The 125833-nt window shown below is 51.5% G+C and overlaps 3 protein-coding genes and 1 long non-coding RNA gene across 21 annotated transcripts; 3 read left to right on the top strand and 1 right to left on the bottom strand.

The window, feature by feature from the left end:
- Positions 1-15110: 15110 nt before the first annotated feature.
- Positions 15111-30174, bottom strand: MAFK (MAF bZIP transcription factor K). 10 transcript variants are annotated; one of them, XM_075010407.1, is made up of 4 exons: positions 29989-30174; positions 19663-19863; positions 18803-18882; positions 15111-17050 (listed from the first exon to the last, which is right to left on the bottom strand). In XM_075010407.1, the coding sequence occupies exons 2-4, from the start codon at positions 19694-19696 to the stop codon at positions 16616-16618; spliced, it is 549 nt and encodes a 182-aa protein (XP_074866508.1). In that variant the 5' UTR covers positions 19697-19863; positions 29989-30174; the 3' UTR covers positions 15111-16615. The 10 variants fall into 10 exon arrangements, with proteins under 10 accessions (XP_074866508.1, XP_074866512.1, XP_074866510.1 ...); XM_075010411.1 differs by lacking the exon at positions 29989-30174 and adding an exon at positions 29616-29728; XM_075010409.1 differs by lacking the exon at positions 29989-30174 and adding an exon at positions 21701-21911.
- Positions 27023-60191, top strand: LOC142021517 (lysosomal alpha-glucosidase-like). 6 transcript variants are annotated; one of them, XM_075010399.1, is made up of 20 exons: positions 27023-27119; positions 41049-41586; positions 42465-42610; positions 44038-44203; positions 45595-45691; positions 48228-48347; positions 48602-48720; positions 48809-48940; positions 50739-50849; positions 51947-52060; positions 52978-53062; positions 53554-53671; positions 54844-54977; positions 55427-55578; positions 55827-55975; positions 56441-56582; positions 57136-57234; positions 57929-58093; positions 58486-58632; positions 59353-60191. In XM_075010399.1, exons 2-20 carry the CDS (start codon positions 41059-41061, stop codon positions 59413-59415), a joined length of 2787 nt encoding a protein of 928 aa, XP_074866500.1. In that variant the 5' UTR covers positions 27023-27119; positions 41049-41058; the 3' UTR covers positions 59416-60191. The 6 variants fall into 6 exon arrangements, with proteins under 6 accessions (XP_074866500.1, XP_074866501.1, XP_074866504.1 ...); XM_075010400.1 differs by lacking the exon at positions 27023-27119 and adding an exon at positions 29724-29840; XM_075010403.1 differs by lacking the exon at positions 27023-27119 and adding an exon at positions 29734-29752.
- A 1483-nt stretch (positions 60192-61674) lies between these two features.
- On the top strand, positions 61675-101304 carry INTS1 (integrator complex subunit 1). Of its 4 annotated transcripts, XM_075010487.1 has the most exons (48): positions 61677-61735; positions 61989-62076; positions 62515-62805; positions 65843-66039; positions 66325-66462; positions 68002-68161; positions 68654-68759; positions 69096-69282; positions 69433-69578; positions 69900-70041; positions 70633-70809; positions 71263-71371; positions 72036-72156; positions 72942-73019; positions 73550-73707; positions 75223-75319; positions 75718-75809; positions 76155-76215; positions 76624-76821; positions 77125-77254; positions 77567-77746; positions 77835-77984; positions 78529-78708; positions 78923-79027; positions 80196-80363; positions 80490-80601; positions 82745-82903; positions 85374-85520; positions 85915-86013; positions 86693-86817; positions 87405-87659; positions 88050-88209; positions 88940-89080; positions 89531-89711; positions 89789-89912; positions 90498-90628; positions 90787-90874; positions 91579-91805; positions 92861-92984; positions 93792-93925; positions 94323-94515; positions 94748-94875; positions 95617-95729; positions 96329-96442; positions 97515-97585; positions 98260-98351; positions 98509-98618; positions 99101-101304. In XM_075010487.1, the coding sequence occupies exons 2-48, from the start codon at positions 62019-62021 to the stop codon at positions 99214-99216; spliced, it is 6573 nt and encodes a 2190-aa protein (XP_074866588.1). In that variant the 5' UTR covers positions 61677-61735; positions 61989-62018; the 3' UTR covers positions 99217-101304. The 4 variants fall into 4 exon arrangements, with proteins under 4 accessions (XP_074866590.1, XP_074866591.1, XP_074866588.1 ...); XM_075010488.1 differs by lacking the exon at positions 85374-85520; XM_075010489.1 differs by lacking the exons at positions 91579-91805; positions 94323-94515; positions 94748-94875; ... (4 more) ...; positions 98509-98618; positions 99101-101304 and having other exon boundaries at positions 61675-61735.
- A 10749-nt stretch (positions 101305-112053) lies between these two features.
- On the top strand, positions 112054-121460 carry LOC142021712 (uncharacterized). Its single transcript, XR_012647757.1, has 4 exons — positions 112054-112242; positions 115681-115858; positions 119358-119480; positions 121281-121460. It is a non-coding gene; the product is annotated as an uncharacterized LOC142021712 (long non-coding RNA).
- Positions 121461-125833: the final 4373 nt, after the last annotated feature.

The raw sequence follows: 125833 nt of genomic DNA, 5'->3' as shown, positions 1-125833 counted from the left end.
ATTAGACGGAACTCTGCTTGCAGGACCATCTATCTCCACCACTGCTCCTGCCTGCCGCAAGTTGTGTGTTGGAAGTATAACTAGAGCCCTATAGAGACTCCTGCATGCAGCAAATCTATCTTGGAAGGGGCAGGGCATTCTGCTGCCTGTCGAGGTCCCCCCTCTCTGGATCATCACCTTGCCAGGGTAAGTCAGCTTGTGTGTTCCAATAAACCTGAGAGCAGTGCTGCAGGGAGTCTCATCATCATCAACACTGCATCGTGAGATATTTAGGGTCCTCCTGGGAGGATAGGCGCATGGGCACCATCGTCCTAGAAGAGTTGAACACGAGCAGCATTGAAGCCATTGTCGTTTAACAACTTCATTGGACTGGTCACGTGGTTCAGCTGTCTGATCAGCATCTCCCAAAACAGATTGATTTCTGAACTGGAGGAAGGGCAGAGGAGCGTTTGGAGCCAGTGGAAGTGATACAAGAACACGCTGAAGGCACACATGAAAAAGTGCAGCATGGGTATTGACAGAACCTTGCCCAAGACCATCCCTGGTGGAGAACAGTAATCTGTGAGGGGGTGACATGGTTTGAGAGGTCCTGATGCAGTGCAGATGAGGACAGGTGGAGAAGAAGAAAAGAGCATCACAAACTGCCCCGTACCTCTCCAACAGCTACCACTACCTGCTCCTTATGTGATACAATTTGTGGCTCCAGAATTGGGCTGATTAGCCATCAACAAACTGACAAAGGGGTCGGGGGGAGACATGAAAACGATCTTGTGATTGAGTGACCACCAGGAAGGTGGAGGAGGTCCGTCTCAGTGACGAGCAGCTGCCACGCGTGCCAAGTGCCCTGTGCAGATACTGATAAAGCTGTTCTGTTTTGCAGTGCAGGCATCAAAGCAGCAACATTAGCAAAGAAGCTGGTTTAGCTGAGCAGGGTAGTTTGCCTGACCCCCACCTTCCTGGGGAGTAATAGTGTCCTAGCTGGGGGAGAGGTTACATCATTTACTGGGATAGGGATAGCAGAGGTGACTGTAGCCTGGCTGTTACAGCGTTTGCCTAATGTGCTAGGATAAACGGCTGCCCAAAAACATACTACAAAATGTAACTTGCATCCCTGCATTGAGGATGAACTCCGGTGCATTCATCTCTATGGGCAGCACGTGCCAGTCGCGCCACAGACAATGACAACTGTCTGCAGTGCTCAAGACCTCATTGATTAGATGTAGGCCAGCTCTTGTGCTCAAAGAAATCACTCTGCTGTGTCACTAAAGCAGTGTGTCAGCCTCCAGCCCCTCTGTGTATGACTGAATGCTTGCAGCTGCTCTGCTCAAACAGCAGCCGTGGGTGGGGAGGGGCGGTCAGCGAGGACTCTGCTCTTTCACAAGGGGGATGTATTTCTTTGTTGGAAATACTGGTGAAGGGTAGGGATGGGGTCTGCGAGCGTGAAGAGCCATTTTTTCCAACTTCAGTTACAGAACCACTACTTCAAGAGCTGCAATGCCTGGGAATACGAGACTGTCCTTAATAAATACAAAAAGTACAGTTTAACTCCCATTGTTAAGAACAGCGCACACACAATGATTGGTGCCCGTTAGAAAGCTTACGCTATTTTCAGCCCTGAACTGGAGAGCAAATGAGGACAAAAAACACTGCACCTGGGGCTAGGCTCTTTCAACAGGCAGGAGCAATGTTCACATCAACCCTCCATGTATCCACCCACCTCCGAACCCAAACTCTCCCCCATCATCCTCAGGATTAAAGGTGCTCCTCCAGCTGAGCACAGCGTGGCTCCTTGCTCTTCTTGCAGTGGACCTCATACAGCTTGAACTGCAGGGGACTGTTGTATGGGTGTGTGTGCTTGCGTGGCTGGAAGGAGGCAGTACCACCTCATCAGCTCCATGTGGTGCAGCTGCTCTGCTGCCACCACTTCCTCATCCTCCTCTCTGGGGCTGTGTTACTCCTGCAGGGGCAGACTTGGCTACCCCTTCCCCAAGCTCTCCTTGGACTTAGCATTTCCCCTAGCCGCAGCACAGGTGGCTCTGCACTGCCACTGCTGAAATAATGGAACTAAAGTTAATTGGGTTAATGGCCAGATCCCTCTTGCCCCTTGTTTAAACCAATTAAATTTAGTTCTACTGTTTCAGGGGTGGCAGTGCAGGGAGCTGCCAGAGGAGTCAGTGGCAGCCGCAGGTGGAGCTGGAAATTACTCCTTTAAAGAGCTGCATGCAGCTCCGAAGCTGCAGGTTGCCAACTCTGGGCACGGAGGGCAAAGCCAGGGGCAAGGTCTTAAAGCGAAGTCTGTATCTGAACCCTAGGCTCTCATGCAAACATCCCTCTCATGAAGTGAACCCTGGGCTCGCCCACTGTGTCAGGTTGACTTGGTGAGCATCTAGCTACTGACTATGACTACCAGAGCTGTGAAACTTCCGTAGTCCCAGCTCGTGGGGCCCCTGTCAAAGAGGGGCTGGACAACAGCTTTGTTTGCTGGCGTTTTATGCAGTGGGCCAAAGTAGCAACACCCCGGCCAGAGCGGTGGGGTGGATGCTCTACAGCAGATCTCATAAGAGCTACCCCATTTATCAAGTCCTAACAGGCAAGTACCCCTTACTTTATCTATCATAGTTTGGTAGCAGAGCTCCCAGAAGCATAGCAAGAAGTGTGGTTATAGTGCCAGCTCATGGTCCCTGGTTTCTCACTCTAGCTCCTGTCTCACCTTCCTTAGACTAGCACAGAGCCCAGTTTTGCTATCTGTGCAGCATCTCGTACACAGGAGTGCTAAGTAAGGATGAGGAGCTTAGGATGTTACCACAATGAGAGAATTAGGAGTTTTTGAAGCTTAACGTTGAGTGGCTCTGTATGATTGGACTACCGCAAGCAGGTAGAGAGCGCTATGCTCTACTAAAAGCCATTGGCCCTATGCAGGGCCAGCATTCCCTGTAAGCTGAGCACTTAGGTGGCCACCCAGGAGAGATTCCGGTGCACTCAGAGCACTCACAGCTGGCATGTTTCTAGGGGTGGTGCACACGTACACCCCCCCCCCCTTGCTGCACATAATTTATTTTTCCCATGGATGGAAAAAGTTAGAGAGCACTGCTCAGGGCCACCATCTTTCCTCCTTGGTCTACTGAAGCTTCTCTCCTGCAACTTGAAGTCTTCCCCTGCTATTCTCAGGGTAATAGGCTTAGTTTCACCTTTAGCAGATGGACTTCAGACTGGGACTCCAGCAGCAAGTTAGGTCATCTGAAGTCTAACCATTTGATACTGTAGCCATCCTCTCAGGCTTCTGCCTGCCTTCTGTGCTGAGTGGTTGCTGACTCTGGCTTCACCATGTTACAGCTGGGTTAGAAGAAGATGGGCTTAAGGGAAGAGAACATAAGCCTACTGCTATGTGACCTGCACTGCCAATCTAGCCCCTCCCAGTGCCCCATCAGTATTATCAAAACCCAAGCCTTTGTTGTGCAAGCCATTCCACACATCTCAGCCATGTCACAGAAATGCCTTTACCCTCAGCCCATTCAGCCTGCTGATGCTGGCCCCAAATCCCTCCCCCTGCCTTATGGTTCCTCTAACCAAGTCTGCCTCAGCTCCTTCTGTTTTCCTTCCACCTCCCATCTTTAATGAATACCCTGTGGTAATTCAGCCAGTGCCTCAGCCCCATGCACTGGTACTCAACCTCCATTCAACTTTCTCCAGAGGGTCTATCTACATTTATACTTGCTCAACAAAACTTTTGTTGTTTGTGGTGCTTAAGACACCTCCTCCCCCCCAGCCCCCCTCACCAACAGCAGTTTTGCTAAAGCACATGCAAGGCTCTCCTGCCAACAAAGCAAAACCTGGTCAGTGGGGATGAGGGAAGAATTTTGTCAGCAACAGTGCCCACAAACAGCATTCACACCCACTTTGAGCAACAAGGCTGTGTTGACACAGAGACCGAAGAGCTGCATTGTGGAGACATACCCTTCGCAAATAAAGTAAGGGATCAAATGTACTGCCTTCAGTCACCCCTGGGGCTAGCGCTTGGGGTACCAGCTGTTTTGAAGATGGGAAAGAGCATCCCCACATGAACTGTATTGAAGTTTAAACTGTTCACTGATATTTTCCCCTGGTTCAAGTGCTGCCATTACATGACCACAAACAAAGGAAATGTGGGACACTTTTTTTTTTTTTAAATGGTTCTGTAGTGAGTGTCCTCATCAGCACAGCAGCTAACATACTGTGAGCACTTTAATGAGGTCCCTATTGACTGAGAAGGATGATTACAGCCTACTAGAGTGATGCTTCCAGGGGAAGGACGGGGAGGGAGAGCTTTCCAAGAAAGTACAAACAATCCCTATTGACAATAGGTAGAGACCGCATGACTGGAGACCACTGGGAATATGCAGAAGGGGCATGTCTGCTCTATACCAAGCTGTACTAATGGCGGGGGGTTGACATTTGGTAAGAAGGACACAGCACACTCAGCTGCTAGGCCTCAGGCTCACCCAGCTCATTTAAATATGTTACTGTTTGTCTATGTATTTACATTTACACACCAAGTTTTTACATTCTACAGCCTTTTCTTACACAAGGCAAAAGGGTTTTTTCATATGAACATAAAATTTCCATTGGTTTGGATTACATTAGATGTGTGGGGGAGGCTGCTAATTGCAGGGACAAAAAGTAGGTCCCAATGTAAAAAGTTTGCTCATCTCTGGTGTAGATGAATACATCTTTTAGGCACAGTCAGTTCTCTCTGAACCATGAAAACAGAAGTGGGCCAGGGAAGATGCTGTAATGCTGAACAAGCAGCCGCCACTTCCAAACAAGCAGGGCACTGCAAATGTCAGGTGGGAAGCCTGCTATGAAGGGACGAGTATGTGCTAGCTCCCTGAAGCATCCCAATCAAGGTTTGGAGAGGAGTGGGGTGAGTTAATGACCAGTCACTAGTTGAGTTGCTGTATTACCTGTTTATCACTATGTGGCCAAGAAACCTGGTTCTTCTACGAGTGTCCCCATGGGTGCTCCACAATAGGTGTCGGGCTCGCCCGGCGCCACAGATCGGAAACTTTCCAGCAGTTTCTCCTGGATTGCGCATGCGCCGGCGCGCGCCGCTCCCTTGCGCGTGTCCGGCCACGTGCGCAATCTGGTCCCCGCCAGTTCCTTCTCAACCGCCATTGGCTGCAGACGGAATCCGCTCAGGCTACGGCCAGAGTCAGATTAGATAGAGTTTTTACGTGTACATTTTTTTTTTTTTTTGAAAAGAAAAACAACAGAGAGAAAGCAAGAGAGTAAAAAAAAAAAAGATATATAATAAAAAGGGAGAGGGGAGCGGAGAAGACGCGTGGACGTGAAGGCCAGTAGGCCTCCGGCCGCTGCAGGCTGGTGTCCGCGACGGGTAAACAGGCACGAATTAAGTGCTAAGTGCCCTATTAACAGCAAAAAGACTCACCGTGATGTCCTCTTCAGGCTTTAAAAAGTGCGAGTCCTGCCGCGAAGCTATGCCGGCCTCCGATGGGCATAGCAAATGCATTCGGTGCCTGGGGGAATCGCACGTTACCCAGAAGTGTTCCCACTGTGCTAAGCTCACAGCCAGGGCCAGAAAAGAGAGAAATACGGCTGAAAATGCTCCTGTCTGATAAGGCTCTCCAGCCTGACTTGCCAGAGAGGCCTCAACCAGAGGGACCCCCTGGGCTCCACAAAAGGAAGGCGGCTTCCCTCACCCCCTCGGTGCAGAAATGGAGGAAGCTCTCTCCAGCCCGATCCCTGCCGGCGGTCTCAGCGAGCGGGACGGGCGGAGCACACAGCCCCCAGCTGCATACTCAAACAAGCGGCAGCGCAGCAGCACTCGTGGCAGAGGCTGAGCCTCCGATTACCAAACAGCCGGCACACGCAGCACTCAGAGCGGCAGCCAGGCAAGCGCCGGAACCGGCGGCACCAGCCTCTGCGGTGCAAGCGGCGCAGGGCCAACAGGCACGGAGCCTGCAGGCACCAGAGGACGTTATCCGCGCAGCTCCGCAACTGAGCGGGCTGAGCGCGGCGCCGACAGCAGGGCCGAGATCCCCGGCACGGGAGGGGGCGGTGCCAGCCCCGCAGGGGAGGGGAAAGGCAAGAGCGAAAACCCAGCACCACAGCCCTTCTCCGGACAGGGCTGCAATGCTGCTATCAACAAGCCCTCCCCTTATGCTGCACACGCCACCCAGAAGATCTGGGTCTCCACCGGCCTATCCAGAGCCGCCTCCTCCGTTCCTCCAACCAACATCACCATGGCTTGGGCCACCTTCGCCCTTTCTGGGATTGGATCCCTTGGAGTACTATCACAAACCAGCTTCGCTGTTATCTGAATCGTCACGGAGATCTCGCTCTCCCAGACATCTGAGGTGCGCACCCCGAGAGTGGTCCAGGTCTCCATCCCTGGACCCGTGCCCGTGCTGCCATGGTTGTTCTTATCATGCTGGACACAGACACCCCAGGCACACACCTAGGGGCAGGTCCCCCCCGGCCGTCCAATACCCCCATGGTCACTCCCGGCCGGGGATGGAAACACAGCTATCTCAAGGGGAGTTAATTGTAGAACCCCGAGACTTTCCTTTGCAAGCCTCCAGTGAGTGGGTGTACCATCGACCGCAAGAATCTGAGAGTTCGAGGGAGGTTTACCCTAGTGGTTCCTCCTCGCCCTCCCCTGACGAGGCCACGGCCCCTGGGGACGTTGCTCCCCCGGACGACCTCAAACAGTTTCAGGAGCTGTTTAAAAGGGTGGCTTTCACGCAAGGCATCCAAATGGCAGAGGTACAGGAGAAACATCACAAACTCCTGAAAAATTTGAGACCCCCAGCTTCATCCAAAATCGCTATCCCGCTCGACGAAGCCATTATGGAGTCAGCCACTACCATATGGCAGACCCCAGCCTCCGCTCCGCCTATGAATAAGAGAGCGGATAAGAAATACTTCGTCCCAGCGAAGGGCATGGAGTTCCTGTTTAGTCACCCACAACCAAACTCATTGGTGGTAGAATCGTCTCAGCAGAGATCAAAGACTTCTCAGTACAAATCAGGGGTTCAGACAAAGATGCCAAGAAGCTAGAGCTGTTTGGCAGGAAGGTATATTCTTCCTCTACCCTGCTATTGAGAATGGCAAACTATGCAGCACATCTAGCGAACCATAATTTTGATAATTACTCCAGGCTTACTTCTCTCATGGATTCGCTTCCGGAAGATAAGAAGCCAGTGCTAAAGGCGATTGTGCAAGAGGGCTACGCGGCTTCGAGGATGGGAGTCCAGATCGCCCTGGACGTGGCAGACACGGCAGCACGCTCAACGGCCACAGCAGTGGTCATGCGTAGAGAATCCTGGCTCCAAACATCGGGTATCCCGAGGGATCTGCAGGCGAAGATTGTGGATCTTCCCTTTGACACACAGAAGTTGTTTGCAGACTCAACCGACTCGGTCCTCCACTCCAGTAAGGACTCCAGAGCTACACTTAGAACCCTGGGTATTTATACCCCTCCATATAGGAAGAAAAAGTATTACCCTCAGCAAAGACGATACCCGTACCAACCACAGCGTGCTCAGTACCAACAGGGCTACGACCAAGGGCGACATCAACAGCAGCAACAGTATAGAACTCCCAGGCGACGTCCTCAACAAAGCCGCGCATCCTCGGGGCAGGCCCAAAGACAACAAGTTTGACGGGCAGGTCGAGGGCTGCGCTATCACTACCATCGCGCAATGCCACCCCCAGCTAACGTTCCATCATCGCCTCCGACCGTTCCACCCCCAATGGCAAAAGATCACCGCAGACAAATGGGTACTGGAGATCATAGCCACAGGTTACGTGATCCCCTTTCAGTCGCCCCCACCGCCGAAACCTCCGCCCAGGCCCCACCTCAGGGACGCTTCCCACGAGGCAAGACTCAAACAGGAGGTGGACCATCTTATGTTCATAGGGGCGGTGGAAAGAGTGCCGGAGCAATTCCAGGGGAAAGGCTTTTATTCACGCTACTTCCTTACAGAGAAGAAAACAGGAGGCTGGAGGCCCATCCTAGATCTTCAGGGCCTCAACTGGTACTTGCGCAAACAACGTTTTTGGATGATCACAGTCGCCTCCATACTCACGGCACTGGACGATGGAGATTGGTTTGCAGCCCTCGACTTACAAGATGCTTACTTTCATATAACGATCCACCCGGCACACAGGCGCTTCCTCCATTTTATGGTCGGCAAGGAGCATTTCCAGTGCAAGGTTCTTCCGTTCGGCCTCTCCTCGGCCCCCAGAGTCTTTACCAAAACCCTGGCAGTGGTGTCAGCCTACCTCCACAGACGGGGTATTTATATTCCCATACCCGGATGACTGCCTATTGAAAGGGGCCTCGAAGGCAGAGGTCCTACGCATGATACGCACAACAGCAGACACGTTTTCTTCGCTGGACCTAGTCGTCAACCTCGCGAAGTCAAAGACCAACCCCACACAAAACAGAGTTTACAAGGGCACGTATAAACTCTATTACAGCAAGGGAGTATCTACCCGATGCCCACTTTCGCGCCATCAGTTCGCTGGTGCAAGTCATTACATACAGCCCCACGGTGCCGGTCTTAACGTGCTTGCAGCTGCTAGGCCACATGGCGGCAGCAACATTTGTGTTGCAGAATGCCAGATTGCATATGCGCAGCCTACAACATTGGCTGGCGAGTGTCTACAAGCCGGCATCCCACACTGTCCACAGGGTGGTGTCGCCCACGACAGAGGTGCGCAGATCCCTGCAGTGGTGGGTAAACCCTAAGAACCTGCTAACAGGGGTACCCTTTCACCAATCACAAATCTCTATTTTTCTTACTACCGATGCTTCCCACATAGGATGGGGAGCACACATCGGTGACAAGGTGATGCAAGGACTATGGTCCCCTGCGGAACAGTCACTGCACATAAATATACTGGAGCTCAGAGCAGTGTTCAACGCCTGCAAACACTTTCGAGACCACATACAGGGCAAAGTAGTCGGGATCAATAGAGACAATACCTCCACCATGTTTTATATAAATCGACAAGGAGGAGCCCGATCCCATGCCCTATGTGCGGAAGCAGTCCAACTGTGGAACTGGTGCATCACCAACAATATAATGTTGAAAGCCTCGTATTTGCCGGGTGCTCACAACGTGAAAGCAGACCCGCTGAGCAGGCGCTTCACACTCACGCACGAACGGCAGATTCGCTCCGATCTGCTACGACTGATCTTTCACACATGGGGGTTTCCCCAGATCGACCTGTTTGCCACTCAGCACAACAAGAAGTGCCCCCAGTACTGCTCCAGGGCAGGATTGGGGCAGGGGTCCCTGGGGGATGCATTTGCGATTTCATGGAAGGGCCCCCTACTTTATGCATTTCCCCCCCACAGTGCTCATCCACAAGGTCTTGCACAAAGCCAGAAGGGAGAGAGCCTGCATGATTCTAGTAGTCCCAACGTGGGATCGACAGCAATGGTTCCCCTTGCTTCTGCGCATGTCGGACCGCCCACCGCTCCCCCTTCCGGTGGCACCGGACCTACTCACGCAGGCCCAGGGGTCCATAGTGCACCCACACCCCCAAGGTCTGCACCTACAAGCATGGCTAATCCATGGCTCAGCTCCCTAGAAAGCACACGTACGGAGGGAGTACAACAAGTCCTGGAAAGTAGCCAAAGGACCTCCACTAGGAAGACCTACAAGCAGAAATGGACTCGATTTACTGCATGGTGTTCCGCCAAGCAGTTAGCTCCCCTTGACGTTCCTATACCTGTAATACTAGAATACTTATTGGACCTCAAGAGGGGTGGGCTTTCCCTATCCTCGCTAAAAGTCCACCTCGCCGCTATATCTGCTTTTTGGCATGCAGAAGAAGGGCCCATGGTGTTTGCCCATCCTATTGTTACCAGGTTCCTGAAGGGGCTGGTAAACCTGTACCCCCCTCAGAAACCGCTTCCACCATCATGGAGCTTGGACTTGGTGCTCAGCACGCTAACGGGTCCACCTTTTGAACCATTAGCCACAGTTCCCCTATGTCTCCTTATGATAAAAACAACATTCCTCCTTGCAATTACGTCAGCTCGCAGCAGTTATGGCAACGCCGCCCTGCACAGTATTCTCAAAGGAGGCGGTAACTTTACGGCTGCACCCAGCCTTTGTTCCGAAGGTTTCTTCAGAGTTCCACCTTAACGAACCCATAGTTTTACCCTCGTTTTACCCGAAGCCTCACAGCTCCAGCAAGGAGGCACGCCTACATCTCCTGGATGTGAGGAGGGCGTTGGCCTTCTACATAGACAGAACTAAGTCCTTCCGGAAAACGGACAGACTTCTAGTCTCTCTCGCTCCCAGGTCAAAAGGAGAGGGTCTCTCTTCACAGAGAATCTCGAAGCACATTGTGTCCTGTATAAAAATGTGCTACGAACTTCAAAAGACTCCTTTGCTGGCCCCGCCTAGGGCTCACTCCACCAGGGCGGTGGCGGCGTCAACAACCTTTTTCAAGGGCATCGCGTTAAAAGACAGCTGTAGAGCGGCGACCTGGTCATCCTATGACACCTTCGCCAAACATTATGCACTACATCGGGTATACCAAGAGGACACCCATCTGTCGACAGCAGTCCTTTCGGGGGCAAGCTGCACATAAACCGATTACCCACCTCCTTACTTGGGTTACTGCTGGGTAGTCACCTATTGTGGAGCACCCACGGGGACACTCGTAGAAGAAAGAGAAGTTACTCACTGTAGTAACGATGGTTCTTCGAGATGTGTCCCCGTGGGTGCTCCACTACCCGCCCATCCTCCCCGCTTCGGATCTCTGTTTAGTGTTTTTCAGGAGCATCCGAGGCGGCTGGTCAAGGAACTGGCGGGGACCGGATAGCGCACGTGGCCAGGGACGCACAAGGGAGCAGCACGCGCCGGCACATGTGCGATCCAGGAGAAACTGCTGGAAAGTTTCCGATCTGCGGCGCCGGGCGAGCCCGACACCTATTGTGGAGCACCATCGTTACTACGGTGAGTAACTTCTCTTTTCCAATGGCACCCCACCAAACCTTGAGAGTAACATCTGCACATGCCCAGCCTCCCTTTTAAAGACATGGGGTTATTCTACTAGCAAGCACCAATGAGGTGTACAACATATAGGCCAGAGGTCTGCCCGATGCAGCTCTTAAAGGACTTTTGTGGCTATAATGGTACAGTTAAAAAAAATCCCGATTCTGTTTGATAAATGGTGAATGCCTAAAAGCCCAACGATGAACTCATATCTAAATAGCAAATAATGTATGATCTCAAAAAGTGGGATAGCTCCCTCTCTGATATGTGCAGTGCATTGTGGGACATACAGGATCCGTGTTTTGACTGGGTTGTTAATAGTCCTGATTATGAAAAGGAAGTTTGCTGCATTCCTACTGTGAAGGGCAACACACATTTTAAGAAAGAAAAATTAAACGAAGTAAAACTGGCATAGTTATAAAAGGTCAGGGAGTAAGTCAGGAAGACAGCTGAACACACATGTAATGTGTGAGGAAATAGAATATGTAAGAAGTTTGTGAAAATCTTGCCATAATAGACACGTGTGACATTATAAATCATTGTGCATGCTGTTCTTATAACAGGGGTTACAAACAGTATGGTTTGATATTATTTATTAAGGACTCATTCACATACAGTGCAGCTCTTGAATTTTTTTTTTTAAAACCAAATTTGCGAAAAAAATAGCTCACTATTGTGACTGCTGGCCCCCCACTAGACTGTACTAATAGATTAAGATAAGGAAAGCACTCCACTGAAGATTAATTCAGGCTCCAAAATGCTGACCATATACCAGCACAACTCTGAAACCAGAAAATGCTTTATTGGAAAGGTACAAAAAAACCCAGTCACTGTAGCTAAATTTACAGCAATAAATTACGTTGTGGCTGTCAAGAGAAAGTGATGGACACATACACAGGCCTAAACGCCTTACAAACAGGAATCCACATTACTCGGTATATCAATTTTATAATAAAAAAGCAGCACAAAAATAAATATTGAAATGAAATTACTGAATAACCACAGAGGATAGAATGAGTTGGTGATAAAAACTTATCTACCATAAAAAAAAAAAGCAAGAAGATCCACCATCTACTGAAACACCCCAACAGACTGAAGTACAGATGACAAAGGAAAAAACAAACCCACATTATAAAAAGTTTTTTTTTCTTTAAATGAAAACAATCGATGACGTTTAAATGATCTGAGAAATAAAATGCCTCCTCTTCTGGCTTTGAGTCACACAGGCGCCTGAATGCCCCACGACCCCAGCAATGCATCATACACCTGGCCACTCCCTTTCCCCTCCCATCCAGTATGCATTTTGCAGTGCTGCCTTCCCTTGCTTGTCCCAGGAAGATGTGGCGTTACACAACAGCCAAATCTTTTGCTCGTTGTGTTGTTTCCTCAGGCAGAAGATTTAAGTGGGCTACAACAGGGACACTGAAGGGCTCTGAATTTTCCTGAGTGGGAAACTACTCTCAGTCCCAGTCAAGAACACAACAAATGCTTGTACAGGAGCACAGAGAAATCCTGATCAAAAGGACCTGTTATTGCCCAATGTAAACATCCCACAACGCCACAATTGTGGGTCAGGGGACACGCCGCAGGCTGCTTCTAATGTCTCCACCTTCATACTGTGGTTCCTATGCACAGTGCAGGAATCAAAAGGTGGGGTTCCAAAATTAAGCCCAATCCTCGTAAATGAGGACTCGCTGCTTCCCTCTGGGGTGGCACGACAAGTTAGAGGGAAGAGACGGGAGCCCTAGGATTAAAGTTACTATACGGAGGACAGACCAGCAGGAAGTGGATGCAGTTGGAAGAGATAAGTGCTCTTTTCAGCAGGGCCCCCCTAGTGGCTGGGCAGACAATGGCCCAGTTCTTCTCATGTGGCCCTGGGCATCAGACTTGCAAGTGTAGGACAGAACAGAACAGAGGAAGACGGGAGATTGAGCTGTCTCTCTCCTACCTGGTGAGCAGCTTTCAGGTTGTTGCTCCCTCTGTATTGCCTTGCAATGCTGAACCGCCTGTTGAAGTTAGCCAGCGCACATCATTTCCCACCCCCACCCACCAAATCCACCCCAGAAGCCCTGGACTGGCAATTTCTTTTAATAAAGATTTACAGTATCAAACTTGGAAAAAAAATTACGAAAAATCTGTACGATAAAATGTATAGAATTTTATATATATTTTATATATATATATATATATATATCTCTTTAAATATTTCCACGTGGTCCGTATGGATATCCAATATGGATTACCTACCATGGTTATGGTATCAACAGCTTTAATAACACACCGGCCTCATTCTTGATTGAGTGACCAGAGACTATGCACTGACTAGCACTAAACCAGCCATCACTTGGACAAGCCTTTGGCACCCTTCTGAGAGCTGGAAAATACTCGGTCACAATGGAAGTACTAGTAAAGAACTCAGGTATACTCTTCATCTCATTCCAACGTCAAGAGACCCACACAGAAAATTTAACTCCCCGTTGCACTCATCTACTTGATTCATTTCCTTGGTACAGAGAGGCATGCCCCGGGGCTGGGTAGTCTTATCAGTTCAGAAATGTCAAGACATTCATACAGCTATTCTAGAAATTGGGGAACCTTCAGCCATTTCCAAGTCCCCAGCAATTTTTTCTCTTTTAAAGTCCTACCAGTGCTAGGACTCTAGACACTACCCATTTTAATGGATACATCTGAAAGGTCTGGGAAGATGTCCACATATTTTTGAATGGCAGAACATGAAAAGAGACTAGGGTATTACAGCAATATCCTTCTCTTCTACAGCTCCTGCCTGGGGGAGCCAATAAGGGGCACTAATGCACAGGACATAGCCTGCCTGTTAGGAGATGGTAAGGAAGTGGAGCTAAACACCATTAAAATGGTTTCTGTAGGGTAACTTCCTGTTCTCCTCCAAGAGGAGATGAATTTGGTGAGATAAAAGCCATCAAGGAAGCGTTACACTTACACAGTCTATGGCTCAGTAACATCAGCCATGTAGCTGCGTTTAGGAACCAGGTTTGCTTCCCCAACTTACTTGTCTCACGTACCTTCTTGGGAAACCCAGCGACTCCAGTGACCGAGCAATACAGGAGCACAACAACCACCTGTGTTTGTCTTTAAAAGCCAGGGCTTCACTAAACTTATGCAGTCACAAGAGGACTTCACAAACAATACCCTTCCCTGGCCTAGGCTGCTAATTTTCTGTCCAGTTTAATGACAGGAGCATCTTCCTTTATCCTTTTCAGTGACTCTAGAACACCAGCTATTTTTCTCTGCCTTCTCCTTTGTACCTTAGTCAAGAACACTAGCTCGCCAAACTCTTCTGAATATGAACATTAGCCAGGTCCTCCAGTCATGTTAAACTTCAGCAGTCTGCTTTTTCCTCATCTGCTTTCGAACTGGCATCTTACACCCCACCACTCTTTGTCCTACTCTGAACACCAGGCAATCCCTTTTCTTTCCTACTTCAAACCCTCAAACATTAACATAGCTACTTTTACACTGACCTGGAAACTGACTTGTCAAAGAACAGTGGACTCTTCACAGGGCTGCCCTTTGCAGAGCCACAACTATCCTTCAGCACCAGAAGGCCTAACTACTACTCAACCCCAATTTTACCATCCCACCAAAACCACCAGTTTCAATCCTGTCCTCCATGCAACTCTTGGGATAATTTGCACCCTCATAAGAGACGCTGAATTTCAGGATTGTCTTCAGACGGGCTCTCTCAACTCTGCCAACACAAAACATTGCAGGTTTTTCTACTCTTTGGAGCCCTGCTTTAATGACTTGAGATTGGGCTAAGAATCTTTCTTCCTCTTTTCAACTTCTACCCAGCAGCCCAGACCACATCTTTTGTGGGCAAAGACCAGTGTACATGGCCCCTGAGGCTGGGAGGGCCACTGTCGTAATAGGTAAAGGCTCTCGCCACCAGTCTGTCACCTACAGGTTTAACCTCCCTAGTCTGGCATCCCTGGGACCCAAGCAGTCCCAGACCATGTATTTTGCTGGACCAGGGTGGTCAATTCTGCCTCCCACCCCCAACTCCTGGGCTCCCCTCCCCACTGTCACCCTGGCTTCCAGAACCCCCCTCTCCCACCCATGTCTCCAGCCACCGGCTCCCAGTCTCCCAGGTTACAGGCTCCTGAAGCTGTGGTTTTGTGTGCAGCCTTGGCCACAGCTTCCCAGGGCCACTGTATTCCACCTGGCCCCAGGATAAGGTGCAATGCTTCCCAGCCAGGGGTTTCTTGGGGCCTTGTTGCTGCAAGGCGCTGTTCCCCGCCAGGAACTTTGAACAGAGCTTGGCCACAGCTTCCTGCCCAGCCCCAGGGATGAGCTGCTGTGAGCCTGGGCTGCCAGTTTACCTGCTCAGACTCCCTGGCTGCTGCTGATCCCCCCTGCTTGCTGCCAGACCAGCTGTGGCTGCCCTGCCCTGAGCTCCAGACAACAGTCTGGCTGGCCCCTCCTCCTCCCAAGCCCTGGGACTTCTCGTCCTGCAAGATCCATGGTTCTGCTGGAGGACAGATGGTGCTGGATGTGAGAATGCTGGACTGGGGCATTCTAACCCATAGGAGTCCCTGTTGGCTTTGATCTTCTTGCACATATGCTATCGGCCCTCTGTTCATGTCAGTGCTTTGAAACTCATCTTTTTAGTACGCTCTGCAGAAACACCTTTTCACAGTGCTGACTTCTAGAAGAACAACTCTTCCCACAGCCACCCATTCTGTCTCAGTCCAGTAATATCTCTAATAGTTCTCTCTACGTTGCCCGACAGACCTCTAGTCCTAAATTCTACTGGCCTTCCTCCTGTGAGCTTCAAGAACCTCTGAATAAGCCACTATTTCAAACCTGTGGATCATGTGGAAGAAATAAACTTCATAAATATACCCACTGTACAGGCACATCTTGGGGAAGGAGCTCTTGTAGATTTCACCTGGGGTGGGGGGCTGCAATTTAGTTTTATAGGCCACACAGGTATGGGGTGCAGTAAAACATGTAAAACCAGTCACCAGTAATGGGCTGAAGACAAGAAATTCTCCTAACGGGTATGGTCTGACCCAAAACAGATTACCCTCTGCATGACCCACCCTCGTCTTCTGCCCCACTACATGGTTTAACGGACTCTGCTTCAGGGTTTCTTCCTCTGCCATCGCTATGAGGGTGGTGGGGTGAGAACTTCTTAATGGGAGCTGGATGTCTCTGAAGGAAACTCTTCTCTATACATTCATCTCACATTATTTCTACAGTCCATCTGTTACCTGGCTCTTGAACATCATTCACAAAGACTCCTCCAGGATCTTCTTCCAACTGGGGAGCTGCCCACAGCCTGAAGGGGGTTGGGGAGGCTGGGGATGAGGAAGAGAGCGCTCAGATGAGGTACAGAGCTCAAATCCCAGTCATAAGAGCTTCATGGAACCATTAAGTCACGGAGGAGCAGCCAGTTACGTTCCCTTTTGGTGACTTTGTTTTGTGTTTTTTTGCACTTTTGAAAGAGAAGGAATTGTTATCATGCCAATTCTTGAAGTGACCAAGGACTCTGGAGCAGTGCTTAAGAGTCCCTTCCCCTTCCCTCTGCAAGGCTGCTAGTTCCCCCATCCAGGGCACTAGGACGCTGCTGAGAATGGCACCGAATTGGACGAAATTTCGGCTGATTTCACAATGGTGATGACACTAGTGGTGGCAACTTTGGTTGGAGTAATCGGCCCCCGCGCAACGGTACGGGCAAAGGTCTGCAGCGCCTCGTACTTAGAGCGCAGGGCATCCAACTCCAGCTTCATGCTGCTGTTTTCTCGGGCGAGCTTCTCCACCTCTTGCTGCAGCTCGACCCGCTGCCTCTCCAGCTCCTCCTTCTGCGTCACACGCTTGATGCGGCAGCTGGCAGCATAGCCCCGGTTCTTGAGTGTGCGCCGCCGCTGCTTCAGGCGGATGACCTCTTCTTTGGTGAGACCCCTCAGGTGCTGGTTCAGCTCCCGGACGGACATTGACACCAGTTCATCGTCGCTCAGCACCGGGGCATTCTCTCCCAACTCCTCCTTCACCTGCAAGAGTCAATTTCACAGAGCTAGTCAAAGAAGGAGCAACATGCTGTCGAGCAGCCATCCCAGCTAAAGCAAGAAAACCACCACCCTACCCTGCAATAATGGAACCCCATTCATATCAACGTTCCCTCTAATCCCTTCCATCCTGGTGCAGAATAAATTACATGCACCAAGGCATGTGTGGATGTGCACCACCAATGGAAACACAAGACCTAGCTGCGGGCCTTCTGCTCATCAGCTGGGCTGCATCGGAATCTCTCCTGAACAGCTGCACAAATGGTCAACTTACAGGGAACACGGATGCACACAGGACCTCTCAGACAGAACAGGCCCAAAGCACTTTACCAGCTACGCAGACCACGGAAAAGCAGCCGTCTCTGCGCGGTGGGTGGCAGGTATTTCAGCACAGTTTCTTCAGGGCCTAGAAACCACTGTAATTGGAGCCCCTCTTTCTGCTGACATTATGCAGCTATCTTCAGTGGGGCCCAGCAATGGATACCTTATCCAGACACAAACATGCTGACTGAGGCAGGTCCAGGGGACCATGGGCAACTGTCTCAGGGCCCAGGACTCTCAGCTGCCACTGCTACTGCACCAGCAGGAGGGCAGCAGCTGGAGCCCCATGCCTTTCAAATTGCTGCCAGAATGCTGCGCAGCATCCTCCGGGCAGCTCTGAGGCCTGTCTCATGGCTGAGGGAGGGGAGGAGGCCACAGCATGCCCTGGGCAGCTATGAGAGCTGGATGCCCCAGCCTCACACCTTCCAAGAAAGTGAAGCTGAGCCCCTACCATCGCTATGGGCAGGGGTCCCCTGTCCCAACAAAACTATGAGGAAAACTGTAGGGAGAGTGGAATAAAATTGCATGAGCTGAAACATGCCCCGGGATCTTTATTGCAAGAGTCAAGATTGTAGTTTAACATCTCATCTCCAGCAGCACTGTGTGGCTGATCAGGCCAAGGCTTTCAGTGCTGACCCAAGAGAAAGAATAATGTTTAGTAAATCAATACCCACACTTCCTGTGCTTTGCGCATTTCTTTTCTGAAGGTCTCCCATCCATGTGCTGGGCAAACCCAACCCTGCTTAGCTCATATGACAACATCCTGACATGTTCAGGCTGCGGGTCATGTGCTGGGCCACAGTCTAGGGAGGTTAAATAAGGCAAACAAAGGAACTCTCACTCTCAACCTTTCCATGGGTATTTGTTTAGTTCTCGCCGACAATTATTTGCAGAATTCTGAAGGTGAAAGAACATCTATTGAGAATGCAGGACAGCGGGAGGAATGACCCAAACAAAAGGGCATTTCTAACAGACTGATCGGCAAAAAGTGCCAAGCTCTATGAAGAGTTCACTGCCTACACCGACGTACAGATAAGACATCTGCAAATGTGTCTTCCTCATCAAACAGGCACATGCCCCTAGCAACCACTCACTCGCAGGTCCATGTAACATTCTGTAATGCTGTCAACACATCTCAAGCCCTGCCAGGCTAGAAGAATTTCTTTACTACTAACAGGGATGCCCTAGTCAATGCAACAATCCCAGAGACTCTAGTCTTCTCCTCATTAAATCATGAGTGCACCCCTTCCCTTCCTTCACAAGTGCTCCCCAGCAGATACCACAGAAGCATTTTGACACACTAATTTGCAAACGGAAATCCTAGAGGATAAATGGCTTTTGGCACTTTAGGTGTGGTTCCTTAACCTCTCCCATTTACCAAGAATCCTCCCAGTCAGGTTCCCGCCACAGCCTTACCTTTAATGCCTTGTTTGGTTTGGGATTAGTCGTCATAACCTGGGCAAGGTCTCCTGGACAGAACTGCTCAGAAATTGTAACTGGGAAGAAAAAAAAAACCAAGATTTTCAAAGGGAATGGGGAAGGAAACAGACCCAATGTTTGAGACACAGTGACCCATTCTTTACAGCACCATGAAAAGTTCTAGAGGTCCACAACGGCTCACTACCTAAAAGATGAACCTTTTAGGACCACTGAAAGGATTCAGAGAGGATTGTCTGCCTCCGGCCACATATAGGAGGATCTTCTTTATACCGACCACAAGTCAATACAGCTTGTTTGGATTACTGAAGTTGAATGGGGCATCATCTTTTAAATTCTTGGTAATATTTTAGCTTGGAACAAGTGTCAACAAGTACTCCAGCACTGATCCACAAGTCACAATTGTACTGGCTACTACACACTACCTTGGCAACACGCTACCTCACCTCTAAAGGTTAGAGAGAAGTTTAGTCCCCATGAGGCAATCAGTCCTTCATCTGCTCTGTGGAGGATTTTGAGATGCAGAAATCCAGCCTCTAGGGACTGGACTAAGATCATCAGCTCATTTCACAAGACACCAAAAAGCCATTGGACAGTAACACCACCATCAACCCCCTCCTATTTTGGCCATTACAGACTTGGACTGGCTTTGATCCAGCAGCCTGGGGAAGAAAACTCCATATTCCACCACTAACCCTTACCCACAGCCCCTGCACATAATATATCACTTTAAAAAAAGACACATCACATTATTAAGACACAGGATGAGTTTCTGTGCCTCCTGGCAGATCAAGACTGTTGCTTCGCGTTTGTTTCACCCTAAAGCTGCGAGAAGTCACCTGTCTGATAGTCCCAGAGGTGCGTCCATGACATCAAGCGCGTCCTCTGCTGAGAAGCTGCCCTTCACTCTCACCTTTGCTGCTAACCACTCCTCTTCAATCAGCCCCTTTGAGAATCCACCCGGCTGGACCTTGTTCCAGAACCTTCACGCCCACCAAGTTGGAGAGATGACATCGCCAGTGTGACTGTTCATGATGTATCTACCACAGGAGAAGGCACTGCAGCTGTGACATCATAGCATCTGCCTATACTTCCCCCAGCTTCCTGGCTACACACGCTGGGGAGGGCGCGAGGGCTCCAGCTCTGACACAGAGGCCGTCCCTCCCAAGAAGCAGCTGTAGTGGATTTCAAAGGCTGCAGTGGTGCGGGTGTACAGAACACACAGACAGTCTGGCGGGAGTCCTGCCTCCCCCCTCCATCCCATTTCCACGTCTGCATCGTGTCACACATTCTAATCATTCATGAAAAATACAGCCAAAGCATCCCAAGCATGATTCCCTTCTGATAGTTGCCATGGTGACCTTGGGAAAGTAGCCAACCCTGAGACAGTAACCATAGAAACAGAGAAGCCCAAAAGCAATAATGACTTCAGGTCATGTCTGTGCAAAGACATCATGAGGTCATCAGAGAGTAAACAAACTCATTCATATCTGCAAACAACCTGGAGGTGGGAGGTCCAAGGGCATATGAAGGTGGGGTGCAAGGGATGACAGGGAGTTGTGTGGGTAAAGGGGGCTGGCTCAGCTCAGGCTGCTTTTGCTTGAAAGGTACCAAGCAAGATCCCTCATCATGTGACATGCCCACAGCGCAGGTGGAGGAACAACAAAAGGAAACAGAGCCACAAAGTAAAGGCATTTCCCTGGATTGCAGAATGTCTCCAATAAAGTGTCTGATCTCTTTTGCAGCCTGACATGTAGTTTTTCCATCTCTCCATCTGTAAATCTCCTCCCCATCCCACACCCCGGTGCCGATCACGCTGTACACCAGCCAGACAAGCGAGACACACCTCGTGATGAACAGGCCACCTAAAGCGACTGGTACATGGTGTCTCTTGGGCGGCACCTCACAGGGGTGGTGCATTGTGTCGTATGACACCCCATCCCGACAACAATGCCAACTACCCCCACCTCTTCCCCAGGAGCAGGAGCCGACTCAGCTAAAACCACTAAAAACCCCATGGACAAATGGTCCTTATTTCATTACGGTCAGAGCAGCAAAAACCCACCATGGAGGGCACAAGGCAATGGGTTCGGAGCTGGAGTCTGACCTGTCTTCTGCATGAAATACAACACAACACACACAGTAAGCTAAGAAACCTGAGGGGGGAGCAGTAACAGAGAGATAGCCCTGCTAGTCTATATACTATCAAAACAAAAACGCAGCCCAGCAGCACTTTAAACACTAATTAATTATAAATTATAAATAAAGAATAAATTATTTTGTTCATCTTTAAAGTGCTACTGGACTGCTTTTTTTGTTCTGAGGGGGGAGGATTGAGTATTCTCTCTCACACACAGACATTTGTCCAGATACCGCTTCTCCCCCTTTACAGTTCTCTTCTATCTCATTTCCCAGTCACACTTGATAAGCACTAAGCACCCTCGCACTAGTGTGCTCCTGCTCGAGCCAGAGGCACAAGTACACACCATAGGCAGAGAAAGGAGGAAGGAAAGGCTCCTTGTCCTGGCCAAACTGTCCCAATGAGCAACAAGCAGAGCAGCAAGTTGCCTGAGTATAAAGGAAATAGGCTGCAGCCCCCTCCTGTGTGTGCACGCGCATCTCTCTCTCTCTCTCTCTCCACACACACACCCCTGAGGCCTTGCAGTCACTCAGTGCCATAGCTATGCAGTGAGTCACCAGCTGTTTATGAAGTTGGAGAGCTCACATTCCCACAGACCCAGAAACCCTTCCTTCCCTCCCCAGTCCCCATCCCTACAAGGAAAGGGGCACAACCACAGTCGCCAGCACCTGGCCCACTGAAAACGGAAAGGGGAAGTCAAGAAGGGGAGGGGAAGAACATGACTCTGTCACACCCACCGATTACACAAAAAGCCTTTTGATCCTCACCCAGTGAGTCTTCAAAGCCCTTTCTACACCAGCGGACGGAAAAACTGAACACGCAGCTGGCTGCTCAGAGGGGGAAAGAAATGTGGAATAGAGCAGAAAGCAAGTGCAGAGGATGGAGACGCCCCCGGGGGTCCTGTCTGCCACCCAAAGTAACTGCTAATTTCTCAAAGCCTCCTGCCACTCTGTGTGATGTACCCCTCTTCTGGGCACCTGTTGCTGTGTGCTCTGCTGTTGGCTGAAGGGATGTCTATTTACACTTCACACCGCTTAGAGGAAGGTCCTAGACTCCTCCATGTTTGGTACAAGACCAGGCGCACTACTGAACACAATTTAATACAGGCCCTGGCTGTTGCAAGTGCTATTGAAATAGATGCAGGAGCTATAATATGCCAGCCTTCATAGCTGCGGGAGGGGGTCAGTTTTAGCACAGGATCCTTCCCTATTGCCTTTTGCTCTTTAAATAAATGGCAGCTTGACAATAAAATCGCTATCTTCTGGAAGAAACTAGCATGCTCTCTGAAATCTTTTAGGATCGGCTCCCCTTTTAAGTGTCCAGGCACAAAGACAGGCAGAACACCACCAGAGTCACTACATTGCAGCTGATGAAGCAGGTCTCTGCCCAAGGACGCTTATGCTCCAAAATACCTGTTAGTCTAAGGTGCCACAGGACTTCTTGTTGTTTTTACTGGGATTCAGATGAAGGAGTGGGGAGAACTCAATACACAGGTGGTGGTCACTAGATTACTTATAAACAACAAGCAAAATCAGCACCTGCAAGAGGACCTCACCCAGGTGTTTGGGTCTTGCATAAGCAGCGATTCTCAAATACTGGTCACTGCACAGACACTGGAGTCAATCCACTCGTATTTGAGAACAGGCTCCTACTTGACAGTTTATTATTATACTGTTAAAAGCATCAAGATAGGAACACTCAGGTAACTGAGTATCCTATGACAGATTTACTTCATGCAGTGTGGCCTGAGCAAAAGATTTTGAACCATGAGTTCACCTGTAACCCTGACAATATGCACTCTTAGGATTTGAGCAAGTTACTTGACTTGCAACTCAATTTCCCCATCTGTAAAGTGGGGATAAAAAAAACTTAACACAGTTAATATTATTTATTACTGGCCACTTAAGAACATAAGAACATAAGAATGGCCATACTGGGTCAGACCAAAGGTCCATCGAGCCCAGCATCCCGTCTGCCGACAATGGCCAATGCCAGGTGCCCCAGAGAAGGAGAACAGAAGACAATGATCAAGTGATTTATCTCCTGCCATCCATCTCCTGCCCTTGTTCTGAAGGCTAGGGCACCATACTTTATCCCTGGCTAATAGCCATTTATGGACCTAACCTGCAAAAATTTATCAAGCTCTTTTTTAAACCCTAATAGAGTCCTGGCCTTCACAGCCTCCTCGGGCAAGGAGTTCCACAGGTTGACTGTGCGCTGTGTGAAGAAAAATTTCCTTTTATTAGTTTTGAACCTACTACCCATCAATTTCATTTGGTGTCCCCTAGTTCTTGTATTATGGGAAAAGGTAAATAACCACTTACCACATACTAAGTGGTTAAAATATGCCAGAGTATGTGGCATCTCCTGTATGCAGACTGCCACCCCTCCCCCACAAAAAACAAACACAAAAACCAGAGGACACCCTAGTAAAAAGATATAGTGCTACAAACATTCAGTTTTCAATAGTGCAAAGTGCATATGCCTTACATGAGTGTCTGCAAGGCTCAATATAAAAAGCGCGATCTGATCTGTATAAACATTTTCTTACCCTATTCCTTCTTTGTTCTGTTACCAGCATTTGTAGCCTCATGTTTAAAGTTAGACTGTACCCTTTCTGGAGCAAGGACTATGTTACACGTGTAAAAGCTGCAAGGCACATTTCTGAGCATACTCAGTAATGTTCTGTCCTGGTCAAGGGACAAGTGTACCTACAAGATTTGTTTTAAATATGAATGGGAAACAGTGCTTTTATTGGAATTCTACAAAGAACCCCAGGACTAGCGTTATAAGGTTCTCTCTCTGGGGCTGGATTTACATCTTATGCACCCAGAGGCACAGCATTTTCAGCGCTTCCCACAGCTGACCTGCATGTCGCCTAGTTTTAGAGCTGGGACACCCCTAGAATGCCCCCCAGCACATGCCCACTGTGTCAAATTGAAAAGACAACCCTACTTCTGTCTGTACGCTTGCAATTGACTCCCAGATGGATCCTATCTCACAAGCATCCTCATGAGAGCGCTCTGCTTATTCAGTCCAGGATCTCAAGTTCAATGGTTTCAGACTGGCACATACCCCGCTTCCATTTAGTGTGTATTGCTGTACCTCTTCTCTTCCCCACCTACTCAGCCCAGACACCCCTCACTAGTGGGGTGAATTGGGAAAGGGTTGCTGTGGGAGGAAAAAATGGGTACAGCAGATGAGGTCAGAATTTGTTTTTAACAGCACTTTTCCCAGTCCAGTGTTCCCAAAGCACTTTCCAGGGGAAGGTGTTTGTGACCCTGGGTCACAGTGTAGCTAAAAGTAGCCACAAGTGCACTTGTTTGTTGCTCATACACAGACTCGTGTGTTAAAACTCACTCTACAACATAAGAGAACATTGGCAGCACATAAATTAGCCAGCAGAAGTACCAGAGTTTTTTATCCTCCATTCGCACATGAAGCAGCTCGTACAGTAACGTGAGACTATAAAACCCTTGCCCCAAGCAAGTCAGCAAGAAGAACTTTTCCCTTCCTAAGGAGCAGACATTTAAGCGGGATGAAATTCTCAATTTTATCTATCACCAGTCGATAATCTCAATTAAGCACAGAAGATTATGCTAGCAATACACTCTATTCAGCCACACTAAAATCCAGCGAGATCAGTTTCAGTGAAATTCTTCTGTGACTTACCCAAACTTTCAGTTTATCCACAAGCTATTTTCAACTCTTGGTATTCTGATTCCTGCTTCTGCCTTTAAACCTCCTTTACGATTTAAAAGGCTGGCTACTTGGAGCTACTTAGTTCATAGCTAATGGCCTGCCCCTAAGTCAGAGGTCAGACAAACTGCTGCTGCGAGAAGCTGAACAGCCATGCTAAACCTGGCCCCTGCAGAGCATTTCAATTTGACAACTGTTCGCATCCAGCGAGAAGCGTACACTTACCCAATGCCTACCGTCACACCACCACAAGCCATACGTGAGACACCTGCAAGACAGTCACATCAGTTAAGCATGTCTACAAAGCTGGCCACATATCCACCAAGGACATCAGGGTCTAGCAAGTGAGGGGAATGGCAAATGCTTAAACCCTGTGCACTGCGCCACGATTCCTTGGAGACACAGTACAGATTCCCAAGACACTGCAGTGTGGAATGCAGAGAAAATCTTCCCTTCCATCACTCACAACCCCTCCTCCTGCTCTAACAATCCTCACACACACAGAGGCAGACTGACACCTGTCATTCATCTGTAACAGAGAAGCGGGGAAGGATACACGGGCAATGTGAATCACACAGACACCAAGCCCATGAACAGAGAGAAGATACGGAGGAGGGATGAGTCAGTGTTTACTGTTCTGTGCATAGCTTCTCTCTAGAACACTCATCCATCTAGCCAGCTTTCCATTTCTCTTACGGATCAGAACAAGCAACAAAGAACAGAGTCAGGAACCTTCTGATTGAACCCGAAAGGCTACTGTAACATGAGTCTAAGACTCAATCTGGGGAAGCCTGGACAGGGATCACACAGTCTTCAGAGGTTTCATAAACAACTGAGTCAGATGCTGCAAAGTCCTTGTGGTGACAGAGCAAAGGATTCAGGGCATCATGAGAGCACGCTTGTGTCACATTATAGAGACTTTGGAATTTTCAGGAAGGGAAGACAGGGAGCTACTGAGGTCAGATGTACTGCAGATAGTGTCTGCCACAAAAGGTCCAGTGCTCATGTGCATTTATAAAATATAGCAATAAACACAAGAGTTTTACTAATATCAGTTAAATCTCACACCAGCTCTGGTGGGGAAGGAAATATTCCATTTTACAGACACAAAAACTGAGGCCCAACTGAATGAAATGATTTGTTCATGGCCACGGTGGGATTTAATGTCAAACCTGGGAATAGGTTTTATGAATTCATGCCTCTTAGTCATCCTGTGTGCCACATATTAAAATCACATCTCTTTCTCAACCTTTCTAGTGATAGTTAGTAAGAAGAAAAGATAACAGCTGTTACACAGGCTCCCATATGTTACAAGGGAATTTGCTGAAGATCTACCCCTTGCTTCAAAACCAAGCAGCAGGATCATTGCTTTCATGAAGGAGTTTCAGGGCTTTATAATCAAAACAATGGCTTCCAAACATGAACTAGTGCAGCACTATATCTGCCTGAGTCTTTAGGCAGCTGAAACGATAGCTCAGCAAAAAGTGAAAGCTCAGGTGCTGAGTTTGGTGTTTCTTGATAACGCAGCTAAAACACCTGCTAAAGATACAGGTGTATTTGTGGGATAAGTAAATGAGACACCATGCCACTTCAGCAGCCAAAACTTCCACTTGTCAGAGCTCCTTGTGAGCTTTGCACTTGAGCAGCTGCCCAAGAGAGTTTCAAATGCCACCTATCTGATTAGCAGAGCACCCACAGCCAGCAGCATGTGTTTCTACTAGGGGCGCACATCCACATGCCACCGTGCACAGAACAAAATTTATTCTGCCCAAGGATGAAAAAAGTTAGCAGGAACACTGTCTGGTGTCCCGCCTTCAGTGCTCAAACCTCTAATATAATTACACTTTTTCAACTGAGCACCCAAACACTGACAATGTGTACTAGACTGACAGTTTATAGTTAATTTAATAAAGACAGTAATGTATAAGACTGCCAATCTGATGCAGAAACAATGGACACTAAAGCACGGTATTTACGGGAAACTTGTGAAGTGCACTGCCTTTAAATACTCGAAACAAGAGTTTGTGGATTCCTACTTCCATATTCTTGAGATACTTTTGCACTAGAGTCTGTGTTAACCCTAATGTTTCAAAGAACATTTAACACAATTAAGCCTACGTGTGAGTACAAAGCTTCAACAAGCTTTACCAGTTGTCTGGGATTTTACCAAGAGTCCTGCTAATTGGATCCAGCACAGCCCCTCCTCACGCTCCCCTTCTGTAACAATCATCTCACTAGCAATTATCCTCCACATTCTTCTAGGTACAAACAGGGTTAATTTTCTCTCCCCCCCACCCCGGCCCAGTCATGTCCGTACTATGCACTGCCATTGGATACTAGAAATGCCCATCATGGTTAGGAAGGAGAAGAGGAGGCAGGCTGCTCTGCGTTACAGTCTACACACGGAAGGGGAGAGAAAGAGCAGGCGTGCGGCTCCATCAGTGGGAAAGCAGCAAGGTAAATAAATTCAATACTAAACCATGGCGGCAGCAGCATCAGGGAACACACTGGCTGGGCTAGTGGTGGTGGGAGCATGGCTATGCCTCTTCCCCAAACACAAGGCTCAAAACCCCACAAAATGGGGTGCAGTTTTCCATCCTGATGGACAGGAGCATTTGCTCACTACCTCTCTGTTCTTTCCAGACCCAGCTGTGCACTAGTGAGTAGCTGTTCCGGGTACAGACAGGTCAAGATGGCTCACAGAACCCTTAAGCCATTTTGCCCAAAGGGGTTTGCTCCTCATCTGAGATCTCACAGCCTGTTTTCTGCTGAGATCCACAGAACAGGGCCCTTCCCTCCACTGAGCGACACTCAGGAATGGGGGAGGGAGGCAGAGAAACAGCCCTTGGCAGCTGCAGCAGATCTCTTTAAAAGTTAACTATGAAATGCTTTGAAGGTTCTGAGACACCTCCATGCCCTTCCTTTGTCATTCTCCCCTGCCTCCCTCCGCATGTTTCTATACCTTGAACCACTTCCTTCCCTGTCTGCAGAAGATAGGGGAATAAGGTTCCCCCACTGCCCCATTTATTCTGGTCCAAAAATCCAAACTGATTGGTATCCTGCACAGTCACCAGGCAAATCACTCTGCAGAGCAGGAGCTGTGAATGTTAAAGCTCCCTCCCTCCCCTCACCCCAATCTCCATCGAGGATGTAACCTCTGAACTGCTGGAGAGCCATCTGTTTTGAGATGTTCCCCACTTCCAGGTTTAGCCCACCTCAGAGTCCTGTTCCAATAGCCAGACATGAGATGATGCACACCTATGTATCCAAAAATGGGTGGTGGGATTTGTTAATAAGGGGGCATTTTGCCTCCTCAGAATTCCCATTCTCAGCCAAAGAGACCCAGGAAACCAAACGTGCATTTCTCACGTAGAACTGAATGTTCCTAGTAAACCAGAACAACCCTAAACAAACAAGTGTGTTTTGTAGGGAGAATAAAGGCCCTCAAGATGCAAACCGCGAGTAGTAGAGATGCCTGCTTTACGGTGTTTCCAAATCCTCAGTGCTCCAGTCAGAACTGTGGACCCATACTGCTTTTTAATCCAGAATTCTCAAGGCTCTCTTTGTACTCCAGCCACTCACAGGGCACAGCTTTGCTAGAACTGTTGTCAGGCAGCATTCAGAACTAAATGCAATCTCTATACTTGTCCTCTGCCAAAAGTTTTTGGCTTTACTGGTGATAGAAAACATCCCAGTGCCTGTAGGAAGAACTACTAGCCAGTCTGACCCAAAATGCAAGGCATCTTATGTTACCAAGACCATCCCTAAATCCAGAGGATCTTCCGGTGTCAGGGGCAGCCATGTGGCAACATGTGCTTGCATAGGGTTTCAACACCCCAGGAGGTCCTATGAAGATGCATCCCTTTGTCACGGACAACACAATCCGAATTATTACAAAAAAAAACCCTAGGGATATGCAGTTCCCTTTAATAATGTAGTAGTAGGATTTGCAGCAGCAGCATTTGAATTCCAGCAGTTACCCTTTCTCAGGTACTTGCTATGTGCCACCAACATGTATGCATGCATACACTTCTCTGCATGTCATCTGAATGCTTGGTGATAGAGCTGCAGGAGTTCTTTAAGGGGGCAAAATGAAATTAGAGATGAGCTATGCACAAATGCTAAATTCAGAAAAGCCACAACTCCTCAGAGGTTACATCAGCGCTATCCAAATTCTGAAGGATTTAACTGAAGAGTTGCTTTGCTGAAATCATGCTGCTTGCTAACCCTGCACTGTGCTCTAGTAGTTGGTGCAGTCCTTCCAGCCCAAATATTAATTCCTTTCAGCTATCCATGCTCACTCAGACTAGGTATGCACCACACACACCTTACAATGGAAAACCGTTGCAAGGCCCGCAACCCTTAATCGTACTGGAGCTTTCCACTGATGAAACTTTTGTCATTCACGGGGGCGGGGGGGGGGTGTATTTTCTTCAAACCCATGAGACAAAAAAGTTTTAATGACCAAAGGGAAGTGCAAATGTAGCCTCAGGTCCCAGCCACCATCCCTCGCTACTTTCCTTCCTGGCCAGGCCTTCTGGACTCAGCTAGCCTCCTGTCCCACTGCCCCGGTTGCTAGGAGCTCTCAGGTGTGAGAGAGGTAGCCGAGTACTCAGTCTCTTCCTCGCCTCAGATAAACAACCCTTCCTGACTTCCCTCTTCATTTTTCCCGAAACTACACGGCCCTAACACCCTGCCAGCTCTCCAGCGCCCCACCAACACACCCACCAGCCAAGCGCTGATCCCAGCTACGTCTGGGATCTCCTCTCCAACACCCTCAGGCCACCTGCAGGCTTTGGCTGCCCCCCCCAGCTCTCCCCCACCGTCCCCCAGCCTCCTCCTGCCCCCAAGGGACGTGAGCAGCGCCGCCCAGGCCGCACGCAGCCTCCTGTTCGCCGCCCAGATCCTGCCCCCCTCGCGCCTGCCCCAGCCCCTCCGGTTCCCGCCTCTCACCCCGCACCCGAGCTCCGCTGCTCAGCCTCAGCCCGACTCCTGTTCCGCGGCAGCGGCAACAACAGCCCAGCGCAGACCTGCTCGCTGCCCGCCGGCGCCGAGCGTGTGCTGGGGCCCCCGGCTGGGCAGCCACGTGGGTGAGCGCCCCCCGCCCCGTGCGCGGGGCCGACCGCGGCTACACCCCCCGGGCCGGTCGGGGGCGGGCACCACGTGTCCCACACGCTGGTGAGTCAGCAGTTTTCCAGCCGGTGCCACAAGCTGCCCCCCGCCCCCACGCGGCGGCGGGGCCCGGCCCGGGGCTCCGCGCGGCCCGGGGCTGCTCTTCCCCGCCAAGCCGGGCACGGCTTGCCCCAGCCCGGGGGCTGCGTCTTACCTGGGCCCATCGGGAGCGCGCACAGGGGGGAGGCGGCGGTCGAGGCGGGGCCGCGCGCGGGGAGGGGGAACGGTGGCGGGGACGCGCCTTTCAGCATCTCTCCCTGGGTGTGCGAGTCGCGGGAACAACAACAAGCTCGGCCCCCCCCCACCTCCTCCAGCCCCGGAGCCGACCAACCAGGGGCCGGACGGCTTCCGGGATCGCGCGTCACGCCTCGCGTCATCCGTCCCCGTCCCCTCGTCACTCGCGTCATCCGGCCCCGCCCCGCCCACCGCCTTCATTCTTGGAGAGTGGGTACGGTGGGGGGAAGGGGGGATGAGCCGGGGCAGATGTGGGGGCCGGGGCGAAAGGCTGGGGGAGGGGCAGTGGGACCGGGCAGGAGGCTGGGGGAGGGGCGTGGGTGTAGGCAAAACCGAAGGGAAAGATAGTGGGGCTAGGATGGGGGTGGGGTCGTGTGGCCAGGCAGGTGAGTGGGGTAGTGAGGCTGGGCTGGGCTGTGGGGGTCACGCAGGAGGCTGGGGGCCGGGTAACGGGGCTGGGCAGGTGGAGGGGGAGGGGCCCCGTTCCCATAGTAGTGTGGGGCCTAACGTGTGTGGTGTGAGACAGATAATACCCAACATCTGTCTCATGTTGCTCCTCTCCAGAAGCAGCATTCTGAACCCCGCCACAGGCCTCGCTGCTGAGGTGCAGCCGCCGCTGGGGTGGCGCATATCAGCCTGACAAAGTGGTCAGACAAGCAATTTATTTCAAACTCTATCTTGTACAAAAATATAGCCTGAGCTGGGCACCTTAATGTCCTGGCAGAACCTGGGCATACGTGGTCTTGCCTGAAAGACATCTGCCCCCACTAACTTGCAGGGGGACTGATCTATCTAACTTCTTTCAGACTTCAGGGAGCATGGGACATTAAAGATGCAATGTTTAGGGTGCTGATCATCATCCCCTTAGGCAGACTGGCTAAGTTCAAGGTAACTTATTATGGGCATAACAAGGTAGGGAAGTGGTGCCAGATGGAGGTTACAGTCAAGAATCTCAGATACAGCTGCGCATCAGTGTTTGACTTCTGTAGAATATAGAGGAGCACGGTTCATTTATAAACTAGTGGTTGATTGTCACATGTGGTGAAGCTGTTTTCACCATCGCTTCTTCTATAGTATGAATAAGCGAGTTTACCTTCAATATGGAGAAGGGAGGATTCTCTTTAAATTATTCTCCTCTGGGCTTTCCAGTGCCTCTTGTCATTTCTGTGTCCTTTAGACCCTAAAGTCCAGAGGGAAAAGACAATCTCTATTTTTGTGTCTTGTGCGGAACCAAGGACCCAGTCAAATAATAATAGTCTCTTTCACTTGTTCTAGAATTAAGCAAGTTTTCTTCCTTGCTTTTTAATAGGCATTTTTCATGTTATTTCTGATATGTTGTGATGTATCCCTGCTCTTTATATTTTTGGCAGTGGAATAGAAAATAACTTTCAGTTTCAATTTTTTCTCAGTCACATTGATTTCAAAGTACTTCCTCCTTGAGTTTCACTGTGACTTTTATGTAATACCAACATCCACCAGTGTTCAGTTACCATACCTAATATATATTTGCAAGAGCTCGTGTGTTTGTCTGTCCAGGAGTCTATTTGTTCAAGAACTCCTTCTTAACAGTGAACATTAGGACCACCACATTTCATATGCAAATTCCTCTTATAACTTAAAGCAAGGACATGGTTTGGTCATGCTGGGACAATGGCATGTGAATGGAATGTGATTGTTTCTCATCAAACGGAAAGGGCGGGGTCTGGTAGCAACAGTTAACCAGCGGAAAGCAGCAAGCAAGCATGCTGCCGATCGATCGTCCCAGAGAGCTGCAGTGCAGCTCCCACTGGGTAGGCCTAGGTCACAGTAGTCACTGGTGGGACAGTGCCCCTGCCACCACAGCCCAGCCCTGGGGAGCAATTGCCAGCCACCCTCAACCACTGACTTGAGCCCCCCTTCATCTCCAAGCCTCTGCCTTGACTTCTGCACTCCCCATACCTCTAGTCCTCTGCCCTGAAAGACCTGAGCAGTGCTGAGTAACTCTACTAACATTATCAAAACAAAAAGCAGTCAAGTAGCACTTTAAAGACTAGCAAAATAGTTTATTAGGTGAGCTTTTGTGGGACAGGCCCACTTCTTCAGTCCCATGAAAGCTCACCTAATAAACTATTTTGCTAGTCTTTAAAGTGCTACTTGACTGCTTTTTGTTTTGATAGCGTATAGATGAGCATGGCTGCCTCTCTGTTTCTACTAACGTTATATGTGGTCTTGGAAGGATTATATTTTTTATCAGCAAGTCTTGGTAAACATCGATTTCATGGTACAAACACACAGACAGAAAAATTTTTATCAGTAATTGAAATGTGCAGATAGGCAAAGCAGGAAAAATGCTGCTTGAGAACTTAGAATTTGAATTAACCCTATTAAAGTAAAACAAAGAAAGCAGTCCTCTGGCACCTTAAAGACTAACAATATTATTTATTATGGGATGAGGTTTCAAGGAAAAGACCCACTTACTTCTTTAGATCTGGAGAATTCCTGATTACGTGGTTTGGTGTGATTTTTGACAATTTGTGTTTTAAGTGTTATAAAGCTTTAACCTTTTGAATTTCAGTGCTCACTGACATTAAATAATTGTTCAACCCTGCCCAGATTTCCCACAACTTTGAAAATTTCAATTGATAAACTTTGAAAAAAATGCATGAAACCCATAGTTTTGTGCTACTGTGAAAATGTAAGCCAATACAAAATTTTAAGTATTTAAAATAAATATTGTGTTATCCATTGAAATTACTTTTAAAAACCTGAATTTTGCAAGCCTAACTATATATCAGGCTGGAATTTGGCAAGAGATGATGAGATATCTACACGGTGCTTAGAAAACGTTTTAGTCCCCTTCTCATGAGCAACAAATTCAGCAGACAGAGACAAGATTCAATTTCAGGCAGCAATAATAGAAAGAGGTGAAATTTTAAAGTAGCTTGTTTTGTTTATTTTTCTGGAGTAAAGAAATAGTGACATGCCAATGGAGGCATGTTGGGTTAATCCATTTATCCTGTAGCAATGTCATCAATATTGCTAGTACGTAGAGTTCAAAAAATTATAAATCATGTCTCAAAAATCATGATTGTTTTAAAATATATAATAAATGTCGGGTTCTTTTGATTTGTCTTCTGCTTTTTGAGCCTTCAGGATTGGTAGGTTTTTCTCTGTAGCCATGAGGGATAGAAAAAGCTTTCACTTTCAAAAAAGCGAGAGTTGTAGGTAGTCAATGACTTAAGGAGCTAGGGTCTTAAGACTGCAGCTCAGTAAAATCCTGAGACTTGGCAACACTGTCTCACTGAACCTAATATCAACAATGTGCTCAACTTTTGAGACCCAAGTAGCAAGCAGTAAGTCTAATTAGTTTTAGGCCAGGATTATGAAATGCTATGAACTGTTTAACTAGAATATATGAAAGGCTGAGTGTTTTAAAACCAGACTTTCAGTCTGTTTCTGCACTTGGCCTTGTAACTATGTTTGAAACTATGTCTGTTTAAGTCAGGTGTATTAATCCTTTTCAAACTGCCAAATCTATTATTTCAAAAAAGATTGAGGGGCTGCAATCAGTATTTTTTTTGCCAGACTCTTTGCCTTGTGACACATCCTTTGTGCTACCTAGGCAGGGCAAAGGAGTAGAAATTCCCTGCAAGTCCGCTGTTGTGGATACCTCTGGAATAAAAGGACTCTCCGGCAGGTGCAGAATCAGCATACCTAGCTCCTACATCCATCACCCACAGACCTATTTTAAGGGGCACATTGAGAGTGGGGAGAGGGAATGGCTGGATCACACAGTGCTCTGGCTATCCCCTGCTGATCTGTGGTTCCTGTGGGACCATATTAAGGGTGGTACAAGTTATAGCAGTCCTTGGCTGCTCTAACCTTTCCTGAAGCAGAAAATCAAGGTGCTGGTTCACTTTCTTTCCGCTCTGGGACTTTACAAATCACATCCTTTTTGAACTAGGCTGTCTAAAGCACCAGTACTGCTAAAATAAAGCTACTAACACAGGTGCAGTGCTGCTTTCAGTCACACCTCACAAGCTTACAAACCTTAAAATCGACAGTAGGCCAACTACCACGCTATAGGCCATGGACTAAGTGCCTGGAGTGTGCCTAAAGAGCACACCTACAACTCAAGATGGGGGCTCACAGGCAGTTGTTAGTCATCTTTGTGCTTCCCCATCATGGGGGTTCTGAACATTGGGTCGCATGGCCTCTCTAAATTGTGCACCATCCAGAGACCTTTGGAGGCTTGTAGGGAAGGTTTGCTCACATGGATGCTGTATCAGAGAGGTAGGCGTATTAGCCTGTAGCTTTGAGAACAACAAGAAGTCTTGTGGCACCTTATAGACTAACAGATATTTTGGAGCATAAGCTCTTGTGGGCAAAGACCCACTTTATCAGATGCATGAGTGGGGGGGTGGTTTCAGAGGGGTATTTAAAGAGTGGGGTCCCAGTAAAAGGGAGGGCCAGAGTAAGCACACCTCAGTTTCCGTCTGTCTCCGTCCTTGGCCTTATAACCAATCACACTCCTTCCCATGTCAGCAGCCAGCAGGCCAGGGTGGCATAGGAGCTGCTGTGGTAGTTCTACAGTATTTGAGGCTCCTTTTACTTGGATGGTATCCTCAAGGGATTGGCTCTACAGACTTCCTGGGCACTGTGTGCCTTATATAGGGCAGGCTTTGTAACTATGTCCCTGACTCTCCACTCCCTTGTACCTTGTGTAGCTGTTTACTCCTGTGCACTTTACACAGGTGTAAATGGCTGCATAAGATGTGTATTGGCACAAAGCAGCTTTCCACCTGATCAGCTGTCCCACAGAGGATTCTCCTTGTGGCCTGTCCACAGCTGCAGTTGGCGGGTGCTTTTAAACGTGAAATTCCATGTCTAGGTGAAGCAACCTGTTCCTAACGGCCCATATTTTATGGTTTGTTTCTTCTATATTCAATGCACAGGGAAGTCCACGGTTATCTGAAGAGCTATTGCATTTTCATGGTGGCTTTTGTTAATGAGCAGAAAGAAGCTCTTTAGTCTCTGTTTTACAGTGAATGTAGCAGAGAAGACCCTTGGTGGAGACTGTAAAATGATGCACTGGGTTTCAGTGAGCAAGCGTATTTCCATGTGTATTTGAAAGCAGCCACAGGCAGAGATCTGGATATGAATGCAATTATGCCTCAGGGAAGTTTGGGTCTGGCCTTTGTGACTCAGGCCTGTCTGCAGTAGGTGTTAGCTATAGATCTCTATGCAGGGTTGAAAGGAACTTAATTTTTTTTACAGGTCCTGTTCTATTGCAAACTCCCCCTCCCTGGAAGAGGGTCTCTGCAGGAGGCTGGGGGAGTTATAACAGTACCTGTAAGAAATATGTGAGGGTTGGTGTTTGGGGGGGCTCAAGGCAGGGGGTTGGGGTGTGCCAGGGGAGGTGTCTCAGGGCAGAGGTTGGGGAGCAGTGTTCCCTGTAAGTGGAGGACTTGGGCAGCCACCCAGGAGGGGTTCAGATGTGACCTACCTGATTAGCAGAGCACCCACAGGGGGCAGGATGCATTTCTACCAGTGGGGCACATCTGCACATGCCTTAGGATAAACAAAAATTTACTGTGCTCATGGATGGAAACAATTAGGGGGAACACTGGTGGGGGTGCAGGAGTCAAGGCTGGGTGAGTAGCGGGCTCAGGGTAGGGAGTGTGGAGCTGCGGGAGTCAAGGCTGGATGAGTAGCAGGCTCTGGGCAGGCGGCTGAGGGAGTAGGGCAGGTGCAGGGGTCAGTGTTGGGGTGTGAAGAGAGTCTTGGCAGGGGGCTGGTGATATGGGGTGTACAGAAGTCAGGGTTCAGGTGTGAGGAGGGGCTCTGGGCAGGCAGTGGGGATGTGGGGGGTGGAGGAGTCAGGGTTGGGGGCGATGTTTCCTCAATTTTTTTCCATCCATATCCAGAATAAATTTTATGTGCATCACCAGTAGAAACACATGCTGTGCGCTGCGGGTGCTCGGCTGATCAACTGGGCGGCATTTGACTCTCTCCTGGGTGGCCGTCCAAGCTCTCATCTTACAGGGAACACTGGCTGGGGGCTCATAGCAGAGCACTCAGGAGATGTGTGGGGGGGATGCAGGAATCAGGACTCAGAGCTGAGTGGCTCTGGGCAGAGACTGGGGATGTGGAGGGATGCAGGAGTCAGGACTGGGGGCTTGGCACATGGGGACTCAGGGCAGGGGGTGTGCATAGCAGATGTGCAGGCAGGGCGGGATTTAGGATTGAGGGATGCAGAGGGATTCAGGGTAAGGCATTGATGTGAGGGGTGCAGGGAGGGCAGAGGGCTGAAGTTCTCCCCTTTGAGATTCATACCAGGCCAACTTGTTCCTTCCTGTCATTCCGGACAGGGATAGGAAGGGGAAATGCACAGGTTGCCTGCCCCCTGCCCTCCCCAGCCAGGAGGGACAGGAATGCAGCAAACCGCACTTTCCCCGTGCTAGCTGACAGGAAGGGGAACAACAGCAAGCAGTGTCCCAGCATGACCTTCGGGGGAGGAGAGCGTTCAGGCAATGTCGGGAGGCTGCTCAGAGCTAGGGCAGTACTGGACTGGTGGCGGGAGGGGTGTCCCCAGCCAGCCCCTTTCACCGGCCTGTCTGCTCACTATTTACTGTGGCAGCTTGCAAGACAGCTCTGGGACTTGGTCTTGGAGAGCATCGTGCCTTTTGCAGCCAAGCACTCCAGCGAGCTGGCTCCTTGCCCTTGCAGTGCACTGACTTACTTTCACCTTAGTGTCTGTGACATACCAGCATACAGTCCAGACTAATTAGAAACCTGTGTCACTCCTGTTCTCTAACCTGGGCTGCCTTTTACAAGACTTGGCTTCCCTAGCCCCGAGCCTGGATTTGTCAGAAACAACCTCCACGATGCAAGGCACTCCCAGCTATGTCTGCCAGTCACACCTGGGCACTTACCAGCCTTGGTTAGACTTCAGGGTGAGCCCAACTCCCTCCCTGTCTGAGATTTTCCCCCAGAATGTGTGTCCTGTACTGCCCAACCCTCTCCTGGAGAATAAGGAGTTATATGTAGTCTGTTGTTGCTTTACTAGAAATGATAAACATGTAATTTGCCACCCTAAATGGAGTTTCCCAGACACTTCCATTTAAACGCATGGGATAGAGAAAACAACGTTAAGAATTACAAAGAGGGAGATTTTGAAGGAGTCTAAATAATGAGGCATAACAGCCAGAAATGGTTACAAGGAAAATAAAGGGAGAAATGTTACTAGAGGTTAAATTAACAAACTGTTAAATTCAAAGCAAAGTGTTTTCACTTCCAGCAAGTTTTATTGAGCCAACTCCTTAAGTCAGGACCTAAGTTGCCGTTAAGCCCAATGCAGGGGCTCAGGGCTGCAGTGGGGAGAGATGCCTCTCCCCAAGCCTGGAAGCTGCCATGCGGGGCACAGAGGTGCCCCTCCCTGACAGCTCCTGCAGGAACAGCTGTGGCTGGTGGGGAAGTGCTGGTTGACAACTCCAGCTGGGAGTTGTCACAGTCAGGGGAAAGGGGCCCCTCCCTGCTGGATGCACAGGGAGCTGATACAAGCGGGAGAGATAGGCCCCTCCCTCCCTTCTGGCCAGGACAGCTCTGTGCTGGGGCCAGCGAGGAAGCAGCCAGTGCAGCAGGTCTGGCTCCTAGGCGGGGAGACCACTGGGCTGTGCATGCTGCAGAGCCTCGTGCCCCTCTCCACAGGAGTCAGATCTGCCGCTTTCTTCTGGGGTGCGGCACAGTGCCCAGGACAGGTGGGCACCCGGCAGCCTGTCTTAGAACCATGGCCCAGGTAAGCTGGAGCCCTAACCCTCTGCCCCACCCTAAGCCTTCCTAACCTGGAACCACTTTCTATACCCCAAATCCATCATCCCTGGCCCCACCCCAGAGCCCACACTCGATCCATAGCCTGTACCCACTCTTGCACCCCAATCCCTAGCCCAGAGCCCCTCCTCAAACCTAGGCCCCCTTGCATTCTAATCCCCAGCCCAAAGCCCCCCCCGCAACCTAGAGCTTCCTCTTGCATCCCAAACGCCTCATCCTCAGGCACAACCCAGATCACATCTCACCCCTTCCTGCACGCCAACCCCCTGCCTCAACCTGCAGCTCCCTCCTGTATGCTGAGTCCTTTTACCCCACCCCGGAGCTGGAAGTCCTCCTGTACCCCATGTTCTTCATCCCCAGAGCACTTGCACCCCAACCTTCTGTCCCAGCCCTGAGCCCCTCATCCCGACACACCCCAGAGTCTGCACCCCCAGGCAGAGCCCCACACCTCTGCACCCTAACCTTCTGCCACAGGCCTGAACCCCCTCCCACCCTCAGAACACCTTGGCCTCTCTCCCACCACATGAATGGGTTGCATGTCACCTCCACATTGGCGCACATTGTTAAATTAATTCCACAGGTTTGCTGATCAGCCCCTCTTCTCCATTCCAACAAATGCTTCCTTTGTTGCTTCCAGTGCCATGACTGCAATAAGCAGGGGAGAGGAGGTGACTTGGGGTGTTTATCCCCCCAGTTACATAATGCTAATCTCCCTCCTGAAAACTGTTTCCACGTGAAATTCAGGAGACACAGAGTTTACAGAGAAGGATGATCCCTATTGCTTTTCCCTCACCTCTTTGGTGGCTCTGTTTACTGCTTCAATGCAAATTTAGCAGAGTGCACATTCCTTTCTTTGAGACAGATCTGTTTGGAGCATGTGTTGGTAACGCTGTACGGTGACCTCCCATAACGTCACATAAAATGTTGCCACACACGTTTTGCGAGATACTAATGACAAGTGTATTATAAGTTTTTAAGTGAAAGCTCACCAAGTGTACTTTGTACAAAGATAGTTACAATTGTGTGTGTGTTGTGGACACAGGGATATATTCTGTCACAGTCTGTATCTGTCTTATTTATGTAGGGCAGGCAGCAGAGTCCTGTGAATAAGGTGTTGGACTAGGAGTCAAGAAACCCAAATTCTATTCCTGGTATTGTCACTCACAAGGACAAGCCCCTGATTTCTCTCTGTATCTGTGAAATGGTGATAATAATGCCTGTCCCTTTTGCAATGGGCTTTGAAATCCTTTCTAGAAACTCCCACTAAACTCAGACAAGAGAAGAGCTCCTAATAGACATTGGTATGACATAACTGATAAAAATTGGCTTTCTTAGAACTTTGAACATAAAAAATATTCAGGTAGAAATAATCTAACCTTCGGTAGTCAAGAAATGCATAGGAAGTAGCGCTCTTGCCCTGCTAATAGAGTGAAGTGGTAGAGATTCTCAGAAGGGCTTATTTTAGGAGGTCTATGGTAAAGCAAGCACGTAGTGCTGCAAGCTGGGAGACCTGCTGTCTTCCTGAAACCACAAAGTCAAGAGAAGACAGGTGTACCTAAGCTGCTTAGCTCTCACGGGATCAGAGGCACAGGAGAGCAAAATAGCTAAGTATGTTCTGCAGGGATTTCCAGAGAGAGGGATGGTGGCCTGCTCAGGACTGACTACCCTCTCTCACTGTGCATTAGCAGGGGTGATTTTTAACACCCAATGTTCATAGCAATCCGTTCAGATAACAATCTGGGATCCTATGTTCCAGCAGCCTCCACGGAGGTGGCAGGCGCAGTCTGTTTGCACCTGTAAATCCTTATGTTTATGCACGTCCAGGGGCGTTTGCTGCTTGGCTCTCGTAATTACCAGTGCAACCCATTTTGTTCAGGCAAATATCTGCCCAGCTGCAGAGTTTCTCAGGGACATAAGGGTGGCTTAATGGAGTCATCAGGCAAAGTGGTCCTCAGTGTCTTGGAGAATCTACATTTAATAATGCTGCTTAGTAGTATGGGGCCGGATCTGTTGTACGATAGCGCAGCGCCTAGCACAAGGGGGCCCAAGCTCACTGAGGCATCTTGGTGCTACTGCATTGTTGCTATTAAGTACAAGGTTTGATTTTTGCACCAAGAAAAATCACTTCTGCTTCTCTTTTGGCTGCCGAATGCAGCTGCAGTGTGAAATGTGTTCGAACTGGTATATATGCATAAGTTCCTTTTAGAGGAGTAATGGCTGTAGTTGAAGATGTTGGGCGATTCTCTGCTGCAGGGGCAGGAGTAGCTCAGAAAGACCCTTTGTTTGCAAGAGAGCCCCAGAGGTGTTTGTAGGAGAGATTTCCAAAATAGTTGCTTTAGTCACTGATAATGGGATGTACGTAAAGGTAGTTCCCTGCCCCAAGATATGACAATGCAAAGGTCTAGTGCTGGAGGTTTCCAATGCCAATTGTTTTCCACGAGAGCCGAGCATCTCACAAGGATCTCATGTGGCTCATGAAGCTCCAGCGATGGTCAGATAGGTGGAGAAGGGCTCAGCCCACGTAACAGGTCTTGGAAACATCATGGCTCCCTAAACTCAGAAACAGCCAGAATAACTCTGGGGGAACATATACTGGAGTGGCAACTGCAACACGTAAGGTTTCTCTGTATGTTCCCTTGCCACTTCCCCGGCCTTGGTCCCCCAGCTTGGTCTCCCTCTGCTGGTAGTGCTCTGCCGTCCTCTCTAGGTGCTCCGTGGGAAAGCAGTCTTACGCAGCAGCGGTTCCTTGTACAAAGTGTACGCCAGACCTCTCAGCAGATTCTCACCACCCCATGAATCTGTGCAGGGCCCGGCCTTACCTGAGGCAGAGCACTGGGCAGCAGGTCAATATATCAGGGTCCTGTTTTCCACCTTCAAAGTCATCTCCAGAGTCAAGAATTATTCTGTATCCTCTGCACTATGCAAATATTACAGCCAAGGCCCCGATGACCACCACTGCAGTGATTGCATGTTGCACTGACATTATTGTGAAAAGCGGTGACCAGGCAGTAAGACAAGACAGGGAAATTCCAGCTCGGGGCTGTGGCATGGTCTTGAGACTGCTTAATGTTCAGAATGATTTTCCTCCAGTGGAAGGATCTCCCCACCAATAGGGTGGGATTTTCTCTGCCTGTTGCTTCATGTGGTGCTCTGTTCCCTCCCTTCTTTTAGCCGAGGGAAGATGAAGTCCTACCAAAAGCTGGCAACAGACCTTCCCCAGCCAGCAGATCCCTATGCTGAAGAAGAAAGCACTGATGGGAAGCCACCCTGCCTTCGGAAGACAGGCAGCCGGTGGCTGGCTGTTGCCTTGCTGATGGTAGCTGTCCTGCTGAGTGGAGTCACCACGTGGATGCTCAGACAGGCATCTGGGGGCCAGCATGGACAGATGCCCCTGGAGAAATGCAGTGCTGTTCCCGAGCCTATCCGCTTTGACTGCTACCCGGAGAGGGGTGTGGTGGTGACAAAAGAGCTATGTGAGAGCAGGGGTTGCTGCTTTGTTGAACGTGAGCAGCCGTTGGGGAGCAGGAAGGGTGTGCCCTGGTGCTTTTACCCCCCTGACTTTCCCAGCTATGCTTTGGAGAGCCTGAACAGGACTGAGCTGGGAATGGTGGGTGTGCTGAGGCGGAAGGTGAAGGCCTATTATCCCAGAGACATTGAGAGGCTGCAACTGAGTGTGGAGTTTGAAGCGGACACTCGCTTACACATCAAGGTGAGCTGCCTTCTCTGGTCTGTGTCTCTTCCCGTCAGGTCCACCCCAAAAGGCAGGCAGGGCCCGGGGCAAGCCCCCCAGTGCCCCAGGCACAGGGCTGCAGGAAGAACCTCGCCTGCAGACACCACCTGTTCCCCACTGCCCCCGGGCCCCTAGGTCCCTCCCTGACTAGCCTAGCCAGGGATTACCTGGGGCAGAGGGCAGGCAGTGAAGGGCAGTGGCCACTGCAAGTCGCCTCCCCGTGTCCTCCCCCACCTCAACTCCCCACAGTGCTGCACCGCACTTTCCCAGCCCGCTGAGCCCTGTGTCTCCTCAGGTGGCTGGGAGCAGAGGCCTCCCAGCTGCTTGTGGAGAAGTGGAGCTCAGCAGGCCAGGAAGGTGCAGCGGAGCACCGCGTGGTAAGTGCTGGGGAAATGGGGGAGATGATTCCCTGCAGCTGCTGCTGCCGCCACCTGCCCCTGCCAATCGTGCCCAGCCCCTGCTCCTCTGGTGGGGTGCCAGCTGCAGGGCCCCCAAAAGCTCAGGGCCTGGGCAGCCATCCCACCTCATCCCCCAGATGGCATGGTTCTGCTTCCCATCAAGGCCTCCACGCCTAGGGAAGCCTCGGCAACATTCCCAGGTGGGACCTTTCAGTCTGGCTAACTAAACACCCTGGTCGCTGCTGGCTGACAACAGCTCCTTGACCAGCACTGGAGCCCATCTCGTGTCTCAGTCTAGGCTCACATCATGTCGAGCCAGACACGGCAGCTTGTCCCCTGCACCCGTGCTTGCTGTCGCGTTGCTGAGTTTAGCTTGCTGTTGGGTCGTCCCCCTGAGCCAGTTACACGCCTTTGCCTCTTGCTCTGCAGTGTTTAAGGTACGTTTTCTCCCTTTTGTAGATCACTGATTTCAACAGCCCTCGGTACGAAGTGCCCCTGGAGGTTCCTCGGGCAACAAAGAGAGCAGAGAATCCACTGTACAGCCTGGAGTTCTCCAAGGAGCCTTTTGGCCTGCTGCTGAGACGCCGAACCTCTGGCACTGTGCTGTAAGAGTTCATCCTCCTGTCTCTCTCTCTCTCCGGCTTCCGTGGCTAACCCCGCTTGTTACCTCCACCAACGGGGACGCCACAGAGCTGAGTCTAGGGCGGAGAAGGGAACTATCTCTCTTGTCTCCTAGCCCAAGTCCACCATTTGCTTGGTTTATTCACCTGGGTTTGGGTGGGAAAAACATTGCTCTATCAGTGTGCCCTCTAGGCTGGGGGACAATTATTCTCCCTCTTCCTCCTTTCCCAAGACCCAAAGTTTTGGACACTCTGCTTAAGAACCTAGAGAGGAGCACGTTACTTCCTGGGCCTGCACAGAAAGAAGGCAGGGTTGGCTCAGGGAACTTGGTTAATGTGGTCTTGATATAGGTGAGTGTGGAAAAGAGAAGAGTCCATCCTCCTGCATTGGCGGCGTGCTTATTTGCGTAATCTGTTCATGACTTAGTGATTGTACAGTGCTTCCCAAATGCAGAGCATTGTGCAAGTGCTAAGTGGGTTTCTCTTTTTACACTGCACACCAGATGGCCTGTGGGGCACAGATTTGGACTGGGGCCAGGTACTCTGGGGAAGAAATCAGTGTGAGGGCTGCAAGTTTGGCTCTTTTCACACACGCTGGATTTCCTGAGGGAAGGGCCAAATGCCATCTTGGCGTAAGTCTGTACAGCTCCATTAGTGGTGGTGTGCCTATGCCCTTAAGCACGTGGGCAGTTCTAGCAAGATGGGGCATGCAATAGAAGAGTTCTGTGCTTTGCTGTCCGCCTCAGGTGAACCATCCTTTCCTGGTCCCTTTGGAAGTGGTTTGCTAGTGGTGAGACAATAAGGAGACTTCATCCCTTCATTGTTGCTGTTGCTTAGAAGGGAATCTCATCATCTCTGAGGAGACTTTGGCTGGCACAGTGATCTGAACATCTAAGCTCTGGCTCAGGCTGTGTCATGCTGACCTTTTGAGCCTGTGCCATGGCTCTGCATTTGGCTGGGAGATGAGAGTTCACTCAAATCGCTGAGCCACAGGGTTTGTAACAGAGTGGAGGTGTCTGTGCGCCGGGGTGGCTGATGGCTAATAATATAGTATATGAAGATATGCATCTCACAGAGCTGGAGGGGACCTCAGGAGGCCATCTAGTCCAGCCCCAAGCGCCAGTCCTTTTTTAGTTTTTTTAAATCTATTTGCTCCTGATCCCTAAATGGTCCTCTCAAGGACTGAGCTCACAACCCGGGGTTCAGCAGGCTAATACTCAAACCACTGAGCTATCCCTTTGCTAGTCTGTGCAATAGTTGGAGATCCTGGAAGGAAGGTGCCATGAATGCTATTAGCAGAGCAGAGGAGCAGACTGGCTATTTGTCTCCTCTTGCTCTGTCCTTCCCTGGCTCCTGCTCTGTCCCTCACCCACCTTGCCTGGCTGTTTATCTTCTCTTGCTTCCTTATCCAGGTTAAACACAACCGTAGCTCCCTTGATCTTCGCTGACCAGTTTCTCCAGATTTCGACCGTCCTCCCTTCTGCATTCCTCTACGGCCTTGGGGAGCATCGGAGCAGCTTTCTGCACAGCCTGGACTGGAGCACCCTGACGCTGTGGGCCCGGGATGTGCCTCCCATGGTACCACTGTCTCCTTGGTGATGCGTGCAGGGCCCGAGTCTTGCTGTTTCCTCTGCTGTTGCCTGTCAGACATTCCCCACCATCTAACAGGCCCAACCTGAACGGCTGTATTAGCCTCAGACCTATATTAACACATTTGTTCCTTCCCTAGCCCAGCTGCGAACCCAGCATCAGACACACCGGTGCCTTTGACCTCTCTGCACTCTGGCACAGAGAGTCCCCTCCTGGCCCGGTGTGGCAGCCCAGCCTCTCCCTTGAGAGCACATAACTCCCCTCTTCTGGGAATGGCTCCATGCCTCTCTGGTGCACAGAGGTTTTACTGCTTTCGAGCTCCCTTGGGAGTGGAGTGGGTGGAGTCTGGCTACTGGCAGCTCCTTCCACACAGCTGGCTGACTTTCTGGGGAAGGCTGAGCTTGGATGAGTGTTTTGGACCCCTCGTAACAGTGAGATGTGGCAGGTGGAGAAGGTTACGTGTCTGCTACAACTTTAGCATCCACAGGAATCCATCAATACATGGGCTTCCCCCGTCCCTCTCAGTGGTAACAAGAAGGGTTCCAGGAAGGCCATGCTGGGTAGGGTTCCATGCTGGGATATGAAATCTCCCTTACCTCAGACCAAGTTCAAAGGGGACCTTTCCACTTAGTGACTTTCCAGTCCCTCCTCCCCCAGCTATTGAACCACCTCACCAGGTCAGCCTGGGTCCGTCCTGATAGAGACTCCCCAGCTGGGCAGAGTGCCTCTTGTTGCGGTCATGGGACACTGGGGCTGGAGCTGAGACCTAGTAAACTTTGGTGACATAGGAAGGAAACCTCTTTTCCCTTTGGGTTTCTCTCCCCCCATTTTGTCCTGGTGTCCTACACTTCCCTCTGTCTCTTTGTAAAGGTGACGGTGTCCCATACACAGATTTATTTCATTGGCTGTCATGGGCTCACACGGCGCCATTTGTATCTTTGTCACTTTGAGAGAAGCACAGTGGCTGTGCCTGGCAGCCCTACTTATGCATCATTCCCTTGCTGTTAGATGCCTTCTAGACAGCGCTCTGAGCTCATCCCATCCCTCTCCATCAACAAACCTTCTGGTACACAGTAGCTTGTGTTTTTCCCCTTTTCTGCTAAGCCCCTTTGGCCTTCAAGTGAAAACTTTGCAATGATCCTAGCTGCCCATTGCCCACTCTCTCCAGGCTGAGCATGACCGTCCTACATACTGCTGACCAGAACGGACAAGGTCTAACTCAAGCCGAGCCAGGAGGGTCCCACAGGAATCCATCAGCTGCTTCCCACAGCCCATCGTTCTCCTGCCTTAGCCACCTGCTTTGTTAGCCATTCTGCTTTCCTTCGGGTGACCCTGACACATTGAAAACAAGCTTCTTATCAGACAACTTTTGTTTACAGGAGTCGTACAATCTCTATGGAGCTCACCCATTTTACCTGCTGATGGAGGAAGGGGGATCTGCTCATGGTGTTTTCCTCCTGAATAGCAATGCAATGGGTATGTTCTTCATTGTGCTACACTGGGGTGCTGCAAGAATTCATGTCCTGTTATGGGAAGTCCCCTGCTTCACCAGCCTGTGTGCTTTGACTATGGCATCTCATAGGTTTCAGCGCTATTCCTAATCACTAGCAAAGGGACCTGCCAGCTTTGGGACTCAGGGCTGACCTGCGCTGGCAGTTCAGGAACTCAGGACAGAGAGAAGCTGTAAAAGTGAAAGATGTGGTTTTGTGGCCCCTTTATTGAGCTGGACATCTGTTTCCTGGCTAAACTTAGGCTGTTTAGCAACTGTTGAGCAGTTTAACCACACAGGCAGCTGTGGAGCTGTAGGTTAAAAAGGCAGCTTCTCTCATGCCCCTTGTCCAACCCTGTCCCCTGCTCTCCTCCAACAGACCTGCATTTAACTCTGTGGAAGGAGTGACTTCTGGCTCAGACAGGGATATAAATTGTCTGGCTGCTTTTTTCCCAGTTGCACCCTGCTGTTGCCAGCTGTGGCTCCCACAGAGAGCTTCTATAAAGCAGCTGCCTGTCAGTGCCAGCTGAGACTCCAGAACTGGGAGCATCCTCTCACTGATGGCATAGTAGTACCAGCGAGGACTCCAGCAGAGCTTCCTGGTGGTAGTGCTAGGCCAGTGTCAGCAAGGACACAGATGCCATAAGGTTCTTTACACCAGTGCCCTGCTAGTGCCATCTGGGACCCTGATGTTACGAGGTTCCTTGCACCATTGCCGGGCTCGTTCCAACTGTGCAAGTTTTATTGTAATAAATCTCCCCAGAATAACTGTGCAGGGAAGTGTTGTGAAAACGCGCTTATGTCGGAGGTGTGAGGACTTGCACATACAAGGTGCTCTTCCCAACAAAGCCCTTAGACCCATGGAAGCTCACTCACACATTCCACATTTAATTTATAATTCACTTCTGAGAGCTCTGGAATGGGTTCTGTACCAGAGACAGAAAGCGCTACTGGACTTAGTTCTGGAATGGAAACTATGAGCATGCCACACTTTTTAGGTCCAGGAGACAGATTTTATAATACGGGGATCCCACTAATCCTATGTTTTGGATCTCTGTTGCTCATCAGTAGGGCAGCATGTTCCAATTTAGGTTGGTCCTGATGCAGCCATCATTTTCATGGATTGGGACTAACGTGGATTGGGACATGTTCCCCTATTATGTAGTACAATACTGTGTCTGTGCCTGCTGGCTGTTTAAGGCTCATTACCTACAGAGGATGTTCTGCATGCTGATTAAGGAGACGGCAGGCGAAAGAAAGGCCAGGCTACAGGTATTTTGGAAGTCCTACAACATCTTGGATGGCATGGAAAACATGGCTGCATCGTGGGAAAGAGTTACTTTGCAAGGCATGAACCACATTTGGCACCATGCATGGCCAGATGCTGTGCACAACTTTGTGGGATTTAATGCCACTCTTGAGCAAGAAATTGTCAAGTTGGCAAAGGATGTTGGCTTCAAGGAGGGGGAGCAGGATGGTGGACGGGAGTTGATGGAGTCTCATGCTGAGCAACTGACAAATGAGAAACCGATTGAGGAATGGATATCCGAAGAAAGCAAGGCCAAAGATGACAATGATGTAGAGCAGGAAGCCAGGAGTCTGACAACAAAGAATCTCTCCCATTTCTTTGGATTGAATGATAAGATGGTGGAAATCATACAGAGAAATGATCCTTTTCATGAATAGTCTGCAAAAGTCTTCAGGGCTCTCAGTGATGCAATGGCATGTTAACAGGGAGATCTATCATTCAAAGGTTCATGCAAGGGAGCAGATGATGATAAAAATCCTTTTTTAAGACTTTAGGCTAAAGTCAGGTAGTGGTAGCAGCTGGGTTTTTTTGCACTGGCTTTTCAGTGTCTGGCTGTTGGGCAAACCCACACTGAAAAGCCAGCGCAAAAAAACCCAGCTGCTACCACTACCTGAATTTAGCATAATTGACACTGATTAATACTATAGTACTGTATTCTGTTTAAGCATTCTATGCGTTTGAAAGGTATTATAAGGTTATATGTTATTGTAGTCAATGTTTTATGTGTAAAATGTGCACTGTATAACATGTCATTGTGAAAAGGTACGCAATTTAGGCAAAAAAGCACATTGTCATAAGTCAGTGAGGTGAAGGTGTGAATGCTTCCATTCCCCTCCCTTATTGCATTATTTCTTACTGGGAAGAATTTTGTGGTATTTATCATTTTAGTATCCATCACCCTTTTCAAGAATGCAGTTCCAGTGCATGCAGGGGACCTCTAATCCTTTGCACTTCTGTTGCTCCTGGAATCTACTGATATCAAAGCATGCTGTAGTCTTTAAGCTTCCAGAGCCTCCTATGCAATGAAGAGGTGCTGCTACTTCCATTTTTACAGATGGGGAGTTGAGGCATGGAATTAAACACATACTTTTGCCGATGGTCACATTTGTCCGGGGAACAGTCATGATTGGAAGTCAGGATTTCCACCTCCGACTGCTTCATGCTGTAGCCATTGGACCACTCTCTCATTGTCTGTGTTCTGTCACTTCCCAAAGAGGTGGCTCTGCAGCCGGCTCCTGCCTTGACCTGGAGAACCATTGGAGGAGTCTTGGATTTTTACATCTTCTTGGGTCCTGATCCCAACATGGTCATCCAGCAGTACCAGCAGGTGATAGGTAAATATCAATACACAGAGCAGCTGCGCTCTGTGCAGTTCCTTGGGCATGCCCATCCCCTGCATCCATTGCCATCACAGTCACATTTATTGAGCAGCACCTGTCTCACCAGCTTCATTGTCAAGTCCTCTGCACCAGGGCCTTGCCTCTTCCTCATCTCCGCCGGAGCATCTCCCTCTAGAATTGCCCTAGTCATTACTCCCTCCTGCAGGGTTGTCAGGTTTGTCATTGTCCCCATTCCACTTGTGTTCCAGGTTTCCCTGCCATGCCACCTTTCTGGGGGCTGGGGTTCCATCTGTGCCGGTGGGGTTATGGGACAAGCAATGAAACCTGGCAGACTGTGAAAGCCATGAGGAACTATCAGATACCACAGGTAAAATGAACACCTGCTGGCCAAAGGAGGCTCAGCGGTGCTGCAGCAGCATTTCCGTGCCACACAGTTCTGCGTCTCTTCTTCGCAGGATGCACAGTGGAATGATATTGATTACATGGAAGGGTACCGGGACTTCACCTTCGATCCCGAGAAGTTTGACACCCTGCCACAGTTGGTGGAAGACCTTCACAGGCATGGCCAGCGCTACGTCATGATCCTGGTAAACTGACTTCTCTGACCCTCTTCCTGAATCCTGTGCTAGGGCTGTTTTCGTTTCGAAGGGTAGGTCTACACAGCAAAGTTATTTTGAAAGAACAGGTGTTATTTCAAAGTAACTACCCTAGTGCCTACACGAGGAAACCGCTATTGCAGAATAAATTCAAAATAGAGGTTGACTTATTTTGAATTTGTAAACCTCACTTCACGAGGAATAGCGCCTGTTTCGGAATAGCAATTTCAAAATAGGGGCTGTTAAGACAGGGCATAGAGCCTATTTTGAAATAAGCCATACTGAGGCCAATGCTGCTATTTCAAAATAGGTTCTATGTGTGTAGACGCTGTATTTCTAAATGCAGTTTTGTGTGTAGCAGGATTATTTCGGAATAGCCTATTTTGGAATAAGGCTGCTGCGTAGACACACCCTAAAACTTCAGGCAGATGTAGCCAGACTGGGTGTGTGAGATGTGCTCATCTTGCCAGTACAGATGACCAGGAAGCTACTTGCTACTCCATGGGGTGTCATTGCTTCTGTTGCTTTCAACAATAAATATCTTGGTGCAGAACTTCAGCTGGTGCTGTTGCCAACAGAGCCACCCTGATTTACACCAGCTCAGCGTCTAGCTCTTTGTGGTTTAGTATATGCCTTACCCTTCTAGCAAGTCTGATGCTTGGCTTTGAACAATGACCCAAAAGAGCATCAGGCACTTTTACGACCCTCTTTTTCCTTCCCTTCATACCTCTGTGCTGTGGCCTCATGCAGGCCTCTGGTTGGGAGGAGTGACTAAGACCTCAGCTGGAATCCAGGGGCACAGCCTTTGGAATTTGCCCCTTTACTGCAGGGGAGCTCTAGTGACAGCTGCAGTTGTCCCTCAGTCAGCCTGATTCATGGGTTCTCACCAGGACATCAGCAGAGGTGGAAAATATACATAAAAAGGTACTTGAGTAAAAGTACAGCTGCAGGGGGGGGAATGTACTTAAGTACAAGTCACCAGTGTTCCCCTGGAGAAGTACTTGAGTGAAAGAACACACACGCGTGTGCATCGCATCTTGATTGTACTTAAGTATCCAGAAGGGCAAGCAGCTGCATTTTTACTCAAGTAACTTTTGGGTACTTTTTCCACCTCTTGTTATCACTTCCCTTCCCCTCCTGTACTGATAAATGGGAGGCATCTAGACCCCAACTTAATGGAAGCAGAGGGCCCTGGTATGGAAAAGGTTGGGAACCCCTGGTTTAACAGTGATTCCACGAACTACTGATCCTATAGCAGTGTTCCCTGTAAACTGAGCACTGTGGCAGCTGTACAGGATTGATTCGGGTGCCGCCCAGCTGATTAGCAAAGCACTTACAGCCAGCAGCATGTGTTTCTGTTGGTGGTGTACGGCCACACATGCCTTGGTGCACATAACATTTATTCTGCGCAGGGATGGAGAAAATTAAAGGGAGCACTGTCCAGCAGCCACATAATCAGCTTTGCTGTGAGACGGTGCTTCTTGGCTGGGGACTTTGGGGCTTGTTCCTGTCTTTTCCTCTCCTGACCCTGCAGTCTGGCTCTAAGCCAAGCTTCAGGACTTGGAGAAGTGACATTCTGTACAACATTCTTTCCCACCAGTGGAAATGCTGCAGCAAGTTTCTGTTCCTCTCGGTCACTTTGCAAGTAACGGGTGAACTTAAGTCAGCCCTAGTGTGGTGGGCCAGGGCTCCCAGGACCGGCAGTCTGTCCTCTGAGTTACGCTGGGGTATACTGCTGGGGGTTATGGACACCGTGGGGAGAGAGTAACTTTCCGCTCCATGTTTCCAGGATCCCGGGATCAGCAGCACTAATCTTCCTGGCTCCTATTGGCCTTACGATGAAGGCTTGAGACGCAGAGTGTTCATCAATACAACCCAGGGGCAAACCCTGATTGGGCAGGTAAAGTGGGAGGCAACTCGGGTGAAATCCTGAACCCACAGAAGTCTGTGGGAGTTTTACCATTGGCTTCAGGGAGACCAGAATTTTACCCCTTGTGGTGTTAAAGGGGAACATCATAAAAGTAGTGGTGAAGCAGCCTCCCTGTCCTGGGCACTGTGGGCCTGATTCTGAGTATTGTTCTCTTATGGACAGCTCCCACTGATGTCACTGGGAATTTAGTTGATGTAACAGGGGCTGACTAGGCTGTGTGGGGAAAATACTGAGGGCCTGATTCTGATCCCACTCCTATGTGACACCAGAGTGACCTCCCTAGAAATCAGTGGAGTCGCATGAATACAAGCGAAGTCAGAGTCTTTCGTGCCATGCTAGACTGTCGCTCTGAGTCGCTGAATTTCTCCCTGTTTCCAGCAAGGTGAAAAATGGCCCATGGTGAGCAGATCTGTGGAGTGGCTTCGTTCGTTAGCCACAATCCACTCTGGTTTCTCACCCATCTCATCCCAGTCTTGAAAGTTATGGGTAACTCTCCCTCTATTGAGTACTTACAAAAAGTTGGAAAAACACTGGAAGAAGAGGTGATCATTAAGCTAAAAATTATGGGCCTGGCTCTGCAGAGGTAAAAGAGCTCTGTAATCCAGACCCTTCACTCCCTCAGAGCATAGTGGTGCTTCACCCCGGTTGGTGCTTGCTTAGCGCATGTGGAGACAATTACACAGCATGCGAAACAGGGAAGAATCAGGTGCCATGTATAAAAAAGCCTCAGTACTACTACAGAGCTGCCACCTTAGAGTATTCAAGCTGAGCTCGAAAAATTGACAGGGCTTTTGAGCAGCAGTGCTGCCTGTTCACCATCTGCATTTTAAATCCCACCTTATGTGCAGGGGAGAAGGGGGCCCCATCCCGTGCAGGCCAGGCTCAGTCCCTAGCTCCAGCCACCGGGGTAGATGGGAAGGTCAATGTCTCGTTAACAGGCGGGGGCGGCCGGACTGCCATCTTTGCAGGTGTACCAGAAGCTGCGATTTGCTGATGGCGCTCTGTTCCCTGGCACAGATGGACGATGTTTGGTTCACAGAACGGGTTATTTTCTGGCCTTTCCGCAGGTGTGGCCTGGCCTTACGGCTTTCCCTGACTTCTCCAACCCGGACACTTCCCAGTGGTGGCTGGAGAATTTGAACCGTTTCCATGCTCGCGTCCCCTTTGATGGCCTTTGGATTGTAAGTTCCTCCTTACCTCAGCTGCATCTAAGGTACAAAGACAAGGGCTTCTTGGCGTCTCCCTCCGCACAGAATGGCTACATCTACACTAGCCCAAAACTTTGAAATGGCCATGCAAATTGATCAAAATTGATGTGGCTCGCCGCCGCACAGCTCGTCCAGACGGGGCTCCTTTTCGAAAGGCCCCTGGCTACTTCGAAGTCCCAAGGGGACGAGCCGCGCAGTGCCGAGCCGTGTCAATTTCGAAGTGCCGCGGCTGCCCGCATGCTAACGAGGTGCTGAATATGCATTTCAGTTCTTCATTAGTAAACTTCGAAACGGCCATTTGCATGGCCCTTTCGAAGTTTTGGGCTAGTGTAGACATGGCCAATATGTCTCATTTTTCCCTGAAACTTTTGTACCTCTCCAAACTCCTGCTTTTCTAGTTCCCTTGTCCTTGACAAGCTCTGTGTCTCTGAAGATACTCATACACAGGAAACAGAGTTCCCACTATTTTTTTTATTGTGGGTGAAATAAATTTTGTTATGTGTACCATGGGATGCATGGACATGCACCACCAATAAAAACAAATGCTGCCAGCTGCGAGTGCTCTGCTAATCAGCTGGGTGGCACCTGAATTTCTCCTGGGTGGCTCCCCAAGTGCTCAGCTTCCAGGGAACATTGACTGGGAGACAGGTGTACTGTGTCCTATGGAAGCTTTCACTACACTGGATGAAAGGGAGCTAGGCTGGAGTGTAACAGGCCAGGACCAAGGATGCAGTTAGCTTCCTGAGTCTGGGGGAGGGTATAGGATTCCAACTCTGAATGGCTCCTGGGGGCAGGTGAGCAGAGTCGGGTGTCTGAGAAGAGATCGGTTCCCAGTTTGATAATCACCAAAACCCTATGAATGACATTTTAGCACCTCTTTCTCTGTCTAGGACATGAATGAACCGTCCGACTTCAAGGATGGGTCGGTGGATGGCTGTCCTCCGGGGGACCTCGATAACCCTCCCTACGTGCCGGGTAATACAGCTGTGCTGATGTAAGCCAGCGTACCATCCTTTGGGGCTGCTGGGAGTTGGCCCTACCTACATCCAGGCTGAGTTTGACTCTGTATATGTGTACAGGTGTACATGCATGTGTGCTGGTGTTCTCTGGCATTCCCAGCACTAGGGAAGTTTCAAACACAGGCAGCTAACTCGCTCTTCAGACAACTACACAACCAGTTCTAGCCCTTATCTGTTGCCTTATGAACGTAACCCACAAAATGGGGCAGCTGGCACAAGAAAGGGTTCTGGCGGCTTTATGCCACTGGGGGGGGTTCCTCTCTGGCAGGCCATGCTGCGTTAGCTGCCTCTGTCCAGAATCCAGCCCCTTTGTAACGTGTGAGCAGCCTGGCCCAGAGGCTTACTGAAGAGCATGGGAGGCACAGGGGGCTGTACCTGGGTGCAGGTGTTTGGTGGCTTCTGTGCTGCCTGACACTTCTCCTCACGGCCTCTCTCCCTCCCCATCAGCCGTGCTGGGTGGGTCCCTCTCTGCAAAGACCGTGTGTGCCTCGGCGAAGCAGAGGGCCTCTGTGCACTACAACCTCCACAACCTCTATGGGCTGATGGAAGCCAAAGCCACCGCTAGGTAATGGCTGGTGTTTCTGGGCTTCCCTTGCCCGGGTTCGAGCCCTGCGTTAGGGAATGGCTCTGTAGAACTGGGTCCGAGAGGCCAGCATGAGGCAACCTGCCCAGAGGGGGCTGGTCTGTCCCCAGCGCGCTGACTCCAGGCTGCAGTGTGAGCTGCTGCTCCGGGGGCGAAATGCTCCGCCCGCCTGTGCTGTAGTAACAGCCGGGGGCAGGGTTGTGTCACAAGCCTCAATCTCAGCCAATGGGGAGGGGTTGTGTCACAAGCCCCAGTTACAGGCAATGGGGGGGGGGGGAGCTGAGTCTCAAGCCCCAGCCACAGGCAGTAGGGGGTTGTGTCACGAGCCCAGGTCACAGGCCCCAGTCACAGGCAATGGGGGGTTGTGTCACAAGCCCCGGTCACAGGCAATGTGTGTGTGGCGGGGAGGGGGTTGTGCCACAAGCCCCAGGGGCTGGTGAAGGGAGAGCAGAGCTGCCCTTACCCATATGCAGAATACACAGTTGCGAAGGGCACCTGGAAATTTGGGGCACCGCTGGGTCTCAGTGTCCACCCATCTGCCCCGTCCTATCCTTGTTGTGTGGCTGCTGTTGAGGGTCTAACTCTGGCAAGGGTCTAGCTAACTTAAAAGCAAAAATCCTGCCAGACCAATTAGCAGAACCCGTGAAAGAGCCATTCGAGGGCTAATGAAGCCAATGAGAGTCAGCCGGACTCGAGTTTAAAATTCGGTTAAAAAATACTTCGTTAGGTTGTTGCTGCAGATTATAAAATCAGATCTCTAAAATAATTTCCGCACCCCCGGCTGCCGTTCGGCAGAGGGTGCCAGTTTAATAGTGTTGCGCAGGGCCCTGGACACCCTAAGGGATGGCCCTGGGGAAAGCATCCCCAGCTCTTCGGTTCATGGAGTTTGGAGTGGCACTGGGGAAGTTCTGGCACTTCAGAGCCCGGGTCCTCCATGGTTTTCATGCAGCTGCTATTGACAAGGCTGGGCTGGCTGGTCCTCCAGCGGTTCCCTCACCTCGCTGGGCTATGGCTGGGTTTCAGAGCTACACAGGGCATGGGGAAAGGGCAGGCTGCTACCCTCAGACACTGCACTGGCTGCGCCCTTGGTTTTGAGTCTTACGCCTGCCCGCCCTGGCTGTTCTCGGTGCCCACATCTCCTCCATGTCTTTCAGTGCCTTGATCCAGATCCGAGGGAAACGCCCATTTGTGATTTCTCGCTCCACCTTCCCCAGCCAGGGCAGGTACTCAGGACACTGGCTCGGTGACAACAGGAGCCAGTGGAAGGACATGTACTTGTCAATCCCAGGTAAGTGGCTCTCCCAGCAACAGGCAGGCCTCTCACAGATGCCAGCCATCACCCCCTGGGGACTGAATCCCCCTCAGAGACTGGCCAGCACCTTCCCTGGTCCTGGTGGCTCCTCCCTTCCCACATGCTGGGCAGTGGCGCCTTCATTCAACAGCCAGGGGAAATTGCATCATATCACTGAGATGGAGACTTTCCCTGTTCCTGTCTGGGAGGGCAGCTGAGGGAGTCTGCACTGCTGCTTCAGGACTGGCCGGGAGGGGAGTTGACTGCCCGCTTCCAGGCATGGTGGCAGCTGTTTGGTCCTACGGTGGGTGAGATGTTGGCACGCCCCCAGCCAGGAGTGTGTTGCAGTCTGTGCAACAGTCTGAGTATTGGGCCTACTCAGCTCAGGGGAGCCCCACTGAAGGCATCCCTGGCTCCTCCTGGACTCCATGTCTCTCTGTTGGCAGGGGTGCTCAGCTTCAACCTCTTCGGGATCCCGCTAGTTGGGGCGGACATCTGTGGCTTCTCAGGCACCACCACAGAGGAGCTGTGCACCCGCTGGATGCAGCTCGGAGCCTTCTACCCCTTTGCCCGAAACCACAATGTCCAGAATGAAAAGGTAACAGGGCGGCCCCCTCCTGAGGGACTGCAGCACCCGGGGCGGGGCTGCAGGGTTGGTGCTCTCCTTGGAAGGTGGCACTTGAATGGGGAAAGGGCCCACAGCAGCAGGCTGAGATCACTGCTAGGAAGACACAGGGGGATGGTTGCTGCTGGGAAGGAGCAAGTGGTGTTGGTCGCCCCTTCTCTGCAGAGCCTGTCTGTGCATCTGTCCTGCCTCTTAATGCTCTTGTTGTCTGGACTGCTCAGGCCCAGGACCCAGCGGCGTTCAGCTCGGTGGTGCGGACGGCCATGAAGGAGGTGCTGCTAACGCGCTATGCCCTGCTGCCCTTCCTCTACACTCTCTTCCACCGGGCACACCTGCAGGGCCACACCGTGGCGCGACCCTTGTTCTTTGAGTAAGAAACTCGTCACACTGGCATGGGATGGCTTCCTGCCCCGCCAGCAGCCCACAGGGCACATTGCCCCCAATCCCTGCTGGGCACGCTGGCCTCCCTCTCCCTCTGGGCACAGCCCACCTCTGTTCCCCTGCTGGGCATGCCAGCCTCCCTCTCCCGTCACCTCCATTCGCCTTCACTCTCCCCTCTACCCATGGGCCCCTGCACGCTGTGTGAGGACACCGTCTCCTGCCTTCTGACTCACAGACAGGAGCCATGAAAACCGCTGCCGTGGCTCTACAAGCAGGCTTGAAGCCACAGCCTGCGGTGACACTTATCTCCAGGCAGTCGCCGCCCCCGTGGTGGTGCTACGGAGCAGGCAGAGAGTGGAGTGGGGCCGTACTGTGGTTTGAACGCCAGTCTGGGGGTGCTGCAGGGCCCCGAGGCATCAGTGGGCCATTCCAAAGTGCCGCCTTCTTGCTGTAGGTTTCCGCAGGACAGGCTGACGTACTCGATCGACAAGCAGTTTCTGTGGGGGCGAAGCCTGTTGGTGACGCCCGTGCTGGAGCCTGGAGTGGACTCTGTGATTGGCTACTTCCCCAGGGGGGTGTGGTATGACTATTATACGGTAAGGAGCAGTGCATGCTGGGAGCAGGGAAAGAGGGATTCCAGCATTCCCCTGCCTAAGCGGGTAGGCAGGCCCCAACAGCTAAAGGTTTCTCGCCTGCACCAAGCGCGCATCCGCGCTCCCAACCCCAGGTGTTGCTGTGCCCCCTGCACAGCTCTGGGCGTGTGTCTGCGCTCCCCCTGCCCCAGCGTGCGTGTGCACTACCACCTCTGTGCTCCCCCGGCCCTCTGTATCGCCACATGCCCACCTGCGCGCTCCCTCCTGCCCTTCAGGGTCTGCGCTCCTGCCTCCATGTCCCCCCGCCGTGCGTCTGAGACCTGGACTGGTGCCCATGATGCGCACTGCCCCACCTCGCATGCCCATGCTGGGTGTGTGGAGGACATTGGTGCCCATGGCCTGAGGTGTGTCAGAGGGCCTGTGGCCTGGGCTCCCTTTGCCCCACACTTGGGGTGAATATGGGCCTGGCCAGTGCCCCTGGCCTCAGGGTGGTGTTCTCCAGACCCGTGGGCAGACGGCCTCTCCCTCTTGCCCACGTCTGTTGCCACTTCCGCAGGGCTCCTCTATGAACAGCAGCGGGGAGAGCCTGAAGATGGCCGCTCCACTGGACCACATCAACCTGCACATCCGCGAGGGCGCCGTTCTCCCCACCCAGGTGAGGCTGCTCCCCTGCCGCCTCCACCAGCAGGCCGGAAGGGTTGTGCTCTGTGGCCATGGTGCACCAAGCTGGCCTGAGCCCCATGGTAGCGCCAAGCAGACAGGCAGGCCCAGCAGGTGCCAGCTTGGGACTTGGTTAAATCCTTAGGGAGGAGTGGCCGGGGGTGGGGGGAGCTGTGAGTCCTGCCCATATTCCCCCTTCCTGCAGGTCAGGAAGCCCTCAAGACTCGGCACTGTTTTAGTCGCCCTGTGAGTGGCTCAGCTCTTCCTGGGAGCCTGCCAGCGCTGCTCCTGGAGCTCTCACAAGGTCACTAGCCAGTGCTGCCAAACTGCATCCAGAACACCGCCCTGGGGCACAGGAATAACCATCCTCTCGCACTGCAGAGCCTGGGATCTGGCTGCCTGCAACTCGGCCCCAGGGCACATCAGGAGAGTTGCTCACCCTGCCTGGGACACAGTCTAGGAGGTGAGGCCCCTCTAGGGTCTAGGTCAGGAGCTTTCCTGGGTCTCCTCCTTAGGTGCAAACAGCTGTAAAACCACTGTGAGAGAAGGGCAGGATCCGTGCGGTCGGTGCCATTGTCTGTACTCTGGCGTATTCACTGCCCTGCCTGCCCTGTGCCCAGTCCCCTACACTGGCAGAGCGAGGGGTGCTAGGCAGGGAGCCTCCTTGCAGCTGCTCTCTTGAACCCCAGAAACCTGGGAGCACCAGCTGGGTGAGCAGTGGGAACCCCCTGCGCCTGATTGCAGCCCTGTCCCAGAATGCCAGCGCCTGGGGGGACCTCTTCTGGGATGACGGAGAGAGCCTGGACACCTTTGAGAGGGGCGACTACTCCTACCTGGTGTTCAACGTCACGCGGGTACGTGGGAACAACTGGTCCACCCTGCAGAGCCAGAGGCCTGCTCTCTCCCCCACCAGCTGGCGCTGCCTGGGCTGCTGGCGGGGTGCAGCATCCCGCTCACTGGCCCTGCCCGCCAAACCCCTGAGTGCCCAGTGCTGCTCCTTCCAGTCTGCAGTGCAGACTTGGAGCTCTGCAGCTGGCCAGCAGGGGAGTTGGGATCAGGGCTGGTGCCCTCTACCGAAGCATGCAGGGCTCAGTGCCTGGGGAGCGGAGTAGCCTGGATTTGAATGGTGTGGTGGGGGCAGCCAACAGGAGCAGGCCTGGGTGCAGGCACGGAGGCTCTGGCTGTGGCTACCAGCACCCACCTAGTCTGGGCAACTGCCGGCCCTACCTCTCCTCCTCTCACCTAGAACGTCTTCACCTCCACGGTCCTTCACTCCAATGTGGCAGCCACCTACATCACCGTGGACAGGCTGAGTGTCTACGGGGTCCGGGAGCAGCCCAGCAGAGTCACCGTCAATGGCAAAGAGAGTCCCTTCTCCTACCTGGACAACCAGGTAACCCAGCGCCTGGTGCGCCCCTCCCCTGCCAGTGTCTGCTGTGCCCATCCCATCTGGACCCCCCAAGGCCATTCCTGCAGTGCGCCCCTCCCCGCTGGCTCCTTCCCCTGCCAGGGCCCTGTGCCACCCCTACCCCGCCCAGCTCCTTCCCAAGCCACATGCTCTCTGCTCTCACTGACAAGACCAGGTCTCTGCCCTGCAGCCCCAGGCTTTCTGCCTCCGGCTGTGAGGCACACAGGGACAGGCACTCACTCCAGCGCCCTGCCCAGGGTGTTACGAGCGCCTGGCGCTGCTCCCTGCTCTGGCCCAGGCCCATGCGGGAGCGGGGGGAACTGGCAGAGGAGAAGGGCTGTTAGTGGTTACAGGGGGCAATGGGAGTCCGCGAGCCTGGGCCGCATTCCCAGAGCTGCCTGGTTCACTGTGTCTCAGGCCCCAGGGAGCTGGTTCCAGGGGGCCCCTCCAGTTCAGCCGGTTATTTGCACAGAGCTCAGAGGTATTCACTGATGGGCAGGTGCAGCTGCTCAGGTAGTTCTGCCCATCACCCCGCCCTGCCCCCTTCCACCAGCCTGCAGCGTTCCCCACCCCAGTCCAATGGATGTCACATCCCATGGCAGCACGGCGCATGCTGCAGCCACCAGTGTGTGTCCAGCTCGGCGCTGTGTGCTGCACGGGGCCCACTCGCCCATGTCAGGCCTGAAGCTTCTCCCTGCCCCACAGGTTCTCACGGTGAGCGACCTCAGCCTCAAGCTCAGCCAGGGATTCTCCATCCACTGGCTGTGACCGCCGCATGCGCCTGGGATGGCAGAGCTGGAGCTGGGCTCTGGAGGCAGCTCCATCCGTGTGCACCCGTGTGAGGGGAGCGGCGAGGTTCTGTTCTGCGTTGTGTGTGTGCGCACCTGCAGGGTACGCAGCTCTTTGTCCCAGCTCGGCTCTGGTTACTGCCTGCGTAAGTTTGGACAGGGCCTCTGGACTGCACGGCTGGTTTGCACCTGAGCTCAGCAGGGCTGCACAGCCTGCCTTCCCCATCCTGCCTTCGCCTTTGCCCTGGCAGCACAGACCAGCTCCCCCGCAGATGCGCTGCCTCAGCCCTCGATGCAGGGTTTGTGTTTAAAGACTCGGCTGTCCCAGGCCCTGCACTGTGGCCGCAGAGGCTGATGAAAAGCTCCGGTCAGTGAGGCTGTTTGCCTGTCTCCAGTCACCGACACCTCCTGCGACCAGCTCTCACAACCAGCCCGTGCTGCCTTCTGTGCCGGGCAGCGACTGGCCGGCTGTGTTAGCATGAGCCCCTCTCCCGCCCAGTGTCCCTGCATCAAGTGGGGGGAGCACTGCTGGCAGCGCCAGTGTATGCAGGGCTCCCTGGGGCCCCAGGTCTCTCCCTCGGCCCAGCAGCTACACCTGCACTCTGGGAAACAGCCTCAGCACTAACAACAGGGGAGGGATTTTCAGAAGGAAGCTGCGAGCCAACTGTCTGTGCCATGGGGGAGGTAAGGGAAAGGGCCCTGAATGCTCCTTCCCGTGCTGCTCTATTCCAGAGGAATAAAGATGAGTGGAGGTGACTGCTGCCTGGCTGTTGTTTCTGAGGTAGGGTCTGTCCCAGCATTGACTGCACAAACCACCTGCCTGCAATGCCCTGGGGCCTGGCTGTGTCCAGCCCATGAGGGTGACCTACTCACGTCACTGTTACTGCTGCCTCCCCTCCTGCCCCCTTTGCCTGTTGTGATGCAGATGGTGCACTTCTTAGGCCTGTTTCTAGTGCCGGTCTGCGTGGTGCCAGGGTAACCGCCCATGGCAGACTCCAACAAGGGAGCTTAGTGCAGCAGCCTCTACAGTTGAAGGTAAAAGCCAGCTGAGTTTTAGCTCCAACTTTAGAAGCTCTTGCACTGAGCTCCAGGGCTTCTGCGTCTGAGTCCACCTGTGGGCAGTGACACCAGCACATTGGGCTGTGATCCTCGACAGGTCCTTGGCACAACCTGGATGCCAATAATAAGCCTCGCTGAGCCAATGGGGTCACCCTGGCCCAGCAGGTCCATGTAACAGACTCTGACCTGTGCGACAGACACCACGAGCAGAGCAGAGGAAATGGCAGAAGCCCTGAGGGTGCAGATTCATTCTGCAGTTGTGTGCAATGCACGGAGGAAGCTCCCCTGCTAGCCCTGTGCCATTGGGAAGGGCTGGTCTTAGGCTGAGCTGGGTGGTCAGCAGCCAGCTGCAGTGCGCTCCTGGCGTGACCCTGGGTGGGTCACTTAAGGCACAGCTGCTCAGTTGCTGGGGGTGGCATTCCTGGGAGGGCAGAGGGACATGGGAGCACTGCTTATGTTGGCCCCTTGCCATGTGGCCACAGCTGCAGGGCCAACCACCTGCCTATGCACCTAGCAGCCAGGAGGGGGAGGTATTTGGGGGGCGAGCCCCCGCCCCCCCACTGCCTCGCTGGAGCACAGCCCGCACCTGTCTGCGTCGGCTGCGGGACTGAGCCTGGCACCACCCCATCACTTGGCCCCTCTGGGTGCTGGGCAGCTGCAGGGCTCTGCCTCCCAGCAGGGGCGGGAGCGAGCAGCTCACACTGCTGGGTATGGGCTGGACGCCGTGCAGCCAGGCTGGGCTCGGCCGGGCCCTGCACAGCTCCCTGGCCCCGGCTGCTGTCCGGTCCCCGCAGCGCCGGGGCTCTCTGGGGCGGGTGCCCGGGAGGATCCCGCGGGCTCGGAGCTGCCCAGCAACGGGGCGCAGCGACCTTGCGGCCGGGGGTGTACCTCCGACTCTGCCCACCAGGGGGCGCGGTCCCACTGCGGCTCGGCTCGCGGTCAGCCGACGTGTAGGTTCCCGCTCCGGCCACCAGGTGGCAACGCCTCCGGGCGGCCAGTGTGTGTGTGACGCGGGAGGGAGTCAGTGGCCGCGGCGGCCGTTGCCGCTGCTGGACGCTAGGGGGCGGCGCGCGGGGCTGCAGTTCCTCCGGCGCTCCGACAAACGCCGCGACACGAGCGCCCCAGCGCCCTCCGGCGCCAAGGGGTTGAGGAATGCGGCCGCTTGAGTTTTGGTTCCGGGTCACAGCGTGACAGAAGCAGTTTCCGGTTCCGGTGGAAGCGAGCGTGGCTTTGAGCGCTGGGTGGGTGCAGCCCGGTGCGGGGAGCTGGGTGAATGGTGGGGGGAGGGTTGTGGGGGATGAGTGACGGGGGGGCGGGGGGAATGGCTGAAAGGGGGGGTGGCTGACGAGGGGGCAGGGTGAAGGGAGGGGGCGGGCTGAAGGGGGATGGGGGGGAGGGGTTGGGATAGTGGAGGGGCTGTGGCCGGGAGTGGGTGTGTGGTTGTACAAGCCCGGGCCTTCCCCCACACTCATCTCACGTCTCTGCTTCCTGCAGGTGAGGAGGTGGCACAGCGGCCCCGGCGACATGAATCGCCCGAAGCAGGCACCAGTTCGCCGCCCCAGTGCCGTGCCGAAGCCCTCGGGTAAGCGCTAGTTCTGGCAGCGGGGCCTCCACCTGGGTGGGAGGGAAAGGGGTCGGGCAGGTCTTGCTGCCTCGGCAGCTTAGGGGGAGCCTTGGGATCCCAGCATGGTGGGTCCAATCGGAGCAGCCTGGGTTTAGGGGGTTATTGGTCATTAGCCTGGCAGGGAGACAGAGAAGTTGTTGTAACAGTGGGAGTCAGACTAGGTGGCTGATGTTCAATGGGGCTGTCGGCGCCCATTCCCTGGGTCCCTGAAGGGCTGGTAGCTGTGTGTGAGCTCCTGTCTTGTGCCAGTCTCCAGGTGAAATTTGCTTTGGCTTGTTTCTCAGCGTTATTTTGTCCCTAGGCCTGGAGTGCTCAAGGTGCTAAGTGGGTTTGTGGCCCAAGGGAGGGAATGGAGATTTCTGACTTAGTGTCATCTTCCCTGTTTTCCTTTTGTAGCTCATCCTCCACCCGGAGATTTTATTGCTTTGGGGTCAAAAGGCCAGGCCAATGACTCCAAAGCTGCAGTCACACTGCTCAAGCCAACTCCAGCTGGATTGCCCTCCGAGCGTAAACGGGAGGGTTCCGCTGCTTTATCTAGCACCTCTGGGCTGACAGGATTGACTAAACGTCCCAAACTTTCCTCCACACCTCCCCTGAGTGCCTTGGGACGCCTGGCAGAGGCAGCAGTGGCTGAGAAACGGGCCATTTCACCCTCCATAAAGGAACCATCTGTGATTCCAATTGAAGGTAAAGTAACAGCCTGCTTTCTACTTTGGGTTTGTGTGATTGTGAGAGAGGAGGTAGAGTAGCATCCAGCTCTTCCATGTAGCATTTGAGCTGAGCATCCTTTGGGGTCTGTATGATGGTGCTTGGGGAATTCCATGTGCTCTCACTTCTGGCATAAAGCCCATGGGGGGCGGGTGTAACACTTAACGTTTCAAGTGCTCAGTGCAAAGCGGGTTTGCTGTTTCTGCAGGCTTTCCGCCCTAATATTGTAATTATGGGCAGGAATCTGCCTCCTGAATTCTATCTAATTATATCTCCAGCTGGGCAGGGAATTTTGCTTTTGGCCCTGTTCTTTTTATGCCTGTTTCTCTCATTTTTGACTTCTGTTGGCTGTCCAATACCAGTACTGAAAAGAAAAAACAGTCGAGTAGCACTTCAGAGACTAACAAAAAAAAATTAATTAGGTGAGCTTTCGTGGGACAGACCCACTTCTTCAGACTATAGCCATACCAGAACAGATTCAATATTTAAGGCATAGAGAACCAAAACAGTAATCTCAATTGACAAATGAGAAAAAAAATTATCAAGGTGAGCAAATCAGAGAGCAGAGGGGCGGGGGGGAGTCAAGAATTAGATTAAGCTAAGTATGTCAAAGAGCCCCTATAAGGTCCCAGAAAGTTTGCATCCCAGTTCAAACCACATGTTAATGTGTCGAATTTGAATCTGAAAGAGAGTTCAGCAGCTTCTTTTTGTAAAGCAGACTGGAAATTCTTCTTCAATAAAACACAGAGTCTTAAGTGGTTAACAAAATGGCCCATTCAATTAAAATGTAGACTAACTGGTTTGTGGATCAGGAAAGTTTTGATGTCTGTTTTGTGCCCATTAACTCTTTGTCTAAGAGAGTTTGAAGTCTGTCCAATATACAAAGCATCTGGGCATTGTTGGCACATTATGGCATATATGGTGTTAGCTGAGGAGCATGAGAATGTGCCCGTGATTTTGTGATTAACCTGGTTAGGTCCAGTGATGGTATCACCAGCATAGATATGTGGACAAAGCTGGCAGCAGGCTTTGTTGCAAGGGAAAGTCCCAGGACTGGTATTCCTGCAGTATAGACTGTGGCTATTGATTAGAATCCTCATAAGGTTGGGAGGTTGTCTGTAGGAGAGAGCAGGCCTGTCACCTAGGGCCTTCTGGAGTGTGGAATCCTGATTAAGGATAGGTTGTAGGTCTTTAATAATGTGTTGCAGTGGTTTGAGTTGGGGGCTGTAGGTGATGACCAGTGGTGTTCTGTTCTGTTGGCTTTTTTGGGCCTCTCTTGGAGTAGCTGGTCTTTGGGTATTCGTCTGGCCCTGTCGATTTGTTTTTTTATTTCTCCTGGTGGGTAATTCAAGTTTATGAATATTTGCCAGAGATCTTGTAGTTTTTGGTCTCTGTCAGTTGGATCAGAGCAAATGCGATTGTACCTAAGGGCTTGACTGTAAATAATGGATCTAGTTATGTGTGCAGGATGGAAGCTAGAAGGGTGTAGGTAAGTATAGCGATTAGTGGATTTCCAGGACAGTGTGGTACCGATCCGGCCATCCTTGATTTATACTGTAGTGTCCAGGAAATGTATCTTTTGCGTGGAGTAATCAAGGCATAAATTGATGGTGGGGTGCAGATTGTTAAAGTCTCTGTGGAATTCTTCTTGAGTATCTATACCATGGGTCCAAATCATAAATATGTCATCAATGTATCTTAAGCAGAGATGGGGTAATAGGGGACGAGAACTGAGGAATCGTTGTTCCAGGTCAGCCATAAATATATTAGCATATTGTGGGGCCATGCGGGTGCCCATAGCAGTTCCACTAATCTGGAGGTATAAATTGTCCCCAAATCAGAAATGATTGTGGGTGAGAACAAAGTTGTAGAGGTCAGACACCAGATTGGCTGTGTTGACATCAGGGATGGTATTCCTGATTGCTTGTAATCTGTCTTTGTGTGGAATATTAGTGTACAGAGCCTCTACATCCATAGTGGCAAGGATGGCGTTGTCAGGAACTTTTCCGATGTTTTGTAATTTCCTCAGGAAGTCGGTGGTATCTTGGAGATAGCGGGGAGTGTTGGTGGCATAGGGTTTGAGGAGGGAGTCAACATAACTGGATAGTCCAGCAGTAAGGGTGCCAATGCCCGAAATGATAGGGTGTCCAGGGTTTCCAGGTTTGTGGATTTTGGGAAGTAAATAGAATAATCCAGGCGGGGGCTCAGAAGGCGTCTGATTGAATAAGGTCCCTTCTTTTTTATTGAAGAAGAATTTCCAGTCTGCTTCACAAAGAGAAGCTGCTGAACTCTCTTTCGTATTCAAATTTGGCACATTAACACGTGGTTTGAACCGGGATGCAGACTTTCTGGGACATTATAGGGGCTCTTTGGCATACTTGGCTTAACCTAATTCTTCTCTCTCTCTTTCACACACACGCACGCGCGCGCGTGCGCTCTGATTCGCTCAGCTTGATAATTGTTTTTCTGATTTGTCAACTTAGATTACTGTTTTGGTTCTCTGTGCCTTAAATATTGAGTCTGTTCTGGTCTGACTATGGTCTGAAGAAGTGGGTCTGTCCCACGAAAGCTCACCCAATAAATTGTTTTGTTAGTCTTTAAAGTGCTACTTGACTGCTCTTATGTTTTGATAGTGTATAGACTAACATGGCTCCTTCTCTAGTACTGAAAAGGCCTCTTCCTGGGTGTTCATTGACCCCTTACAGCTCTTTTTTTAACCTCTTTGTTATGTAGTTTACATGTTGGGCGGCAACTGTGCATGTTAATCTAAGCTCCAGGGACCTGTATCATGCATGTCATTTTGCAGAAAGTCTTTGTGCTCCCTGGTGTTTGATGTAGTAATGGGGGTAAAGTTCAGCAAAAAGAGAGAGGCAAAGCAAGAGATATCCAGAAATATAGGCAAAAGAGGACAGGAGTCTTTAGTTTGCATGGGTGGGGAAAAGTTACCAGGATCCCATTCCACACTCTTCAGGCTGCATGGGGCTCAGTATGGACAGCTATTTGTCTGTGATTGCAGTTGTCCCCACTGTGCTGGTGGATGAGATTGAGGCAGCTGAAGCAGAGGGCAATGATGACCGCATTGAGGGGGTGCTGTGTGGAGCTGTGAAGCAGCTGAAAATGAACAGAGCCAAGCCCGACCCCACGTTGTACTTGAGTCTAATGTACCTGGCAAAAATCAAACCCAATATATTTGCTACGGAAGGAGTGATTGAGGTAAGAGCCATGTTTGTTTTGCTTAGTAAGTTTGATGAGAGATGTCACCATGTTGTGCTGCCGGCCTGTGAGCACCAGGGGCTCCCAAGACTGACATGCTTGTGCTAAGATTGGCCACCCTCTGAGCACAGTGACATTTGCCCTGGTGCCAGGAATCACTGCTGCATTCATTCAGCCTAATTGAGAACTGTGTACTGTGCTGCTCTGAGTGTTCCTTCTCTCACCTCTGTTTCCATCCCTTGTTTCCAGCTCTTGAGGGTTTGATTTTTGTTTGACCTTCCCCAGGCACTGTGCAGTCTCCTCCGGAGAGATGCCTCCATCAACTTCAAAGCCAAAGGGAACAGCCTGGTGTCTGTCTTGGCCTGTAACCTTCTTATGGCAGCTTATGAAGAGGATGAGAACTGGCCAGAGATCTTTGTCAAGGTACCTGAGCGCTGAGGGGAGAGCCCACTCCCCTTGGGTCATGCCTTGGTGGGTGGGACAAGAGGAGCCGGCCAAGTTAATTGATTTTGTCACCATGTAGGGGAGAGCAGGGTGACATTGGAAAGGAGTAGAAGGCTTGTTCCTTCTGCCCCATGGTGCTGTAGAGGGGAGAAGGGTCATTGCTTTGGGGAGAGGGAAGAGGAGTAACTACCTGAGGTGGGAGCAGATGTGCAAGAGGGCCAGTGCCTGTGCTGGGAGATTGCTTGAGAAACAGGGACCTCCATCTCACACGAAGGTTTACAGCTGTGTTTCCATTCAACACTGAGATGCTCCTACCTCTCCCTAGCCTTCCTCTTTTCCCTTCTGAGATGCACTGCTTCTCTGATTGTGCATCCCTGTGTAGTGGTGCTCCTTTGCTGGTTCATCCCTGGGGCTTGAACCCAGTATCTCTGGGTCTAAAAGCACAAGATTTTGCTGCTAGAGCTACGGGAGCAGGTCTGTTAGTTCAGTGGCAGTACTGCTGCTTAACCTGTGTACTCTGCCTGAAGTATATGTCATCTACAAATCTCTTCCATTTCACTCTGTCTTGGGGCAAAACTTCTGCTGGCTCCAGGAGTACCCCAGCTGCTGTTCTTCAATCTCAGTAGACCTTCTCCACGTTGTCCGAGGTCTTCCTATTTTGTGTTTCCCTTGCGGGTTCCACTGGAGAGCTTGATGGACTGTGCTGGTTGATGGTTTTCTGAGAGTGTGGCCAAGCCATCCCCTCGTTCTTCTCTTGATTTCACTGTGAATTGGTTCTTGTCCTGCTCTGTTTCAAAGCTCCTCATTTGTGACCAAGTCTTGCCATTTGATGTGAAGGATGTACCTCATGCATCTGTTTATGAATGTCTAGCTTGTGTTTTGAAGACTTTTTAGTGTGCTAGGTCCTTGTCCTGGCTACCTCGTGGTGCATTCCTTGTCGTGGTGAGGGTTAGTGTGTGTCAAGGACCCAGCAAGCTATGCCAGCGGGAGCTACAGCTCCTGGAAGGGTCACCCAAACGGGACAAGACAAACAGTAGAGACCAGACAAATTTGGATCACCTCTCCCTGAGGTAAAAGGGGTTGGCTTAGGGTTAACAACCCTATCCATAAAAAAAACAAAAGTTACAGAAACCTCTACAAAGAAACCTACAAATGCACAAGTCAGTGGCAGTACCTGACGTAAATATTTTGATGTAATATAGCTATGAAAGGATGCCCACAGTTTAGGGGAAGAAGGGTTTCCCAGTGGTTAGGATACCAGCCTGGGGTTCAGGATACCTGGATTCAATTCCCTGCCTCCTCACAGGTTTCCTGTGTGACCTTGGGTGAGTGTCTTTAGGGCTCAGTTCCGATCATGCGATGACATAATAGCCCCGCTTTACCTCAGAGGGCTGTGGGGAATATGAATGACGGATTGTGAGGCGTGCATGTATCTCAGTAATCAGGCCAGGTAAGTACTGAAGATTAGTAGAGATCGCCATTGCTCACGTTTACACTCTGTGTCTTGCCCTCTGACAGGTTTATATTGAGGACTCACTTGGAGAGCGCATCTGGGTGGACAGCCCACACTGCAAGACGTTTGTGGAGAACATCCAGACAGCTTTCAGTACAAAGATGCCCCCGAAGAGCATGCTGTTGCATGGGGAGGCTGGCCGCAGTGGAGGCGATCTGAGTGCAGGTTAGGGGGTGCCTGGGCAATGGAGCTGAGGTGGTTGATGAGGAGAGCTGCAGAACTTAGGATGTTTTTAGCCTGATAATCTAGTAACAGCTCATCAGAAGGGATTTTGGTTGGGGCTTACATGGATTCGGCAGCATGTTCCTTTTTAGTGAAACAAGCCACCTCACGTGCTCACTAGTGCTCACCCCTTCCTCAAGAAACGCAAGAACCCACCGGGGTGGAAGGTCACATTTGTGAGGGAAGTAGAGGGGATTTGGGTTCACCTCTCAGCATTGCAACACACTGAAAGATCCACCTAGAAGATTGTGGGGGAAGCAGTGACAAGGTATGGCTAAACACCACTGGAAGGTTGCTGGTAGAAGGACTTCTTGAGTAGAAGATGTTGCGGGGGGATACATGGAGCAGAATCCTTTAGTATTAGTGAAAGGTTGCTTGGAAGGGGTATTGCCAAGGAGTTACTACATCCATTTGTGATTGTGTGTTGGTCTCTAGGGAGCAGCCCTCACCCGGCTATGGCAGAGGAGGAAGACAGCCAGAGTGAGTTGCTAATCGCAGAGGAGAAGATGAGTCCGGAGCAGGAGGGACAGCTTATGCCCAGGTATAGTGCTCCTACCCTCCCCAACCAGAAGGCCTTTCGGCGCTGCTGCTCTCTATGCTGACTTGTAATCCAGAAACCACGCTTGCAAAGCTTATAGGTGGGAGCGTCCCCCAACCAGCTGTCCTGTAACACACCCAAGAGACATGGTCTCCCCAGACACCACACAGTGCCATTAGAATGGCTTGTGCCAACTCCTGGAGACCAGAGTGTTTAGTTGTCCGTGCTGCTGAGGGGCGCATATGCTCCAGGGCTTGCTTATGAGTGAAAAGTGTTTCACCACACGCTAGGTAGAGGAGAAGTGGGGAAGTGAGAAAACATGCGATTATTGTACCTCAGATATGATGACCTTGCGGAGAGCGTGGAAGAGTACGTCTTGGACATGCTGCGGGACCAGCTCAATCGGCGCCAGCCAATGGATAATGTCTCCAGGAATCTCCTTCGTCTGCTTACAGCTACTTGTGGCTATAAAGAAGTCCGGCTGATGGCTGTACAGAGGCTTGAGATGTGGTTGCAGAACCCAAAGGTAAGAGTGTTGGAGGCACCTTCTCCTGGCCAGCCAGACTGTAATGATACTGTAACTAGTTCAAAGTCCAGACCCCTAGGACTAGAAATTGCTGACTTTGGTGTCTGTGATAACAATTGGTGGTTGACTCTTTCTGGTCTTACTGTGTAGCTGACCAGACCAGCCCAGGATTTGTTAATGTCGGTCTGTATGAACTGCAACACCCATGGCTCTGAAGACATGGAGGTCATATCCAACCTGATCAAAATCCGTCTTAAACCCAAAGTCCTTCTCAACCACTACATGCTGTGTGTCAGGTAAGCAGGTTATTGGCCATTTGTGACAGTCTGAATGCAGTGCGCTGGGTGTGTTGACAAAGGGGCCCACCTCCAGTTTAAAGAACTGGAAGGGAGGGCCGATTGAATGCGCTCCGAGAATTCCCTGTGAGGGTAAATGGAATTTTGAGTGTCACTAAGCGAGTGATTGTCTGACAGGCCTTTCTGTCTGCTGGAAGGATATGGGGAGGTTTCCCTTTTCTGCATGCTTTGTTATGTGAAGCGAGAGGGTAGAACTGTGTGCCCAGCTGTAAGAAATCCCAATTCCTAGGATGCTCTGCTAAGTCTTGATTCTCTTCACAGGGAGCTGCTAAATGCTCACAGGGACAACCTTGGCACCATGGTCAAGTTTGTGATTTTCAATGAACTTTCAAATGCAAGAAACCCTAACAACATGCAGGTTCTCTACACAGTGCTACAGCACAGCTCGGAGCTAGCCCCCAAGGTAAGGACTATGGTGTTATCACCATGACAGCTGGGACTCTTGTCACAGGTGTTGACGCAGAAAGTAGGGGTTGGGTAACGAGCAGCAGTAGTCTGTTCCTCACGCTCAATGGAAGTTAGAGCTGTAGGTGGAGGTTGTTTTTGGTAGAGGTCTGATTCCAGGAACTTCACACCGTGGCCACTGAAGCTGCCACCTGTGTAAAGGGGATTTGAAGTGACATAGTGCTTGAGGTTGCCAGCAGCGCAGAGATCTGTCTGTGATAAGTACACACAGAGTGGCTAAACTGGATCTGTATTTTAGTGACGTCTCCCTGACTGCACAGGTGTTTCCTTGATGATTCCCTGTTTGGAAGTCTGCATACATGGTTGTTTGAAACAAAGGTGCGCGGCAGTGTCAATTCCCAAACCTTTTGAGCGGTGTTGTCGTCTTCAGGAGAAACATTCTGATTGTGGCTCTCCCATTAAAGCTCCCCAGTGAATTTGTTCCGGCCTTGGTGTGGCAGTAACACCAAGGACTCAGAGGGTCTATTCTCTGTCCATGGATGTTGGTGCTGAATATTGTGTGCTAAAGGTTTCTCTTTCTTGGCCTTAGTTCCTGGCGATGGTGTTCCAGGATCTGCTGACTAATAAGGAGGATTACCTGCGGGCCTCAAGGGCACTGCTGCGAGAGATCATCAAGCAGACGAAACATGAGATCAACTTCCAGGCGTTCTGCCTGGGGCTCATGCAGGAGCGGAAGGAGGCCCAGTATACAGACATGGAATTCAAGGTGCCACCTCATTGTGCTGTGCTACTGCTGGTTCTCATTCCAGCAGTCTTACTGGTGTCCTGAGGGACTCTGAGGCAGTCTGCTTTCTGTGATGGTGTGACTCCGCCATATGGTGCTCTTTTGCTCTCCTTCCTGTTCTGTATGGCTTTTTTATTCTCCTCTCTTGCTTATTTCCCCCATGACATTGCTCATAGGAACGTGTTTCATCCCCTTGTCTGTATGGCTTGGCTACGTACAGTTTAGAGGCCATATTCCAGTCCCTGTCCTTGCTGTTTTGACTTACGAGCCCTCCTTCCTGTCTCTGATCCCAGTACCCCCTCACTGGCCCCTGCAGTGCCTCTCCACTCTGCATGGTTTTATGGGCATCTCTGAGTGCAGGTGCACTTTTGGAGGATGGGCACTCATTCTCTGGGTGCAGATGAGCTGTCACAGACTACAATGATCTGTTTTTAGGAGCGGTTTGTCATCCACATAACTGACCTGCTGGCTGTCTCCATGATGCTCGGTATCACCGCTCAGGTGAAGGAGGCTGGGATTGCATGGGACAAAGGAGAGAAGAAGAGTAAGCTTCCTAACCTCAATTCTTTTGAAGACGGGACATGTGGGGTAGGGAACATCCAGAAGTGCTGGTGTCAGGGCCACTTTGCAGGGGGTGCAGGAGAGGAACCCTAGAATCCTGGCTGGTGGAGCTGGGGTGTGATGGGCAACCTCTTAATAAATATCAGCTGGATGCACAGCCAACTCTGAGAATCACTCAGAGCAGAAATGCTTGTAATGGCCATGGAAAACAGTGACTGGGAGATCTGTGCAGGGGCGGAAGAAAGAAGAAAAGGGAAAAACAGCTCTGAAACCTGGATTTGGTGTCATGGAGCAGCTGTGAAAATGATAAAATACCTGAGCGCCAACTATTTGAGCTAAAAGAAAAGCTGCTGCCTGCGTGTATCTTTGCCACATCCTAGTATTGCCACTAAATGTCCCATGTCTTTTGTAGTACCCCAGGGTAGTACCAGAAAGTCCCTTCTGCTACCGAGTGTGTGTGCTGTTAGTAGTGGCGGGTGCTGTTAGTTAGCTGCTCTAGTGTCCTGGGCCTATGTCCAGGTTAGGCACTGCTGACTCTCTGGAGCCATCTGTTTGTGAGCTGTTTGTTCATAACTGCCATCCCCAACTTCCGCAGGGAGCTGTGAAATACGTGCAGATTTCTTGACCCAACTGTATGTCTGTTTCAGACTTGGAGGTGCTGCGCTCCTTCCAGAACCAGATTGCTGCCATCCAGCGAGATGCTGTCTGGTGGCTCCACACAGTCGTTCCATCAATCAGCAAACTGGCTCCGAAGGACTATGTGCACTGGTATGAGGCTCGCTTGAATAGAGGGGTTCCAAGCAAACCTAGTCTAAAGACCCCATCCCATCACGGACTCTGCTAAACGTTTTATGGAGAGACAGTGCGAGTGCCCCCAGTGCAACTGGAGTGCCTCTCCCACAGCAACTAAGCGGCAGAAAGGCTCTGCCCTAACGTTACAGAAGTGCATTTGCTTCCCCTTTTGTGAGTTCATGTGCACCTCTACCCAAACCTCACTGCTGTCAGAGATGTCCCCTTTGGACCTGGGTTTTAGAGCTGATCTGATAATCTAGGGAAAGGTCCTAAAATGTGGAAATATTTGTTCGAAGTGGAGACCACATAGTGCTCTCTGTCAGAGGCTTTCTGCCCTTGGAGGCAAGAACACATTACAGGAGATGAGCTCTTTTGAGGAATTGGTAATAGGACCGAAAGGTCAGCCGAGGTCAGTAATCTCTTCCCGTGCGATGGGTATTGGCGATCTCCTTGGGAGCACTGAAGACTGTGTGTATGTTGCACTGCTCATCACCATTATAACTGGTGCTAACTTTTCCCCGGCTGGTCTTGGCAGAGCTTTTCTCTTGCCGGAGAGGGATCCTCCCAGGTCAGGGCATGTGGGCAGTGTGGGGAAGCTCACCTGGCTGCTACCTGTGTCATATATTCCTCTGTGGATTGTATTGTGCTCCAATCTGTACAGCTCCCCATTCCCCTCCTTTCAGTTCTCACTCTGGGTGTGGGGGGAGAGAGGGTTGCAAAAAAAAAAGAATTCTCCCCATTATGGTTCTTTCTTTCTGCAGTCTCCACAAGGTGCTGTTCACGGAGCAGCCAGAGACCTACTACAAATGGGACAACTGGCCCCCTGAGAGTGACCGCAAGTAAGTGCCTACACCGGGCTTTTGATTGCGTGTCCATAGGCAGAGCTGTGCCAGCAAGGAGAAAAGAAACCAGATGTCCCTGGTGCTCGCCTAAGCTCTCCATAAGGATGTTTCCTACATCTGTCTTGGCTGAGGTTTTCATTATCTGTCGGTACTCAGAGAGGATGGGGTTTCTTCAGTCTCCACCTCTCCTTTTTATTCCTCCCCCGGTTTCCAGAGGAGTTGGTGCTGTAACTGCGGGGAGGATGGCCCTGCATTGTGTGGGGTGCTGGGGAGCTGAAGACTGCCTGAGTCTGTAAAGTTCAGTTGCAGTGGGCAAACTACACCATGTTCTGGAAGGGGGCTTGTTCTCCTACGTCACTGGGATGGAGGGTGCAGCCATTTTTCCTGGAGTTAACCTGGGCTGTCATGGCTCTCCTTGGCTCATGCTGGTTCTACGAGCAATACTAGCCCAGCCCCAGCTGTGATCAGGAAAGTTCCCCTTCCTTGAGCAGGGGAGTCATGGCTTCCTCTTGATTTCTCCTTCCCAGCTTCTTTCTCCGCCTGTGCTCTGAGGTGCCCATCCTCGAAGACACACTTATGCGGATCCTTGTCATTGGCTTGTCACGGGATCTTCCCCTCGGCCCTGCTGACGCCATGGAGCTTGCAGACCACTTGGTGAAACGGGCGGCGGCTGTGCAAGCAGATGGTAGGAATGCTGGGCAGGGCTGTGGGCGGGTGCCCTAGCAGTTCCTGTCCTATCGAGAGCAGGTAGCCTGACCCCCTCCACACAGTTGGAGAGAGCTTCCAGTGCCTGTATACCACCGTTCCTCTGACACTATCAGCTCCAATCATTCTGGGCTGAAGGTGTATCTGCACTGCACTTGGAAGGAGTATGTTGATCTAGTTTTTGAGATACCTGATTAGGAGACAGGAACTTTCTGCCACTGGCTCAGTCTCTTGCTTTTGGCCAAGCGCTCATCTCCCTGCCATCTTTCTCCATCTGCAAAAGGACTTAAACACCCCTGGGTAAGTACTGTGGTTGTTATTACTCACAGAAAACTAACACATTTTCGGTCAGTAATTCTAACTAGTTTGTGTGTAGAGCACAAAAGAATAATTAAAATATTCTAAGCCCTAAAAAATAGTCAGGGTGATTTACTGAAGTATTCTTTTGGCCTTGCAACTTGTACACAGTACTGACTTGTGAGAAATTACCTACACATTTGGGCAATAGCCTCTGGACAACCAAAGGTAGTTACCAACTCTGTCAACCTGGCTCTCACTCAGAAGACTAGAACCAGGTGATCTGAGTTGTACGTGTTGAGTGTTTGTAAATGTGTCCAGGGCAGAGTTCAAAGTCATGTTCACATGTGTCTCTAAAGCACACAGCGTACACTGGACATTAAACAGGAAACACAAAAGTGTAGTTGAAAGCTACCTAATGTAAGTGAAAACAGTAGATGTACGGTTGAGCCATATTTTCATTTGTGTATTTATTATTAATGCTGTCTTATTTCATGTATTGAATCAATCATTTGTAAGCTAGATGAGCCTAGAAAAGTTAGACAACAGATCTAAACTGAAGGGCACGTCTTACGTCTTTTGAATTCCTAAACCACCAGATTTGTTACTAATTTTCTAGAAAACTAAATCTGTTCCCTAGAAATAAATAGTATAGGGCTTGTTAGGTATATCTCCATATTAAAAAAAAAAAAAAATATTTCAAACCTATCTCATAGAGCTGGAAGGGAACTGGAGAGGTCGTGGAGTCCAGTCTCCATCACCAACCCTGACAGATTTTTTTTTTTTAATCCATTTGCCCCAGATCCCTAAATGGCCTCCTAAAGGAGTGGGCTCACAACCCTGGGTTTAGCAGGCCAGTGCTCAAACCACCAAGCTATCGCTCCCCAGCCCCAAGCTCCATACATAGCAGGGCCAAGGGGAAGGTCCCCTAACAAGCCAGTGACAAGGATCAGCATGTTTTCCCTAATCTAAGAATTTAAACCTCATCTTTAGCTGAAAAACTCAGTATATAGCTAATTGGTATATACTGATTTTCCATAAATGTCATGCTTATTCTTAAAGCCATAACACCCCCATCAGAACCTGTGCTACTAGAATCATTTGAGGTTAGACTTTTTTAGTACAATTTATCAGCACAATTAATTAACAATCAGCCCAGTACCCATGTCGTAGCTTGTTTGTTCTCTCTCCACTTCAGATGTAGAGGTCCTGAGAGTGGAGAGAATCCAACTGATTGATGCAGTTTTAAATCTGTGTACTTACCATCATCCAGAGAACATCCAGCTGCCCCCAGGGTAAGACTTGTAAATGTGAAACTCCTAGTTACAGAGTTAATCCACTGCTTACCTTATATGCAGAATTGCTGTCACTCTTCCCTAGAGTAGACTGGTAATAATGATTTAATCTGGTGGGAATTCCTTGGGAGCAGAGGTTGGGATCTGAAAACTGTAGCTGATTCCCAGTGAATAGGCTTGGCAGGGACTTCCCTTTGGAGGAGGTCTGACCTGTATGCCTTTGTGGTTATTTGCTCCTGATCCTTCCAGGTCTCCATACACACACACTGCTGTATCTGTAGGGCTCTGACAATGCTGAATGCAAACAGTGAAAAACTAAGCACAGAAGCAATGTCTCTAGTGTTTAGACGACGCAACTCTGAATAGAAATAACTTGGTTCTATCAATGCCTTTTCCAGGTATCAGCCTCCAAATCTAGCCATCTCTACCCTCTATTGGAAGGCTTGGCCTCTTCTGCTTGTAGTGGCTGCATTCAACCCTGAAAATATTGGTGAGTAGCAAGCCTTTCTCAGAGCACCAGTGCACCTGGTGTGTGTCACAGGAGGGGGCTGTGCTGTAGATACACGCGAAGATGGGTGTAGTTTGTTGTTGCATGGCTTCATGCTGGTGCTGTGTAAGCAGAGTTCTGTGGGTCAGGGTGTGGGGATGTCTCGAAGAGATTTGGATCAGATGCTGTGTGGAGCATACAGTGAATGTGGGGCACGGATGGGCGACAGACTGATTGCAAATGCCCTAATTCTGTGTGAGTGTACTTGAGTGTGATATGATCTGTGCACATCTTGTCAAACATCCTCACTAGTGTCTAATCCCCTGAATGCCCTTTTCTGGGTTGCAGGGTTGGCTGCCTGGGAGGAGTATCCGACGCTAAAGATGCTCATGGAAATGGTTATGACTAAGTGAGTATTATTCAGCTCTTTCAGTTTCACCTGTCTCCTGAAGGGAACAGATTTCTGAACTGTTTACACCTGCTGGCTTCTTCCTTTCTCTGGCTGAGAACTAGGGAGAGATGAGGTAGGGCACGCAACTTAAGGAGGTGAAACCAGCTGACAGCAGCTGTGGCTGAACCTAGAAAAAGCAAGTGCACCTCCTTCAGCTGTCAGGACTCAGCAGTGAAGCCAGACTGTGGGAGCAGGGGATGTGTCTGGCACACCTTATTGGGAAGGGCCTCGTGTTTTTATGCACATTTGGCACGACTGTTCCTATTTTCTTGTTGTCCAGTTGAATGTTGTGGTATTTTTACTCTTTGCTCCAAACTGTATTTATAGCACAGAACGTCAAATAATTTTTGTGCCTCTTCTTCCCAGTAATTACTCCTATCCCCCCTGCACCCTGACGGATGAGGAGACCCGCAATGAGATGATTAATCGTGAGCTCCAAATATCCCAGCGGGAAAAGCAGGAGATTCTTGCATTTGAGGGCCATCTGGCTGCTGCATCTACAAAGCAGACTATTACAGAGAGCAGCAGCCTCTTGCTGTCCCAGCTCACCAGTCTGGACCCCCAGTGAGTAGTCTGCATCACTCCGGTACAATCAGGCTGTCCCACCCTAGTATTGGCATCCCCAGGCAGGCAGAAATGAAGCTGAGGAGCTCACTTGGAGGAAGAGAGCCCCTGGTAGAGGCTTTCAGGTGGGTGCAGGGTGGTGGGTATTAGTGACTGGCTAAGGTGAAAGAGGATGGATGGAAAATGGGATGTACCCTCTTGATTTAGAATGCTTCCTTACTTCTTCTGCCACACGTGCGGCTTTTATATGGTGATGTCAAGGTGGGATTAGCTGTGTGTAAGGTCTGCATGTTTCTGTGATAGGGGACCCCCCCGGAGACCTCCGCCACATGTCCTGGAACAGGTGAAGAGCTTAAATCAGTCCCTTCGCTTAGGACACCTCCTGTGCCGCAGCCGCCATCCAGACTTCCTCCTCAACATTATTCAGAGGCAGGTGAGTTTCCAGAGGATCTGGGAGTCTGGACTTGGCCTCTCTGTAGGTTGGAGGAAGCATGGGCACTGCTGCAGGGAGGTACCTCAGTAACACAGTGGTCTGAAACCTGGGTTAGTTGGACTAGGAGGGAGCGACAGCAGGAGATGAGTCAGATACAAGGAAATGTGGCTTAGTTCTCTTCGCAGGGAGCAGTGGGGGGGGTGGGAAGTTGCCTTTTACTGCTCAAGAACTAATGGGAGACCCTCACCAGTTAGTAAAATAGTAAATATGCAGGAAATCCTGGTTCTTCATTAGGTCTGTCCTGCTCCCTAGGCCTCATCCCAATCAATGCCATGGCTAGCAGACCTGGTCCAGTCCAGTGAGGGCTCCTTGGATGTTCTTCCGGTGCAATGCCTTTGTGAGTTCCTCCTGCATGATGCAGCAGATGAATCTGCCTCAGGGGAGGAAGAGGAGGAAGGAGAAAGTAAAGAGCAGCGGGCCAAGAAACGCCAGGTAGGTGCCTCTGGGGTTGTTTGGTTGGTTCAGGGATTTAAGTGCCCTGATTCGGCTGCCTCGTTGAACAGACGCCTTTTCTCTTCAGAGACAGCAGAAGCAGAGACAGCTGCTTGGACGTCTGCAGGATTTGCTTTTGGGTCCCAGAGCTGATGAGCAGACCACATGTGAGGTGCTGGACTACTTCCTGCGACGCCTCAGTTCCTCACAGGTGGCCTCCCGAGTACTAGCCATGAAGGTAAGAACAGAAGGTAACTGGCTTGCTGGAATGACAGACAATGTCACACACACACAGGTTCAGACAGGATTTGGGTTGGAGGATGACACGTGTTTAAAGGCGATGATGTTCCTCGTTTTTTTCCTGCTCTCCTTGCCCCACTTTCCTGGAAGTCATGAGTGACACTGGTGCTTTGCTATTATCTTTGCTCTAGCAGGGCTGCAGAGTTCAGTCCTTCTGGCCAGGTTCAATACAGTGAAACGACGTGGACTGTTGGCCAGTCTTGCTGGGTAGCCTATCTCAAGGGCTCCCTAAAGGTACCAAGCTGATCATTGCTCTTGGCCGCAAAGACACCACCTGTGTTCTGCAAAACACAAATGGCCAGTCCCAGTGACCCGGAGTCCATGTTTCTTGTGGTGCATACACGTCACTTCACATTGTTGGTGGAAGAAGTTTAAAGCTCTGTTTCCACAGCAGAGTTCTTGGTTGATGATTCAGTGTAAAATGCCGATCCAGCTCTTGCATCGTATACATGGAGCTGTGTCCATTATACGGCTCCCTGCAGGGTCTGTCCTTGGTGCTCTCTGAAGGGGGACTGCATGATGGAGAAGAAAAAGATCACCCTATGGAGGAAGATTCTGGTGACTCTGAACTCCTGCAGGGATACCAGTGGCTGCTAAGAGACCTGCCGAGGCTGCCGTTGTTTGACAGTGTCAGGGCAACAACATCTCTTGCCTTGCAACAGGTAAAACTGCCTGGCAGCAGCTGGAGGCATTGGAGGGTGTGGGGCTGGGATAGGAATGGCCTGCTGTGAGGGGAGGGTGTCTCTGCCCTACTGACGCTGAATTGAACCAAAGGGGTGTTGGTTCAGTATGTGTACTGGGATAAAGAGTGTTCCCTGACTTAGCAGCGCTTGTTCCTGTTGTCTAATGGTCTCTAACTGGAAAACCTCATTCCAGGCCATCCACATGGAGACAGATCCTCAGACCATCAGTGCTTATTTGGTGTACCTTTCCCAGTATGCCCCCATAGAGGATCAAGGGCAGCACAACGACCTCTCTTTGGTGAGAAAAGGGATTGAGGGATCACATGGAAACACGGTTATTGTTCACACTTCTCTGCACCGTAACAACCACATACTCATAATTTAGAGATCTGTTGTAAGTGAGCAAGAGATTTGCTGTACAAACTAGTTACCTTTAAGGAGTTGTAAGCCACCAGGGTAGGAGCAGGGAGGGGGCTGTTCCTATGTTTTACACAGGAAGTCAGACTGTCCAGTGACTTTCAGATCTGGGATGTGAGTAACCACCTGCTGTTGGGTAGTGAATTTGAGGATATAGATTGGTTTCAAGAAAAAATCCCAGGCCCAGTAGAGAGTGCAGTCCGTGAACCCAGCTGGATAGTGTTTGTCATTATTACGTACCCCTGCAACCTTAGGTGTATGATTAATGTTGGGAAGTCTGGAGTGAGGCATGACGACATAAGTCAGGCACATTTTGTAGTAATCAAAGGCAGAGCTCTGAATTTTTAAAATATATCCTTTGGGCCATGTTGGGTGCTTGGCAGCTTTCATTGTTCACAGATCGTAAAGGATGCCTGGCCAGTGCTTTACTGAGTTTCCTGGGGGTTCTTTGCTACCTGGATGGGCTTCAGCAATAAAGGCATGGGGCCCCTGGAGAGTCTGTTGAAGCATTCTTTGCTTCGGTGCTTGCTAACAACCTCCTGGGCAGCCACATGGGCTGGTCTCCGAGTTCTCTGAGCACACGTGGGCCCAGGTGTCTCCCAGCTCTCTGAGCACGAATGTGGGGTGGGGTGTCTCCTGGCTCTCTGAGCACCCATGCGGGGCCGGGTGTCTTAAGTTACGATTGTTATATTTTAACAACAAATGTTATGGGGGCTCTGAGTCCTCTAACAACTATGACAAACCTTCCACCTGACTTAAACCTCATCGTGCTCCCTGTGCGGGAGGTGTATGGGAACTGGGCTATACTGTAGTGGAGCAGGCATTGTCAATTGTAAGTTAGGGATGTGATTTGTGCTACACCTGCCCCAGTGTTGTACATCTCCCACAATTTGCAGTCCCATCCACAACACCCCCCAGGGCCCTTTTTTGACCAGAGGGACCAGTGGCTGGATCCATGACAGGACCAGGTGGGCTGATAGTGGGAGGGGGCTGTGGCGTGAAGCGGGGTTGCCTTTGTGAAGCAGTTCATGTGTCTCTTCTCCCTGCAGGACGTGGCCAGGCTCATAGTGGAACGCTCCACCATCATGTCTCACCTCTTCTCTAAACTCTCGTACTGTGCTGAGTCAGAGGCCGTGCTGGTAGCGCTGCTCTCCATCTTCTCTCGCTATGTGAAGCGCATGCGCCAGAGCAAGGAAGGGGAGGAGGTGTACAGCTGGGTAAGCCTCGCCCTGGATTTTCTCGGGGTCATCTTCCCTCCAGTGGTCGACATCTCTCTCTCTCGTAGCATTCCTGGTTATGTGCTGTCTTTCATGGTGACTCATTTTGCTTTCCCCCTCCTACAGTCTGAGTCGCAAGATCAGGTGTTTCTTCGCTGGACTAGTGGCGAAACAGCCACTATGCACATCCTCGTGGTCCATGCGATGGTCATTCTGCTGACACTGGGACCACCTCAAGGTTAGCAAGACACATTGAAACTGGTTCACGCGAGCTGCCTGAGCTCCGAGTCATAGATGTAACCACTTCTTCCCGGCATCACTGCCCTGGAGAGAGCTGGGTCCTCATCCTGCACTATTCAGGAAGTCAGGACATTTAGACTTAAGGCTTTCAGGTCAGAGGGGACCATCACGATCGTCTAGTCTAATCTCCCGCATATTGCAGGCCATGGAACCTCATTCACTCCTAAAATAAATGCCTAATCTCTGTCTGAGTTACTGAAGTCCTCAAATTGTGGATCAGCGGCTTCAGATTAATGACAACCCATTACTCACACTAGTTTAAACCCAGAGGCGATTTCTGCCCTGTGTGTAAGGAGCTGCCTTGTTTTGAGGCATCCCTGACACCAATTGGTACCTCCTGCAGTGTCCTCAGCTCCCAGCTATCTATAACAAAGGCCATAACAAACCACACCTCTGTTCAAAATTCTGCATCCTGCTTTTACATCTCCAAATACCTGACTGCATGGCACCTGTGGGGATGTAACTTGAATCCCCCCATGTTCATTGCATCTCAGTCAGTTCTAATGTACTCCTAGCTGTGAAACCCAAGGAGTGTGTTGTAGCGTGTGCCTCTCTTCTTGGTTTTTTCCACTTCCCCAGCACTCTGCCAGGTACGCCAGCCGTGATGGTCTGTTTGTGGTCTTCCCTTCCTCCCAGCTAGGTTCTTTTAGCCACTCCAAATGCTGTGGGAATTTTTAAAGTTTCGGACAATGTGGGAGGTGCCCGATCCCTGTTAACTAACTCCCCCTTTGGGCCTTTGAAAGTTGTCTGGATTCAGGTCCTAGTGTGTCCTGCCTTCCACTGTTCCAGTGTCTTTGCCTGTAAACCCTTTTGTGCTAAGTATCTTGCCAACACGGCTTCTAGCCCAAAGAACTTGCGTTCAAAATAGTAAATTAGACCATTCGGAGAAGCAAGCGCTGAAGGAGTACGGGGCAGGGGATACAGGTTTACCAGTTCCTGTTGTATTGGACGTATTAGCTGCGTCTACACGTGCACGCTACTTCGAAGTAGCGGCACCAACTTCGAAATAGCGCCCGTCACGTCTACACGCGTCGGGCGCTATTTCGAAGTTAACTTCGACGTTAGGCGGCGAGACATCGAAGTCGCTAACCTCATGAGGAGATAGGAATAGTGCCCTACTTCGACGTTCAATGTCGAAGTAGGGACCGTGTAGACGATCCGCGTCCCGCAACGTCGAAATTGCTGGGTCCTCCATGGCGGCCATCAGCTGGGGGGTTGAGAGATGCTCTCTCTCCAGCCCCTGCGGGGCTCTATGGTCACTGTGGGCAGCAGCCCTTAGCCCAGGGCTTCTGGCTGCTTCTGCGGCAGCTGGGGATCTATGCTGCAGGCACAGGGTCTGCAACCAGTTGTCAGCTCTGTGTATCTTGTGTTGTTTAGTGCAACTGTGTCTGGGAGGGGCCCTTTAAGGGAGCGGCTGGCTGTTGAGTCCACCCTGTGACCCTGTCTGCAGCTGTGCCTGGCATCCCTATTTCGATGTGTGCTACTTTGACGTGTAGACGTTCCCTCGCTGCGCCTATTTCGATGTTGGGCTGAGCAACGTCGAAGTTGAACATTGACATTGCTGGCCCTGGAGGACGTGTAGACGTTATTCATCGAAATAGACTATTTCGATGTCGCAACATCGAAATAAGCTATTTCGATGTTGGCTGCACGTGTAGACGTAGCCATTGTGAGCCTGTTCAAGTTACAAAGAGATGTACGTGTTACTTTTTCCTCTGTTTGATTTAAGCCCTTTTTCTGTATTCAACAAATAGCACGGAATATCCTAGGAGCTGTTGGGAACATGATCAATCCATTTTTCAGTTCAGCGGGTTATGTTTGAACTTTGCTTTTATGGGCAGCATCCAGTTGGAAATGGTACTGATTGGAATTCTCTCCCCTAGTGCTGTGTCAGAGTCGGGCCATTTGGCTCATGGTTCACATTCTCTCTTATCATTTAAGCTTCTCTTGTTTCGGAAGCAGCACGGTGGTTTGCGGCCTCTCTGCCATGAAGTGGCCAGGGCTTATGAAGAAAGGGGTGGGGCGTATGAGCGTGCGTGATCCCCATGTGCAGTAACTTCTGTAATTGTTCTCATAAACAGGGGAAGGCGACTTCTGCGCCTTGCTGGACATTTGGTTCCCAGAGAAGAAGCCTCTCCCCACTGCCTTTCTTGTGGACACTTCAGAGGAGGCTCTGCTGCTTCCTGACTGGCTGAAGTTGCGCATGATCCGCTCCGAGGTCCCTCGTCTGGTGGATGCAGGTGAATGGGGCCCAGAGGAGCATGGTAGGGGTTGGGTTGCCCACGCAAATGAAAGATTTGGAAAGGTTGCATTGAAAAATTAGCCAGCTCCTTTTGAGTTCTCAGCTGTGTTCATCCCATGGGTGCTGTTGATACCTCTGCTGAGGTCCCAAGAGGTGGTGGAAAGGTCTGTTGTTAGTGGATATGGATTTTTCTGTGCAGCAGGGAGGCTCCAAGCACAGGCCTACTGCCTTGCTTCACTTGGCCGTTTGCTACAGGGCTTCTACTGCCCTCAAAAAGAGGCTTTGGGTTAGTCCAAGGGGTGGTGTGTGTGTAGACCAGTGGTTCTCAGCCTGCAGGCCACTTGGCACCCAATCCGGACGCAGCTGTAGCCTAGGGCCAAGCAGGTAATACACGGTTTGATGAAGCCCACACAACACGGAGAGAGCTACATATGTGACCCACAGTGGGAAATAGGTTGAAAATCACTTCTGTAAAATTTTTCACTTACCCCTTACATGTTAGTCAGCAATGTCCACGTAGAGCCCCTTCAGAGGGACAGGTGTCCTGGTATGTGGAGTTTAGCATAAAGCATTTCAGAAATGGGGCTGGCTGGCAGGAGGCCTCTGCAGTTTAATCCAAGCAGAAGGTGAATAAACAGCAGCATTCAGTGGAGGGCCAAGGGAGGGACTTACCTAGGCAGCTCTCTGCTCCAGCCTCAAGTCTCCTGGCTTGCCACAGCCTGTTCTGTCTGCTTACTGCTGAACTCTGTCCTTGGCTGTCTTGCACTGGCTGTAGTTTTGGTAGTTGCACCAGACTGGGGAACTTTTCAGCCTCTAACACAGGGCTGGAAAAGTATGGCCCGTGGATTGGATCCAACCTGCAGGAGCCTCAGCTGGTTCTCTGCCTGCTCCGCCCCCCTTGTCGCTCAGAAAAGTGGGCTCTGGGGCACTGTGAATGCTGCAAGCTTGCGGGGAGAGGAGGAGAGGCTTCTCATGCTGCCCCAGCCCCAGCAAACCTTGCTGTTCCCATGGCTCGTTTCCGGCCAAAAGGAGCTGCCTTGTTTACAGGACAGGCAGCATGTGAAATACCCCTCCCCTGGGCTGGCAGCTCTTCAGTTCGGAGCAGCGCACAAGGTCCCTGTACCTGCTCTGAGCATGTGCAGGGGGCATGGAATGCAGGGACCCTGGCTAAGGAGCCTGCTAGGCTGTTGGCTGGTAGCCACTCAGGTAAGTGCCTCCTGGCCAGAGCCAACCTCTAGCACCCCAGTTCCTCCCTCTTACCTTCCTGCAGCCCTACCCATCACCTGCACCTATCCCCTTGCCTGACCTTGCACCCCCTCCTCCATGGCTTCCGCCCGGTCACAGCCCCCTCCCAGATCCTGCATTCCCTCCTGCCCCGCTCCTCCAGGTCAGAATCTTCTTCTGCACCATACCTCTCCCAGACCCTGCACCCCAATCCTTTGTCCCAGGTCACAACCTAAACCCCCAAATCCCCTCCTACACCCCTCCTCCAGATCAGATCCTCTCCTGTACCAGTACCCACTTCTGGACGCTGCACGCCAGTCCCTTGCCCCAGGTCACAGTCTCTTCCTTTGCCCAAACTCCCTCCCAGACCCTACACCCCCTTTTGCACCTCAGTCCCTTACTCCAAGCTCCCTTCTGCACCCAACCTGCATTCCAGACTTTGCGCCCTCTCCATTGATATCATAGAAGAATGTGACCTTTGATCACTTATCAAGTTCTTGGGAGTGGCCCCCATCAAAAATCACTGCCCACCCCTGCTCTAATATCTACCACAGATTGTCCTGGCTGCTCAACTATTGAGCCCTACCATTTATTTTAGAAGGGGCTAGGGATGTGGAATTAGAGGGCCTTCCTCTTACCTAAACCAAATCCAGTTCTATTCTTTTGCCTGAATTAATCCACTGAAAATATTACACGTGAGCACTGGGCTGAGCGTGTATCACAGCTTGCACAGCACGTGATAATGCTCCCAACATCAGCAACAGTGCTTGAATAGGATAACACCTTTTAGCATCATGTGTCTCTTCATTGCTGCCTGTTCTTTGCATTCAGAGGTTTTGTCCCTTTGTAACTAATTAAATGACAACTGTCTCTATCAGTGATTTAATTATTCAATAATTCCTGCCTGCGGCCATCAACAGAGAGAGTGACAGTTATTTTTAATACAAATGATTAGATTCCTGAGGTTTTGATCATATTAAATGGAGGATCAAATTAACCACTGAGTGAATTAACTGGAGAATGCAATATGAAAGAATATACGTGCAGCATCTGTAAAGGGCGAAAAGAAACCTGTAAGCAGCTGTGACTGCTGGCTTGAGGCCCTGTGTAGCCCTGTTAGCAAATGCGTCACTGATAGTGCGTCTGAAATCACACGGACCAGCTCACGAATGTGACCTTCAAAAAGTGAGTGACTCTGAAACCAGGGGATGCTGACTGGCCAGGTCCGTGTGTGTGTGTTTCAGCGCTGCAGGATTTGGAACCACAGCAACTGCTGCTCTTTGTCCAGTCCTTTGGGATCCCAGTCTCCAGTATGAGTAAACTCCTGCAGTACCTGGATCAGGCTGTGTCCCATGACCCACAGACGCTGGAGCAGAACATCATGGACAAAAGTAAGGCCCGAAGATGAGGCTGTCCAGAAATCCATCTCTTTCTAGACCTGCTGTTTTAAAACCTCCTTTGTTAGCTTGAGTCATTTAGCAGCATCCTTGGAGAATCCATGATAGCTCAGCCTGACCTCTGTCAGGGCCTCATTGGCAGGCATTGCTGTCCATGGGGACCTGTCTGAGTAGGCATGGGAGGGGTGTTTCCCAAGGGGTTAGCCTCTTTCATGGGAGATTGACGATTGTTTGGGGTGGTTTCTCACCATCTCAGAAACAGTTTGTTCCTTCAGGGTTTCCTCTGCTTATTCTGAATGCAGACGGTGTGTAAGTTCCCTGCAGAATGGGGACTATGCAGATAGATGGCAGCATTTCATAGTCAGCCTCACGCGTTGTTCTTTTTCAGATTACATGGCTCATCTCGTAGAGGTTCAGCACGAGAGAGGAGCTACAGGGGGGCAGACCTTCCACTCCCTGCTCACCACCTCCCTGCCAACACGCCAAGGTATTTTAAAATGTAACTAGTCACTCTCACCACAAAGAACTGACCAGTCCTCCACTTCGGCCTTTTTTTATGCTAGGATCCACTCTGTCTTTCTGAGGTGTGGACTGCTTGTTTGTCATCCTGCCAGTTGCCAGAGTGTAGCTTGTTGGTCTAGGGGTATGATTTTTGCTTTGGGTCTGAAAGGTTCTGGGTTCAAGTCCTGGACAAGCCCTTGTTCTGTCTTCCACTGGTGGTGTACATGGACAGGTGGATGGCTAGCATCCTTCTGCATGTTTACGTAGACGCATCTCTCAGTGGTTTGACAATCGATCTGCTAAACCCGAGGTTGTGAGCTCAATGCTTGAGGGGGCCATTTAGGCACTGGGGGCAAATAGATTAAAAAAAAATAGGAAATAAAATCTCTTTCCAACTCACTGCTCCACCGATGGACACCAGCTGCAGCTCAGAATTCTCCTCCTGGGCTAGGAAGGAATTCTTGTTTCTGTGAAGAATTTCATTACAAATTCTCCCCTTTTTTATTTTCTCTCTGTCTTGTTTAGTTCCTCTTGTTTGGTCTATGGAGAAAATGTTTGTTTATCTTTCTATTGGTTTGGGATCTGTAGTGTTAGGGCAAATCTCTTCACTTGCATCCCAGTTGGACACACCTGCCTATAACCAGGTTTCTTTAATCTCTCTGCAGACAGTGCTGACACTCCAAGGCCAAAAACAAGTCCTGAGACTCCCCAAGGCCAGAGCAGGATCCGGGCCTTGACTCAGATCCGGGTCCTGGGTCCTGAGGATGACCTGGCGGGCATGTTTCTTCAGGTACCGGTCCTGCATCTGTTACATAAAGAATAGATTTGTCTGCAGCTGTTCCCATCTCTCTGGTTCCAGCAGCTGCAGAGCCTTTCCCAGTCCCAACACCTACATTGTGAGCCTGTTTGATGAATTCTGACCACCTGCTTCCGTAGTGGGTGAAGGAAGTGAGTTGAGTTATAAGTCTGTGTCAGAGATTATGGACTTATTGATGGAAAACTCTTTCGGTTAGAGTGGGAGGTTGAGACCCAGCCCTGTCACTGGATGCTCAACTCATTCATATTCTTGAATTGTTTATGGATGCTGTGTAAATGCAGGGCATTCGCATCAATGATCTTAGCATATAGTTAACAAATATAGTCAATTTGATGTGCCGAGCCACTGCTTTGCCTGTTCCTCCCTAGGTTGCTAAAGCATTTGGCAAGCAGGTAGCTTTAGGTCCCCTCTAAAGTATGCTTTCAAAGCCAGCTGTGATTTCTCCAGTCAGGGACCAACCACATGTAATCCGTCCCCTGGTACAGCAGCCGTTATCGTGCAGATGGTCCTGTGCTTCATTTGTGCTCATACGAGTCTATGTTCTTTCAATGTTCTGTCAGCTGTTCCCACTGAACCCGGATCCCCGGTGGCAGAATTCGAACCCGCGCCCCATCTCCCTGGTGTTACAGCAGGCTCTGGGTCAGGAGTTGGCTCGCATCCGCCAAGGGAACACACAAGTGTCAGGGGTTACCGCACGCCTTCTCCAGGCAGTGGCAGCGTTGATGAACTCTCCACATAGTGGGGCTCTAGTGATGGCCATGCACCGAAACCACTTCATCTCCTGTCCACTGATGCGTCAGCTGTACCAGTATCAGGTGAGCTGTGTGGGATCGGGCTCTGTCTAGCGTGAAGCTGGGGGCGAAGGGGAGAGGAGCAGTTAAGTTTAATCCTCTTAGAAAACCAAGAGCTTGTAGCACTGTCAGCCTTGCTCTTGGGGACTGGTAACTGCAGTTTAATGGCACCCTAGAGTAGCCTTGAGAGAGTGACTTGGAGGTATTCTGTGTCAGTGAAGGAAGGTGCAGAACTGAACTGGGTTGATGCAAGCTAATGAGCTGGGGCTCCAAGTAGCCTGTCTGCTGTGTGTGTCTGTGCATGCTGCAGGTGTTATCAACTGGTCATTTTCGTCCAGACACCCTCCACCACCAAGGCTCCGAGCTGCACCTTCCCTAGCTTTACGTCAGTAACTCTTGGGGTTCTCTCTCCAGCGCTGCGTACCCCAGGACACCACCTTTTCCTCGCTCTTCTTTAAAGTCCTCATGCAGATGCTGCAGTGGCTGGAGAATCCTGCTGTGGAAGATGGACCTCTGCGTGCTCAGCTCAAGTCGTTTGCTGTGCAGTATTCTTCGAGGCACAGGATCAGTGATGGTAAGAGCAGAGTGTGCAGCTCAGAGGGACAGAGAAGCTCAATATCCTGAGCCCTAAGTGGTTGTTTTTCTGCCTTGTTCTGGGACTGATGTGGGGGTGGGTTGTCATTTCTGCACATGGTGGTCAGTGTAGCAATGCCCCAGAGTGAGAGAGGGGGAGATTCACTTGTGCTCGTGTCCACATGTTGTGAGAGTGGCATTAACAGAGAAGGGATACAGCCAAAATGATTGATGGGCTGGAGTGATTTGCGAGGAAGGCCCCTCAGCTGATGGTGTCTTAGAGAGCAGGTCAGTAGGTCTTTGGGGATCTCAGGACGGTGGAAACCAGAGCTGAAGGTGTGTAAGCAGTCCTCCTGGTTGACACAAGAGACTGCAAGGTGAAACCATTCCACGCCATTGTTTGTTTTGCTGTCCATTGTCCAGTCAGAGTTTCAAGGCAGGGGACCTGGAAGGCACAGCCAAAAGTACAAGCTTGGGGTGTGGCCTTAATTGCTTTTGAGTTGACAATGGGGTCTTGCGGCAATATGTGCTGGTGATGTTGGCACCAATGCTCTCGGTTGGGGTTTTTGGATGGGTGTGAAAGTGCCAGGATGGGCAGGTTTCAGGTGTCAAGCTCTTAGAACGGGGAGCCGTGAAGACTGTGTGTGAAAAGAATCACAGCAAGTCTGGCTGCATGACTGAAGGAAGACCCTGGTGTGGAATGGTGGTACTGATGGTGTGATTCCCTGCAGTTCGAGGTGGGTTCCTGCACTTGGCAGAAGCACTGGCATTCCACCATGATCCTGATGCGGTCAGCTCCACTGTACGAGCCATCATCGCTACCCTGAAGTCTGGAGAGAAGTGTAACGTGGAGGCAGAACTCATCAGCAAAGGTACGTCCATCCTTCTGCCCGGCCCTCTGGAACTGCCATTGCCACTGGGGACAGAACAGAGATGTGCAGGTTTGTTCCCCTGTTTGGCGGGCGTGCGGAGCTGGGGAGCCAGCCTGGATCAAGAGCTCTGACTGACTGTACGGTTGCTGCTGTCTCCCTTAACCTCCTTTTGTTGTATTCTGTTATGTTGCTTTACAAGCTGCTTGGGACAGGAAACAGGATTGGAGGAGCCCAGGATGCTGCCGGGTGCTGCTTCCATGGTGAACAGCAGACTATCCCTCATGTCTGCAGAAAGAGGGTGGTTCCAAGCCTGTCCTCTCTCCCACTAAGGGTCACTCTAAGGCAGGGCAATACCAAGTGGCTTCGTGAAAGATACATTCATCTGGCGCACCAACCCCCTGCTGCTCCCCAGAGCCTCACAAAGATGTTTTTTCCTTCTTCCTCTGCTAGTCCTTCAAGGTCTGATTGAAACACGCTCGCCTTACCTGGAGGAGGTTCTGACTGTCCTCTTTTCGGTTACCGCTGAGAGCACAGCCAGGTTCCCTGTCATGAGACCAATTGCTGTGGTGTGCTCTCTGCTGCTCCAGGAGAAAGAGGAGGCGCCTGTGAAGAAGGAGCTGGATAGCAGCAGGTGAGTCTTGGGGTAGACGGTATTGGAGACTCAGGTTTGTGACACCTTTTCTGATATTTGTGCTGTGCTTTCCTTAGTGCTGAAGCTGCTCGTCTGGGACCCTCCTCGGGCCTTCTCAACGACTGGCTGGAGATGCTGGACCCTGAGATAATCAGCAGCTGCCCAGACCTCCAGCAAAAATTGCTCTTTTCCTGGAACAAGGTACGACTTTCTCAGCCAGGCATAAATCTTAAACAGCAACACCTTCCTTGAGCCTCCACCTTCTGGTCTGAATCCCTCTGTCTGCCGCACCAGACTCGCTGGTAGGGGAAGGGGTCTGTTCTGCACCGCTGACAAAGACCACACAGTGATACTCATCCCACAGCGGAGGAAGGGCTATCGTATGTGTTCTCTGGGTGGGATTTTGCACTCCATTTCGCTGCCATCCTGGACTCTTGGCATTTTGGTAGGTCTCTCCATCACAGGCTGTCTTAGCCCTGTGCAGATATCAGTCACTTAGTCCCCACAGACCTGGGGCTAGAATTTTTCCTCCGTTTTACAGGTGAGCAAACAGAACTGGAGAGAGCAACTTGACCAGAAACGTGCAGGGCCAGAGCTAAGGCTGGAATCCAGGAGTCTGGGCCACTTATCACTTGCTGTAACTGCTAGGCACCACTGTTGCTCTAATCCTATGCCCTCAGTTTTCGTGTTCCATGCACAATCTTTATCCTCCTGTGCTGCTCCTACCCCCTCCACCACATTGTCCTATAATGAATTCACAGTTTCATGTCTCCCTGCTCTCTCCAGACCAAAGGTTATTCTGGGTCTCAGGTGCCCTCTTTCCGCCCGTATCTGTTGGCTCTCCTAACTCACCAGTCCAGTTGGACCACGCTGCACCAGTGCATCAGGATTCTGCTTTGCAAAAACCGGGAGCAAAGGTCAGTCTTTCACGTGCCAATATTATATTTGCAGACATTCCTTTCTTCCAGGCTCTAGCAGTTTCTGGAGTCGTCATGTGGTTTGTGTGTCTGTCAGTTCAGGTGTTCTAAGCTCAAATTGCTCTTGAGCCTATGGACGTTTTTCTGATTTCTGGCAGGTTTGACCCTTCCGCATCCTTAGATTTCTTGTGGGCCTGTATTCACATCCCTCGGATCTGGCAGGGAAGGGACCAGAGAACGCCTCAGGTAGTGGTTTAAATCCTTCCTGGTCTCTCTGAGGGTGGGAGAAGTGGGGTGACTGAATGGTTTTCCCTGGGGTCTACTGGGACTAAGGAGTGTAGTAGCAGACACACTGCTGGCATCCCAGCTGGTCTATAACCTGCTGTGCTACAATTCTGCAGGGAGAAGTGGTTCACAGTTCTGCTCCAAAACTGATACAAATAAATACTCATTTGACCAGCTGTAAAACTTGCACTGCAGCAAAACGAGTGTCTGGGTGTAGCCCCTGCAAGGACTGTTAGGGGCTGCAGTGAAAGCATAGCCCCATTGTTACACCTTTGCCGAGCTAGCTGCATGGTAGACAAGTACAGCTGGAATGAAAATAGTTTTCCTCTTTGGGCTGGAAAGTGCACGTCACCCTTAAGAGGGTGTGCTTTGTCTCACTTTGTGAATGAATTGTTGGCTTCTCTCTCACCAGATGCCCTGGAATGGAGGTGGTGAGACACTGGAGTGCAGAAGGGCAGTGCAAAGCCCCTTGTTTGGGTGGGAGTGGTGAGGGATTATATTTTGCATTGTTTGCTAGCCCTGGGCATGGTGCAGTTTTTAAGGCAGGTACAGAGGGTGTTTTTGTCATGTAAAAGATTCTCTTTCTGTTCGAGAGAGTGTGACTAAGGCTGTTGCCCATACCTTGCCCCTGGCCTCGCCTTGAGAGCATCTCTGTTGTGTTCCAGAAACGTCGAGAGGAGTTTGTGCTCCAGTTAAAGGCACCAGAGTTGATCAGTTTGGTGGAGCTGATCTTGGCCGAGTCAGACACCAGAAGCCAGAATACAGAGGAAGCCTCCTGCACACTTATCCAATCCCGGCTTCCCCTTTTGCTCAGCTGTTGTCATGGAGACCTAGAAAGTATTAAAAAAGTAACAGAGTATCTGACGGGCTGTATCCAGCAGTGGGGCAGCAGGTGAGGGTGGAGAAATGAACAGCAGCTCAGCTTGCGCTCAGCACAGCCATTTAGGTGGCTCTTTGGGCACCAGGGGTCCTGAATAAAGCTGTTTTGCTAGGATCGCGGTGTTTCAGCACACATTTAGAAACTGCCCAGTGTGTTGCCTTTGTGTCTGCTTGGAAACATTTCAGCCCTGCAGTGATGTGACCAGGAGGGTGACTCTAAATGCAACACCATGGGCGTCTGTTTTCATCTCCTCTGCAATTCCAGACCAAATTGGTCCATCTGACAAATCAAAAATCGCTTTCTAGCTGCCAGCCTTACATCCACCCCATCCCCACCCCTGGAACTAGAAGTCAAGTGATCTTGTTGGTACCTGCTAAATCGTCACTAGTGATCCATTCTGCAGCTGGGCCTGGCCTGACTGCTTTGGTGATTGTGCTGAGGACAGAGCAGAGCTCATTTTGCTTGCAGTAACTCTGTGGGCTCTGCAGTGCTAACAGGAAGAGGGTACCTATATGCCAGTAAATCAAGCCGATCTAAACCCTGGACTCAGCTGTGGCAGAGCTGGCAAAGCCTTTCTATGTTATCTGGTCTTTTCCCCAACTGATGCAGCATGTGGCTCAGCCACATGGAGAGCAGATGTGCTGAGTCAGAATAGGCAGTTTGGTATAATCACTTTGGACTACAGTTACTCTTTAAATGAGAGATTCATGCTTTGATGGGAGGATTTGCATTTTCAGCACTGATGTTGTAGGGAAACTGCTTTCGGAGACTTTGAGAGTCCCTGGTTTGCCATATGTCTAGTGGCAGCTTTGCATTTGCAGTGATTTCTGCTAGAGAATCGGAGGCCGTGTCATCCGAAAGGCCCACAGAAGTGCTCTGAAAAGGCAGGCAGCTCTAAGGAGGCCATCTCAGAGTGAAGTGCGTGATGACAGCAGCTCAGTGGCAGTTGTCGTTATTTGCCTCTAGCTGTGCAGTACGTGCAGCTGGGGAGGAGCTGTGTGTGGCTATTAAGGCGTCTCTGCCCAGCCTAGGGCTGTTGTGCTGCATTGTCGTCTTTCCTCTTTCAGCTCAGTGGGAAAACGCTGCCAGGACCTTCTCCTGCAGATCTACCTGCAGCTGCCAGAGCTGCTCGTGCCTGTGCCTGAGATACTGCTGAGCAGAGAAGGAGCTGCAGACAGCAGTACCTGCAAGGTAAGGACGAAAGGACCGTGCAGGCAACGTGAGTGTGTTTTTCCAGTCTTTTAATCCATGTGACATGTATGGGAGCTGCATTGGTAGGCTGTTCACAACAGGAGAATGTGTGTGCTGCGTTGGACTGTAACTTTCTTCTCCTGGGTCCCATGAGGAGTTCCCACCCTGCACTTGACTTAGCTCCAGAACACACTGGACTTTAACATTTCTTGTTTTTCTAAACCAGAGGTGCAATCTTTCCGAGGTTTTGACCTCTTTGTCCAGTCCAAGTGCCAATGATAATTTTTAAATCACTAATAGTCCACTGACAACTGCTTCATTCAAAGGCAGGGCTTTACCATTTAACTGGTGGTTGGTAGCATTAGCTGGTCTTTTCTTAATCCACAGGCAGCATGGCTTCGAGCAAGCTCCTGGCTGTATGGGGGAGGAGCTCCTGTCTCATGTGCTGATGAAAATGCGTGTGTGTCACTCTTGGGCTAAACCAAGGCAATGTAAAAGGTGCAGCTTTTTTCCAGCGTGATAAAGGGTTAATTAACACTCCTGCGTTCTCTCAGGTTATGTTAGGCCTTATTATTATTGGAGGAGAAAAGTTCAGCCTTCAGTTCCTGCTTTGATGCTGATAGGGACTTAGCACTCTAAGTCCTTTGCCATGTTGATGGCTTATCCCAAGACTTAATTGAAAATCAAATTTATTTTTAACCCTTTTGCTAGTTAAATGGAAATTTGAAGTCCCTCCAGCAGACTGCAGACTTGCTTTTGCAGCTGTACGCCACTGAGCTTTCTTTTATTAACTATGATTCTTCCTAGCTCGATGCCCTGGTTCACAGATTCATCACCCTTCTCGCAGAGTCCAGCGATTCCAAGTCATCTGAGAGCCGCGTCTGGGATGCCAACATGGCGTGCAGGAAGCTAGCTGTGGCTCACCCAATCCTTCTGCTTAGGTACTGTCCTCCTGTCCCTTTGCCTTACCAGGCCCGTGGCTAGACCTCTTCTGCTAGACCTCTGTCAGTATTATCACCCACCCCAGAATGACAGCAACATTCCCAGGGCAAACCTGATGCTCGCACTGGACCCTGGCACCTGTGAATAGAAGAAATGATATGAGCAGCAGCGCCAGCCCAGCTGTTTGCTGCCGGTCACTCCTATTGCGGCAATGCCTCTGCTAGTAAAGGGGTCTCTTGGAAGTGGGCAGCAGAGAAGAGGGGGGAGGGGGGTTTTCTGGTGGTGAATGTAAAATCTTGCTGAGGGCGAGGAGAGGGCTGAACACCTTTGGGTTGATTCTGTTGCCCAGTGGCTCTTGGAGGGCTTGGAATTAAATGCTTTATTTCTGCATTTCAGACACTTGCCAATGATCGCAGCTCTGCTTCACGGGCGGGTTCATCTCAATTTCCAGGAGTTTCGACAACAGAACCACCTGGCTTTCTTCATCCACGTCCTGGGGATCTTGGAGCTGCTTCAGCCCCAGGTGTTCCAGAGCGAGCACCAGGGGGCGCTGTGGGATTGTCTTCTCTCCTTCATTCGGCTGCTGCTGGTAGGAGAACGCTGCCTTTCAGGGACTACATGCGGCCAGCCCGCCACTAGGGAGAGGAGGTGGTGTCTGACCATCTGAGGGTGCGGTGTCACACTTTACACCTGTGCACACTGTGTGTGTGGATGCACAAATACATGGCCGTGTGCAGGAACAGGGAGGGGAAAATCACCCCTTTCAGGCTTCACCTGGGTGTCGGTGCCTTCAGTTACGTGTGGTGTTTCCCTCCCACCAGAATTACAGGAAGTCCTCACGTCACCTGGCTGCGTTCATCACCAAGTTCGTCCAGTTCATTCACAAGTACATCACGTGCAATGCTCAGGCAGCTGTGTCTTTCCTGCAGAAGCATTCTGACCCACTCCAGTAAGTGTTCTGTTCTGACCTCATCCTGTTGCTCTGCTGCTTCCCAGCTGTGACTGCCCAGCTACCTGGAGGTAATTGGCTGCCAACAAATTCAGTCATTCGCGCTGGTGTACAGCAAAGGGGCCATCCGTAGGGATTGCTGTCCACCTTAAAAGTAAATTGCTGGAATCTTCTAACCAGATAGGAAATGAGCAAAGTTATTGGTCAGCTCTTATTACAAGGCTTTTCCTCTATTGATTCCTTAGTGCTTTAAAAAGGGACGTGAGCAATGGTTCCCCTTTTATAGATGGGGGAAGTAAGGGCCAGGATGTTTAAGCAACTGGTTGCAGCTTGCACAGACCCCGGGAATAGAAATCAGATTTCCTCACTCTCCTGTAGAAGGCACTGCACATTTCCAGGCAGGCAACAGAGAAGTTCTTCCCCAGATTATGTGGGTGCAGGGTCCCATCTGCAAGTACCTGGACAGTATATTTTGCACTCCCTGTGAAGACGAAAGCTGGAGTTGCCATAAATGTTTCAGCAGTTCTGGTTACTGTCTGCTTTCTGTCATGTCTGCTGATACCTCTTGATTCCTTCTCTACCCTGTATTTTCCTTTCCCCTCAGTTCCCGAAACTGATCTTTGCTCCTCTTCCGCACATTCCCATTCCTGCATGTACCCTGGGTTCTCCCTTCTCCTGAGGCCATGACGTTGAACTGATCATTGCTGTTTTATCCCAGAGATGCCTTTTCTTTCATCATAGTGACCTGTCCTCAGATAACAGTGACCTAGTGATGCTGAAATCTCTCCTGGCTGGGCTGAGCTTGCCCAGTAAAAGTGGTGTCCTGGAGAGAGGCTCTGAAGAAGACAAGGATGGTGAGTGGCCACAATTCTTTGGGCGAGGCTGGTGATCCCTACCCTGCAGGCTATGATTTGGAGCTCTGTCACTTCCACGTGAACGTCATCCTAAGCTCTGCACTTCTAGTCCTAACAGACAGCGAAGGGGGAAGGGAAGGAGAGGTCCTGAGTGTGAAGAGTGTGTCCTCGTAGTCATTGCTGGGAGGAACTGATCAGCAGTAGTGAAACCAGTGCCTGGGAAGGGGTGAATATTGACTTTGCACTTGTCATAACTCTCAGAGCTTCCCAATGCAGTGAGATAGCAGCACCGAAGGTGCTCATTGCTTAGGGAGTCTGCTCTCCTCTGCTTGTCTTCTGGCTGGTTCCCCAGGAAGATCTCCTTAGGGTACATCTGTTACTTCCCGGCTCATAGACATCAGCCCGACTTCTGATAGGGCTGTGCCTTGGGAAATTCTGTGGGTACTATAGGTGCCAAGGATAGTTACCTCTCCCTGCCCACTCTGAGCAGATGCCCTGGTAAGGGGACAGAGGTAGTGATGTAATCCATTGGCTGGGAATGCCAAATTCACCTTCAGTGTGCAGAGAATGCCTAGGAGTTAACAATTTCTCTATCCCAGATGAAGCAGCTACGGGCTCTCTGCCCCTGGTCAGCATGTCGCTCTTCACTCCCCTCACTCCAGCGGAGATGGCCCCATACATGAAGAGACTGTCCAGGGGCCAGTCTGTGGAAGGTAAGTGAGGACATGTTTCCCAGAACCCCTCATAGATTTTAGACAGGAATCATTTTACCCACCTCCTCATGGTAGGGAACATGGTAGCTGCTCCCAGCCTCTCTTCCCAAGAACATTAGACCCAAGGTGTCAACAACTGGCTAAACTGGTATTTGGCTTGCAGCTAGGAGCCCTGTGCTGGGAAGCCACCAGCAGCCAGACAAGTTCATCTAGGACTGAGGCCATTGGCTATGGTCTTCCTCTCTAGGAGAAGTTGCAAGTCTCCTAAAGCCACAATGACAAGATATCATCTTGTAACATTTCGTGAACTAAACCAGGTTGATCTGCTCTGTGTTTGGATGGAGGCCCTCCCAGTGCAATTTAGGAGCTGTGGGAAGTGATGGGTTGAGTCACTGGGTGGTATTTTGCCAAGAGTCAGTTCTGAACCAGGGTGCCAGCAGGGCACTGCGGGAGCTGTGTTGCTGGTAGTGCCATCTTTTGGGTGAGATGTTCGATTTTGAGCTCCAACCCACCATTTATGGTTATCAAAATTCCCCTTGTGCTCCCCACAGACATTCAGGCTGCTAGCGTAATGCTTTAGGGAGCTACACTTTGGTGTTCTAAGGGTCTTTTAATATCATTTGTATCTAGTTTTCTTCACGGTCTTGATATCCGACATTACTCTGTAGGGTTAGCCCACAGCTGCCCAAGTCAGAAATAGGGGACGTGATCCCGGCATGTGCATTGCTCCCAAACTTGCTTTTCAAGATATTGGGGTATGAGGTCTTGCATAAGGCCACTTACTGTTGCAGTAGAAATTGATCCAGAATTGGAATTTGCCACAAACAGCAATGCTGCCAGCTACCATAGCTGGGGCAGCTCTGGAGGTGTTGATCCACAGTACAGAGGACCCTTTGAAGGTCTTCTGAAGCATCGTCATTGCCCTTTAGCTTTGCATGTCAGGTTGAAAGGCTTTATAGCTCAGTAGAGGATGATTGTATTTGACAGAGGTCTTGGTTGGGGGCTTTGCTGATGCCACTGTGTTGGCTCAGTGAAGGCAGGTTCCCCTCTTCCAACTGTGGCTTTCCCCCAGATATCCTGGAGGTGCTGAGCGACGTTGATGAGATGTCCAGGCGGCGACCAGAAATTCTCTCCTTTTTCGCTGTGAGTATACTTAGCCCCAAGGTTGCAATTGGACATTCACTTGTGGTGATGGGGAATTCCTTGCAGGAGAGTCTGCCTGGCACAGTTTTTATTCAGGTGTTGCCTTTCCTCTGCTTTGTCTGGTCCTTATCACAGTGTCTCTGGGTAGCCCAGTTCAAAAGAATTGCCTTCTCAGTTTAGGCCTTCCACTGTCATGTGAGTGCACGCAGTAAACCATTTACGCATGTATGTACAGTCTCTCTCTCTCTTCCCCTTTCCATCTCTCCGTGACGCTGGGTCTCTGTTGGTCACCGTATCAACCACCTTAGAGATTAATATTTTTCAACTCAAAGGAGAAGCTTCCAACAGAGCTAAACACCCAGCCCATAGTATCAGTGTGTTGAGAATAGGGAATAGTTCTGCAAGAAACAGTGAGGGACCAGGGAAATGAGTGCAGGTCAAATTGCCCTGCTCAGGGCAAGAGAAAAAACACTCAGGGAGCTTAAAGCATTCAGCACTGGCCGATGATTCTTACAGATAGAAATCCCCTTTGTGTGACCCTGGCTTTGCGTTAACCTGCTGGATAGATGGTTAGCGGGCTGGAGCAGTGCCAGATGCGTGATAGTGTAAGTCTGAAGGGCTTGTTCTCAGTGTTGGCACCAGAGGTCTTACTGATCAGTCTTGTCTCCTCTCAGACTAACCTGCAAAGGTTGATGAGCTCTTCAGAAGAGTCCTGCCGGAATCTGGCCTTCAGCCTAGCTCTGCGCTCAATTCAGAACAACCCCAGGTGAGACATGGAGATCGCCAAGATTGCCAATCTCCTTCTGGCTCACCTCCTCCTGGCAGCCATGCCCTGCATTGTTCTACACGCAGCTCTGACTCGTTCTCCTTCCCTTGATGCCAAGGGTGGGGATTGTAATGATGGTGCATTGTTTTGTTCCCAGCATTGCTGCTGACTTCCTCCCCACTTTCATGTACTGCCTTGGCAGTAGAGACTTCGAAGTTGTGCAGACAGCCCTGAGAAACCTGCCTGAGTACACCCTCCTCTGCCAAGGTAGGTCTAGGCTTCTGCATTTACTGCGGCCCACTCAGCCGTGAGAGGCTGGAAGCTGATCTCCCCAAGGAGGTCAGAGTTTTATCATCTGTATTGTAGACTTGAAATTCCTGAGAAGCTCTCCCTAGATATTGGCACTTGGTTTGGTTCAATTTGCTGGCCTGGCCAGTGGCACCTTCACTCTGAACACCACAGAAGGGATCTGTTGCAGGGAGTCCTGGTGTTGCCAGCCTGGGCTTCTTCCTCAAATCCTTCTGACTGTATAGCAATTTTCCCTTTGGAGTTACCTGTTAACTATATGCCTACATGTGGGACGGTGTATTTCCCACCTTCCCCATCTAGAGAGATGAAAACTTAGTTCCACTGCATTGGTGTTTCTCTTGCTGTGTCTAGTCCTACCGCTTCCTGTGGCCATATGATGGGCACTGGTAAATCAGGGCTAATTAGACCAAATCCCTTACACTTCTCTTTCCCCTTCACAGAACATGCTGCAGTGTTATTGCACAGGGCCTTCCTGGTTGGCATGTATGGACAGATAGACACCAGCTCCCAGATTTCAGAGGCCTTGAAGGTGCTGCATATGGAAGCCATGATGTGAACATCCATGTGACTTGAATGGAGGCATTTGTATTCCAGCCTGTGCGCTGGAGGGGATGAGAGAGTGACCATGGAAGGCCAGCCTCAGCAGGAGGAAGAGCCCTTGTGCCTGCGGTCTGATGGAAGGAATGCAGGGATAGATCCTACTTGGGACGTCACTGTGGTGGCAGCAAATGGGGTTCTGTGCACCGCACATTACTGTGGACTGTACCCGTCCTGGGTTCTCGGACAGTATTTACCACTTCTGGGAGGACAGTGCCTGTGACTGCAGGCACCACCTCCCATCCAGGACACCGTAGCATTTGGGGTAATGGAAAGGAGAATCGTCCAGGGGTTCTCTAAGCTTGTGACCCCTGGATTGTCCTTAGCCTGTTGGCAGGAACCCAGAAATCTGTACAGAGTGAGAGAACCAGCGTCACAGTTTGTGATTCTTTTTTAAATCAAAACTCTTCTAGTTTGCATTCTGCTCTGCTTCCTGCTGACCTTACGGCTTCTTGGCTTTAGGTTTGGTCCTTCTGAATCCCTCTCTAGGTTCTTCCTGCCTTTCCTTTGGACAACTGCTCTGCAAGACCGGGCTTTTACAAAAGAACAATTTGCAGCCCTCTACAGCCAAAGCAGACTCTTCCTCTTTGCTGGAAGCATTTGTTTGCTGCTCATTCTTTCAGCCATCCTGGAGGAGATGGAGATAGACCCAGCATCTGTTGTGTCGGCTTTCCATGCTTGGGCCATAGCAGCTGGGGTTGTCACATTAGGAATTGTTGTTTTATATGTCAACAAAGGATAGCTTGTCGCACCCACAGTAACATCGGCACGCCAGCAGAGTCTACACAGAAAGCATCTTGGACTCTGCTGTCTGCTCAGTGCACCAGTATCCCTGCAGACAGACTCCTTATCGCTGGTGGGGAGGGCAGGCCTTGTGGCTTGGTTCCAGGGTGGCAGGAGTGTAGGAGGAGCAGGGGCAAGTAGGTTTCCTGTTCTTCTTACAATTAAACACATCCCTTTAGTCTCTCCTCTTCATATGCTGGCTGTCCCGTTTCCTCCTCCTCGGTCTCTTGCTGTGCCCTAGGAATGGTGTCGGTGTAGTTTGGTGTAAGGCAGAGTACAGTAGAACCCCGAGATGCTCAAGTTGCGCGTATCTCAGTTTAGTATGACTCAGGGTGGTGGGGAGCTAGAGCCTGGCTCTGGGCTGCCCACTGGGTTGCAGCGCTGGTAAGTTTCCCTGCTCCCCTGAGTGGCTGCTGCCCAGAGCCAGGCTCTCACAGGAGACAGGAAACTGACCAGTGCTGCTGTAGTGGTCAGTTTCCTGGCTCCCACTGGGAACACAAAATGTGACTTACACGGGACTGCGCACGAACACAATCTGCGCGCAAGTCAGGGTTTACTCTGATCAGTAAAGGAGGAGTGACTGAGGTATGGCTTATTTCACCTCCAGGTCTGCTGGTGGGAGACGCCTTCCCTGTGTCCTGGTAGCTCTGAGGCAGTGAAATGGGTTGGTGGGAGAAGTATGTTCCTCATTGATTGGGGCTCAGCAGAGAGGCTAAGACCTGACTGGCTGTGCAGCCTGAGGGTTTTGGCTGTACATCTGAAAGACGAGCTCTTAACTCAGGTGAGCCAGGCAGCGTTCAGAACAGGTTTTTTTTGCAGGGGAGACATTGACTAAACTATTCTCCTTCTGTCAGGGCTGAGGCAGCAGTGGGGAAGCCTGTGCTGCTGCTGCTGCCTTTGCCCTCCTCCACCCCCCAGTTCTGGGGGTGAGAAAAAGGCTTTGCTTTCCACTGCTGCTTGTCTTGTGCCTTTTCATGTGCCCTGGGTTAAAAAATGTGAGGCCCGTTGGTGTCTTTCCCCCAGCTTTCTTTGCCAGTTTGAGTTGACGGGAGGGCAGCCCACTAAGCGAATGAGCAAGTGAGACCGGGGGGTTCTAAAACCCTAAGCAACTCTAAGCATAGCCCATCATTCTCTTACTCGGCCTTTTAAGTGAGATGAGAGCCATCAGGTAAGGGTCCTGTCTTCCAGAGCATCTGCGTTACAGCCAGCGAAAGGGCCGTAACAATTAGCTAAAAATAAATTATGTGAAGAAATGGGGAGAAAATCAAGGCGATACAGGTTTTTTTTTTCCTGAGGGTCTTGGTGACTCGGATTAATGCTCTGGGCTCACATCTGATAGGTTACAGATGAAATCTGTTGGCTATTGAGAACTTAGTTCTTTACTGGGCATCATTAAAACTCTCCTCAGTTCACCGCAGTAAGCCAGGGTCTTCCCTAGTGGAGTAGGTCAGGAAGAGCCAGGTGGCGACAGGGCAGGATTTGAGGGGCTGTTGCAGTGGTCTGGTCGGGTGGGATGGGAATGCCTGAGAAGGGTGACAGCAAGAGGGAGAGGATTCTAGTATGAGGTGCAGTAGCTGAGCTCAGGGCACCTTGTACCCCATTCCTGGACCCTTCCGCCTCCAAATGAGTCATTGAAAATTCCAGGTGCAGAGTTGGGTCTCAGCATCTTGGTTCAAATGAATTAAATGTTGAAAGGGGCGAAACCAAACACCCTAGTGGTTGCAATTGCTAGTTTGCCTCTGTTCAAGGAAGAAGACATCTCCTAGGTGTGTTCGGCAAACAGCCGTGTTGCCCGCGTCCCAGCCTGGAACAGCAGAGTGGGTTTCCTAGCTGCACTCTGGGCACATTGGCAGAGAGGGGTACGGGGACCTGGTGCTGTGGACAAGCCAGATTGCTGGTAGAGTACAGTGGGAGCCACTGTGCTGCAAGTCCCTGGCTTTGAACTGTCCCTTCCCCTTTTGATACTAGCGAGTTCAGCAGTGGAGGGAGCGTGAGAGGAGCCGTGGGTGGCAAGGATGTGAGTGGTGCAGTCACTTGATCGGGCAGAACAGCAGCAGCCCCCTAGGAGCCTACCTGGAGTTTGTGTTTATCTCACTGAATAAGAGGTCTCATGTCCGACTTGCTGCTTCCTGTGCATTCTGTTGACTGCCCCTCCCAGGCGTGGATCCAAGGGTGATGGACACACACGTCCTTAAAGCCTGCTACAATTACGGCGTTAGATGCTCCAGCTGCAGTCCCTCATGGAGGCAGGGAACACGGTGCAGCTGCTGCGGCAGGAGGCTAATAGGATCACTAATGCATGCCAGTATTAATTTTCAGGTTGAGTTCCCGGTGCTTTTAATTTGGGGGCTTTTGTGCAAGAGGTTGGAAGGCGAGGCACCTTGAAGAGCCGAGACAGCTCGAGGCGGGGAGTGTGTTGCCGCTGGAGTGGAATGCAGGAATGATGGGCCTGGAGCCCAACCCCTCTTATCTGGGATGAGAGAAGTGACAGGTATAAACAGCTAGTGGCGGCATTACTGACGCATTGACACAGACCCGCCTTTTAATCAGTGCTTGTTTAGAATGGTGTTTCATCTCCATCCAGCTGAGGTGGTTCTCTCCTCCCCTCCTCCAAGAGGGGGTAGCGTAGCTGAGCTAAACTGACAGCACCATCCCCTGCAGGCCGTGTAACCTCACCCCCTCTGCTTTGGAGACAAGTGAGCTGAAACCTCCCTTGGTGGAGAAGTGAGGTTTACAAATGGCATCGCGCACTGGGAATGGGGAAAATAGCTGGTGACTGGAGGACCATCGGCTAGCCGCCCATCATAGTTCATCTGCCTTGGGCTGCAGGTCTCTCCTGCGCAGCAGTGCTATAGACACACGGGGGCCAAACCAGCATCCTTGAGCCTTTGCTGTGTGGTGCTAAGGCACAGCCACGGGGGAGTGCCTGGCTCCCTGGTGAGCCCATTGGTGCTCTGTGGCAGACGGGCACTTGATCCCCAGGCTGTGTGTGCTGACTCCTGAGTGCTGCCGGCCCAGAGAGGCGTCTGAGCTCCAGAAGGCCCCACCACCCGCACGTGGGCAGCCCCTGGACACACACGCTAGGGAGAGATGCTCAGTGACCTGCCACTGGCATTTGAGCTGGTCTGTCCCAGCTCTGCACATGCATTTTTCTAGACGATGTGTCCAAGAGTCATTCGTTTGCTCAGCAGGTGAATCCTTCCCTGAGCCTGTCTCATGAAAGGCGATCAAAGCAGGACGGCGCGCCCAGGGGAGTTTTTGGGTTGCTGTGTGGCCATGTCTCACATCCAGCCTGGCCCTGGGGGCTGTAGTACTGGGGACACAGAAGCTGCTGGTTAGCAGGTGACTAGGAGGCTTTTTACTGGCCCAGTTGCTTAACGAGTGATTCTGAGCAACCCAGCTGCCTCCTGCCAGGGGAGGTTGCTGGTGGTCAGCGTGCAGGTCCTGCTCCCCTGCCTGTTCTGCCTCATCTTGCCTTGGCTCTTCTCCAGCTGGGCCGAGCTGCTCTGGGCCAGCGCTGCTGGAGGTGAGCTTCCCTTGCTGGCTGTGTTTCCTGCTTTGAAGTCTGAGGCAGGAGTGATTTTGGGCTCCCTCCCCCGGTTCAGCCCTGTCCCTTTTTGAAGGGATGTCTCAGTTTTACTCTGCAAATGAACCGGGACCGAATGCAGACAGCCTGGTTGAGGGGGATCCAGTTGCAGACGGGCCGAGAACACAACTGGGTGTGTGTCCCTGTCTCCCAGAGCAGGGCTATCTGTTATCCACGCTGGCTCTGCTAGGGAGGTGACTAAGGATCGTTCCTAGGGTTCCCTGCCGCAGTGAATTACTGCATTAAACTTCCAGCCTGTCTGGGTTTATCTGGGGAAAGGCTGTAGAAGCCTCCTGAGTGTGGTCTTGCCTGAGTCTCTGCATTGCAAATGCTTTGCAGCACTGCCCTAAGGAGAGACCCCAGACGGGAAAAGTAGGGGCTGACGCTGATCCAGCAGCAGAAATGTGAGGGTGGGTGGTGTCAGGACTGGCAGAACTAAACTGAGGGCACTAAGGCTGTCAGAGCAGGGGTGCCTCAGGGCAGGACTGTGGTGCATTGGTGGCAGAGGGGGATGCCTATCTCTGGGGCCAAGAGGACTAGCGCCCAAAGGGGCGGAGCCTAGTAACACCTCAGCCTCCCCCTACTGCTTCCCGGGTAGAGCCCCAGGTAAAGTAGCAGGGACTGAAACCAGGTCAGGGACTGAAACCAATTTGCAGGTCTCCAGTCCCCTCCCACACCAGGAAGAGGAATGGGAAAAAGCTTCACTCTCCTGCCTCCAAGCGCTGGGGAGAGCGGCTGCTGCTGCTCAGTTCTTGCTCTGCCTTGGGGCTGGAGCTCAGTGGCCCTGGGCCAGCACCCCGATCCTGCTCCCTCCCTGACAGCACAAGTATGCCCCTCCTCGTTTCTGGGCTCCCACAGGGCCATCGCCCACTGGAGGCGCGAGTATTGCAGGTGCCCCTGGGATTTCCACGTGGATTTGAGCTGCCGGGCCTCCAGGGCAGTGGCAGGAAAGGGATTTCCTGACTGGGGAGAGCGCTCTCGTTCTTCTACCCTCTGGGGTCTGCAGTTCTGCCCTGGGCATGTCCTCCTCCAGCCCCCTTCCCAGCCTCTGGTTTCTAGTCCTTGCAGCTGCACCGGCGCGTCCAGGATCCCAGCCCTGCCCGTCACGCTGTTGCTCTGTGCTGAGCAGCCCGCACCTTCCCCTGGCAGTGCTCTGGTTTGCTCACAGACCTAGGCTACGTGGTGTCTGCTCGACCACAAGTCTCAGTGTGTGGTCCTGCAGCCTGGTTTGCAGCTGGCAGGAATCCCTCAAAAGGCCTTTAACTTTTGCTGGTTACCGAGGGAGACCAACCTGTGGAAGTTCGTGTAGCCAGTAAGGAGGGAGGGGGGGCGCTTTCCCCTTGGCTTCCAGGACACGCATTAGCCTGGCTTCTGTGCAGCTGCTTGGGACAGACAATTACAGAGATCTGCCCCATTGTTCTGCCTCTCCCCCCTTGTCAGGGGCAGGGACAATCTGTAGCTGTCCTCATACCTCAGTGTACCTGAGCAGGCACGGACGCTCGTGGCCGTTTACCTAGATCAGGTGGATCAGGCTGGTCTACGTGGAAGATTTACATTGGCAAACCTGCGACGTAAAAACCCACGCAGCTGAAAGCTGGAGCTGCCCTGACCTGGTCCCTGGTGCAGACAATGCTAGGCTGACCAACGAAGTCTCCACTGGCCTGGCCAGAGTGATAGGAGAGCCCCTCTCGCAGCTGTAGTGCAGACGTAGCCTCAGGGAGAGATGGCCATGGGAACAGCAGCAGGTTTGGTGACAGTCTGAGGCAGCTGCAGCCAGGGTTGGTCTGTCCCTCTCTCTCTCTGAAAGTCCGTCTGCATCCTGCGCTCCTGCACCCCCACTGCTGCCCAGCCATCGCCCTCTGGCCTTGCCGCATGCCTAGCACAGCAAGGGCTGCCTCAGCTCTGCTCGTCCACCCCCGCTCACTTCACCCCGCCCCTCCTGGCGTGCGCCGGCGGGTTACAGATGCAGGCTGGGCCTGGGGTAGTGTCCGAAGCTCATGCAATGGGACGCCAGTGGGGAAAAGCTCCTGTAGGAAGCTGGGACATGCGGAGGGCAAAGAGGGGGGTGAAAGAGCAGCAGGTTGGTGGTGTGTCTCCTCACACTTTCTCACAGGGCCATTGAAGCCTGGTGCTTGGCCCTGAGGTGCTGGGAGAGGCCAGGGCCCTGCCCTAGCCCGAGGAGAAGAGGCCGGATCAGCTCTGAGAGGGGTCACTGTACTTTCTGCAGGAGCTGTACTAACAAAGCAGAGCAAGAGCTGGCTGAGCTGTGGCAAAAGCCAGCAGGGAGCTATTGAAGGAGCTGGCAGGGACCCGGGTTGCAATAGGACAGGAGCTGTGAGAAATTTTAAGTTTCTTTCACCCCGGCTCAGTCCCTCATGCCCAGCTCAGCTTTAAGCTTGTGTCCTTTCCAAGCAAGGCAAATTCCTTCCCAAGGAGCCCAGCTATGGCTCCTTCACCATTCCAATGGCAGGGTTACAAACCCTCTTCCAAGCAGTAGGCGGCAGCGGCAGCAGCAGCAGCAAAGGTTTCCCCCGACAGAGAGAGAGAAAGAAGCAGTCATGTTTATTAGGTAATTCACTCCCACTGGAGCTTTGGGGTGAGATTTTAGTGCCCGGGACAAAATGAAGAGCTGATCATTCTGGTGTTGCCCTGGATGGTTTTAACAATGCCTGGGCCTCTGTGGACACTCGGGTCAGACCGTGCTGGCAGCTGAGCAGTGGTACAAGGCCCAATGAGTAAAGGGTGATGCTTTCTCCGTGGTGCCCCTGGGCTTTGAACTGACTGCAAGCTGCCCCGTGGACTTAGGATGCAGAGTGGGCAAGAGACCAGGTTCCTTAGGCCAGCTGAGGGCTGTCGTTCATTGGCATTGGAACTGGAACGGGAGGGAGGGGAAGTACGCTAAGCAGGGACTGTCCAGTACTGCCTGTAGGTGTGGCCCAGAAGTCCAAGTAGCAATGGGGCACCATCATAATGGCACAAAGATTCAAACCGGATTTCCCCGCACCCCTGGCTCTCAGCTGCACCACTCAATGGTACAAAGATGTAGTTCCTCGGGTTCATAACCCTGTGTGCCTGAGCTGTAGCCATCCCAGCACTGTGAGGCACATGCCCACAGGCTTTGTTTTCCTGGTCACGTTCCCATGCCTTTGTTTCGAGACGTCCCTGCACCACGGAGTAGGGCTGCAACTGGGTTTTTGGCCCGTGCCAGCCTAATCCACGTTCCCCACTGCTTGTCGCTTTCTGGTCTCTCATCTCTAGTCAGCTGGGCCTTGGGGGCTGTAGCTGCATTCGTATCCTGGCTCCTAACTGCTGCCCAGGCCTTTGCCTCTGTAAGCCAGTGACCTTCGTACAGTAAACTCTCGAGTTATGTGGGGTTTGCGTTTCTCGATCTTTTGTGTGAGGGGAGATGGGAACCAGGCGGCAGCCTGCTTCCTGGCTCCCCTGAGATTGTAGGAGCCAGGAAACAGCCCAGCCCAGCAAGACTGGTCAGTTTCCAGCTCCCAGACTGGCAGAGAGCTGGGAACCAGGGGGCAACCTGGTTCCCGTCTCCCTGCCACTTGCCTTACCCGGGAAACCGACCAGCTCAGTTTTCTGGGTCCTGCAAGTGAGGGGGAGCTGGGAATCAGGCAGCAGCCTGGCTCTTGGTTCCTCTCCACTTGCAGAACTGGGAGACTGAGCAAGGCAGCAGGCTTGGTCAGTTTCCTGGCTCCAGACAGTGGAGGGAAGCCGGGAACCAAGGGCAGCCTGCTCCCAGCTCCCCCTCGGCTCCTTGGAGCCAGAAAACGAACCAGGGCTGCTGCCCTGCTCAGTTTCCCAGCTTTGCAAGCAGAAGAGAGCTGGGAACCAGGCTGCCACGTGGTTCCCAGCTCCCTGTGACTCCAGAGACCGGGAAGCTGCTCCTGTCAGGGGCAGCAATCACGTCACCCTGAGACAAGAGCAATTTGATTGCGCATATCTTGAGGGATTACTGTACTTAACTTCTGATTCTTCTAGCCTAGGGGTGAGCAAACTTTTTAGGTCAGGCCCCACTTTTTGTCCCTACAATTAGTAGAGCCCCTCCTGCCCACCCACCTGTCTATTGTAATCCAAACCGATGGAAATTTTGGTTATGTTCATAGGAAAAAAAACCCCAAACCTTTTGGCAGGTGTACGAAAATATGTAGAATGTAAAAACTTTATGCATCAAGATATAGATGTGAATACACAGACAGAAAAGGTACTAACATAATGACATATTTCAGCATTTTTAAGGAAATGCATGAGCCTGAGTCCCAGCCACTGACTGACCGTCCCCCCACTTTACAAAATTCACATCCCCCCTTAATCTGTGCACCCCCTGTTCTAGCCAACCAGGCTCTCAGTCCGCCATTCACATTCTTGAGTTTCTTCTACCCTGCTCCAGTGAGCTCCGCTGTCTGTGGCATTTTCACTTCTAGTCACTCACAGCTCCTTCTTGTTGGACAGGGTCATTAGTTGCTCTTTATTCTTCCTGCAAAGGCATAAGAGCAAAATTAATACCAGGCTGTTGGAGAAGTGGAGCAAAATCCAACTGGAAACAAACAGCCAGAGAAATGCCCAGACATCTTGGGCGGGAGGTAACCCCGCAAGGCGCTATACCCTGGCTTTGTAGGGTTTCATTCCCTTGCTCCATGTTCCCAGCAGAGAAACCTTGCATAATCTGTGCAACTGGAGCAATGGAGATGGGACAAGGTGCAGGAGAATCTATTTGTAAGGGGGAAGCTCCATAGCGTATATGATGCCTGGTAAAGTGGAGGTGGCCACATGGTTCATTTGGTTCCTGTTTAGAGAGAGCTGCATGAATTTCTCCCGCAGGTGAGACAGCTTCTCCGGGTCACTGCCAGGGAGCCATTAGCGGGAATATTTACTTGGAAATTCAATCCCATCTCACGCTTCCCCTTAATTGACTGAAGAGTTTCTTTGAAGTGAAGGAATCAACTTAGTATCTGAAGGGGCATGTGAGGGAGGGGAGAGGAGGCCTCAGAGAAGAGGTTTCAGGTACGAAGTTTCTTTCTTTTCCACCTGCTGGAGACTGGGGTGGGCAGAGATTCTGTCTGCGGTTTGACTCCCTATATGGACACACCTGGGCAAGTCCAGCTCTCAGTTTCACTGGACACATCTGGGTCAGAAGAGCCCTCTCCCCAACCACCACAGTAATTTAATTGGAATCTCTCGTCCGCTTTTGGTGGGAGGAACAGAGCTGTGAGAGAATCAGTTGCTACTGTGTTCCTGGGCATAGCTGGCTTGATACTAAACAGCACCTCTCACCTCCAGGACAGCTGAGCGCACCTCAGCCAGCTCTGCAGATCTCTGACTCACTCCATGCAGGTAAGATGGGGAAGAGGCTCTGTGGGGAAGGAGTGCACTGAGAATGGCAGTGATCCCGCGCGGCATTCCCAGCTTTCCCAGTATCTGCCTGCCTGTCGAAATGCACCATCCTCCCCAGGTTCTATGACCTCACGCCCAGCTGGAGCACGGTCTGGCTCAAACTGCGCCGAGATCGCCATGTTCCCAGGGGCTGTTCTCTCCTTTGGGGCTTACTTCGCCTCTGAGAAAGGGGGTGTTGCGTGCAGTGCTAACGGGAGAGGGAATCCTCTTAGTGCCAGACTGGGACGTTATTCTCCTCCGCTTGGTCAATACTGGGAAGTATCAGTGTTCCATTAACGCCGAGGAGTGAAGGGGTGAAATGAGCTTTGGGGCTGGGCGTTTTCTCCCCACCTCCGTTCAGACGGCCTCGTTTGTCTCTTTCTTTTCCCCCTTCCAACCTCTTAGCCAGTAACCTATCCTCCCCGAAGTTCTCTGTTCGGGGGTTCTTTTGGTGGCTCTAGGTGCCACAAAGTCACACCTGGGTGCGTGGGTTACACATGCTAACAGGAAGGCACCCATGCAATGCTGCAGAGAGCAGCAGCTCCAAAGGAAAAGAGCCCTGATCCCCCCCGCTTGCTTTGTTATACGGACACATGCGCAGCTGAGGGAGGCTGAGGCTGCTGGGGCTGCCTTAGTTCTCAGTGCAGCCTGGATCTGAGCGCTCAGGCCTGGCAAGTTCGTTAACCCCCAAAGTGGGCAAAGGGCCCTTGCTTGACTGGGCAGCTTGCTCAGAGCACCTGCTTCTGCTCTACCTGCTGTTGAGATCTGTGGGGCTGGACCTGCTGCCTGCTCTGGGGTCGGAAATGGGGTTGATTACGGGGAAGGCCGAACTCTGGAGTCATTGAAACCTCGCACCTGAGTCACAGTGGGTAGCTGTGTTAGTCCGGACCCACAAAAGCCAGGAGGAGGCCTGTGGCGCCTTAAACTCTAACAGATTTATTGGGGCACAAGCGTTCATGGGCAAAACCCACTTTGTCACAGTTCTGGGGGGTCGCCGTGTTGGTCCGTATCTGTTACAACAATGAGGAGTCTTGGAGCCCCCCCCCCACACCCCCGAGACGAGCAGATTCACTAGACATAAGCTTCGCGGGATGAAGGGGGTTTTACCCGTGAAAGCTCTGTCAGGCTCAAAGGTGCTACAAGACTCCTCGTTGCTCACCAGAGGAGCCGCGCGTTGTCATGGAAACCTGCCCCGTGGTGTGGCCTCATTCCTTTCTGTCACCGCTCGGAGGGTGCCCGTCCAGCGCCGAGCGGATTTCCCACGGCAGCCGAGGTGCCTGCCTTTTCCGGGGCTCAGACCCAGCAGGGACTCTGGGTTCAGCCAATGGCTTTCTCGCAGGAGCAGGGACTCCCTGGTTAATGTGGACTGCAGCGTAGCCAGAGGGAGAGCTCTTTGGCATTTCCCTTCCTTTCTGGTGGATGCTGTGGGACTCTCATGGGCCAGCAGGGCAGGAATCCTCCTCCGTATCCTTTCCACCCAGGTGCAGCAGCTCGGCCTGGGGGCCTCGTGGAGGATGTTTGGCTCAGAGTATATGGAGTCCTCGCTCCAGGCTGTATCTCACCTCTGCAGCCCTGGTCTCGCCAACCATCTCAGATCCGCTCCTGTCTGCGGCCTCTTCCTCCCAGCTCCCCTTTTCAGCTACCAGCTCTTCCAGCACTTCAGCCCTCCGGAGCCCTGCAAACAAGCACTGCTGCTGGCAAGCCACGGCACAGGTTTCAGGGAGCGGGGGGACTTCTCAGGTACTCTAGACAGACAGTCTCGGGGGGACAGGGCTAACTCCTCCAGTTTCAAGCAGCAGGCACAGTCCTGGCCCGGAGCTCCAGGAAGGTCCCCGGATACCGGAATTTAAAATCAGCATGAAGCAATTGTGCAGGAGAGGGGTTCAGTCTAGAGGCTTCTAAACTGTATTGGTTTGTTATCTCTCACCCAGCTGGAAACTGGGCATGGTGGCAGAACAAGGATACAAAAAATAGTGCTAACAACCCTCCCCTCCCGCCGCCAAGTAGAATAGATCCCAGCCTGCCTGAAACATTTCCTATCCAGTCTATCGCTGTGCAAAGCGTGTGCTGGAGCAGGATGGTGTGAAGATGTAACTGGCCCCAGGACCCTGCTGTGCTCACTGGTGGCTTTGCCACTTCGGCTCGAGGTGCCCATCGGCCCACAGGCCAGCTGCAGAGTGATGCTGCCGTGCCCAGGCTTTTCAAGGGGGTTGTTTTCTTAGCAGAGGGTAACAAACAACCAGAAACAGCCTATGAACTCATTCCTTAGCCTCAGGCTTCAGGGCCACCCGTCCTTGGGGCCTGCGTCTCCCCTGCTCCTGCTAGTTTCCCAGTCTGTGAGTTTTTCCATGTACCCCCAGCCCCTTGCTCCAGGGACCCACCACAGGCGCGAGCTCCTCACCCGTGTGGCTTTCTCTCCCCAGGGCACAGCCTGTCTCAGTCCAGCTGCCACTAGCACTCCTTGATAGGCCCAGGTGTTGCCTGGCCCTCTTTAATTGGCTGGAGGGGTGCCTCTGTTCTGGTCCAGGGGAGCTGCTGGGTTCAGTGTATCCACAGGGAGCTGCTGCCCTATGACGCCAGCCAACTGCAAGCAGGCCGTCTTCTCGTCCTGTGTTTGTAGAGCACCTGGTGCGAAGGGCTCTAGGTCCATGGTTGAAGGTCCAGGGCCCTGTCCCTATACCGATGATGACCTTAGCGTCACTCTTCCCCTCCTAAATGCATGTGAGTGTGTGAAGCACTCAGACACTGCAGCCAAGGGCCCAGGCAAAATCTGCTGACGGCTCTAGAGCCATTTAGGGGTGGAGGGTTTTTTGATTTAAAAGGAACACGGGGGTGACCTCGTCTTTGACTGTCAGGCCTCGGTCTCAACGAGAGGGAGAAGCCCGGGTAAAGGACCGGCTGTGCGTGGAAGGGGGAGGAGGATGCAGGGAGGTGGGGGGAGAGTGCTCAGGGAAGGGGACAAGGCTAGTGCAGTGCCCACAGAGGGGTTCTGCTCGCTCCTTGTGCCCCTAAGCTGGTCCAGCGATCAGCTCGCATGGGGGCGCTCGCCGGGCTTGACCTTGTTTTCCTCCAGAGGAAGTTCATCCCCAGAAGCAGAGAAGAGCCCGAGCCAATTACAGCAGCTGGCAGCTGGAGGAGCTGGAGTCAGCCTTTGAGACCACACACTACCCTGATGTCTTCATGAGGGAGGCCCTAGCCGTCCGGCTAGACCTGCTAGAGGCCAGGGTTCAGGTACTGGACGCCCCGGCGTGCTGCACCGCAGGCTAGTCCCTGGCACTTTCACCAAGCCCTGACTGCAGAATTTACAGGGGAGCAATGAACTCCTCCTCCGACCCCTGGGCTGGGGACCCGACATTGTCTCCAGCCGCGGAGGACTCTGCTGCAGGAGGCTCTGTCACCTCCTGTCCACTGTGATCTTCACTGTTCTTATTCCCGGCCCTGTCACTGTTTCAGCCCCAATGGCGCTGGTGGCCGGGGAGCCTACCCTTGGGGAGGGGGAGACCTTCAGATAGTGGGATCGGGTCTGCCTGCCTGTTGGCTCTGGTGGCAATAACCTTGCAGCCCCAGGACCGTCCTGGTAGTGGGGGATTGCTGGAGTGAGGCTCAGTCTCCCCTCAGGGCTGGTAATGGTTAAAGAGGAGGTGTCACCCATTTGCATGGTGGGGCAGTGGGAGTGGGTGGGACCTACCCCACACAGGCTCCTGCTGTCTGTCCTGTGCTTCTCTTCCCATCATGGCTGCTCTGACAGCTGCCCTATGCTGAGCTGGGCGGCTGTTTGCCACCTCTGTTCTCTGGAGAACAAGGGTGATGGATCCCTCCAGATTCTAGAGCATCTGGGATGGGGAAATGAGGCTTGAGACCTGTGTTCCCTCAAATTTTTTCCATCCCTGGACAGAATAAATGTTGTTGTGTATCAAAGCATGCGCGGATGTGCACCACCAATAGAAACACAGGCTGTCAGCTGTGGGTGCACTGCTGATCATCGGGGTGGCACCTGAATCTCTTCCAGGCGGCTGCCCAAGGGCTCATCTTCCAGGGAACACAGCTTGAGACCCATTGTCCGGCTCAGAGTAAGAGCTCCTCATGTCCTCTGCAGCCCCGAGGGAGGAAGTAGTGTTCAGGGAGCCCATGTGAAAGTGTCCAGTTCCCCACCAAAGCGCATGAATGGAAGAAGGGGAAATGGTCCTGCTATTGAGGGGAATTTTCCTGGCGTCTACACTACCCCAGTGAAATGGGCCAGCAAAAGGGTCTGGGTCCTGGCTCTCACTGCCGTTGCCTGGAGGTCTGCCTGACCACTCTCCTCGAGGGCAGAATCGGAGGAACCCCAACAAGGCTGGGCCCAGGATTCCTGGGAATTCAACCCCCAAACTTGTTGTGGCCCCCTAGGGCGGGGGTGGGCAAGATATGGGGTGGGCACATTCAGGCTGCCAAGCGCTGGACCTGGCCTACAGACCACCGCAGGCACAAAGCAGCCAGCCGTTGCTTAAAGCTGCTTCCTGCTCCATGCTCGTTGTTGCAGATGCTGCAGGGAGAGCTGCTCCTGCCCCCTTACAGAATCTCTCAGCTCCCAGTGGCCAGTTTCCAGACAACAGGCACTGAGCGATTTTGCTGAGGGGCAGCTCTAGGTCCCAGCCCAATCCCCTGCACCTAGACTCCTGCCACAGGTCACAGCTGCCTTCTTCCCCCAAACCCCTTCCCAGACCCCACGCCCTCTCCTGCACCCCAGTCCTGTACCCCAAGCTCCACCCCAGCCCCCACACCTCTATTGGTATCAAGGAAGGGTGCAGCCTTTGACCACTTTCTGAATTCTTAGTGTGTCCTCCATCAAAACTTTGTGGCCCCCCCCTGGGGTAAGGATGTCCCCGCTCTGCGGTGCTGGTTTCTCACTGGATGCTTTCCTGACCCCACTGATGATTACACCGACTTCAAAGCAAATGCAATTTGTTTAAAAAAAAATGGAGAAAGTGAAGGGAAAACACGTCCCTCTGTTCTGCGACACAGCAACCTCCCCAGCTGTGTCTCTGGCGTGAAAGGGCAATTCACAGGCTGTTCCTTGTAGGCCCCAGGCCGCCTCTCCAGGCCCAGGCCGTGCTGCAGGGAGTCTGCAGGTCAGACGCTTGTTCTGGGGGGCAGGCAGTGTTCCCTGGAAGCCGAATGCTTGGCGGCCATTCAGAAGAGATTCAAATGCCACCCGTCTGATTAGAGAGCACCCACAGCTGGCAGCCTGTGTTTCTATGGGTGGTGCACATCCGTGCATGCCTCAGGGCAGAGAACAACATTTATTCTGCACATGGATGGAGAAGACTAAAGTGAATGTTGGTGGCAGGAGCCTTCTCCCCAGTCTGGCCAGCAAGGCCTCTTGGCTGGTGGCATCCCCATGCACTGGGCTTCTGCCCAGGGTCCCCTCTGTTGCTGACCACAGCCAGCTCCAGTATGCTCCAGCCCCAGCTCCACTGTTTTCTGGGCTGGCTCCAGCTCCTGGGCTGCTTGTCTGGCCCTCTGGCTCTGTGGCTGCAGCCCCGCGCCCTGCTCTCTGCCCTGTGGCTCTGGGTCTCTGCCTGTAGCTCTCCCTGCAGCACGGCTCTGCTGCTGGGCTGTGGATGGGGCGGCTGTCCTCCTCCCAGCTCTGCTCAGGCACACGTTGTCTCCTTAGCTGGGCCCACTCAGGCTAACCCAGAAATGTAGCTGACATGGAAGACCGGACTCGCCCCAGACTCCTCACTCCCTCATTGGCTTGCCCACCCCCCGCAGCAACCAGGCTGACCTGGAGGGCTGGCCTCTTCCCATTGTTCCTGCGGGCTGTCAGTCTCAGGATTCTGATTTCTCAAAGACCCCTCCCACTTCCTTTTGATAATGGGAACCAGCCCAGCAAAAGCCCCCCTGAGTTCTAGTGAGGGGCCAACAGTCCCTGTCCAGGAGGGCATGGGTCTCGCTAGGACTGACTGGGGGCTCAGGAGGCTGCCTGGGACATTACAAGAGAGAGAGAGTGAGGCTCTTCTGCAGTGAGATTCCCCCGCCATTGTTAAGATGACCATCCGTCCCATTTTGGGCGGGACAGCCCCATATTACGGACACTATCCTGGCGTCCTGATTTATTTTGCCAAAGAGGCTAATAGTCCCAGATTCCACCTTTCCCCCACGCTGGAGGAGCTGTGAGCCTGGCATGGGTGCGGCTGTCGCCCGGCTCCCTACAGCTGGGGAAATCTAGGAACTTTGCTTAGCAGGGCGGCAACCCCGTTTCCGGCACCCCAAGTCACGGGGCAGTTGAACACCTCAGCTGGCCCCCTGCAGCAGGGGAGCACCCCTATTCTCCAGCAGGGTGGCAGCCCCACAGGGCAGCCACCGTCTGACTCAGACAGAGGGCGACCATCTGTCCCGTTTTGGCGGGGATGGCGTCATTCCCCCATCCCATATTCGGCCGGGGGAGATAAGGTCACCCTACCCTTATAGGACATGACCTGCACTTTCTGGTTTTGTTTTAAAGCCTGTACTTTGTGTAACCAACTCTGTCTAGGTATCTGGAGCTACAGCTCCCCAGAGGAGCCTGGGGAGACAGATGCAGGACAGATGCTTTATAACCCCCTTGCTTTGTGGGCTCCCAGCAGCCTGCGAGTGAAGGCTGGCAAAGAGATGGTTTGCTCATGCCTCCTTTCCTTGGGGTGTCCCTAGGTCTGGTTCCAGAACCGCAGGGCAAAGCTGAGGAGGCAACTGAAACTGCAGGGACGAGCTCTAGACCGAGGCCTCCGGAGGGACTCCCCTGCCTCAGGACACAAGAAGCCCCAGGCCCCTCAGGCGACAGAAAGTTTAAATAAGCGCTCTGGAGTTCGGACCCTGGAAGGAGACCCAGGTCTCTGGCCAATCAAGGGCTCCAAAGGGCAGCCTTCTCCTGGCCCTCCCCTGCACGGGGCAGCTGGGGCCACCAGGCAGGACCAAGCCGGAGGAAATTTGCTCCTGCAGCACCACCAGCTTGTGGGACAAGGCGCCAGAGCATGAGGCTGAAATTGACCCCCAAACGCTGCAGCTTAAGGGCAGCCTGTTTCAGAGCGAGACCCAGCAGGACTCTGGACATACATGGATAGCACTGGGAACTCCTCCTGACACCAGTCTCCTGTCCCTTAGCCCTCCAGGCCTTGGACCTTTGCTCCCAAAGACTGCAACCATGTCTCCCAGTCTTACAGTCCCTGTGAGCAGAGCAGGGAGCATGGGAGAGACTCCAGGGACTTCCCCAGCCCACGGAGACCTGTTTTCAGCCTTGTCCGGCTCTGAGTGAGCTCTCTGTTTGGCAGCTGCTGCCTGAACTCCTTTGGGTGGCATCCGTGCTGCACTTCCCAGTGCCTGCGCTCAACGGGCGCAACAGCATGTGCAGAGACTTGGGGGCTGAGACACACTGCAGCAGGGACAGCCCCATCCCCTTTGCCCCATGCTTATTTCTCAGGATTCCCGCACTGGAACATGCGCATTAGTGCGTCGTTAGCAGGGGGATGTTGCCTCTCTACTCTGGGCCAGGACCACTGCTTCAAATTGGGTTATTTTTGTCATAGTTCTGCTCCAAAGAGCCTGTGTTTGGTAGGGCTGCCAGTTTTGATTGGACATGGTTTCATCACATGACATAATCTTTAATTCCTGGAGGTGCCAGGGCAGTCCTGGTGGCTGGCATGCTGTGTGGTGCTTTGCTGGGGCTGGGGAGTCTTGAGGCAGCAGAGGGGGGCCCCTAATCTGTGTGGCTGTGCAGTAGACTGGGGGAGGGGGCATACTCCATGGGGTGCAAGGGTTGACTTCCCTTGGTCCCACTCTGTTCATCCCTGGCCCCGCCCCTTCTGGGGTGTGGAGCCTCCCACCCACCTTGCCCTGGTCTCAAGGCTGTCTGCCCTGCTGGCCAGGGTCCCTGTTCATTGTTCAGCTCAGCTGCCTCATGGCTTCCCGGTTATTCCCCTCACTCTATTCCACCCAGGACCAGTAGAAGGCCCAGAGGTTCTGCAGGTGTTACAGCTCCTTAAGGTGCATGGGCTTGGGGGAGCCTACAAATCCTGAATTCACCAGGGGCTGGGCCTTCACCTCTAGTCAAACCCTGTGAGATGCTGATGTGCGGGAGGTTCCAGAGGAGTGTGGTGAGGTGGGGGGTTGGTATTAACCAGCGCTAACTGTGTTATAGAGGGCACAGCATGCTGTCAGCACACTGCCTGTGGAGGGGTGGGTGTGTGAGAACTTCTCGGGGTGAGAAAGGGAAACAAGCGTCTAACTCCTCTCCTGTCTGGCTGAGCCAATGCCAATGGTTCTAGCGTAGGGCTTGTGGGGGTACAAGGGAACCCTTCTCCCCTCAATTCTTTCCCACCGGTCTGGTCAAAATGCTCCAGCAGAGCCATAGACAAAGGAGGCAGCTAGACGGTACAGTGAGGGCCAGTTCTGCCTTGGCTTTGAGGCCAGGGGACCATTCTGTCCCCTGGAAGCTTTTGCATCTCCAATACTCACGATATCAGTGGTTAAATGGAAAGGGGTGGGAGAAGCAAAGTGAGACAAAAAAGGAGGCAAAGCTCATGCTTAATTAGACCCAATGAGCTGGCACTGCTCCCTAGTTGTGGTCTCTGCCACCAGCTTTTCTGGTGTCAGAGGCTGAGCAGAAGTAATGGATTATTAGAGACGCTGCTGCTGTCTTTAAAGTAATTTTGCTTTTTCTTCCCGGTGGATGATGCTCAGGTAAGTCTTAGGAAAGAAATTGGTCCAAAGAGGTGTCCTAGAGTCACACCATGTATAGTGGAAATGCCTTTCCTACTCCCCACTGCTCAGAAAGCAAAGACACTGGGCCAGGGGTGTGAGTCAGACAGGGGCTCAGAATCATGTGTTTCCTTGTCAAGTTGCCCAATGCAGAGAAGTGAAGAAATGTGTTGCCAAAAGCAGAGCTGGTGAGAGAGAGGAAAAATTTTAAGCTGAGCAATGAGAAGAGAGCAGCCAATAACACTCTGCAGGGTATGGGGGATTTGACCCCTGATGTCTGAGTGGCATTCAGTGCTGGAGGGCCATGTGGCTGCATGATAACAGAGCTTGTTGTCTGTGGGTGTGTCCGCATGCATGCACTTGTATGTTTCCAGGCAGGCACACACATATACACATATGTGCAAGCTTCTCCTTTCAGGACCTGCAAATGTGGGGGAATCCAGGTGCTGGGACAAGGATCCACACCAGGTTTTACTGCTCTTATAACCTTGCCTGTATGACTCTCTGCCAAGCCAAGTGCTTAGGTTCCCGGCCCAAAGGCTACTGTCTCTGACCATCAGCAAGACAGAGGCTGTCCTTGGCTGTATGTTTGAAGAATGTCTAGCACAGTGGGCGCTGGATTCGTGACTGAGAGGTGCCCTCTCCATACAGCTAGTAAGAAATAGGAACCCCCGCCCCCGCCATCCCTTTCCTTTTTAAAAAAATAAATGGAAAAAAAATCTTCAGCTCTGGTCCTTTTTAAAACATCTCTCAGGTCTGCACTGGCTTCCTGCTTCCCAGGGCTGCTCTGTGGCTGGTCTGATGGATTTGCTTCTTCACACTGATTGAACAGAGAATGGGGGCGGTTGGCCCCTTACAAAAGCAGTTTCTCCACTCTTGATGTTCACACCTCCATATTAACTGCTGATAACCCACCCTGACTGAATAGACCTAGTCAGCTTTGGCCCTTTACTGGGACCCCCCTCTTTAAATCCTCCTCTGAAACGCCGCCACTCATGCGTCTGACAAAGTGGGTCTTTGCCCATGGAAGTTTATGCTCCAAAATATCTGTTAGTCTATAAGGTGCCACAGGACTTCTTGTTCTTCACACTTTCAGCTGTCTTTGCTGCTCTGCCACTGCAGGGGAGATTCGGTCACCTGCATTGTCTCTGGACTGACCCTGACTATTTGAATGGCATTTCAGCCTGGTCAATTGTCCGGGGGGGCCAGATATCCAGATTCTGACCTCCTTTGGTGCCCATGCAGTCACTTGCATGAGTGTCTGGAGGGAGAGGGACTGGCAAACCCCCAGTCTAGTGCTGGGGGCTGATGGGTTTTACAAATGGCAATTTCTGCTGTTTGCGTCTGCGAGCTAATGCACAACCACAAGGCTCAGGTCAGTGATGACATGCAGCAGTAGACACCAGGCTGAGGCTCTTGTGAAAGCTGCATTCTGGGAGTGGTCCTCTTTCCCTGAAAGCATGTCCCATAGAAGACTCTGCAGGCCCAGGAGAAGGGTATACCTGAGGCGTGTGTGTGTGTGTGTGTGTGTGTGTTACATTTGAATTGTAGCTTTGGGAGAGGTTGTGTGCGGTGTCATTCTCAGCACTGGGTGTGTTGGGGTAACTCTCACAGGCTGTTTGTGCATCTCTTAGCATCTGGACGTGGGAAGGAGTGTCTCTCGCCCTCACTCTCTGAGGCGTGTCCTTGTCATTCGGCTCTTCACAGCAAGTGGATGTTGGCCTAGAAGCGGCAGCTTAGGAGGCTGGTTTCCTGAGGTACCAGAGTTTGTGGCTGTGTGCTGGAAGGGCTGCAGAGAATGAGCTGCAGGGGAACTGTGGGTGGGCATGACTAAGTCGCCAGCTGTGTCTTCGTGACTCAGAGCGCAGCTGTCTCTGAAGCTAAGTTCAGATAGGGGGATCTAGGACAAAGGTGTCTTTCCCTTTGACTGATCACAGAGATACAGACCCCCCAAGCAAACTACACATGCCATGGGATGGAGTGGGAAGAAACAGCTGCTCTCAGAACCCCCTACTGCCGACAGCCAGAGAACAGGGATTTCCTGTTCAAAGGCACCAACGTTTTCATTTTACTTCTGAAAGGGGGGAAGACTTTCCCGTACGAGTGGGAAGCAGATGAGAGAGGCCCTCTCAGACACTTCCTGTCTCTGCAGAGAGAAATCTGTTCCCTCTGCCACAATCTGTTCACCTCCTTCCCTAGCCCAGTGCAGCAGTTCTCAAACTGGGAGTCAGGACCTGTTTTAATGGGGTCACCAGGGCTGATGCCTGAAGCCGAAGGCTAAGCCCTGCTGACCAGGACTGAAGCCAAAACCTCAGGTTACAGCCCCCTGCCTGGGGCTGAAGCCCTTGAGCATCAGCTTTGGCCTGTGTCCAGAGCACAAGGGAAGAGGCAGCTTTGGTCGTCCTGCCTGCAGGTGTGAAGTAAGTTTTGTCAGAAGGGGGTCGCGCCAGAACAAAGTTTGAGAAACCCCTAGGCCTACTGCGATGGCAGCAAAGCTCAGGGCAGCGTGAGTGGTACCCTGATTATCTAATCACAGGGGCTGCTGTTAGAAACACTTTGCTAGCATTGGGCACCTGAATCAGCCCTGGTTTCCTGCTCAACATGTTTTCAGCCTGCCTCACCTGACAGTAACCTTTTCATAGGGTGACTCCATTTGAAAGTCAACACGAAAAGGCAGGTCTGAGGCATGGGCAGAGTGAACTTGATCCTAAACCAGGCAAGTCCAAAGATTTCATTTTCTCCCACTTGAATAATAAATCTTTTCATAAGAACTCCCTTCTGCCCCTCCACAGCAGCTCCTGTCGTCGCTGCTTTATTCTTGCCGTGTTCACCGGAGCAGCGTCTCTAATGGAAAATGAGATTGGACAAAAGAACTTTGGGACCCCCAGCAACAATTAAGAATTTCATTAAAATACAATAGGCCAGTTATCGCTGCCTCATTATTAAGCTATAATAATTGCTAATGGCCCTATTAGCATTTAACAATTATGCAAATAATGGAAAACATACCATAAAAGTAATAAAATTACCCTTTTTTTACATCGACAGTTTTAAAATCTAAAGTGATGACAATTTAGCTCTCAGGGTATTTTGGGAATGTCTTTAAAATGGAGCTAAACCTCTCATGATGCCATCCGCAGAGCGGGATCGAGACTGGGGAGGGCACACAGAGGTCTGGAGTACACTACAGACCTGCACTGGTAGAACTTGCTCCCTCAGGAGTCTGTGAAAGCCCCATGCAGTTAGTGACGTAGGTATGGTGACCTAACCCCCATGTGTGGACAGTGCTGTGTGGCAGGAGACGTTCTTGGGAAGGCAGAAGAACTATGCTGATAGGACAGTGCTCTCACATCAGCTTGGCGTGTCTTCATTGCAGTCCTACAGTGAGGCACCTGCATCTTGCAGCTGGGACCATGCTGCAGTTTAAGTGTAAACTTGCCTGGAGCTGGCTGAGTTACTGCTCTCTGTGCAAGGACTCCAGTGGTTCCCCTTCCACTTGCAAAGGAACTGTACAGCCAATGGCCCATGGTAAGATGTCATATTTTCCTTCTTTTCAGACCTCAAAAAACAATTAGGACCCTAGCCTAGGACTTGGAAGAATGACGTTGGAGCCCCTGCGCCACCTATTTGGCATTGTTCCTTCGCTACTGTGACGGGAGCACTCTGTGAAGACCAGGAAGTTTAGTTTCCAGATGAGCTGGAGGGTTGATATGAAGGCGAGAGGCCTGGTTTTAAAAGGTACTTAGGGGCCTACAAGTCTAGGGTTTTACCCTGGGTTAGGAACAAGCCCTTCTTTCAGAGTGAAGACAAGCCTGAGTAGGGTGGGAAACCTTAGTGATTCTTAAAAACTGGATATTCCAGCAGGAGTGCTGGAATCTCTCCTTCCTGCCCAGGGTGACTAGGTGTCCCGATTACATAGGGGCAGTTCCAATACTTATGGCTTTGTTTTACCCCACACCTGCATCGCATCCCAACTTCACAAACTTGCTAGCTTTCCTCTGTGTTCCCACCCCTGCCCTTACCCCCAAGTCTCACCCCCTCTCTGCTCCTCCCCCCCCAGGCTCTTTCCTTCTCCTGTCACTTGTAGCTCTTCCCCTCTCTCTCCCACCTCTGTCTGCATCAGGAGGGTTGTGTCTGCAGAGCAGGGGTTGGGAGCTGCAGCTGACCACACAGGTCAGAGGTGGTTCTGGCTGAGTAGAGGCTGGCAGAGGTGATGACTTGGTTCCTCCATGCTGCCCCTGCCTACAGGCACTAGAGTTTCAGTGTCCAGTGAATAGATCTGACTGGCGTCAGGTCATCTTTTCCATTGGACTGTCTGGTTGAAAATCAGGCACTTGGCCATCCTAGGTCTGAGACCCAGAGTCTTTGGTGTCTGGCTCCCACTGAGGTGCCCTAGACACCACTGAGGATCTGAGCTTACATGTATCTGTGCCTCTGTTCTCCATCTCTGCACTGGGAATAATAGCACTTTGCCATCTCAACAAGGTGTCCTGTGGATGAATATCTTACAGGGGGCTCAGAGATAAGGGGGCAGCTAAGTTTTTAAATGTCCCTTGGGTTTTTCCCTGCCAGGAAAAATAGGACTTTCTTTGAAATTTCTGGAAATATAGAGTGGTGCTAGGGCTGCTACAAGGTACTGGCTCTGGTCTCTCGCTCTTTGTGCGTGATGGGGATTTATCCATCTTCAAACACGAGAGATGGAAAGAGATCAATAGAAAAAGGCTTATTGAGCAGGCCTCCATTCTAGGGCTGTGAGTTACACTAGCCATTCTAAAAGGCTCTGGCTTGATTGAGTTAAGAGCTGGATGGTGCAGGAACTGTTCGGTGACGTACTATGACCTGGCAGGAGGTTAGACTGGAGGATTGTAATGGGCCCTTGTGACCTTCAACATCCGTGACTCTATGATTTGTCATCATTGCATTGTGATTTTGTGGTCTGGTTATTTTGGGCTTGGGTTTACTGGTGTTTTGATTCGATGTATTTTGCATTAGTCACCTGGGTGCTTACATCTGAATAAACACAATGAAGTCATGCTTGCTTGCAGTGGTGTTGAAGACGTGTCTGTCCCAGGCTCTGCGGGAGGGAGGGGGGAAAGAGCGAAGGGAGCTGATATCTTTGATTGCACCAGCTTCTGCTGATGGAAAAGACAAGCTTTCAAGCTCCATCCAGCTGAAGAAGAGCTCTGTGTAGTTCCAAAGCTTGTCTCAGTCACCATCAGGAGCCAGGCCAATAAACAATATGGCCTCACCCACACTGTCTCTCTAAAATAATGGTAAACATTGGAGAGGACCTAAGTGGATGGCAGTCCCTGCTCTGAAGATGTTTTTTATATGACAGTGGAAAGATCACTGTCTGACAACTGAATATCCAGTAAATTAAATTTAACTCAACTATCCCTGCACTTGGCCCATTTTCCTTGCCCAGGTCTGTTTCCACAACACAGAGCTCCTGTTATTGCTCCATTCTCCTTCCAGCTGGAAAAGCAAAGTGGACAATTCATTCTAACATGGTGAGGGGGGCTAATGCTGCTTGATTAATGCATCCAAAGCATGTGCTCTTTGTAGAGAGGTGAGTTTTGTGAACTCTTCTCGAGGTTGCCAGTCTACTCTCTCCAGCACCTGTGCTACCGGCACAGTGTTGGGTTTAGAAATAATTAGTTTCATGCTTTGGCTTCCAACCTGGGCACTTGTGGAGCAAAGAATGTGAAAAAGTGGCTAAGAGGGGTAGTGTTTCAATTACACAATGGTCTCATGGAAGCAGCCAAATATTGGAGACCAGGCAATCGTGGTGTCTGTCTGTGGCTCTGGCTCCACAAATTTGCATAACCTCCTCATCAGCCTCTTCCTGGCCCTTGCTAAGGTGGGCATCTACAACACCAGCAGGAGGATGCTGGACCCCCCTTGTGTCACGCATCCCGGAGAGTTCTTCTGCGTGGCATCCACTGGCTCCCTAGATGGCTTCGAGGAGCAGTGGGTGCAGTCTGGGGTTCTCTGCCTTGTGCCCCCCTCTGATTCCCTCATTTTAAACCTGTGACCTGCACCCCCTCCCCTCTTTTCTCATTAGTTGTCCAAGCGATCAGTTGGCCCCTGGCTCCAGTAGCCCCTCCCACTAGGCTGGGGGAGGGGCTTTAGCAATGAGCTTACCCGCTTCCCAGAAGCCGAAGAGCAGCCACTCCTGCTCACTACAGTGTATCATACCATATGCATGTGTCAAGTATCAGAGGGGTAGCCGAGTTAGTCTGGACCTGCAAAAGCAATGAGGGGTCCTGTGGCACCTTATAGACTAACAGAAATGTGGGAGCATAAGCTTTGGTGGGCAAAGACCCATTTCGTCAAAATTTTGCCTGCATCTGATGAAGTGGGTCTTTGCCCATGAAAGCTTATGCTCATATGCATGTGGTATAGTTTTGACTGAGATATGTATTACCAGTGAATGTGGTGTTTTGCCCTGAAACACACACACACACACACACACACAGAGTCTGGCTCTGCTGCTGACCTGCTGGGAGAGGAGTATCAGAGAGGGAGCCGTGTTAGTCTGGACTCCAACAAAACAAAGCAGCAGAAATGTAGCACTTCAAAGACTAACAATATGATTTATTCGGTGATGAACTCTCATGGGACAGACCCACTTCATCAGATCCATCTCACTTCCAATACAGACTGACATAAGTACAGAGGACCAAAAAAAAAAAAAAGGCAGTAGAAACTGACAAATCAAATAGGATTGAAGGAGGGAGGTGAGGGCTGGGGGGATGTTAATTGCTGGGAAAGAGACAAGGTGCGTGAGGCCGTGTCTGTTTTTGGGCTGACTTCTGTTGGTGGGAGACAAGCTTTTGAGCCACAGAAAAGCTCTTCTTCAGGTCTGGGAAAGTTCTTGCAACTGGCACTGTGAAATGCAGGTGAATCAGGCTGTTACCCTAAACAGTTAGCACCAACTCAAAGGGGTCATTCAATGTGGAATAGCCTTGCAGTCTCTGCAGTCACAGGACAAATAGGGGAGGGGGAACTGGATTTCCGTGACAATTAGCTTTGGCCCCAGGCTGTCTACACAGCCATTTACATCAGGATAAGGTACATCGCTCAGGACCGTGATAAGGCTCTGTTGGCACTACCTAGCTGTTAGCCACACAGCCCTGTGCCTGAGTCGGGCCGTGTAGCCAGTGTTTGTGGGCTCTTTTGCCAACCAAATGCTCCTGCCCCCAACAAGTAGTGGCCATGTTGTTGGCAGGCAACTCTGGCAGACTCTGCGCTGTTCATGCTGCCGCTTCTTGCGGCAAAACCTGTGTCTTTGTAAGGGGGCCGTGCTAACACTTCTGAGAGAGACGTTTTGTCAGTCAGTTGCCTGTGTAGACAGAGGCTGGAGCCCTGCTTACACTGGTGCTTACAGTACAGTATTCCCTTGAGTTGTGCGAGGGTTGCGTTCCCACACTCCCTTGCATCACTTGAATTTCACATTAAGGCAAGGGTGGGGAGGTGATTTTCCCCAGCAGAACTCACATTGTGCAGTCAGGGAAGCAGCAGGAGCACCTGGTGCTCTTTTTAAAAGGCAAGTCCTGGGGCCGGCGGAGGCACTGGGGAGGGCTAAGCCTGGCGGTGGGTTGAGGCTGTGGGAGGGGGACAGGGAGGGTGGAGTTGAGCCGAAGCTGCATGCACGTGAGGGGGAGGGGTGAGACGGAGTCACGTGGTGGGGGTGAGCTGGGTTGCAGGGGGTTTGAACCAGATAGGGGTGTTGAACCGGGGCCGCTCGGGGCAGGGAGTTGAGCCAGGGCTGGGGGGAGCAGGATTTTGAGTTGCACTTGTGTTAATGTGAGTGAAGCGCAACTCAAAATCGTGCATTTCGAGGGATTACTGTACTGTAACTTGGCACGCTCGGGAGAGAGGGTGTTTGTTCATATCCCCAAGCCAGAAAGTTGCACTGCTGTAAAGTGGCAGTGAAGAGTTAACCTTAGACAAGCTACACTCCAGCTCTTACAGTGGCTCGGCTGTCAGCTTTCCACAGTACCCATAGCCTTAGCTTTCCAGGAAAGCAAGGATAATGCCCATTTACCCGCATGGCCTGGAGTTGTGAGGCTTGAGGAAGGACTGTGCTGCTGTGTAATCACTGACA

Source organism: Carettochelys insculpta, chromosome 16, assembly GCF_033958435.1.
Source record: "Carettochelys insculpta isolate YL-2023 chromosome 16, ASM3395843v1, whole genome shotgun sequence".
NCBI classification, from domain to species: domain Eukaryota; kingdom Metazoa; phylum Chordata; order Testudines; family Carettochelyidae; genus Carettochelys; species Carettochelys insculpta.
Note: the sequence above shows the minus strand (reverse complement) of the source record. Positions and strands in the feature narration are given on the sequence as shown.

Bases quoted from the DNA above. Each gene is read 5' to 3' on its own strand.
- INTS1 (XM_075010487.1), top strand. From the start codon at position 62,019: ATGAATCGCCCGAAGCAGGCACCAGTTCGCCGCCCCAGTGCCGTGCCG. The intron at 77,985-78,528 runs GTAAGAACAGAA...GGCTCCCTGCAG, and splicing joins CCCGAGTACTAGCCATGAAG to GGTCTGTCCTTGGTGCTCTC. The intron at 82,904-85,373 runs GTGAATGGGGCC...TGTGTGTTTCAG, and splicing joins CCCTCGTCTGGTGGATGCAG to CGCTGCAGGATTTGGAACCA.
- MAFK (XM_075010405.1), bottom strand. From the start codon at position 30,085: ATGCTGAAAGGCGCGTCCCCGCCACCGTTCCCCCTCCCCGCGCGCGGC. The intron at 18,883-29,988 runs GTAAGACGCAGC...TTTTCTTCCCAG, and splicing joins CGCGCTCCCGATGGGCCCAG to TTACAATTTCTGAGCAGTTC. The intron at 17,051-18,802 runs GTAAGGCTGTGG...TGACTCTTGCAG, and splicing joins AACCAAACAAGGCATTAAAG to GTGAAGGAGGAGTTGGGAGA.
- LOC142021517 (XM_075010398.1), top strand. From the start codon at position 37,727: ATGCTGCAGAGCCTCGTGCCCCTCTCCACAGGAGTCAGATCTGCCGCT. The intron at 48,941-50,738 runs GTAAACTGACTT...CCATGTTTCCAG, and splicing joins AGCGCTACGTCATGATCCTG to GATCCCGGGATCAGCAGCAC. The intron at 50,850-51,946 runs GTAAAGTGGGAG...GCCTTTCCGCAG, and splicing joins GGCAAACCCTGATTGGGCAG to GTGTGGCCTGGCCTTACGGC.